At 41.7% G+C, this 133,246-nt stretch overlaps 1 protein-coding gene across 2 annotated transcripts; it reads right to left on the bottom strand.

The window, feature by feature from the left end:
* Positions 1–14,156: 14,156 nt before the first annotated feature.
* On the bottom strand, positions 14,157–77,464 carry lmx1bb (LIM homeobox transcription factor 1, beta b). Of its 2 annotated transcripts, XM_046345330.1 has the most exons (9): positions 77,263–77,464; positions 76,867–76,986; positions 75,908–76,094; positions 22,228–22,460; positions 20,535–20,710; positions 19,637–19,714; positions 19,142–19,208; positions 16,768–16,929; positions 14,157–15,636 (listed from the first exon to the last, which is right to left on the bottom strand). In XM_046345330.1, exons 2-9 carry the CDS (start codon positions 76,928–76,930, stop codon positions 15,485–15,487), a joined length of 1,119 nt encoding a protein of 372 aa, XP_046201286.1. In that variant the 5' UTR covers positions 76,931–76,986; positions 77,263–77,464; the 3' UTR covers positions 14,157–15,484. The 2 variants fall into 2 exon arrangements, with proteins under 2 accessions (XP_046201286.1, XP_046201285.1); XM_046345329.1 differs by having other exon boundaries at positions 76,867–77,464.
* Between the last annotated feature and the right edge of the window lie 55,782 nt (positions 77,465–133,246).

The following is a 133,246-nucleotide window of genomic DNA, read 5'->3' as shown; positions in this document are numbered from 1 at the left end:
GAGGCTTGCAAGCCGAAGAACACCATCCTAAACGTGAAGCACAGGGGTGGCAGCATCATGTTGTGGGGGTGCTTTGCTGCAGGAGGGACTTGTGCACTTCACAAAACAGATGGCATCATGAGGTAGGAAAATTATGTGGATATATTGAAGCAACATCATAAGACATCAGTCAGAAAGTTAAAGCTTGGTCGCAAATGGGTCTTCCAAATGGACAATGACCCCAAGCATACTTCCAAAGTTGTGGAAAAATGGCTTAAGAACAATAACATCAATGTATTGGAGTGGCCATCACAAAACCCTGACCTCAATCCTACAGAACATTTGATGGCAGAACTGAAAAAACTTGTGCGAGCAAGGAGGCCTACAAACCTGACTCAGTTACACCAGCTCTGTCAGCAGGAATGGGCCAAATTTCACCCAACTTATTGTGGGAAGCTTGTGGAAGGCAACCCAAAAGGTTTGATCCAAGTTAAACAATTTTAAGACAACGCTACCATAGGCCGCCGCATAACACCTCACATAATTCTGCCCAAAAGCAATTACAATTTCTCTCAACCAGTGACATATGGGCTTTTTAGGTGAGCGCTGATGTCGCCCTGTGATACAGTGTCGACTTTGTCAAAGGCAGGGGCGCAAAATGTCCAGGGTGCTGTTGGAGATAGCTGCGGCGCTCCACCAACATTCAATCAAAAAAGTATCTAACATAAATCATATAGCAGATATAGGATATTGTAGAAAGAGTATGCAGCCTTTTCTGTAGCCTACAGGCTGGAGATAAAATGTATGACAGTGCAATGAGACGGACAATTTTAACATCATGCAGGTTTCTCCGATCAAATAGCCTAATCTAAATCAAATAAAATATCAAATGAGCTGTCATGTTAACAAACAACATGTCCTAAAAACAGGACAGGTCAAAGTAAAATGGACGATATGGAAGGGACAATCACAACTGTTGTCCAGGAGTTTCACCCCATTGTCATGATCAGTGGTTTCAAGTTTGTATCGATACATTTTTGACAAGCTGATCATACTCAAAAATAAAATACGTCTGCATTTCCTGCTGTGTTAACACATTGCAAATAGGCTGACGATAACACCTGATAAAGTTGAGTTGCTGATTTTCAGAGCTTAAATAGCCAAATTGATTAGTCACAGGAATCAGAACTAATAAATCCAATGCAACGTCCTGTTTTACAAATGGTGAGCCAACCACATGGATGGGCATTCATAAAATGCCCATTGCAGCCGACATGGCATGCTACACCCCAGTAAGCACGGACAGAAGTCTATGTTTGGTTCAGATTTTGTCGGGTCTGGGCAAGCCTTGATTTGGCCCAAACACAGACGTCTATAAATTATTTCTGTCTTTCAAACTTTTATTCAGAACAAAATATTTGCCTGATTTCAACATTAGGAAAATACATATTTTTCAATGTTTGGAAAAGATGCCTTTTCAACGCCCTGCAAAATATGCATTTTAAACTTACTGAAAACATGTCTTTTCACCTTCCATTCAGAACCTAAATTGAACCTAACTTCAACGTCTAGAAAATACATATTTTACATGTCTTTTCAACTGCATTTTGCTTACTGGGACTATTCTGTTTTTTTTTGTTGGTGGGAGGACATTTTTTGTTCTCTCCTAGCGTGGCAGAACGGCACATTGTAAATATGGTATTTGCACTGACCTTGGAACTGACCCTGTATATACAGTAGCTTACTTACTCTCTTGTGTTCTCTTGTTTCCATTTCTCATGTGTTTATGTTCTACTTTACTTTTTTAATTGTACTACTGTTATTGAAATGTTGGGAAAGAGCAAGCTAGAAAGGCATTTCACTGTACTTGCATTTCACTAAAACTCGAAACTTGAAACATTCAGAATAAGCAGGGAACCAGAACAACCCACTACCATTTGTTTTCCCTTCTGTGGCTATGAAGCTACAAAAGAGACTGATAGTATTTGTTACCTTAAATCCATGTTGGCGTGATTTGATGGTTGTGAAGGAGGCATGAGGTTCATATACTGTGGTCCCATGAGTGGACAGGACCTAATGAGAAGCAGGGGGGGCTGGCTACTCTCTCCTCTTCCATCCTATCATCTCTTCCCTCTGAGGTGGGAGTTGGGAGCTGGATGGGCCCTGGGGATGGGGTCACCCTGGGTTAACTATCAAAGATGAGGGCAAACCTATCCCTGTGGAAAAGGCCCAAAAGAAAACATCACCCTGCGCAAGCTAAGCCCTCCAAACAGAACAGGGAGTTCCCCGCCATACAATAATTAATCCAAGACACTAGATACTGCATTTTTTCATCCTATTAACTCCTTACGGGTCACAGCCCACAAGACTGGACACTGAGAAACTTTGGTACAAAAACATGTTGGTCTATTGAGATGAGAAAATCATCATTCAGCCATCCTGTTAAAGATTTTGGTGGATAACTTGACATTTGGCACAATAGCTATGCATGATTGTTGTGTAAAAAAGGCATTGACCCTCTTTCTTTGTAAATACAGTAGTTTGTTTTATATCAATATTTCTTTGTATTACTCCATGTGCGTAATGCCAAGCCTTAGCTTTTGAGAGCATTTCATGGTTTTCAACAAAAATACTGACCATAAGAAATTGATACATGTTTATTTCTTTGACTGTTTATTGAAAAATATCTGAAGGAATGAATAAAGTATATATGGTTAACCATGGAGAAAATATGATAATAAATGTATTATAGAGTCTTGGAAAGATTCGTGTGGGGATTTTGAGAAACACCCAGCAAATGTGGTAACCACACAGTGATAGACAGTGAAAAACCAAATGAAAATAAAGACAGATGTGAAAGTCCAACATTTAGCATGACAGAAACAGTGGCAACAATGAAGTTGTCTAGACGGCTAGTTTTTATTACATGAAAAGCTGGCTATTAATGCGTTCTCTGTATTAAAAGTCAACTTGAAAAAAAAGTCTAAACCCAATCCAAATTTCAGTGTACAGTATACTTTCCTGTTTAAACTTTTAAACACAGTAAAGTGGCATTCACAATCCCAAAATAACTCTTTCTTACAATGCTATTTGAATATTTCAAACAAGCCTACTTAAAAATGTGACACAATCTGTGCAATTTAACTCATAATGATAATGCGGATTTTATTGTCATCAACTTGACGGCGTCAGGCAACGTAACTATTATGACCACCACTTGATGAAGATGAAGTGCTTCTTACTAGAACAGCGTTTCCTGAATGCTTTGTCCACCATGGTCCAAGAGGGCATGCACCTGCCATGCCGTTACTGATTCAGCATTTTGTGGTCCAGCGAACATCACAATTCATGTCAAATCCTCCATGGTATCACTGCATGGATATCAAGTGATCAGCTCCTCTCTATGTTCTGTGATGATGATAGAGTACCTCAACCTTACTGCTAACAAAACCCAGCTTCCCCAGCAGATCACTGGATCTTATGCATGTATATGTACCCACAACATAGATAAGAAGATCCACACACCTACACAAATGCTGCCCCCCCCCTAATCTTTTTAATCACCCCTCTGCTGACACTCCTTGCTAGAAGGCCCCTTAAAGAGAATCTCTTTCATCACAGCGACACTTTTAGTCTCATTTCACATGTCCAGACAGAGGTAGCAGTGCTAATGGGGTTGCAATACTTGCAAATGGGTTACAGGTCCTTGGGCAGAGGCAGTAAAGTCACATCACTGAGACACTGCTTGTCTGACAGCTCACTGCATGGTTCTAACTGCTATACATCTACGAAGTGCTAGAACCTTCTGATTATCATGTCTGCTTTATTCTTTATATTTGTCTTTAGTCAATTTGCTTTTTGTTGTGGTTGCCTCAACCACTTGAAAAAATGCTATAGTTTACTATTTTCTAAATACTGTAGTTTTACTATAGTTTAAAACGATGGTGTTTTTGTGGACTGTAATATATGTACTATAGTGCTTTTGCAGATATTACTGTAGAATACTATAGTAGTATACTATAGTATTTAACTACTATAGTAGTTATTACTGTGTATAAATACTGTATAGTTTATTGTATATACTATAGTATTTACTGTAGTGTTTTTGAGGATATTATTGTAGTAAAGTGCAGTGTTTACTGTAGCATTTTTGCAAACCTTGCTGTAGTATTTTCTATAGTGTTTTTATCTTTAGAAGTGGGTTCCTTCTCCTTGAGGAAACCCACTGGACATATACTAAAATAACCAATTTTCCATAACCTGTACTGTAGGTAGGTAGGTAGGTAGGTAGGTAGGACTCGGGTCTGAACAGATAGTTCAGCTCTTCTGCACCTTTCTTTAACCTATAGCAAACACAACACATTGTCTAAACTTGGCATGTAGGTTTCTCACTTATGGGTGGCACAACTTGGGATATGGGGAGGGCAATGGGCAGGGTTTATGCAAATTAAATACTGTGGTATCACTACAGCTGTCATGCCCTGACCTGAGATATCTTTGTTTTCTTTATTATTTTGGTTAGGTCAGGGTGTGATGAGGATGGTATGTGTGTTTTTGTCTTGTTTAATGTTTTTTGTATATCTATGGGGTTTTGGTATGTCTAGGTATATGTAGGTCTATGGTGCCTGAATTGGTTCCCAATCAGAGACAGCTGTTTATTGTTGTCTCTGATTGGGGATCCTATTTAGGTTGCCAGTTTTGTGGATTATTGTCTATGTGTAGTTGCATGTCAGCACTCGGTTTATCATAGCGTCATGTTTGTGGTTTTGTTAGTTTGTTTAAGTGTTCTTTGTTAATAAAAGAAGAATGTATCCTTATCACGCTGCACCTTGGTCTCATCATTACGACAAACTTGACAATAGTTTAAAAAACTGTAGTGTTTTTGCCGACTATAGTATTTTGTCAGACATTACAATAATATTTACTGTAGTGTTTTTGTGGACTGTCGTATTCTGTTGTATTTACTGTAGTATCCTACAGTATACAACAACATTCTAAAGTAAGTACTACACATGATCGAGGGATACTATAATGTATAGTATTCTTTAGTATTCCGTTTACTACAGAATTCTATAGTAAGTACTACAGAATACTACAGTCCGCAAAACCACTACAGTAAATACTATAGTAAACTGTAGTATTTTTTATGTGGGTAGAGCCATAAGAAATATGTTAAGACAAGTACAAAATGTATGCTGGTTGGACCTTTCTTTCCCCAATATGTCAAATGAATCAGCAAAGTGTACAACTGTGAAGTAATGCAGGCTGCTAAAGACTTCAGTTATTGGTTATTGGATATGGTCATAATGAATATACTAGATCAGCATTTCCTCATCGTTCAGTCAACATGGAAGCAAAAGAGAAACCAATAGCCATTAAGACATCGCTCAGCACTTGTAGCCTACTGGGTCCTAAAGCACCAGTAATGTGTTGTTTCTATATGTCCAATGCTGATGAGTTTATTGTTTTAGAGCAGGGCTCCTCCTGCTGAGATCATTAACAGCTTTAAATTGTTTAAGGCTGAACTCATGCTGAAACCCAAGCTCCCAGACATCATTAATTCAATTAGGCTACTATGACATAATTTGCTGGGGGAGCATTGTCGTAAACACTAAAGATGGCTGACACCTGTCTATGTAGATACTGCAGGGCAGTCGTACAGTCATATACTTTGCATATTTCTCGCGTAATTGTATTAACACCCGCATGGTCTATTAATGTTGCTCTGTTCCAATTTCTGTGGTGACACAAATATTTCATGTTTGCCATCATCCCTGCAGTGTGAGTCTAGTTATGTTTGGCATACAACCTACTGCGGGGATAATGCAAGATTAGATGGTGTTCTATTTATTATCAGGAGACCAAGAAGAGCACTAACAAACAATGTTATTATCTATTTTTCTCTGTAAGCGATGAAATATTTGGGATACTCATCATTCTGTAAGTGTATGTCAGACCTGTAGCTATCTAACCTGTGACAGGACTAGTTGGGCAGGGACATTTTCACTTTACTCTTACAAACAGTTTATGTGGACTTGAAGAATTAAAGCATGTACATTCCTCACCTGACACTGAGACAGCTTATTTTTTAAATCTTCTTCCAGACAGTTTGAACACAAACTTTAAGACAGTGAAGAGGCAACCCAATGTTTCCAGGGCAACTTGACAAGAAATTACATGCACCTTCAAATGTATAGCCAAAGGCAAGGGGTTTGTGGGTAGCCTTTCCTCCCTGAGCGAACACAGCCCTCTCTCTGTCAGGGCTTGCTGCCTTCACCTGAGCCTCCTGCTGCCTTCACCTGAGCCTCCTACTGCCTTCACCTGAGGCTCCTGCTGACTTCACCTGAGCCTCCTGCTGCCTTCACCTGAGCCTCCTGCTGCCTTCACCTGAGCCTCCTGCTGCCTTCACCTGAGCCCCCTGCTGCCTTCACCTGAGCCCCCTGCTGCCTTCACCTGAGCCTCATGCTGCCTTCACCTGAGCCCCCTGCTGCATTCACCTGAGCCTCCTGCTGCCTTCACCTGAGCCCCCTGCTGCCTTCACCTGAGCCTCCTGCTGCCTTCACCTGAGCCCCCTGCTGCCTTCACCTGAGCCCCCTGCTGTCTTCACCTGAGCCCCCTGCTGCCTTCACCTGAGCCTCCTGCTGCCTTCACCTGAGCCCCTGCTGCCTTCACCTGAGCCCCCTGCTGCTTTCACCTGAGCCCCCTGCTGCCTTCACCTGAGCTCCCTGCTGCCTTCACCTGAGCCTCCTGCTGCCTTCACCTGAGCCTCCTGCTGCCTTCACCTGAGCCCCCTGCTGCCTTCACCTGAGCCCCCTGCTGCCTTCACCTGAGCCCCCTGCTGCCTTCACCTGAGCCCCCTGCTGCCTCCCAGAAGGCTGCTGCATCACATTGTTTTCCTCCTCTCAGAGGCAAATCAGGTGATCCAGTTTCACAGTGATTGACACCACCGATGTGCATCTCATCAAGAGGATTGGATCTGCTCAATAAGTATTTCAAATGTTGTTTTGAGGAGCTAATACAGAATGGTTGTTTCTGAGGAATATTCAGACATCATAAAACTATGACAAGAGAGCTTTACAAAGCATGAGTAATGTTCATTTTAAATAAATCTTTCTCACACCCCTTCTCTGAGAACATTTTCATTTAGTGAAAAGCTATAACATAAAGACATAAAACCATGTGTTACTTATCCTAATTCATGGCTTAGCGCTCAACGCCATATAGCTTGTCAGGCCTCCCTTTCAGCAGAGGAAGTCAACAGAGAGCTTTCCATCAGGAGGGTACAGGGAGTCTGATGACATGCAGGGAGGTGGGGAACAGAGCCATGTGAACCCATGTACCTCCACCTTGGGAGAGAACCAGTAAATGCCCGGGAGGAACCGATCCATCACGACCTTGACTTTCCATTGCCTGCTTTGCCTCACTGATGTGACGGTCTGACCGCACCAAGCGAGGAGGAGTAGGACTAGAGGGAGGGTCTGTGAAACTCAAGCCTCACACAGACAAATGCATGCACCGCTGCAGCCGGATGAGTAGACACACCGACAGAACGTATACATAAAAAGGTCATTCTGGGAGGTCACGTCCTTTGATATCTGCGCTAGGATGTAATCTGGATCCAGAGATTATTGCTCCGGCTAGAAGCATATACTATATTAAATGATAATGCATCCCCACCCCAACACTGACAGGTAAACAATCAATGAGATTGAGGTTTATATAACATGGAGATCAAAGACATGTCAAATGATTTGACATACTGTACATGTGGTGGTGTTCCATGTCTAAATATTAACATGGATCTATTGAGATGAATATGTTACTACATCCACCAGTTAATCCCCCAAAATATATATGGAGAAGACAAACAATAGCAACACTTAACTTCACCATACTCAGAGACATTGCAAAAGTGCAATTTCTCTCCAAAACGACCACACAGTTAATTATTAAACCATGACATTTAAGAAAGCCCATAAAAATCCATATAGTGAATGTCCTAACCTTTTGAAGAAAAGTTTGGCGGGGCTATTCATCTGAGGTTTATTTGGGATGTTTAAAGCCCTATAATAAAGCTGTCAAAGCCAGTCAAAGCTGCCCATCTGAGAGTAACGATCTTCTGGTGTGGTGCTCCGGTTGGTATGCTGAGAGAAGAAGGTACTGGGGTTCAGTCAGGCCTCTGATACAGTCAATACGGTCTGGGAGGACACAGACATAGAGAGAAGACTCTCTGAGGAGGCACACGGAATCATGATTGGGTTTTACATTATATATATTCATCCATCCTATGAGACATTATTGGAAAACACATTCACATTCACATTAAAATAATAGCATTGCTGTCCTGACAAAAACTCCGGAGCCTTCATAATATCTCAGAGCAGGTCAGAGGGAAGGGCACGCAAGTGACAGTGGTAGGGACCTCTATCCTCTCTGAGAAAACACCCGTTATCAGATCAATTAGGTCATACATAGATCACATAGGGTGACGTGACAAGATCCAGAATCCAGCCCAAAAGTCCTTAGGTTTGCACTGTTAGCTTTGTCACTGCAACTGGAGTTAAGCAGGATTCCAGCGTGGGGTTTAACGAGGGCTTAAATAATTGAGGTCAGCCAATTAGATTTTTGTGGATTCATTGCATGACTTGTCTGGGTGTAGTTAATCCCTTGGACCATTTCACTTCAACATGGCCCAAAGGTCCTTACTACTGTAGCTAGTCCCCTCAGAATGTCATACAGTATGGCTCACACTGCCACTGACGTGATAAAGCTTGAATAGGAAGACCCTCACCACTCTCTGTGAGAGAACTATCCCTCCTGCCCTTGTTAGGAAATGGAATTATTTATACTAACCTAAGGACATTCTTCAAAAACTGGTCAATATATAAAGTAAGATAAACCTCGATTATTTCATTGTTTATTGCAATTCTATCAGAGTAAATTATTTCATGACATATGTGCAAAAGATGCTGCAAACACGAGACATCAGCTGATTTGAATGATACAGGTTAGGAGAACAATTATCACAGTGTCACTTCAATAAGTTTTGCACTCTGCAGATGTACTATTTGCCAAAGACCTTTGGGCATGAACAACAACTTAAGCTCATTTATGTAAACAAATATAGACCTTAAGGACAGGCTTGCTTTTTATAATCTCCCTCATAAAGAACAGAGGCAAATGTATGTCTTACAAGTCAGAAATGGCCTACAGGAAGCAGAGAAAAATGGTCTCTTATTGGAGGTATTAAGCGTATGTAGTAAATAGAAAGTACATGACAGGATGTGCGCCAAATGCAGAATTCCTGCCAGTTTAGTTTACCAGTTATTGGCTGTTGACTTTAGGATTTACTGTCTACCGCAAGTTCTATGCCTACAGTACCTGTGATTTATTAGCCAATGGCTATTTCTGTCAAAACATCGTGGGGTGAAATATAGCAGAGAGCCTAAACACCTTGTCCTGTGCTACATCCCAGGGTAACTGAAAGGTCTCTTCTACTTCCCAGAGGACTAGATGTGCTGTCTGGAGGGACCTAGTCTGCTGCGAGCCAGTCATCTGACTCCTCCCTGCCCTGAGTGTGCCTGGACAAGTTGTCTCCTATTCAGTTTCAGCTATACAAGTGTGATAGGATCACAGAGTGCAGAAGGCATCGGGCTTTAACAGGCTATCAAATGAAACTGATTATGTCTCTCCGTTACATGAAGCCATTTTTTTTAAAGAAAATGAGACGGAATAAAATACTTAAATAGAGCTCTTTATTTGACAGTTTGTAAACTGCCTGAGTAATATGAAACTGCAGACACGCACTCCCTTCCAAGTCTTGTGGTTAACAGACAGCTTATCTAGAGAGAAAACGCGGTGACAGGTTTAATTCTGTGTTCCCTTTTGACGTATGTCCATCCAATACAACAGCAGAGGTGAACTTTAATTTGTTAGAAGTCAGCTCAGTAAATGTCAGTGTCCTGTGTATTTGCAAAAAGGTACGTCAAGTCATGTAATAATGGTAAGCACACAGGTATCAGTTTACATTGCATTTCATGGTTATGAAACACTATAGTGAAAGATAAATCAACGTATTTACCCTGCATGCAAGCAATAACTTTGCCACTGCATAGTGTTCTAACAAACCTCTAATTAAAGTTAAGACCACAAGCAAGATATTAGGTTTCCCAATTATCTTCTCTTTATCCACATTGAATAGCCTTTCTTAGGTTTCATAATAGGAGCATACTACTGTCTGTATGTCCATTTTAATTAGACGCAGCAAATGGAAAACTCTTCCTATAGTCATTCTTATCCTATAAATTGAGGTCCCCGGTCAATCTATTGTTCTAGTTTGCAAGACATACATTTCCCATGAGGGAGTCCAAAAATGTCTGTGGCAGAAATGTGTTTGGGGATTGTAGGGCAGCATTAAAGGTGGATCTCCAGGAGGTTAGGGGTGCTGGCTTGTGTTAGCCCCGGAGGTTATCTCTACTACATCCATTGCCCCTGGCCTCACCATCCTCCTCAGACTTCAAACAGTCTGACTGCATTCCTCGGCCGTGTACAAATAAGGACTAATAATGCTGAAAAATCTGAAAAACAGATGGTGTCCAATAGCGGGTTAGGATTACTGGGTCTATCCAAGGCTATGTCTACACCTCTGGGCACGGAGAGGTAAATCACAGTACATTTCTTTCTCAGCAAAAGGACACAGAGTTGACCAGCCTCTCACGACACAAATAGTTTCATACAGTATCTGTGGAAGAGCGTGGTGTTTTTGGATTGAGAGCCTGAACTCAAAGCTTCTCTGGGGGGGGGGTACCTGGCTGGATAGCAGGCTATGACTTCTCTATTTGTTTACGAGCACAGTCAGTCAGCCTCAGTCGTGTGCTCATCACGTACAGGGCCCTTCAAGACTCTTTCTTCAAGAAAATGACTGGCTTGAAGAAAGTGTCAGAGTCAGATATTGGTTACCACCATTCTCCCTAACAGTTAACCACAAGCAATGAAAAGGGCTCAACAAAAACGGAGAGAAGCTCCTCTGCTTCCCAGTTGGACTTGGGCTGAACTCAGATGATTGTGCTGGGATTTGGGAGATCCAGACAGTAGTGAGCCCACAGAGGCCTGATTGTCTTAGGCCCAGCCTGTAATTAATTGGGCTGAGGGAAATGTGGTCTCGGTCACTTCTAATTGTAAGGTTGGGAAATAATGGTGATAAAATACGCCTTAAAGGACCTCATTGTGTTAAAATATGCTGTGGATATGAAAACAATAGTCAGATAAAAACAATGTATTGTGGGATATTCAGAGCAAACACAGTCATCTGTTACAGTAGTTTCATTCGTGAAGGGCCTCTTCTGATTTGAGTGATGGAGAGAGGATGGTTGTAAGGTCACTGACTGACACGTACTGTAGCACTATAGATTGTCTTCAGCCATGCTGTGTTCTTAAGAGGCCTGCTGCTAAAAATGTATGTAGCTATTCATTTAATACTTTGGATAAAAAAACAGGACCATACATATGTTTTTTCTTGGGGCGGAATGTAAAGAAAACATCTAGAAGAAAAAAACAGGCCTACAACTGTCTCTCAGGTGGAAAATGGGGGATTTTGGTAATCGAATGAAAATATTGTCGCTGGACTAATTTCCTATGTGGTGCCAGAGTGGCAGTGGTGAAAATGTGTGAAAACTCTACGGAGGCCAACGGTTAACAGAGTGGAAATGTGTGTATGAGAGTGTGTGTGAGGGTGTGTGTGAGTGGTAGAGGTCAGCTCATGTTTCAGGAGTGGTGTTTTCTTGCCCAGGCCACCCCACTAGTCCCAGGGACTTCTCTGGGCGAGCTGAATCTCACAGCAGACAGTGATACAGGGAACTACTGCCAGCACTGTTTTGGCTTGATTAGTTCCGCTCTAATTTGAGAAGCTAGAATCTCAGGTTTGTGTTGATGATGAGCGGTACATTATTAATGACAATAAGCAGTTTGTGGTTTGAAATGACAGGATATGAAGGCATGTGGATGGAATAAGGAATTATGGTTGGGAAAAGCTTAAACAACCAGTACATTATTGAGATCCAGAAGTGCCTAAGAGTGAAAAGGTTTAAAATATTGTGATATTCACTAATATGATATAACATCTTCAAATAATGGAATCCAACATGAATAAACATGATGTCAACTCTGCACAGTAAAGTACTATACAGTACAGTATATCACACTACATGCTTGTGTTTGCTGGTAACTGAGCTTACCGTTGTCGTCAGAGCCCCACACCGTGGGTTCACCTGGCCTGATGTCTACTAGGTGAGGTCCTGACCAACAGTCTTTTTGAAATGCAAACACTCCCTGTGTGTTTACTGTAAATGAGGCTCCTTTGTCATCCCAGTTTGCTGTGGCTTTCACTCTGTAATCAGTACTCACGACTCAGCCCACTGAGCCCATCACTTCAACCTGCTTCCTGAGAGGAGACATTATGAGGCATGTTCCCTGGACATACTGTATCTCCTCACAGCTGTACAGAGTCTTAGTTCATCTATAATAAATCATTCCTAACATACTAATAATACCACACATATATTAAAAGGATTTCAGCTAATATTGTACAGAAGAAATGGCAACTGCATTTGGCTATGGTAGGACTGTCATAGTGGAGAAATGACAGCAATTCAGCCAGGGGCCATAACTCACATAGATTAACAAGGTGATATGGGTGGTACCCATTTCCCTGTCATTTGTATCTGTAGACACTGAGGTGTTTGAGCTGAAGTGGTAATGTAAGTGATGCTCCTTTAAGGAGTGGCAGGATAATAACAGAGAGACAGGGGAAGACGAACGACCCTATACTTTCCAACACCTGTGATGTCAGATCTCTAGGTTGATAAGGAAGAGATATACTACTGTCCCAGAGAGAGGTGGCCTTCAGCAGCTCACTCACAACCACAAGCACTCCAAGCCTCGGTTGTCACCGTCACAGCAGTAGATCTCGCACGCATTGTTCTAGCTGCTGTGGAGTTGTCTTCAGGTGGACATTTATTTAATACCTCACTCACTCACTCACTCACTCACTCACTCACTCACTCACTCACTCACTCACTCACTCACTCACTCACTCACTCACTCACTCACTGTCACGGATCCCTCCGGAACTTTCATCACGCACACCTGTGCCCTATTCCCAATGATAAGTATTTGTATATATGTGCCCTTTGGTTTCCATTGGGTTGTCGATTAATGTTACTATGTCCGTTGGTGCATGTGAGTATCTGTGCTGTGTGTTTTGGCTTTCGTGCCCTTCTGGATTGGGTAGATGATTACGGGTCTCGTCCCGTGTGTTAATCATTTTACGCATGTGTTATTTATTGGAGGTACTCCTCACTCTTTTGTTTGGGTTTCAACCCTGTGTTTTGTATAGTGTTTGTTTGGTCTTCGTCCCCGTGCCTTTTCACGGCACGCCATAATTTGGGCTTAATAAAAAAAAACGATTACACATTTCCTGAGCCTGTCTCCCGAATCATTCATACCAACGTGACTCACACTCTCATGTACGCTGTGCATGAAGCACAGAAGCAAACACACAGCAAAAAAAAGAAAGGGCATTTACTACCCAGTTATGATTTTAAAAAATAGAAGTTAACATCCTGACCACAGCTGCTAAAAGCTAAACAAATATACAATCACATGTGATTCACTGTTCGCAGAATGTCAACCTGCAGTCATAAAAGGACATAGAATGGGAGGAATAGGAGGACTATACAATTGAATGGACAGAAGTATCACCTCATTTAGTATGATAAAATAGAGCTCAGATTAGAAGAGACTGTAGGCAGTAAGCAGGAGGCAAGGCTCTGGAGGAAGTGTCAGCCTGCCTGACCTTATTGAGGGGCTGTCAAGGAGCTGAAGGATCACCCAGGTGGTATCTAGCCTACATTCAAGCAGCTGCTGGGGGTGTGTCTGGAGCCTACTCAAGCCATGCTACAGAGTCCTGCTCTCTTTTTCAGTCACCCAAATGACCCATTTCCCCCCTCTCTCCCTCCCTCTTCGCTCAATTCAATTTAAGGGCTTTATTGGCATGGGAAACATATGTTTACATTGTCAAAGCAAGTGAAATAGATAATAAACAAAATGCTCCCCCCCCAACTCTCTCTCTTTCTCGCTCCTTCTCCCAATAAAATCAAAAACGAACATGGTTGCAATTGCAAATTTCACCCATTCACAGAGTTTAATAAAAATAAAAAATCAACCTTGAGTTCAGTCGCTTTAACTATTACTATACAATGAAAATACACAATACAATGTTGAATTTGCTATTATGAGGTTTCGTCTTTTGAGTACAACAATGTTTTAGTGTAGCATGAATTAAGCTATTATCAGGAGATGGAAATATTGTTTATTCAATGAACCAATTGACTTTGGTAATTTAGCAATTTCTTAACATTAAAAATGTACATTTGACATGGTCTCAAATCTGTACAAAATAAATAGCACAATTTTGCTCATTTACAGCTTGGCTGAAAAAAAGGGTTATGGTTGGTTCATAATTAAATGGCATACAAATTAATTTGAATAATCATGTTCTCACCAGTGGAGGCTGCTAATAATGGCTGGAATGGAGTGAATGGAATGGTATCAAACCCATTGATACCCTATGTTTTTGATACCATTCCATTGACTCCATTCCAGTCATTATTATGACCCTTCCTCCCCTCAGCAGCCTCCACTGGTACTCATTAGTTACATAACAAAATATTATCCTTTTAAATAAAGCTTTTCAGATTCATAAGTACCTTCAAGAGCATGTTATAGTTAAATAAATAGAATGTTTTCCATTTGTACATGCACAACCAATCTGCTTGGGAAAGTATTTACACTAAACAGACACTACACTCCATATTTATTTTTCAATAGGTGTATATGTCGACGCCTGGACAAATACACACTCAGGTCCTCTCTTGTGAACACACTGTCTATTTACTATGAACACCATATCTTCTCTTTAGGGCTAGAACTATCAATGTGATCAAGCTGAACGCATTATAAAGAGGACATGGAGTTCAAAACCACATTCTGACATCTCAAAAATTCACATGATTTTTTTTTAAGGGTTTTTCACTTTTATGGTCACACGATTAACTATGGAGTCATGCGTTATGAGAACTGGTAGGCTTGTAGTATTTGGTAAGAGTTTTTTTTTTTTTTAATCAGTGGCTCAATTACATTTCTTTAGGTGGACAAAGAAAGATGTGCTACTTCTGTGACAGTACTACACAAATATGCTACAAATAATCTCTAGAAAGGAGGAGAAAATAGAATCATCCCAGGGAATCTTCACGGTTGAGAAACTCGTTTCTCTCTCTTTGAGTCCATTGTCTGCAAATGATCCAGGAGTCACTGGAAGAGGTTGTTGCTTATGTCTTGTCCATAGCAGTGTGGAAACTCCGTGATGTGAGGCAGTTGAGGAAGTTGAGGAGCAGATTTTGTGGATGATCTGCTATATTACAAAACATCATTTCTGTATGTGGTTCTTTCATGATGCAAAGTAAGAGTTCTGCATGGAATAGAGTCGGTCAATGGGTCCCACACGTGCTTGCATATTCACTTCCGAAGATGCCATGAAGCAGTCACTGAGGCTGGTTAAAGATGTGTCACTGTCTATATCATGGAAAATGGAGTCATTACCTGTAAAGAAGAGAAAGAGAAAAATAAGTTGCAAGAATACATAAAAAATAAATACTAAACATGGCACATTGAATAAAAGCAAACTGCAACTTCCAATTGCACTGATAATACTGATGATGTACTGTATTTATGACTGTCTTGAAAATGAAAAATTGTTCATCTTGAATCCCACTTTGAATTATTGTTATTACATACTAGAGTGTAATTCTGATAAGTGTTTTGACAATAACTCTCTGAAGTCATTGTCCTGCCTCCCTGGGACAGTTACTATAGATCTGAGAGGAACATGTCAACAAAGAACTTAATATGCATCTCATCATTTCTTGTCCTATTATTTTCCTTGCGGGAATTGTTAACTTTATTGCACTCCAGATTTTAATGACACTGTTACACAAGACGGGGACAGAGTGATGAAGAGGCATATCGTTTAATGTGTTGGCAATATCATCCTTCCCTCTATTTATCCCATAAAAATAGAGGGAGTGTGATGAGACTGGGACTTTGGGTGTTGCAATTGCAAGAAACAAAATGGTGGCTTAAAAAAATGATATCAAGTTGAAGAAGCTATCTTTATGGGGTTGGAGACATTGGTCAGAATTCTCTTCTTCACGTTTCAACCCGTGTAAGTAAAGGGAAGAATAAAACAACAGATTCAAGATAGATTCAAATATTAGTTTTTTCTTGCTTGCAGTTGCATCCCTCTGATTGTCACATATTAATCTCATAAAATGGTTATTTTGCATCGTGGCACATTACTATACTCATCATGGTCACCATTGTTTTGATTATAATTTACTGCAAGCCCTTTGGATTTTCTAAATGCTCTTCACATAGTCCGCAATGCAAACTGTCAGATAACATACCAGAGCATGTCACCAAACCCCATGCATAGAGAGAATATAGCGAGTGATTGTGGGGTGGAAGTAGGAGGGTAGTAGAAAACATGTTGGATTGATTTCAAAATGAACTACAAAATAAACCAGTGGCCTGTTTGTGTCATCTCATGTGGGGGTGGGGGGGGTGTTTGTACTTTATGCGATATGCCTAAACCAGGGGTCTGTGGCCTGAACACATGTCCCACACTGGGGAGTGTGTGAGGTTGAGTAGAGGGGCAGGGGGACTGATGCTCACCATATGGGTTCATGTGGTCTCCGGGCATCTGTGGGGGGGTGAGGCCCTGCTGGAAGGGGTCCGTACTGTAGCCGTTCTGATCCATGGCAACCAGCTGCTGCTGGGGCGGGGCCAGTGGCGTGAAGGAGTTCATCATGCCTTCCATCCGATTGGACATCACCTCTGTAACACAGCCAAACACACAGAGAAAGAGTTTACATTAAGACTGTTGTGGAAGAGGCATTTATCTGATACGCATTTTTCAGCTGGAAGGAAAGCCATCGACTCTAAATCTAATATAGAAACTAGACCAAAAGCACTGTCTCCATGGAAACCCTCCCTGCTCTGCTGTGGCCAATGGAGATTCTCCCAGAATTTCCTGATAGAAGGCTGCTCTTGACTCACTCAGAGGTGAGTGGGACTCACACACAGCCCTTGTTGCTTTAAGACTGGAGCTCACCACCCTGCACTTTCCTTTACATTGGTGAGCCCTTGTGAAAAGATGTCTGTCATTCATTTATTTTTAGTTCCAGAAGTTTTATATGTTCTTGATATTTTTTCTTGTTTAAGTTAACAGCACAGAGTGGATTTTGTTATCTTAAATACATACACTCCCTTCAGAAAGTATTCACACCCCTTGACTTATTCCACATTTTGTTATTACAGCCTGAATTCAAAATGGATTAAATAAAGAAAGAAATCACCAATCTACACACAATACCCCATAATGACAAAGTGAAAACATGTTTGATCATTGCTAGACAACCATTTCCAGGTCTTGCCTTAGATATTCAAGTAGTTTAAAGTCAGAACTGTAACTCGGCCACTCAGGAACATTCATTGTCTACTTGGTAAGCAAATCTATTATAGATTTGGCCTTGTGTTTTAGATTATTGTCCTGCTGAAAGGCACTGTAAATCCTATCTCCTCCCATACCATCCTATCCACAGTATGCACTTTTGGGGATTTCAGGGCATGACAAAAGGTCCATAAATTAACACACCACAAGGTCAGTTTTACAAACTGGTCCATAAAATGAAAGCATTATTACATTAAGTTTATACTGAATCCGAAAATGATTCAATGATCTTCATGGCTTTTCAGTACCAAGGCAATGTCGGTCTGTTCAGTAATACAATGTCAATGTAAGCCTTGGGATTTCCACAGAAAATAAATATAGAGCTCCTTTAACTTGTAAAACTGTAATTTCTCTAGTGCAACATCTCTTAAATCGTGAATCTTATGTCTACTGTATACCTGGTTTTGATTCTTCCTTCTCACTGTTATAATTCTTGTGTTTTCTTACCATATTTTGTGAGATGCTTCCTCCATAGTGGATGTATGCCTTTCCAATTAAGCTTTTGTCTATGACTGGAATGATATCATTACCACCATTTAATTTAATTAAAAATCCCAATCTAATATGCTTTGTAAACATTTTACAACTGCTTTAGGTATTTTGCCTGGCAGTGTGTTCCCATGGCATTATCTGCAATATTTCTTTATTTTCCTCTGTTTTTATTTGCTTTGAAGATTGTCTGTGAACACGTGTTGGTGTTGCTCTAACTTCCTGTGTGTATGACATCATTTTTAAACATTTTTATTTAAACTTTATTTAACTAGGCAAGTCAGTTAATAAGAACAAATTCTTATTTACAATGACAGCCTACCAGCGAACAGTGGGTTAACTGCCTTGTTTAGGGGCAGAACAACAGATTTTTACCTTGTCAGGTCAAGGATTCAATCCAGCAACCTTTTGGTTACTGGCCCAACACTCTAACCACTAGGCTACCTGAGATGCAGTATCTGAACGGGGACACGAGAGTTGGACCTGGCTACAGCATGCAAACTACAGTACTCACACAGAACAGGTCATCTAATTTACAAGGATGCTTAACAGGGTTTGAGTTGTAAATCTCCCCACCCACACACACAGTAGACACAGTCTCCCTTATACCACGCCTGACTGGGGCCACAGACGCTAGCTAGCCTCCTCCACCTCCGCACACCAGTGGACACTAGGGATAATATGAGGGGGGTCACACATGAGCAGAAGCCATTACGACCGTTCTACTCCCATGGTTCGCATGTTCCTCAATTAATGCCATGTTTTAGGGTGGTCACACAGAGCTGTGGTGTACAGTATGTGATTATCCTGCCTCTGTGCTTCTCATTGAAGTGTCATGCTACACGATTAGTTGGCTGAAACATAATTTTCATTTCTGCTATGTGATAATCCCAGATCACCATTTAAACATCATGTCAAATGCAAAATAACTGTCTAAAATCATGGTAATAACAGCTGTTTTTAAACTACTGAAACCACTATTAAAAATTATACTGGGACAGTGGGTGTTGCCCTATTTCAGGCTGAACTGAAGGCTGTGTACTGTACCTTGGCCAAGCCTTTGAGAATTCTGTTGTTCCTGTTGCTGCTGCTGTCTTCTTGCCAGCTTCTTCATCTGAAAGAAGGAGACAGAGTTTTAATGTACTCCCCAAACTAACATGTGCTCTTCTTAATTTGAAAATGATGCTCCTTGTTGCTCACCCCTGAGTGAACTACAGGAACACATATCTGACTGTACTTCATTATCAAAGGCTTTTGAAGATAATATCAAAAAAGGCAGTGGGTGGAGACATCTAATGGAAGACTGAGGTAGATTTGCAAGCATTGCACTTTAACTTTACAGAGTTGAAAGGAATGCAATGAAAAAGTTCAATTTATCGTTGATAGCTGTGGGGATTTGATAGCTGTTTTAGAGTAAGTAATGTTATGCCCTTTCCAGCCAATCCATGTGCACCATTGCTGTTGTTACTTTGTTCTCTTGATTAGTAACAAATAACATCATTGTCTCAAATAACACTGCCTTTGGGGTGGTTATGCTCTCACCTTGGCTCTCTGGTTTTGAAACCACACCTGTACCACACGAACACTGAGACCTGTCTCAGCAGCCAGAGTCTCTCTCACCTTTAATAGTCAACACAAAAGCATTTTAACATCATACAAGAACACAAACTTAACTACAGATTGGAATCGTATGTGCTTTTCTATTTTGTTTTGTGGCATATTTCCAAGTGGGCGCCTTGCCTCTATTTTCTTTGATTTCAAATGTTGAATTAATGTGGCGGTCTTTTTGGACTGCTTGGTTACTGCCTCTTCAAAGCTCTGGACCGAGTGCAGTGAATGCTTTTAGGGCCTACGCTAAATGCAGTTCCTCTCTCTCAGAATGTCATTTGGCGCAGGGCGGGCGGGCGGGCTGCGTTACCCTCTACCTCAGTTAACACAGACCAGAGTGCTGCTTGCCACTTCAAAGCACAGCTCTGAGGTGCTGGAGATTTTTTGAATTTGAGAATTTGATTTGTAAAACTACTGTAGGCCTCATGGCATGCTTCCAATTCTCCACATGCCAGTCTGTCCAGGGGGATATTCTAAAATATTAGTGTGGATTTGTATCGACCGTATACCACCAAAGCACGTCAAAGCAAGCTTAAAAGATTGACAAAACCCAGGTTTCAGTTCACAATGTGTGTATAATGTAGCCATGCAGACATTTCAAGTAGCTTTTCCAACGTAGGTCATTCTTACAGGTCATTTTCTGTACATAAACTTGTTCCTCAGCTACTTTTGAGCTCATTCTGCAGCCAGCAGTGTTAGAGTGTTAGTTTTCAGCTCTGTTCAGTGTTCAGTAGGCAGACAGTGGTGTTGTATGTGTCTGTCTGTCTGTCTGGTGAGAGTAGAGCTGCTGTGGCAGAGATCAGGTCATGTGAAGGACAGGAAAGGGCCTCACCTTTCTGCAGGGTTTGGAGGACACCTCGAAGGAGGCTTTGAAAGCTCGTCTCTGCTGAGTGGTCAGAATGGTGCGTGGCCGCTTGGGCCTCCTGGGGTCTTTCCCGTCATCTCCCTTCCCCTGGCCTCCCGTGCCTTTCTCCTGCTTGATATCCACATCGTCATCGTCACTTTTCTCTGCATAGATAGACAGACATTTTTCACCAATATCAGCATGGGTTTGAGCTGACAACATCCCGGACAGTCTACTGATAAATATATGGTCTGTTCTTTTCAATTCCAAGAGATTCAGACTCCACAACTGTATCCATAACGAATGGAGTCACATGTGGTTTTAATACATTTTTATCAATTTATTACAAAAACATTAGGCCACATGCACGATTAGACATTCAGAGGACTGAAAAGCATAATGAAAAATGCACATTTGTCATTAGATTTGACATTGTGTCATTGGTAATTCACTACAATGGTTGTTTTACACCAAATAAATCTTTGATAAGAATCCTACATAGCAGATCCACCCCAAGATGAAAAGGCATGGGAAATTAACTCAAGATATCAAAGGAAATGGGAAATATATATTTTATAACCACACAAACTTAAAATAAAAGGAAAATGCACATTGGGTTCCAACAGACAAAAAGACTGAAAGGACGCTATGCATAAAGAGACAAATTGCAAAAGTTACCAAAAGGTGGAAAGCTGATGTAGATTTTATTGTATATGGTAATTAAATGTGTCCATAAAGGGATCTTGATGTTTCTCTCTATTGGCACACATTAAGTGCTATCTTAACAAACTAGCTAAATTGCTTAATCATCAAAATAGTCCGCTAATCTAATAAGCAATATCAGTGTAATAGAAAGATAATCATAATTATAACACTAAACATAATGGCTTTGACTCCTGTGTTGAATAATGTATCCCCAATGCATTAGTAAGATAATACAAGGCCTGTGTGAGTGAGAGGCAGTGTTCTCAGAAGCAGCAGCAATGTCAATTCAAGCAACAAATGATGTGGGCTTCCAGTGATTGCTTAGAGATGCACACATCATGGTTCCGTTCTGTAAGCTGTCATCTGGTTCTGATCATCTCTACTGTAAATAGTGTGGTGTCGTGGGCCAAACGGTATTTCTCCCGTTGATTTCAACATTCTGTCTGCTGCATACGTCAAGGTTATACTCTGTTCATGTCAACTCTGGAATTTTGGAGACCCTCCATAAAATACCAGTGTGATACAATGGGAGAAAACGAAGCGCGGAAGTGAAACAAATATTCCTATAAGTTGACAAAAGTGTACACAGGCACAGACGGTTTGATAAATTCTCTGCCTTTGTGTGTGTTTAAATGAGAGCCAGATGGGTCTGAACAGTAAGGCTTGGCGAGATGCCTCACTGTGTGGAGGCGAGGCGAGGATGCAAAGAACACAGAGTAGCAGATAAGAGGAGCTACGCTCGGCCCTCTGCAGAAAGACCCCCAAATCCTCCCGTCAGTCAACATGATACACTGATTATATTCCGTCCAGCACAACAGCCCCGCCCACACAAGAACCTAACAGCCATTAATACAGATTGGCTTTTGCTCACTGCCCATAATATCCATTAGAATAAAATGAATCACAAAAGACTGGGTGTCTCAACCAGAATATGTTTTTGGGATAGGATTTGGTCTTGGAAAGGATTTGGTCCTACCTGAGTCAGAATCGTCTGGGCTGACAGAACTGAGCAGGTCCTTCTCCTTCTCATAGTCACTCTTACACAGCAGCTGGCCCTCCTTCAGGACAAACTCATCCCCTTTCCTCAGCTGCCGGTCGCACACACAGCAGGAGAAGCAGTTTAAGTGGTACACACACTCCAGAGCACGCATCACAAACTCTGTGGGGGCGATCTTCTCCAGGCATCCACTGCACTTGGTGGCAAACAATCTACGGAAGAAGATGAGAGAAAAGGTACCATTACTAATTGATGCATTGAAAATGTATGTAACATTAATATTATTATTTCATCACAGAGTCAAGGGGGTCTACTTAGTCTCCCTAGCTTGGCCTGTCACCATGGGCTTTTGATTAAGAGGGTTTGGGGGCAGGGGGCAGGAGGCTGTGGGCTGATCCTGTGGGCAGCCAGTACCAGTAAGTGATTCTTTTGACTAGAGCTCATGTGTTAAAGTGCCTAAGGTTGCCCCAGCCCCACGCCACACCAACAGCGCTCGCTCATGGGCACCCAAATGCCTCTTAGCCTCAGACAGCTGGCCAACACGGGGATCAGTCAGTTATAATGCTCAATTAGAATCCACACATTAAAACCCTACACACGTCTTTTCACTTGTTTATCGTAATCACTGTTTCTCTGTCGGATTAGCATCTGATATATTTGGCCCTATGTAACTGTTGCAATAGGTTGTCAGCATGGTCCGTTTGATTAATGCCTAGAAGTGGAACATGCCCACTGTGTCCCCTCCCCATTCTATTCTACACCCACTGTATCTGTTTATTCTTCTCCTCCTACATATCAGAGCTCATCTAAGGTTACACCTTAGGCCATCCGAAACCAGCCTCTATGGTACATTGCAACATTACCAGTACCCAAACAACACCTCCATCTTCCTTTCTGTCCTTTCTGTCCTTTAAGTCTTTACTGAAGACTCATCTCTTCAGTGGGTCATATGATTGAGTGTAGTCTGGCCCAGGAGTGGGAAGGTGAACGGAAAGGCTCTGGAGCAACGAACCGCCCTTGCTGTCTCTGCCTGGCCGGTTCCCCTTTTTCCACTGGGATTCTCTGCCTCTAACCCTGTTACGGGGCTGAGTCACTGGCTTGCATGCGTCACCTTTCACTTTGTTGTGGTCGGCCTGTCTGGGTTCCCCCCCACCCCTTGGGTTGTAAGATCTTTGTGGGCTATACTGGCCTTGTCTCAGGATGGTAAGTTGGTGGTTGAAGATTTCCCTCTAGTGGTGTGGGGGCTGTGCTTTGGCAAAGTGGGTGGGGTTATATCCTTCCTGTTTGGCCCTGTCCGGGGTGTCCTCGGATGGGGCCACAGTGTCTCCTGACCCTCCTGTCTCAGCCTCCAGTATTTATGCTGCAGTAGTTTATGTGTCGGGGGCTAGGGTCAGTTTGTTTATCTGGAGTACTTCTCCTGTCCTATTCGGTGTCCTGGTAAATCTAAGTGTGCGTTCTCTAATTCTTGGAGGACCTGAGCCCTAGAACCATGCCCCAGGACTACCTGACATGATGATCCTTGCTGTCCCCAGTCCACCTGGCCATGCTGCTGCTCCAGTTTCAACTGGCCTGGGCCCTTTCCCAGGACTACCTGACATTCCTTGCTGTCCCCAGTCCACCTGGCCATGCTCCTGCTCCAGTTTCAACTGACCTGAGCAGGACCGTGCCCCAGGACTATGACATGATGGCTTTGCTGTCCCCAGTCCATCTGACTGTGCTGCTGCTCCAGTTTCAACTGTTCTGCCTTATTATTATTTGACCATGCTGGTCATTTATGAACATTTGAACATCTTGGTCATGTTCTGTTATAATCTCTACCCGGCACAGCCAGAAGAGGACTGGCCACCCCACATAGCCCGGTTCCTCTCTAGGTTTCTTCCTAGGTTTTGGCCTTTCTAGGGAGTTTTTCCTAGCCACCGTGCTTTTACACCTGCATTGTTTGCTGTTTGGGGTTTTAGGCTGGGTTTCTGTACAGCACTTTGAGATATCAGCTGATGTACGAAGGGCTATATAAATAAATTTGATTTGATTTGATTAGATGTAAAACTGTTTGTATTGTTTTATTGGTTGCTGGGAGAGTTTTTAATTCATTTGTTGTCATTCAGAAGGAGCCCCATTAGCTGGAGCAAGGAACAGAGAGTGTGGTTGATCTTGGCCAGCCTTGAAGCTGGATTTACTAGCGTGCTCTTTGTTTGCGTTGGGTTGGAGGACAGCTGGCAGCCGCCTATCTATTTCTGGTGAACATCTATTTCATTGTGCAAGGGAGAGAGCACAGCAATTGACATAATCTGCTCCTGAAACAGGACAGGGATGAGCGATAGTGATGAATATGTGTAAATATGAGGGGAGAATAACCCAGGGAAGGTTTTGTCATGCTAATGTTATTGTAGATGCTGATTTAAACTGCTAGGGAGTTTGTCTGCCACACAGTTCAGTAGAGCAGCTGTTTGCATGGTTGAAACAAGATAGTACATGTTTGGTTGCTGTCTCTTGTGTCAACATCTCATATTAGGTCCATCTTTGAGCTGCCATTTACTACAGATCAGACTGTACGACAAATCAGACTGTACTACAGATCAGACTGTACTACAAATCAGACTGTACTACAGATCAGACTGTACTACAAATCAGACTGTACTACAGATCAGACTGTATGACAAATCAGACTGTACTACAGATCAGACTGTACTACAAATCAGACTGTACTACAGATCAGACTGTACTACAAATCAGACTGTACTACAGATCAGACTGTACTACAAATCAGACTGTACTACAGATCAGACTGTATGACAAATCAGACTGTAATACAGATCAGACTGTACTACAAATCAGACTGTACTACAAATCAGACTGTACTACAGATCAGACTGTACTACAAATAAGACTGTACTACAAATAAGACTGTACTACAAATCAGACTGTACTACAGATCAGACTGTACTACAAATAAGACTGTACTACAAATCAGACTGTACTACAGATCAGACTGGTTCTACTCCAGTGGATGGGTCCTTTTATAAGCTATCCAATAGTATTATCACACAATTGATCATTGACATTGATAATAGAGCAACTATGACATTTTCTGAATGATTATAACCTCCAAATAAAATGTGTAATACAAAATATTGCATTATTATCCAAAGAGGGGAACACATTTGACCTGAGTGTGAAAACTAGCCTCCGACCTTAATTTTGCCACACTGTGCTCCAACCAACTCAGCCTTTGGAACTTTTCTCACTATAATGGAAAAACAACATATATCAGATATCAGAATTAGCACACGTAGGGTTGATGAAATCCTTTAATCTGTCATTTATTACAATACGTTAAGAAGATTATTATTCAACTATGGAAAAACCTTGAGGATAATCCCTTAAAAAAAGTACTTTTTGCAAACACGCTGACTTCTTGTGAAAACAACCTGCTGACCTACATCACGCACATCTGTTCAACAATGAAATTACCGTGATCACAACAAAATATACTATTTTTATTGTAAAACAAAAAGAGATCAGTAACACTGATAGCCCTCGTGGATCAACCATGCAGTTGCTTGGAAAATTGGCTATCCCTGTTTACACAAATCCACATTTTCACCTGCTTTTTCAAAGATAGATCAATAATCATTCATAGCTTTAGAAAGAAGGACTGTCTAACTGTTGCATGCTGGGATTGAGGGACATTGGGGGAGGAATGTGTGTAGACCAGCCCAGAGGTCTAGCTCTAATGTTTAGCTAATGATTGGCGTCTTAGTCTGAGAGTATAAAGGCAGAGGAAATGACTTGTTAGTATGGTTTGATATGTCCCGGATTGCACATTCACCTTCAACCGCTCTCTCAAATCTTCTCACCCAGATGAAAACATTCTTATTCAGACCCTTCTTTCTTTCTCTTTCTTTTGCTCTCTGATTCTAATCTTGTAAGCCAGCCATTATTTTTCTATTTCCCCTCTCTGTCACTTTGCATTATTTTTGGTGCTGTAATTCCTATTTGTCCCTTCTGGAATCTTCCTGTCCCGCTTTGTCCTCTGATCTAATCCGGACTTCTAGCCTGTTGTTGGCCCCTGTTCCCCATTCTCAGTGGGGTTCAGATGGAATATCCATGCATGACGCCCCTTCTATGGCAACCACACCTCCACAGGAAGGCAACGGCGACTTTTCGGATGGGCAGAGAGGGCCTTTCAGAAGCTGGCAGCAGAAGTAAATCCTTCTCTAAGGAACAAGGGGAATTAGCAGGGAGCACTGGACTAGGGATTTAACCCTACCTCTCTCCTTTGAAAGGCCTAGTCACTCCGACTCCCGTGGCTAGCCACAATCAAACAGAAAGGGGGTGGAGGGACACGGTGCAGAGAAGAGAACACAGCTCCCTGAATGACACAAGCACTGGATTGTGGAGGACCCTAATCCCGCTTTAATACCTTTCCAAGTTCAGCTCCTAAAGAATGCTCTTTAAAACAACACCAGTGTGTGAGCAGTGAAGGCCGACCAGGGGGAGGCACGCCATTCAACCTCCCTAACATTACCTGATTAGCAGATAGAGGTCCAGGCGGTGGGGAGAACATGCCCACGGGAGACAAGGGAAAGACGTGGATTATGATGATTACGCTGATCCATAAAAATACTATAATAAACACCTCAACTTGGTTGTGCTGACTCCACACATAAGATGAACAGGGTCTGCAGTTTGTAGTGTAGGCTAGGCCTAATGGGGCAAGAGGGAAGAGATGCAAGAGTTGTTGGGCCAGCATTGTTAGATTATTACTTTCATCCAAACGTATTAAATATAATTATGAATCATAAGACAAAAAAATTACCAACTGACTCAATCAAATCTATCTGCCAAAGATCAATCAGTTTTTTCTGCTGCCAATATTAACCCCTCTGGAAGATGAGGTAGGAAGTTTGTTGTGTAGTCAGCCGCTGTCCTGTATGTTTGCTAAGGACAGAGAGAGCAGGTGTCCTGTATGTTTACTAAGGACAGAGAGAGCAGGTGTCCTGTATGTTTACTAAGGACAGAGAGAGCAGGTGTCCTGTAGGACAGACAGAGAGAGCAGATGTTTACTAAGGACAGAGAGAGCAGGTGTCCTGTATGTTTACTAAGGACAGAGAGAGCAGGTGTCCTGTATGTTTACTAAGGACAGAGAGAGCAGGTGTCCTGTATGTTTACTGAGGACAGAGAGAGCAGGTGTCCTGTATGTTTACTAAGGACAGAGAGAGCAGGTGTCCTGTATGTTTAGCAGGTGTCCTGTATGTTTACTGGAGGACAGAGATAGAGCAGGTGTCCTGTACGTTTACTGAAGACAGAGAGAGCAGGTGTGCTGTAGGTTTACTGAGGACAGAGATAGAGCAGGTGTCCTGTATGTTTACTGAGGACAGAGATAGAGCAGGTGTCCGGTACGTTTACTGAGGACAGAGATAGAGCAGGTGTCCTATATGTTTACTGAGGACAGAGATAGAGCAGGTGTCCTGTATGTTTACTGAGGACAGAGATAGAGCAGGTGTCCTATATGTTTACTGAGGACAGAGATAGAGCAGGTGTCCTGTATGTTTACTGAGGACAGAGATAGAGCAGGTGTCCTGTATGTTTACTGAGGACAGAGATAGAGCAGGTGTCCTGTATGTTTACTGAGGACAGAGAGAGCAGGTGTCCTGTATGTTTACTGAGGACAGAGATAGAGCAGGTGTCCTATATGTTTACTGAGGACAGAGATAGAGCGGGTGTCCTGTATGTTTATTGAGGACAGCGATAGAGCAGGGACCAAAAAAAGGACCACCAGCAGGATCGTCTGTCCCTCCTTGAATTTGCTGTCAGGATCTGTGTTTCTCTCCTGCCACACCTGAGCGCACAGATTAGCCCATAAGACCCTCCTGTGTGGATCAATGATCACGATTCCAGCAGCAAAGTGTCAACATTTACCCAGGCCTTCTCAGCATTGGACCTCATCACTAGAAGAAGACATACTCTCAGCAGATACCTTTAAGAGGGCTCCCAGGGGAATCATTATCTTCTTCCAATCCTTTGTCCACACAATTCCTCCTTCCATCCGTACGTCTCTCACCATCTCTCTCTCTTCCCTCACTCTCACCATCTCTCTCTCTTCCCTCACTCTCTCCCTCTCTCTCTGTCAGGTATACATTCTATCAGTTGAGATTCACAAGGACCCAGACTCTCACCTCATTAGAGCAATGCCCTACTACAGCATAGTTGTATTCGATATGGTGCAGCTATGAACCCTCAAAGCACCTCTTCAGATGGAGAAGACCAAACTTTTTGACAAGCTTTGTCAGATAAAGATATTTCAAAAAAATATCCCTGCATGGTCAAAGGCTAAGCTCAGTGCAGCTGAGAGGCCTCGGCCTTGGGAGTCGTGGGGTTTTCACCTCCCTGTTCCTCTTCTTTCTTTCTCCTGCTAAAGCCCGCTGGAGAAGTATGAACTTTCCCTTTGAACTGATTACAGGCAATTTAAAGTGTGACAACATCTTAAGCTTTCACCACATGTTGCCAATGATTTCCCACTAAAGACATTATTTTCAATGCTTCTACCGCAGTGATAAGGATCAGGGTGAGTGGGTGAGATAAAAGGGAAGGCCAGAGGAGAGAGAGAGGAATGGAGGAGTTTGTGGTTTGATAATCAAGGTACATTTAGCAACACATGTTCCTATCTCACCTACTCCCCTTTTGCTATTGAACAACCAGAGAAATAGCATAACAATTTTGTGAAGAATAGCCCAGGCTATTATGTCACTGCATCCCCTTCAAAAGAAAGAGAGGATTGGGATTAAACCATGAAACAGCTGTAAAATATCACTTTGAAGATCCTCCTGGTTTCACTAGGAAGCGGGTGGGCCTGTGAGGCTAGCCATGTCAATCAGCCAGACGTGAGATATGAGGTGCATGGGCCAGGGTCACAGCCACAGGAAGGCCTCCGGACACTGATTGCAGACTGACGACCTGTGGAGTGATTGGTCAACACTGCATGGCTGGAAGTTCATTGATTTATTTACAGGCTACATCTCTGGCTTGACCTTTCTCCTCAACTATCCATCTCCACTGCAGCCCAACAAGAGCCCAAGCTGCCTGTGTCCTGGAGACCAAGGAGATGGGTGGATGGAGAGAAGGTTGAGAAGGGGGAGACCAGAGGCCAAAGTTACTGATAAACAGCAGCTCCATAACAATTCCAATAACAGCAGCTCCCATGGTAACTCTGTTGCAATGAAGACTGGAGTGTAACATGCTGACCAGAACACACGCGCGGGTGCGTCCGCATTGATCAACCAATTATATTAATTTGGGACAGGTTGAAAAAATAAAAAACATTTATGGCAATTTAGCTAGCTAAGTATGGTTGCTATTTTACCTGAAATGCACAAGGTCCTCTTCTCCGACAATCCACAAATAAAATGGTGAACCGAGTTCATTTCTAGTAATCTCTCCTCCTTCAGGTTTCTTCTTCTTCTAACTTTATAAGGCGGTTGGCAACAAACTTTAAGGTGCATTACCACCACCAACTGGACTGGAGCGTGGACCTCAGTTCATCTTTCAATCACCCACGTGGGTACATGCTGCTAAAATCCAATGAGGAGATGGGAGAGGCAGGACTTGCAGTGCGTCGCGCGTCACAAATACAACCAAGTTCTATTTTAGTGCCTAGCTACGCAGACGCTCGTTGACACGCAGTGTGAGTGCAATGATTCAATAAACATGTATGTGTACATTTCTTTTGCAATGCTCACACACGCGACGCGAGCAGTGTGGTCAGCATGTAACAGCGTGAACATGAGGATGAGGTTTACAGTTGAACAGATTTACTGGTTGTGGATGTATTTTCATGCAATGATGAATAAAGGCGATCCTTTTCAACTTCATTTCACCTTTTAGAAAATGACTTCATGTAAAATTGTGCTGGTTACTACATGCAGCGGCTTCTATGTTAGATCACAGAGGCACATGCTCGAAATATAGCAGCCTGAACTACAACCCTACTTTGTCTAATTGCTTACATTGATAACCACAGTGGCAAAACACACATAGAGGGGGACTTGACATGGGAGAGTATGGACTGTCATCATAACCAAATCAACACAGAATTTGTTCATTTACTCTCAATCCAATTTCAAATCTAGAGCACACAATTGTAGTCTAGAGCAGCATTACTTTTAATAATCCTAAAGGATATGGCTCAATAGCAGTAAGGTCTCAGCAAGTATCTTAGGTTGGTGTAAATAGATACGTGTAGAAAGTAATGAAGCCAAATAAGAAATGCCATCCTTCTAGTCCCCAGGGCCAGCTCCAGTCAGCTCTAAAAGCTGCTTAATCACCTCCCTCCCCACCCTTAATACATTAGCATAGTAATGGGCTTTAAATTGAGCCTCTGTTTTTTAATTAAACTCCCAGCAGGTAAAAGTAAAACGCATTAGAGGAAAATGTGCACACCACTAATGGCCCAAAGGGGCCTTTTCCATCACAACAACGGGTGGCAGGTAGCCTAGCGGTTAAGAGGGTTGGGCCAGTAACCGAAAGGTTGCTGGTTTGAATCCCTGAGCCGACTAGGTGAAAAATCTGAGCAAGGCACTTAACCCAAAATGCTCCTGAAAGTATCTGGTTAAGCGCATCTGCTGAATGTAACAACTCTCTCACAAGACAGGCATTTACCTTGTTGAAGCAAGCTACATGATAACTCATATGCACCACAGTCTGGGATGAGGTGGTGTTACCCCCACTGCCAGTCTGGCTCAAATTAACACAGTATTTCTATGACAACATGATTTCCTATGTACTGGAATACGGAGCGATTTCTTCAGACAAGCCTCTGGCCACACAGACTGCCAGCTAGTCATGTTAGTTTGGGCAATATCACTGTATTACACAACTATACACAACAGTCCTCTGCTTTTAGTCAGTTGTGTCATGTCGTCTTTGGTATCAATATTAAATGTCTTCACATCGCTTTATATGGCAAAATGTATCAACTTCTATACCTGCTGTTTGTTTCCTTAAAATTGCTTTTTGTTTGTGGAGGTGTACTCTACTATAGCATGTTGGCCTTCCAGGATCCCCAGACACTGTAAACCCTGTGGGCACCACCTGGCCGTCAACTGTGGGTGAATAAAAGGACATGGGAGAGCCTCATCACACCTATAGGAAAAGGTCAGACAGTTAATCAACCAGGGCCCTGACATGTCACTGCTGCCTATCATAATGGTATGTCTATCATTTACAAGACATTCTGCGGCACCAAACATCAGAAAACAGAGCCAAGAACAACACCCACATTCCTCCAAGCATTGATCAACCTGTTGGCTACTTAAGTCTGACATATGGAGTCCCATGGTGTTGTTGTTGAGTTGTTATCACCATCTTTCCCGTGAGTTTATAACAGAAGCAAATGAACATCATACAGTTAACCTCTATCTTTTTCACTCTGTAGCAAAGAGAGCGAGCGGGATAACGTTCTATGCATGTTAGGGAAAGAGTTGTACTTCTACAGGTTTGGGATCTTTATTTGACATATATTTTCACAGCAAACTAATTCTGCAGCAACAGGATTTGAACATTTAGTCCATATGTTGCTTGATCGGTGGTTAGGGTATTAGCTGGACAAAAGTAGGTTACATGAAAAGTGCAATAATGTCAATACAACCATGTGTTATTGTTGGTTTTCAGTGAATGTATGCAAATCAAAAAGCTCATCTGCACTTCCTGCGCTGCAGGACAAGTCGTAGCAACAAGAGTGATCAAATTAAGATCTCACATCTGTAGCACACAGTGAGAGAAAAGCTAGTGTTGAAATGTGAAAGGACAGTGAAATGGCTGGCCAGCAGAAGAGGCTGAGTACACAACTAAGCCGATGAGCAGGCAGCCAGGTACACAAGTGCTGTTTGGACAGCTGTAGTTTCTGAAGGTGGATGCTCAATGCAACATCACATTCAAGCCCTTCATCCACACATACAGTGTCATCACTCACTCTGAGTAATAGAGTGGGTGACAAAAAAACACCACTCAAATGCGCTACACTTACGGTACATAGAGTATTGCATCTACATTGCATCTACACGATACATAGAGTATTGCATCTACATGTACATTTGCTAATTAATAGCATAATATTCAAGGTAATCACCCGACAGTCTAAAGCAGGTAACTGGCGGCCCTGGGAAGACCGACTGAGTTCCAATTTTGTATTTATTTCCCCAGTCGGTCTCAACTTACTGTTTCAACTTACTTTGTTTGTTGTGGCCCCCACCCCCATAAAAGTTGTCAATCCTTGGTCAAAAGGTTTAGGCCCATTATGTAATTGTAACTGTCTCTAAACTGGACCTTTATCTTGGATTCAAAACAGCTGAACTTACTCCTCTACAAATGAGGCAGAAGGCTGTGAATTACCAGACTGGTATTAAGAGTGCTCTGCTTCTTCTCACTCCAAACCAGTCAGTCAAGCTGAAAGTAACTGAAACTGTTTGTATGGCCCATCTCACCTGCCGCCCTGCTGGAGATTTGACATCTTAACAGCACATGCTCTGCAAATGAGAGCTGCCGAGAACAGAGGGAGGGCTGGGGATAGCTCCCATTTAAAGCCACTGTAAATTCCTCCGCACCCATTTGATATTTTTAATAACTCTATTGAGGGCCTCTCTCTGTCTGTCCCTTCCAAGCTAATCTAGGTGAGGTGTAGCAGACCCCCCATTAAGGGCTTGGCCCACTCAATGAGGCATCCTGGGTGATTGCTTCTTTTGAGAGAGGGAGCTGGTGATGGCTAGCTACAGTTGGATACATAGTTCTAAGATGTTTTGGAGTATACCGCTGCCTATAACTGCCTACAGATACAGACGGCTCTTATGACAGTGGACCTGAGTCCTGCTGTACTTAGGGCAGCAGTCAGGGCAGAGGAGGCTCTGGGCCTGTGTGCTCATTACCACCCGCTGCATCTGAGAGCTGACATCATCCTTCAAAAGTACAGTTCATAAAATAAACCAAGAGTAATGGCTAAAGTTCCAGTTCTTTTTCTGTAAGTAAAGATGGAGGTCTTTGATGATGAATAACCTGATTTTCCATCAAACACCAATCTAAGACGAAATGTTCAAGACACAAAAAAACGATATACTCTATAATCTCAACTCAACACAATACAGAAGCACTCCTAGGAATCAACATGCACATGGTTGTTTAAATGTATTGAATAATGGGGTTCTAACAACAAAAACATATAATTATATTTTGGGACATTTTGGGGGGAAATAGATATGGAACATCAGCTTTTACATTCAGTGGTGAAATAGTTAAAAATAAGCATTTGGAGCAGAGGGCTTTATAATTACTATTGACCCCAGAGGGTCCTGGACTAAGAAATAAAACAAACAGTAATATGAAGTGTTCTGCAAATATGCAAAGACAGGGTCTGGTGGAGAACATCACGTTTTGGTTTCTTTTCTCAGCTCCTAATCTGTGGGCGAACACAATATTAAAACGGCTTTGGATCCACTTGTGAACCAGCTATTCACTAATGAAAAATTCCACAGCTCCATGCAGAGACCAATGGAGCCTGCCCCTCTACCACAAACCATGCCCTGTCCATCTTGTGGAGTTTACCATGGCTGAAAAGACACTGGATTAATAGGTAGAGCGGGAGAGGCAGACAATCTGGAAGGGAATCCCATGTGTGTTTTGCCCCTCTGCTTCTGCTCATCTTTAGGATACTGGTGCAGACAAGTGTTTGCCCAGGTTTTAATGATCAGCAATGAGGTGGTGATTATTGTGATGGTGGATAGTTGGGTGAAGGGCTCAATTTATTCAACAGAGATTCAGCCTAAGCCAAAAATCAGTCACAAGAGAAGAATCCCAGGCAGCCAGGGCTTAGCTATTGTCCACTGGTCTGTTTGTGTTCCTGCTTTTTCACTCTCTCCACTGATTCTGTATTTCTCAGCGACGTAAACCTCTTAACTCAGACGGCTCCGATCCACTAGTTTGATATCACTTTGGATGGAGATCAGCTTTAATTATCCTTGGGTATTATCTTAATTACAGAAAAGTACTGATTAGAAGAAATCAAAACCAAAATGTTACATTTCCAGCACAATTATCACAAAAATATATTTCATTCATATTTCACTCAATGGTCCGGAATTGAACATCCCCCTTCAGCCCTCATGTTCCTGTCTGGCTTAGTAAACAAATGCACATTTAATAGGCATACTGTAGGTTAGCACCTAGCTGTGAACAGCATAGCACACAGAGAAATAAAGTCAACAGCTGCTCATCTGACTCCCATAGTTGACTGTGAAAAACTATTTGGGCTGTAAAATGAAATCTACTATACAGATATTGTATCAGATTGATATAATTTCATAATGTCATACAATTTACAAAATAAATTTAAAAATGTGGAGTATTAATTCCAAAAAGGTTTTGACAGGTTATGCCCAGAGTGCAGGCAGGCAACTTAACCATACTGTAGTAAGGCTCTTAAAAGATCTGGTTAAAGATTGTTTTGTGGGTAAGCATGTTACCATGGCAACATTGGTAGGAGCTATAACATGTTTGTGATGGATGTCCTGGAGGGTCTCAGCGTGAGGACACCACAGCATCCCTGCCACAGCCAGGACACAGAAGCAGTGTTCTTTAAAATACATGTTCTAGGGAGGGAGCACAGCACACATTAACCAGGGAGATGTCTGGGATGCTGATGGGAGAGGATTGCTGCTTCTTCTAGGGACAGAGTTCACTGAAGGGACCTCTGTAAAATCTGGTTCTCTCAAAAAACATAATGAAAGGCTTTTTCTAGACAGGGAAAAAGCTTTAGAAGATGAAGCCACAGACAATGTAAAATGATAGAGAGAACAAATGAGAGAAAGTGGGACAGGATGGGATAGAGAAAGCAAATGGAAAAAAAAAATATTTTTCAATGACAGGATGTTTCAGGACCCAAAGGCCAGGGATTAACACTGAGATTAGCATACAAAGAATATATTTGAATTTCTGATCCGCAGGCCCCTTCAAAAGACTAAATCCAAGATTAGCAGGTGTTATGCTAAAACACGTTTTGTGTGACATAGTTACACTAGGCAAACAAATATGCCTTTAGTGTGAATGGTTGGCATGAATGTAGGGCCGTAGCCATAGAAACCAACTGGTATCTCAGAGCCTTGGAGAGGGGGGACAGTGTTGGAATGTGGCAGACAGAGAGAGGGGCACACACACACCACGGAGCTAACCAAAAGCCTGCTGTTTCCCCCCAAAAGCATAATCTACTCCGCTGTTCTGCCTACAGACCACCTATAAATATCAAGTATCTTTGGCCGAGGCAAATGAAAATGTTCATTGTGAGATCACAAAGCTTTTCAGTGCCTGATGATCTCTGCATTGTCTATGTTTTGTGAGAGAGGAGCCAATTGAGGAAGATTTAAATACAAAATGTGAATTCATGAAGTGAAGCATTCACACAAAACATGCAATTTACTGAAGATTGACATTGTGACGTATTGTCTGTGTTCTAAAATAGATGGACATATGTGCACATAAAAGCTGAAGTCAGGTGCTTTCATTTTGTTGACAAAGAATTGTCACTCATATATCACTGCACCAATGACAGGGAGCTGTGAGCTTTTAAAGAGAGAGACGGAAACTGCAGATAATAAGTTCAGATAGAGCGATGGCCCAGGATTCCTCTGGAATGTTAGGGGAAGAAGGAAACTGACTAGCTAAAGCATTCTGGACCTTCTGCCAAAGCCACAGCGTGACGCATAGACCAGCAATGTCATAAATAGGTCAGTTATGGTATGATAATACAACGGAAACATGGACATGACTTGGTTTTGTTTTACACACAGATATACAGTCACAGAACTGGTCTGGTACCACTCCAAATCAAAACGATGGAAGAAAATCCTGCACTCAAATACCACTTTATTAGGTATTGGGTTATTTTCAAATGCTAACGCATTTGATTTGACACTGTTGTGTAATTGGAGTAAGGGATGACAATCAGAGAGGAATATTCAGCATTTTCCCTGAGAGGCAATCATCAAATGAGAGGGCAATCATAAAATCACTTGGAAAGGTCTGCACAGATTCATTAAGAGGTAAGTTACTGCAGGCAATGAGAGGTTTAGCAATTAAATCCTTTTTTTGCACATATTAAGCCTTAAAGGCACAATAGAGACATTTTTAAATCTCAATATCAAATCATTTCTGGGTAACAATTTCATCAGCTGTTGTACAATATAATACAAAACACAGGAAAACTGAATTTTGACTGCACGGGGCCTTTAATATTTCTGCTGCTTCACAGTATACAATACCAAGTCTGCAATATTTCCTAAAATAACATTTACAACACCATTTATGTGGTCTGTTCTGTGTTTTAAACCTTCCATCTTGAAAATGCCACAGCACCTGAGCAGTAGTATTGTCCCTTTGTGAAACTGGAATGATTAGGCTGCATTTACTATGTGCAGAGAGCCCAGCAGTTTCTATAACAACAGCATACAGAACATCAAATGTGCTGCAATTTAGAGAGAAACCCATGAAAAGCAATTTCTCTGCATCACAGTGATGAGAGTAACATACTGCAATTTTGACATTGTGCAAGGAACAAATAACAACCCCAAAAGAACAATAAATAATTGTCTGAGTTGTCCCTTACTTGCTGAAACTTGTATTGGTATATCTGAATTGAAGGTATTTTTGTGTGTTTCATCTTGAATGGGTTTTTTCCACCCTACTTGTTGCCATCTTATGTTACCGTGAGGCTATTCTGTTCATGTCTTCAAGTATTCAAGCATGCATTTTGCCTCCAGAGATCTGGCAAAGGAGTTGTCTGTCTGAGATGCCCCCCCCCCCCCCCCCCCCCCCCCCCCCACACACACACACACACACACACAACATTTTCGTAACTCACTGAACTATGGATGTGAGTTGGATGCACGCACACACGTACACACACACACAGCTCTCTTTCATGCGGTTGGCTGAGTGCTTGTGTGAATCACTCCAGCTGGAAGAGAACAGGTTGGACAAAATTCTCACGTGGAGCCTTCGAGGCACAGATGGGAACGGTAAAGCATGGCAGAGCACGTCCACTCTCCCCACAATCCAACCCACACACTGACTATCAACATTCCCTACCAGCACTGACCACAACACATCTCACTGGTTTAACCATGGCTCCTGACTGAAAACGACCCCTCTGACTATCCACCAAGGGATTTGACCCATTTAGTTAGAAGACACCTCAGCAGGACTTCTTTCTAAACAAACCCTGTAAGTGCCATCAACTGTGAGGTAAGAGGATGAATCCTGGTTAACAGAGATCCAACCTTTCTAGGGTATGTGACATTGTACCAGCTGTATGTGCAGTGAATGTGTCTTGTCTACCAAACACCATTCACTATACGAAACAACTGATATGGATCTCGATTTTTCTTCAGAAAGGGTGACAGTGAATGTATCCTCCTACACTGACAACCTTGGTGATCCCTCTCAGCTAGTGAAAGGGTGTGTATTCACAAGCCAATTTTACACTCCCTTCGGGCACGTGCAGCCCCCTCATCGTGGCTGGGAGCAGCCCATTCTCTGGACCTGCTTACAAAAAGCAGCTGTTTATATAATGCAGTGGCGGCACTTTATGATAAAATTATAAATAAAGGGGAAGACGCAGCATCTGAAACACACAGAAAAGTAGGGGGAAAGGCACACAAGCACCCACACACACAATATGCATATAAGCACCCACACACACAATATGCATATAAGCACCCACACACACAATATGCATATAAGCACCCACACACACAATATGCATATAAGCACCCACACACACAATATGCATATAAGCACCCAGCAGGTAGGGGTGGTGAAGCACAGACCCAGCCAGAGGTTATGGGGACATGCTGGGTGGCAAAAAGGACGACGCGCCCCACCAGCCGAGGTCAGTCCCAGGGGGGTGAGGGGGGGTGTGGCCCCCTGTGCCACCAGGGCCTGCAGCTCTCCTATCCTCAGGGCAGTCACCCTTCTCTCCACCTCCCACCTCTATACCCTTATGACAGAACCCTGAGGCCTTGTCACCCCCACATTACCTCCCCGCCCCTCGCCCCACTGTCCTTCCGAGGTGCCTGTCAGAGGGGCGTCTGCTTCACGACTGGTGTTACCATGGCCCAAGGCCCAGTCTTTCATTTGAAGTGCCCTGGTCCAGCTCTGCCACAGCCTGAGCCCATGGCCCGCGGCCTGGGCCATTGTCTGGCCTCAGAGAAACACCATTATTTCAACTCCATTTACTGTGAGTAAACACTGAGTGATGAGCCCCCCCACCCTGTCCTATCACACACACACACACACACACACACACACACACACACACACACACACACACACACACACACACACACACACACACACACACACACACACACACACACACACACACACACACACACACACACACACACACACACACACACACACACACACACACACACACAATTCTCTGATTCCTCTCTCCCTCTCCAGATTGTCACTCACTAATTCACTTTCCAGCATAGAGTGGAAGACAAGCCCCATGTGCTTCTGAGTACGCTTTCATCACTGAATGGGTTTTAAGGGCTGCTGGTCCTATGGTGCACCCTTATAAATAATATTCACAACACACTGTGACCATACTGTGACCACCATGGTTCCAAACAACAACAAAAAGTGATCAGACACTAGTGTGACTCTAGTGTGTTATCAGACTCTAGCGTGTGTCTCAAGGATTCATAGATGGTCGAACCTCTGGTTTTGTCATGAGAGACAAACAGTGAGGCAGTTCAATTGAGCTGGGAGTATACATTTTGGTGGCTTTTGTGTTCCTCAGACAATGGTCACAGTGTGACTTGACACATGCAGCTGCAGAATTAGAACTCTGGGAGTGTGTGTCTAATGTGGTCAGAACAGTCAGTCCACACAGTCAAAAGGCAACATGAGACCGGCATTCACTGATTGACACATCAGACGAAAACGTGAGGATGTAGATACGGGAACAGCCGTCCACCACACTCTGTGCATTTAAAACATTTAATATAAAGGGGGAAGGATGTCGTTGTTTAGTGAAATAGCACCATATTCCCATTTAAAAAGTATTTATGTGGGAGACAATACAGTATATCTTAATTATGGGGAATTATCAGGCAGCTTTAACTAGTGGTCGTTTGCACTGTCTCTGCCCAGCATTGGTAATAGGATTATCTGGAGTGTACTTTATCTTAGGCAGAAAGAGGCTGACACAGTAGCACAAACTAATGTGATAAAAGCTCCTGCTATCACTGCTTGATTCAAGGATCTTAAAGGTAACTGTTTATGACAAGGTAATAATGCTGCATGCAAAAGGCTGGCCTGTAAATTGGTTAGTTAGGGCATGATGGATGAGGGAGAGACTAACCTTATTTCCAATACAACTGCTTGATTTCTGAAGCTGAGGATAATGAATTTGATTTAATTAGCCCCTCCCTTATCTAGTTAAGAGTTTAAGAAATTTGACCCCGCATGTACTCACATGCAAAAAAAATAACATTGTGGTGAAAATGATAAAAAAATATTTGAAACAAGACCCCCAAAATAAAGAACCACAGCACACAGGAGTAAAAGTAAAAAAGGTATAGTGCATTTGAAATATTTTTCCATTTATTTGCCACCTGCTCCATCCATCTGTTTAAGCATGGCATCATACATTTAAGCAATAATGCATGATAAAAATGTCATAAGACATGGACTCGAGTGTATTATTGCTTTCATACAATGGGTTACATGCATTGAAAAGCACGATTCTTTACTAAACCATACATTTTTCTACAAAACATGACGCTACATTCACTAACAAAGGTTCGTATTGACTGCCACGTATTGACTGCCACGTAAAGCAAAACTACCCAAGCGCTGGTTGATAGTTCCGGAACTTTGCAAGTAGCTATGGCAACAACAAAAATGGTTGCTATGGAGGCTCTCCCCCCCCCCTTGCTAGCTAGCCAACTACACAGCTAACACAATCACTTCAGAATGAAGCTGGAAATATGGCAAACTAGCTGCAATTTGTTGCGTTTCACCTGTTTTTCTATTGACATTTCTTTGTATATATCCATACAATTATTCGGATTCATGATTTCGACAGGCTGAGAAAAGCTGCTTGTCTGTCTCTTCCCGACTCCCGACACGTTCATTATTATGGGACACAACAGAGATTGAATTTCAATTTTGCAACAATGTTGCAAATGTTGGTGATTAATGTCCAGATGCTTTTTACAGTGGAGATCAAGTTTATTAGTTGCATGACTGGGCAAATGAGACAGTGGATCTGTAAAAGTACTATCCAAAACACCACAGTCGTGTATTGCTACCAATGTTCCCTCAAAATGTTGTCGACACTGACACAATTTTAGAAAGCAAACTTGAATTTTGTGAAAATGATGTGCTACTTCCAGCATGCGTTTGCTGTGAACACTGAGGCTGTACCCGCTTTAAGTTACAGTTTTAACAGTGGCCAAGTAGGCTACTGTGGCTATTTGATCATAATGTAGGCATACCAGAGTGGCCTTACCATCAAAAACAATGTGGAAAATGCATCCCATAACATTTTAACATGGAAATAGCTGTTCTATCATTCAGCCTACAGTAGCAGCCAGATGTTTTAACATCACTTAAAACACATACGCCTGTGCAACATTAACCAATTAAAAACAGTACTGTAGCAATGAGGTTTGTGCAGTAAGCTATAGACCCAATACAGTACATTATCACCGCATATTGGCTTTGCTTGAATAGTCCTGCCAATGCATTGTTGTTTAGGCCATGTTTTTAAATTAAGGTAGGCTATATGTGTGAGGCACAGCTGAGTGAGCATATATTTAAATTATTTGTATTTTACTGGGCTGATGTTGCCTGCTTCTGATGGTCAGTCTCAGCAGAGGGAGAGAGCAGCAGACTGAGGGTCCGCCTCTCAGCATCCCTCCGTTCTCCCTTTCCTCCACTGACCAAAAGGGACACCATTTTCCAGCTGATGGAGAAACCTGAGTCGCACACAGCATTATTTCTGCCTCATGCACAAATTCATGTTGTTACTCCTATGAACAGAGAAAGTGAAATATTCCTTGATTTAAAAAAATAAGCAAGCCACTAATAACAACAGCCATGCAAGCCTATAGATGCACTTTCCTACTCATCCATTACTGCTGCAGTACTTGTCGTTGCGCTGAGTGGAAATAAGAAGAACATACATTTTGTGGCTTATAAAAGTGTTGAATACAAAGTGTTGACGGTGCTGAGTCAGAACGTAAACATGAACTCAGTCATAAAAACAGCAGCGCTTTGCTGTATTCGTTGACAGTCTCTCTCTAGTCATGGATTTAAACGATTTGAAATCTCACAGTATCAATTTAGCTGTAGCTTTCCTGCAGACTTGGTAATCTGAGCCATCCGATTGGCCAGCGGTAGGCCTATAGTGCACTTGATTTACTCTCTGGGCCCACCTGGAAGGCAGAGTTTGTACCTTCAGACACATGAAACGGTTTAAAATGGCAACAGTTCGCCTATCCAAAACAACACAGTCGACTGCAGTTACTGCACTTTTACTGCAGTTTTAAAACTTCAATCTTTTTCTGTAACTCCTAAGGGGAGCTGCGCAGCAGTCTCGGGTCTATTGCACGCCTATGCGCAGTTAAGAAGTAACATTGGTTGCTAAGTAACAATGTAAACTATGCCACTTTTTTATGAATGTGGCCATGTGTGTTGTGTAGTATATTATGGTCAGCATAGACTCTAACTATGGGAATTCCAATCCACCCGTTGTACAATTTGTACTATTGCCATCACTTTTACCAGTTTCCCTACATATCTACACTAAAGAAAGGAAATACATGAGGAAGTGTTGTATACAAACCTTTAAGAAGTCAGCTGAGAGGAGGAGGCTAGGGATCAGGCACTAGCTATAAATAGTTAATTAAGGTAGTGATTCATCATCAGATTATTAATGAAGCTTGTGTTGAACCCTCAGCTTCAGAGTAATGGGGTGGTGTATATCTGTCTCATCCTGGCCCTCTGGGTGGACCTGGGCCTGGTCTAGCACTGCCAGCTAATCTATTTAAAGGGAGAGCCAGGCTCCATCATGCCTCTGAAATGTTACCCATCTATGGGTCCCCAAGCCTTTCCACACAGGCCTGCCTGACACCTCCTATTATGACTGCTACTTCTATTCCACCTCTGAGAACAGCCCACTCAAGTCCATCATTCTGACAGCCCCAGGTATGTGTCATCTATCACTAATTGACCATGCATGTGAGAACCCCCCAACCCCCCAAAAAAAGCAAGCACAAAGAAAAATAGAGCTGAGAACAAACGATGGGTTCAGCCACTGCAGAACCTCCCTCTCCAATATAGGGCATGGTGCTTATACAAGTCAGGGGTTTTCTGGAGTTATTTATCTAAAGCCAGCTTTGATTTGCTGTGGGTTGTGTTGATGTCTATGGCCTGAGTCCTAAACGTCCTGGTTGAGGAAATCAGCCAGCACTACAACAAGACTTAAAGAGACATACTTATCACTGGCAGTTCATCTCATGCTACCACTGGTAAACTGGGCGAACAAGAGCAACAATACACAGCCCATTGATGCTTAAGAGGGGTAGCGCATTGGAGATCCTATTACCGGTAATACACATTTCAGTTTATCTCACTCTTAGTCATTATCTAAACTGCATACATATCATTAGAGTACCTGGTTGAGAAGTGTGTGTGTTTTTCTTGGTCTCCTAATAGGGCCCAAAGGGCATGGTTGTTTTGTAACTAACCCTCTGTAGGCCATGAAGGAATGGGTTTATAATCCATTTAAAAACTGGAGACATGCAGGACCCACAGAACACTACCATGATGCATCAAGTACAAACATATCTGTCATGAGATGGAGACGGTGAGCTCTTTCTCCCTCCTTGTTCATTGTAAAAGCACAAGATGAATTATGTGACTGTGGAGAAGAGAAGGAACCCAACAACCCTCAGTCAGACTCAGACCAGTTCCTCGTTACATTACTGAGGCCTCTGGAGAAACCCAATTGACTTCAGACCCACACAGATCCACTGCTTCAGAGGTGGAGGAGGGAGGTACTTACCCAAAGTAGATTTACACTGATTGAGAACCATAACATCTATTAAGGTTGTATTTCTGCTTCTCAGATAATGTCTCTGTGTACTTCCACAAGGGCAATGATAAATTGCAGAGGCTAAAATATAGTATTAAAACTGACTTTAGTGGCAGCAGAATTACACTATATTTCAGTTTGCATACATAGTCAAGTTAGCCTCTTATGCTATCAATTATTAGCAAATCAGAATGTTCCGGTATTCTCCTCTACTGGATTATCCATACAGTATTGTATGGAAGAAATGCATTATGGCTCCAAAATGGTCAAATCCTTGAAAACCATACATAATCATTGTTGATGACATTAGAAATGAAGCTGCTTTAAAGAGCAGTACAGTGTCTGACTTCTGACCACCACAAGCATTCATTTTAAGATGGTGGATATGAGGAAGAAATGATTACCTTACTAAGAGCCAACAAAAATCACATATTACAATACATCTTAGATTTTTGTAACATCATGCTCATTCCATGCCATTCAGTTAGTTGGCTGTACTACAGTATTGTCTGTGACATTGATACATGCTAAAGGAACAAATAGGAATTTATCACATCTAAAGCACCAGCAAAAGATACCATCTCTTGTCCTCATAAAGATATCCATGCAAGTTAGATCTATGACCATGGCCTTCTCTCTGAGAGCCACACACCTATGCAATTACAGAAAAGGTGAGGCAGAAAACACCTCATCCATAGGGAGTTTCACACAAGCAATAACATGCTATCAGAGAGATAGACAGCTAGATTAGATAGAAAGACAGCTAGACAGGCAGAGATCAAGCTGGATCCGTCATCTGGCTACATGTTCACAGGTCAGGCTTAGCTAATCTAATTCCTAGGGTTTCCCACAAAAAAAAGGCGAGTGCCACTCAGGAGAAGTGGCAGGGAGAGAGAGGGGGTGAGGGTGGATGGGGAGAAAGGGCTTGAATAATTATGAATCCGGGAGCTTAACCTTCTGGGGAGTTAATTTGAGGAGCACTGGGGATAGGGTAGAGGGACTCTTTATTTCCCTGGGGAGCCTCTAATGCCATTGTGTGGGAATGGAGAGATCAGGCCACAGTGCAATATTGTGTCTGTTAACAGCCATATGACGAGCTGACCCCACTGCCATGCCCACAATCACACCTGCCGTCATCACGGCTAATTAGTTAAACATATCAATAGTGCTCTATTGGCCTTTTCTCTCCCGTACTGGCCCATTGATGCTGCCGGTGTGCTGAGTGACAAGACACCCCCCCCCAACCCGTCTGAAGGAAATAAAGAAAAAGGAACTCAGCAGATCTCCAGCTATGTATTGGCTGAAATAACTGAAATGTGATATAGAGCAATAGATGATGTTCAGCATGCAATTGAATAGAAATAGATGAATAAGGATGAATTAAATGTATGATATTAAATATGCTCTGTGTAGATGTATTATAGACCTACTTACAGTATATGATGGTGTTTCCCACACCCCTCAAATCTGTTCACTGATCTCCCATGTGTATGTTGTGAGAAATAGAGACAGAGCAGGGGAGAGAGAAGGGAGAGAGCTGGGAGGGAGGGAGGGAGGGAGGGAGGGAGGGAGGTGAAGGATACAGACATAAACCAAGGGTTAGATAAATCACAGCATGTGCAGAAATGATACTTTGCAGCCCTTGGCTTTGTTAGGGGGGCTAGCTGGAATTCTTTCATTTGGACTGGAGGGGGGCCCGTCCCCAGCTCTCTCCAGGAGAGTCTCCTGTCATGTTTGCAGCACGAAGGCTGAGAGATTGGATCGGTGGATGGCAGAAAGGCTCTGTTGTGTTGCTCTGGCAGCAGCTTGGGTTTATGGCAGCACGGGCCGTGACATCTGGATTGAGTTTGCTGTGAGCACACTCAGACAGGGCTGCCTCTGCCAAGAGGAATCTCAGCCCTTTGACTCCTACTCCCATGGCTTGCTCTAATTGTCATCTCTCATTATTTAGTCAAAGGTGCAGGGATGAATCATAAACTATTATGTAGGGATGACATTCTCCTCTCCCTGTGAAATCCTCCTCTACTTCTAGCTCTTTCCCCCTTCTCGCCTTTTCTGATAACGGAACTAGATTTTTTTTATCGGGGGGACAGACTGGAAGATAAACATTGCTCATCTCTCAGACTGGATTGGTTTCTGCTCAGATTTGGCTGAGAGGGGCTCTGAATTCTCCACTAGAGTTTCTTCCCAAACCGCAATCGACATGAGATGAGAGCAGGGGAAGTTCACAATGATTTAATGAGAGTGATCAATTAGAGAGGACTTAGAGAGGATTTTGTCTTTTGTCAGGAATGTTTCAACACAATAAGGGGAGTCAGTTCCAGGCTAGGGTTTAACCAGTAGCAATTGAGGGGATTATTGCAAATAACAACAATGTGTTTACTGTTTTATGGAGCATGGTGTGCTCTAATAAAGAGCTTCATATTAAGAGGGTGGGTACTTCATATGAATCAACATCATACTCAATGGGATTATAATATTCCAGTAATTTATAGGTAGTGGAGACAGAAATATGGCAGAGAGCTCAGAGTAAAACAGGGTGTGGGAGCTTTAGACTATTTCAACAGTATCAGTGAATAAATCAGAACATTCTCTAAGATAGCTGTATATATGTTTATTATCGCACTCCATACGTCATTCTAAGGTATTACTTTCACATTTTATGGTTGAGGCCTACTGGTCCAAATCTGTTTAAACAAATAAACCTTTGACATTTTGATTAGATAATCTCCCCTAATTAAATATATATATACTTTGAGAAAAGCAACACCAGAAATAAACAACTATAAGTAATTTAATATTGGGCGAGAGCAAAATGTAGCACTGTCATATCATCCTAAGCATCCTTAGTACAGTTCCTGTTCAATGTGGCCTCTATAACCCTTGGGTCATAGGTTCAGTGAGCCTAGACTCCTATCTGATGGTGTTAAAGAAAATAAAACACACACATAGCTCCCAATTATAGCCATCTAATCCTGCTAGCTATGTGGCTGAAGAGTGTGTCAGTCAGTCAGGTGAGAAAAGGTTGCACTAATGTGATGTGGTGCTCTGAACACGGCGGGGTCTGCCTTTGACGTGTCAAATGCTTGTTTTGGAAACAAAGTCAGGCGTGAATATGTGGAGTGTGCGTGTATGTGTGTGTGTGTGTGTGTGTGTGTGTGTGTGTGTGTGTGTGTGTGTGTGTGTGTGTGTGTGTGTGTGTGTGTGTGTGTGTGTGTGTGTGTGTGTGTGTGTGTGTGTGTGTGTGTGTGTGTGTGTGTGTGTGTGTGTGTGTGTGTGTGTGTGTGTGTGTGTGTGTGTGTGTGTGTGACATGGCCTGCTTGTCACCCCACTGGTGGTATGCTGCTGTGTGTTCTTCATGACACTCACATCACTCTCCTCTCGTGCCTTACATTCTACAGGGATAAAGCAGGGATGAGCTAACCTTATGTCTAGATCCTCAGACTAGAGGCTACAGATTATGCAACAGATTAGAACCAACCAAGCTATTAAGACATAGCTGGCCAGAAAGTGTAATAGGAATCGAATCCTATGTATTGAGACACCAAATTCCCCCACTTTGAGGGACTACATGACAAGTACCACTTGCATTTGCAGGTATATTGAATGGTTCAAAATGAGGTGGAAAGATGAGTATCAGTCCCTTCTCCCTTACACAGCTTTGACTGCTCTGTTTATAGTAGCCATTACTCATTCATCACTGGTTGGGAGGGCTATTTTGTCACTTTTGTGTGTCAAGCATACCATCAGATTAGGAGGACTCAGATTTCATCACTAATTCTGCTCGTCCACTTATGAAGGTGACAGCTCCTCGAGTGAGGAAGCAGGCCTTGGTGACACAACCCTATACCATCATTGGCTAACCGATCACATCCCTCTCAAGGGCTATACGCTAATACTATTAGCACTACTGCTGGGCGTCTGACTAACACATCACTCACACAGAGCTACATGCTAACATCATTAGCTAGCTCTAATGTTGGGCTTCTAACTAACACATCACTCACAGAGCTACATGCTAACAGCATTAGCTCTGTTGCAAAAACAACCGGACCACAATGCAGCCTTCTAAAAACATAAGATAGATTTTTTTTTGCCTGCCTCAACACCCTCTGTGGTTGTCATGAGAAATGCCCTCATTTGTCTCTGAGAATGTGGCCTAATGTGTTAGGGAGAGAAATACTGTTTTGATTCCACCCTCTTATGCCCACAAAAGCTCTATACATGTTATTGAACTTGCAGTATATGCCTTTAGCAGAGCAACGGGACCCACCATTCAATCCTATTATAATGTAATATTTCACATAGACATTGAACTACCGAGATGATTTGTAATTAGAACCAGAATCAGTCAAATGAAAATAGGGTAGAGACAATAAAAAAGGAATGTTTTCATCTATGGGAGGATTCTCTGGCTTTATTTAAGATCTGTGTGAATGTGCTAACAGCATTAATGATGTTAGAAAGAATTATGAGGAAATCAAATTTGCCTCGCCACTTGAGCGCCACTAAAATGCCAAACAATAAACTACCAGATTGCAAATTAGATCAGTAAAAATATCAAACACATTGCAGTGGAAGAAAATCCATAATTGCGTTTAGCGCCGGGCCTCTCCTGGGAGGCAAGACAATAAAGATCATCAGCACGCTGCTACATGGGATCTTCTATTGACAGAGCAGTAAAAATCGACAGGCTAACTAAATAAACACTCCAGGCATCATTAAATATTCAACAGCTGAGATTTGACTGGAACGCCTGCTTCTCCCACCCCTTCCGATGGCTTCTCTCTGAGGCACATCTTCCTCAGTCGACACATCCTCCACCCCCCTGGCTCTTCACAACAACAAATGATGCGGTGCCTGAGGGCCCTACTCCAGCGGGAGACGTGGCTGGGAGGACAGGTGCAGGAGAGCAAAGGAAATAAAGAGAAGACAGCCTATGACCAATGCCTATTAACTGTGGGCTGAGGCAAAGCCCTATGGCATCCAGTGACCCCCCTCAGCCCTCATCTATAGAGACGGAGAATGTGTCACACACGGACATCCACCCACCTAATGCATCGTACCTCATTTTCTCTATCAAGATGTCCCATCAAAAGTCAAAGTGTTAAAGAGAAATCCAAATCTGGATCCCAATCACCCAAATCACACTGTGTAAAAATTCCATTGTGTCAGCAGAAAGACAAAGGACCTGTTAAAGGACAATTATATTCGATTACAGTATCAGAGGGCAGTACAGTTAAACACACAACATATGGTGTTGCACTGCTAAACTAAACACAATCCAGCATCTGTTTGATCATAGCTTCTGTATTTCTAGTACTGGCAGCATAAAGGAGAGAAAAACATATATCCATAAATAATATAAACTCCCTGAGGCACATGACAATATCATATGCATTCATCTGCCTGTGTGAAGAGAGCGGGGTTATGCAAATGACTGATGACAGCATTATTGTGTGAGGAATATCAATGGAGTAATTACTGTTATATGCCCCTCCACCGCTGAGCCTTGCTCGACGCTCTCCATTTCACAGCCACTCTCGGGGGGGAGATGAGCCACACGCTCTCGAGAGCAGAGCTAATAACGGCAGCTCAGATACGGGCATGACTTAGACGAGCCCTGGGGTCCTAAGCTGCAGACTGCTAAACGTCGCCCGTGTCTCAGGAGAGGTCCCCACCACAGATCAAATGATTAAAAAACCACCCGAGCTGAGTGACAATCATGTCTGCCACCTAGGAGACTCTCTCTGTATGTCGGGGTCAAACCAACAGCTCTCACTTCAATAAGAACAACCGGTGACGCTTTATCACATCAGATGACCAACAGACACTGACACGTGAGATTAGTCCACCAAAACTTCCTCATTATACAATTGCAATAAAACAAACTGATGCAAACTAATGCTACATTATTCAGAAAAATAACTGAAGAATTTTAAAGTCATTATTATTAAATGTCACGGCAGAGGAGTATGTTAAGTAACCATACATTTTGATATGAATAATATCATGTACAGTAATGAACGTGTAATCGTTTGGGTGTACGGTTACTGTTAATATGCAGGACCGAAGTGATCTGGTCTGACTTTTAGAAATATGTCTTGGCACCTGGCCAATGAGCAAACACTCTTGGCATGTAAGTATCTTCTAATTGTAAAGCTCAAATGTGTTTTAAGTGCTTAAGAAAACACTCTCCATGCCATGAATCTATGTGCAGCAGCAGCAATCTGCCTGAAGACCTCTAATATGCCATCTTCATCATATTTTACAGGTGAGGGATTGTCTAATAAATAAAAAGGTAAGAGGGCCGAGGTATGTTTCAGAGAGAGATATAGAAGGATTACGGGGAACTTCAAAAGAAGGAGGTAGACTTGTGTAGGCCCTGAGGCTCATACCAACCAACCAGGAATGTTTCCCCCACATACCTTATCAGAGAGGGAAAATATGACTGGTTCATACTGAGAAAACAGATCTTATTTACTGTATTTCTGTATAAAATCAAATTTGAAAACAAGAAAACAAATTACTATGGATGAATTTAAGATGCAAGTGTAAGCTACCCTTACCCTGTCGGTCAGATAATGACCTAGTGTGCTGCAGTGTGGGTTGAAGAAAGAGGGCCAGGGGTCGCAATTGTACCCTCACACCATTCATTTCCCGATCAGGTGCAACTCTTGAAGTGTCGACACCTCATATATCTCCCTGAGTAGGATCAGGTTGATCTCCACACTTATCTCACAAGTAATAAGTCCCACTTAGACCTGCACCAGTCTAATACAGTGGCAAGACAAAGTATGTGAACCCTTTGGAATTACCTGGAGTTCTGCATAAATTGGTCATCAGATTTGATCTGATCTTCATCTAAGTCACAACAATAGACAAACAACGTGTGCCTAAACTAATAACACAAACTATTGTATTTTTCTTGTCTATATTGAATACATAATTTAAACATTCACAGTGTAGGTTGGAAAAAGTATTGAAACCGTAGGCTAATGACTTCTCCAAAAGCTAATTGAAGTCAGGAGTCAGCTAACCTGGAGTCCAATCGATAAGATGAGATTGGAGATGTTGGTTAGAGCTGCCCTGCCCTGTAAAAAACACTCACACAATTTGAGTTTGTTATTCACAAGAAGCATTGCCTGATGTGAACCATGCCTTGAACAAAAGAGATCTCAGAAGACATACGATTAAGAATTGTTTACTTGCATAAAGCTGGAAAGGGTTACAAAAGTATCTCTAAAAGCCTTGATGTTCATCAGTCCATGGTAAGAAAAATTGTCTATAAATGGAGAAAGTTCAGCACTGTTGCTACTCTCCCTAGGAGTGACTGTCCTGCAAAGATGACTGCAAGAGCACAGCACAGAATGCTCAATGAGGTTAAGAAGAATCATAGAGTGTCAGCTAAAGACTTACAGAAATGTTAATGTTCTCTGGAACATGCTAACATCTCTTTGACAAGTCTACGATACGTAAAACACTAAACAAGAATAGTGTTCATGGGAGGATACCATGGAATAAGTCACTGCTGTCCAAAAAAAACATTGCTGCACGTCTGAAGTTTGCAAAAGAGCACCTGGATGTTCCACAGCGCTGCTGGCAAAATATTATGTGAACAGATGAAACTACAATTGAGTTGTTTGGAAGGAACACACAACACTATGTGTGGAGAAAAAAGGCACAGCACACCAACATCAACACCTCATCCCAACTGTGAAGTATGGTGGAGGGAACATCATGGTTTGCTGCCTCAGGGCCTGGACAGCTTGCTATCATCGACGGAAAAATGAATTCCCACGTTTATCAAGATATTTTGCAGGATAATGTCAGGCTATCTGTCTGCCAATTGAAGCACGACAGAATTTGGGTGATGCAACAGGACAACTATCCAAAACACAGAAGTAATCAACAACAGAATGGCTTCAACAGAAGAAAATATGCCTTCTGGAGTGGCCCAGTCCAGACCTCAACCCGATTCAGATGCTGTGTGTGACCTCAATAGAGCAGTTCACACCAGACATCCCAAGAATATTGCTGTACATTTTTTACAAAATAAATACAACTTTTTCTACTACTGATGTAATCATTACATCATCAGGTCTGAAACTATCATTTAGCATTTTGACCACAATGCTGAAATAACAACCCCAAAAATGATGATGCTATTCCAAAGCATTTTTAAGCACGGTTTTTTGTCTAAAAGTAGTGAAGACCATTTCAGCCATTAGCTTCAAGCTCAGCTAGACTTCAAGAATAAAAGACAGTCCGTGCTAAAACAGTCAGATCAATTAGACTTCTCTAGCCGACGAGCACCAGAAAATTCCAGTATTTTAACGGCTGAGTAACAGAACCGAGCCACATACTGGTTCTTGTCTGACATGAATGCTTCATTCACACAGTGTTCTGCTCAACGTTTCCTCACAAACCCAGAAATGCATTGAGAATGAAAATGCTGTCAAACATAATTTTCATCCAATTAGTGTTCTGTTTCAATCCTGGACAGAGAAAATAAAATATTACAGAGCAATAAAAAAAAGAGCCAAAAACAGAATATACTGTATGTCTGTGGTGTGACAGTTCAACTGTTTTCTGTGAGTTTTTCCCTCTCCCCTACTTTTAACTGCTATTGTTCTTATGTTCAAGTGGTCTGGTTTTTATTTTCCTTCTTTTTTTCACAGCAATAAAGAAAAATATAGTAAAGAAATTGGCCTCTCCCCGGCATGGTTTCTCACTCTGGGATGAGTTGTAAATCTGATAGCATGATTAACCGTGGATGACAAAAATAAGGCCATTTTGTTTATTTGTTCCTGTTTCCTTGCCTAATGTCCTTTCAACAGGGCTTTGATCCCTCTAACCTTATGGATCTTCACCGTAAACACGTACCTTCTCATGACACTTTTAGTGCCAGGAGGTTTGATGCCAGGCATCTGCACGGAAGTCCAGAAACAGATAACATCCCAAGGCACAAGAACATATCGTACAACTGGCTCTCCTATTGAAATGTCTTGGGATTATTGTAGTACGCTGACAGATAAAGGGCATTCAATGACTCCTTTCAGGTCTTGCTTTCTGAAGATAACGTTGTATAGACGTTGCTGTTGTGGTGAGGTTTTATCTTATGAAATGTTCTCTCGTTGTGACAGTAGGCTATGCTATTCACAGGGAGATGAATCTTTGAATATCATCTGTGCTGCAGAGGTACCTGGCTTCTCTCTCAACCAAAAGGCCACCTACACCCAATTTCAGGAGAAGAGCTTCATCTGAAGCTTTGAAAGGCATTACAAAATTACCCCAAAACCAGCGTAACGCCTTGTGCCGTGAGACATCTCTACACATTCAAAAGGACAGTTTAGACATGACTGGCTTTGATATGGCCAACCAGACACATTATTGTAAACAATGTGGTTTTGACCCTGACCTAAACATAATCATGATCTTGATACTACCATACTAACTGTCTTTTAATTAAGCAATAAGGCACAAAAGGCAGTGCTGTATATGGCGTCGGGCCGAACAATGCCAGTTACTGTATTCATGATACAGCACTGCCTCACGTGCCTTATTACTTTTATAAAACTGTTACAAACATATATAAATAACAATTAATTACATCTTTTCATTAAAGATGCACTATGCAGAAATCACTCCACCATTTCCTGGTTGCTAAAATTAGAACAGTTCACCTAATTTCAGTTTATGTGACAAAAGAAGCAAGTAGAGCGTAGATAATCATTGTACCATCTAAACCGCTGTGAAATATCTTTTCCATATTGTATTTTCAGCTGTTTGAAGCTGGTGTTACAAAACCGAAACTTAAGAACTGGAAGCATAGAAATAGCTTACATAGAACATATCTACTGCTTCTTAGACTTGCTTTCAATGGGAATGACATATCTATAACTCACATTTCTATGTGAATTTGGTCAGGTCACCAAAAATGTAACATATTGCAGCTTTACATTTTATTTTGAGAAGTAAATTCATACCATTTCATTCTTCCACCAGAAGATATAGTTCGGACAAAAATATGGTTGTTCGTTCTTTCGGTCATGTTGCTACAGATGCGACCCAGTCGTTAATTATTTTTGCATAGTTGCTTTGCTCAAACCCATGCTCAAGCCCTACACCCCAACCCACGCACTCAGTTCTGCCACCTCTGGTCTCTTGGCCCTCCCACCCCTAGGGAAGTTCCAGCTCAGTCCAATCCAAGCTCTTCTCTGTCCTGGAACCCCAAAAGTGAAAACAGCTTCCCCCTGAAGCTAGGACAGCAGAGTCCCTGACCATCGTCCGAAAGCACCTGAAACATGCCATCTTCCAAAAGCACCTGAAACCTTACCTCTCAAATAGTATTTTAAATAATAAATCATCTCCCTCTCTCCTCACCTCGACCCCCCCCCCGAAAAATACATTCCTGATCCAACACTTTCATTTGACTACATTATGAAATGACTACACCCCCCCTTTAGACGCACTGTTTTTGCTGACAGCTACTTTATTGAGGAAAAGTGTACTTACTATGCCTGTAATACGTGGTTGTCCCACCTAGCTATCTTAAGATGAATGCACTAACTGTAAGTCGCTCTGGATAAGAGTGTCTGATAAATGACTCAAATGTATGTAAATGAAAAAGACCTGGTCGTCTGTTCTAAACTAAATGGTTGCTACGCAGGCTGGATAACGTTCTTGCCACTTGCTAGCTAGCTAGACAACTTCAGCTAACTCAGTCACCTCAAACTGAGGCTGGAATGACAGTACACTAGCTGCATTTTCATTTGTTTTGGCATTTACTTGGATATGTCCATGATAATGACCTTGATGCGTGATTTTGCCTGGCCCAGAAAAAGTCGTCTCGTCTGGGCACCGGTCACTCTATGTATTGTACAGAGATCGAAAAGGATGGACAGGCAGACAGCGATGCTTATATTAACCCCGCTGTAAACAAACTAAATGCTAGGCTTGAAGCAAGGTGAAATAATGTGTGAGTTGAGATAAATACAAGAGTTGATTCAAACAGCAACATGATATTCTTATGGGGGTGCAGTGTTCATTTTCAGATGGTAGCAACTGTTAGCAAGCATAGTGTGCTTGTGATGGCCAATGCCAGAATGGCTTGGAACACAGCTTGTCCAATTAGCATCCATGATCCAAACAATCAGTTTTACAAGCATAAATATAGAAAACATCTGAAGGCCAATATAACTCATTGAATATTATTCATAACACACAATCAAACACACACATACAAAGACATGCCACAACAAAACACACAGCACACAACAGTGAAAGCGGAAGTACATTTGCAGAGAGCATGAAGAAGACCACAGGAATTGTTTGTCAAAAGGAATCAGAGTGACTAATCACAAGCAGTCTTGGACATCTCAACCTGTTAAGAGTTTCACAAGTTTCTTCATCCCACACTGACACATGTGCCATGGCATGACCTGGTCCTCCTCCACCTCCTCCTCCTCCTCCTCCTCCTCGTCCTACTCTCTGCCCTCCCAGCCCCTGTCACAGACCCAGGCACACAGCTCCAGAGGAACACTCTGTGATGTTCCTCTCTTTCCCAGCAAGAATACAAACATTCAGGCCGAGGGCACAGCGAGCAGGGCACCGTGCCTTACTCAAGACAAATGTTCCCTTTCGTTTTGGTTTATATATCCCATCAATAATCTTAATAATTAGCAGATATATGCATATTTTTCCTCTCTCAACCATGTGTTCATGCCTGTGTATATCAAAGAAGCAAAGGAATAATTATTGTAAAAAAAAAAATAGAAATGCAACCAGAAGAAGGGGAACTAAACGTGATTGCTACTAGGCAAAGTAAGTTTCCATTAGCAGTTGCCAAGGCGCCATTAAATGTTATGGGCACATGTTGGTCAGCACAGTGTGAGTATGACATCTTACACTATGCAGGGCTCCATTCTGGACCGTGGAGCCAGCTTCAAAAGAACTAAACCATCAAGAAAAACAGAGTCTGTATGAGGCTACCATGGAGCCAAGCAGCATTCCTAACTTAGTTCCACTATTGTTTTCCTATAAGAGCGAAATTCATTTATGGCTTAAGGTAAATGTTGAACCAAGCAACCAACCTGAAGATTGGAAGTCTTGAAGGATGTCTGTCACTCAAATAACAATCGTGTAATATTGCACAAGAAATAACTCAAACAAAGCCTCCAAACACAGCAGCTCCATAATTAGCCGATGCAACCGAAATGGAGCCATACTGCCCATAAGGGATGTTTCAGAGCCACTCAAACGCTTGTCAGAGCAGTTTATTACTTCCCTGAAATGTCTGTAAAAGAGGAGCTATTGAGCAAAAAAAACTGTTTCAAAGACTTGGGGTGTAAATCATTTTTAATGTTGCTGATCCCTGTGTTAGTGGCGCTTCCAGAGACCACTCGCTGTTTCTCGCACCCCACAGTTCCCTCATTACGCATTGTCTGGGAGAGAAAGCTACTTTTTCACTTCAGCTTCTCAAATATTGCAAACTATAAGCGGTTTCTAAAGTTATAATTGCAGAGAATGACTCTGCCAAGAGTCTGTCGCTCTCGCTCTCTCAGTTTTTCTTTGCTGTTGGTTAGAAAACCCATAAAAACAGAGCTAAAGTTGTGACATAATAAGGCTCTTGCTGTACATTACAGCTTTGACTTATATTTCTACTGTGGATTCAGTCTCAAATTCATCCTTGATATTAATCAATAGATATGGCATATCTGGTCAATTGAGTATTTACCAAATAATATGTACATTAACATGTTGACCATCTACATAAACTGCCAATGCAACAGAAGGTGTGTGGATCTGTCCAGGCAAAGATGGCCACCCCTCCTCCATCTCTTCCCCCAGGGTCATAGTGGGATGTTGTTGTGTAGATTGGCGTCTCTCTCTCTCTATCTCTCTCTCCCATCTTCCTGCCATCTCTCTGTGGGACATCACTCCCTGACAGGCTCCAAAGCCACACGCTTCCCCTGGACCCAGAAGTGCTGCATGTCTGCATGCGTGTATTCTTTGAGGGGGTGTATCTGTGGTGTGTGGTGTGTGTGTGAGTTTATTAGTGCCAGGATATGAGAGGGAGGGAGGGAGGGAGGGAGACATCTCTGGGTCGGCTGTGTGTACAGTATCTAAAGAATTACCCATCAAACCCTATGCAACATCACTCCACTATTAAGTACTGTGACATGACAATACACCTGACAATGCACTTTATAGTCATGATGATCCCCTATGTAAATATAAAACCACACCTATTAATGATATCAGCAAGTACTGTAGTTATTGATGTAATTACAAGAGCTCAATACTGCATGGTATGTCGATGGGGTGTCACATACACGTGATTTACAAGAGGAAACCTTTGAAACACACATCATTTATAGTCTTTACTATGTACATTTGGGAAGCAGACAAGAAAGACTGACGCAGTTGGCATGAGCTCACAGACTTAGCTCTGCAGTCGCCTCAATGATGTTGTGCTCTTTTATTTTACTACCGATAATGAACAATAAGAAAAAATTGAAAACTCTTAGCTCCAACTACATCACAGCCCTGATTGCTATACTAAAACATGTTATCCAATGAAGGGCATTTAGAACAGGAAAGAGAGGGGGAAAGAGCTGTTTTACTGTTCTTTCCTCTGCATTCATTCCCATCTCAGAGTTATGGTGAACTTAAAACCTATAATAAAATAAGGAAGAGCAGCGGGTGTAGATGATCTCTCTCTCTGAGAAATAGTTGTGGAGAAAAAGAAAAACACGTGCTGCATAGTGTGGCACCAAACCTGTATTTCATACATGACTTTGGAGAACGGTAATAAGGATTAGAAACATACTTAAATACTTCAGCGAATGTACTTTATTCAAGGCTAACAGTATTTAAAACTTCTGTCTCTGAAAGAGAAGGATATGGAGATGTACAACTTACAAAGAATGGATCAAATTGAATTAGTTAGAATATTTGATTACAAACAAAATATGAGTGGAGGTAGACTGTAAAATGGCATGTGACAGTATAGGGATCTATGTAGTATCTATTGCATTAGATCTGACGTGTCAGAGAGCATGCTCTGACCTTACAAGCCATCCAGCTGCTGCCATGGTAACTGGGACCCAGTTGAAAGCTAAAAGACGCCTTCATGCGTAGATGGACCTATTAATCTGATTATGGTCGCAAATCCTACATGTGTCTCTGATCATGTGGGTTAAAGATGTTTAGGGTATATATGTGAAAGAGAGAGACATAGAGAGACATAGAGAGACATAGAGAGAGACTGTAACTCTGTAAGAGTAGAAGCTTTGATATTTATGAAGATTATTCCATTTTCTCCAAATGCCTATTGAGCCTGTTCAGCTATTTACACTAATGTCACAATGCTCATGTACAGAAACTTACTGCACGCACGCACGCACACACACACACACACACACACACACACACACACACACACACACACACACACACACACACACACACACACACACACACACACACACACACACACACACACACACACACACACACACACACACACACACACACACACACACACACACACACACACACACACACACCTATTAACACCCCTGGACTGGAGGGAACATTTATGCAAACATTCCCTCGACTGACGTTTTGCATGCACTATTCATTTGTCAATTGATGAATGTGTATATCCACTCAGAATAAGAGGTCACAAGTGAGCAGCAACTGTATGCAAATACAGTCTCTGGGTCAGTGCATTCCCCTGAAGCTAGAACGTATCCGCAAAAAAGGACTGAAATGAAATACAGAGTGAAATAGTAAACCATCTGTCAAAGCCTTACCGGTCTGTTTGAAAACACAACACCAGAGCACTTAAGGGTTTTAAACAGCCTCTTTTCACTGGCATGGCCATGAATATGCCTATTCTGAGGGCAATCCTTTCATTTTCATGTGAGAGATCTGAGTCACTCGCAGTCCTGTCTTCCGGAGGGGTGTGTGTGTGTTGTGCAACTGCAGGCCGACCATGCAAAGGGGTGAGAGGAAGGAGAACGAGGAGCTGACAGACAGGGCCTGATACTACATCTCCACCGCAGGCGAATCCCCAGCTAACCCCTGTGCTGACAGCCAGGATGTAGCACTCATCCACAGGCCACAGCCCAGGGCTCAGGGCCCAGAAAGGGAGAGCAGAGAGAGGGCCAGCCTGCCTATGATGGAGGGGGTGGTGGTTTGGGTGGCACGCACCGCTTACTGCCTCCAGAGTCACGCAACCGGGAGGAGAAGCCACAGACTGTGTCGCCTGCCAACACCGTGTCCAATGCCTGGCTGCGGGACAGATCCACTACAAACACAGACATTATGCCCACCCTCACTCACTCACTCACTGAATGTATTATACCACACAAAAGCAGATACAGAGCATTCGGAAAGTATTCAGACCCTTTGACTTTATCCACATTTTGTATTATTACTAAATATTCTAAATATTCTTATGCTGAACAGAGCAAAGTACAGAGAGATCCTTGTTGAAAACCTGCTTCAGAGCACTCAGGACTTCAGACTGTGGCGAAGGTTCACTTTCCAACAGGACAACGACCCTAAGCACACAGCCAATACAATGCAGGAGTGGCTTCGAGGACAAGTCTTTGAATGTCCATGAGTGGCCCAGCCAGAGCCCGGACTTGAACCCAGTTGAACATCTCTGGAGAGACCTGAAAATACCTGACGCTCTCCATCCAACCTGAGCTTGAGTGGATCTGCAGAGAATAATAGGAGAAACTACCCAAATACAGGTGTGCCATGCATGTAGCTGTAATCGCTCCCAAATGTGCCTTAAAGTTCTGAGAAAAGGGTCTGAATACTTCTGTAAATGTGATATTTCAGTTTGTTCCCGTTTCTGCTTTGTCCAGTGATGGAAAAAGTACCCAATTGTCATACTTGAGTAACAGTAAATATAGAAAATAGAAAATGACTAAAGTAAAAGTGAAAGTCACCCAGTAAAATACTTCTTCAGTAAAAGTCTAAATGTATTGGTTTTAAATATACTTAAGTATCAAAAGTATAAGTATAAATCATTTCCCTATATAAAGCAAAGCAGACAGCATCATTTTCTTGTTCTTAACATTTAAGGATTGCCAGGTGCACACTCCAACATTTACAAACAATGCATTTGTGTTTAGTGAGTCCGCCAGATCACAGGCAGTAGAGATGAGCACGTTCTCTTGATAAGTGCGTGAATTGGACTATTTTCCTGTCCTGCTAAACATAGTTTTGGGTGTGAAGGAAAATGTGTGAAGTAAAAAGTATATTATTTCATTTAGGAATATAGTGAAGTAAAAATAAAAGTTAAAAATATCAATAGTAAGGTGAAGTACAGATACCAAAAAAAACTACTGAGGTAGTATTTTCAAGTATGTTTTACTTATGTACTTTATACCACTGGCGTTTGTCATTATGGAGTCATGTGTGTAGACTGATGAGGGGAAAAAACGATTGAAATAATCTTAGAATAAGGCTGTAACGTATCAAAATATGGAAAAAGTCAAGTGGTGTGAATACTTTCCGAATGCATTGTATGAACATAATATACACACATGCATACTTACAATATTGTCCCCCCTCCATCTGCTTAAGAGGCTTTGAACATGAAAGAATGAAATCAAGTGTCAAAACTTGTAGAATCGAGTAAATATTGGTTATTAGGTCGAAAACGTGTGCTGGCACCAGAATTATACAAATATTTCATCCCTAAAAGAAATATATATTCAAACAGCAATTGTGAAATACAACACTTTTCAAACAAATACTGTTGGGTCTACAGTAACTGCTGTTTATTTACTGTAGATACACAACCCATCGGTCTGTTGTGTTTGAGTCTGTCAATAACAAGTCTTATACCGCCAGTCTGTGTAAAGCAGAGGACTCTCCAGTCCCACTGCACACTGCTGTGGTGTAGAGTAGACTGAGCAGAGGGAGAGAGGCAACTCGTGACCCCAGTTCCACACCGAGAGAGAGGCCCTGGCCAGAGCAGGCGCTGTCTCTCCAGCTGGGATCACAACGCTAGACTGAGGGTTGGGTTTCAGAGCTGGACCCCAGCCTAGGGGGTGTAGAGGTGGGATGCCTGTCCCCTGTGTCGGCAGGGGCAGAGCCCAGCGGCAGTCCTGCAGGACTGACATCAGACAGACGCCCACCCCAGGGGGCTGGGCCCGCTCACCCGCCCGCTCTCAGGAGGAGGTAGCGACAAGCACAGGGGCCGGAGACAGTTTGGGCGTCCATAGAGCTGTCATAGGGCTGTCATAGGGCTGTCATAGGGCTGCCAAAGGGCTGTCGTAGGGCTTCCATAAGGCTGTCATAGGGCTTCCATAAGGCTGTCATAGGGCATCCATAGGGCTGTCATAGTGCTGCCATAGACCACAAGTTTGCCTTTTAAACTGCTGAGTTTGTATTTGCATCCCATCACAATGTACAGTTGAAGTCGGAAGTTTACATACACTTAGTTTGGAGTCATTAAAACAAGTTTTTCAACCACAAATTTCTTGTTAACAAACAATAGTTTTGGCAAATCGGTTAGGATATCTACTTTGTGCATGACACAAGTCATTTTTCCAACAATTGTTTACAGACAGATTATTTCACTTATAATTCACTATATCGCAATTCCAGTGGGTCAGAAGTTAACATACACTAAGTTGACTGTGGTTTTAAACAGCTTGGAAAATTCCAGAAAATTATGTTATGGCTTTAGAAGCTTCTGATATGCTAATTTTCATCATTTGAGTCAATTGGAGGTGCACCTGTGGATGTATTTCTAGGCATACCTTCAAACTCAGTGCCTCTTGCTTGACATCATGGTAAAATCAAAAGAAATCAGCCATGACCTCAGAAGTAAAACAAATCCTATATCAACATAACCTGAAAGGCCTCTCAGCAAGGAAGTAGCCACTGCTCCAAAACCGCTATAAAAAGCCAGACTACGGTTTGCAACTGCACAAGGGGACAGAAATGTCCTCTGGTCTGATGAAACAAAAATAGAATTGTTTGGCTTTAATGACCATCATTATGATTGGAGGAAAAAGGCGGAGGCTTGCAAGCCGAAGAACAACCGTGAAGCACGGGGGTGGCAGCATCATGCTGTGGGGGTGCTTTGCTGCAGGAGGGACTGGTGCACTTCACAAAATAGATGGCTTCATGAGGTAGGAAAATTATGTGGATATATTGAAGCAACATCTCAAGACATCAGTTAGGAAGTTAAAGCTTGGTTGCAAATGGGTCTTCCAAATGGACAATGACCCCAAGCATACTTCCAAAGTTGTGGCAAGATGGTTTAAGGACAATAAAGTAAAGGTATTGGAGTGGCTATCACAAAGCCCTGACCTCAATCCCATAGAAAATGTGTGGGCAGAACTGAAAAAGCTTGCGTGAGCAAGGAGGCCTATACACCTGACTCAGTTACACCAGCTCTGTCAGGAGGAATGGGCCAAAATTCACTCAACTTATTGTGGAAAGGTTGTGGAAGGCTACCCGAAACGTTTGACCCAAGTTAAACAATTTAAAGGCAATGCTACCAAATACTAATTGAGTGTATGTAAACTTCTGACCCACTGGGAATGTGATGAAAGAAATAAAAGCTGAAATAAATCATTCTCTCTGCTATTATTCTGACATTTCACATTCTTAAAATAAAGTAGTGATCCTAATTTACCTAATACAAGTTTTTTCTTACTAGGATTAAGTGTCAGGAATTGTGAAAAGCTGAGTTTAAATGTATTTGGCTAAGGTGTATGTAAACTTCCGACTTCAACTGTGCATGTATTTCCATCGATGGGGTTTTCCACCTCACTGACTAAAAATAACAATCTCATTAAGGCACTGGCATTAAACAAATGTAAACAGCTACAGGGCCAAAGAGAGACAAATCAAAAGGAGATTGTGGGGGTACAGTAAAACTCTTTGAAAAGTATTATCCATGATGAGATATGGTAATAACTGAGCAAACGAAACAACATATGGTAAGTACATCAAATCATCCAGAGGTCAATAAATAAGATTGACACTATTCTCAACATAGACTATACTGTAGAATCCATATAGTGACAGTTCTCATACAAAAACAAAGTATATCAAATCAAATTGTACTTGTCACATGCTTTGTAAACAACAGATGGAGACTAACAGTACTTACAGGCCCTTCCCAACAATGCAGAGAGAGAAAAAGAGAAACAATAAATAATTAAAGGAGGAAGTAATGTGTTTTTCCTATTCAATGTCTTTCACAATTTCAACAGAATTGAGACACATGAATCTTCATGAAAACTTCATAACAAAATATATCAATGTTCTTCCTTTCATCCCTTTATCCAGCCCTCTCCAAGGTGCAGGGTCAATTTGCAGTGCTCACGAGCGCTGGAATGTCCCAGGAAGATGTATTGTGGGTGTTTTCGGGAAAATATTAAGATCCAGCCAGCAGAGAGAGAAGGTGAGGTGCGGGGGGAGGGAGGGGGTCAGAGACGATCAGTATCATAGTCTCTCTGATGATGAAATGCCTCTTATATCCCAGTTCTCTCTCTCTCCTTATCTTTTGCTCCCCTCTCTCTCTCTCTCTCTCTCTCTCTCTCTCTCTCTCTCTCTCTCTCTCTCTCTCTCTCTCTCTCTCTCTCTCTCTCTCTCTCTCTCTCTCTCTCTCTCTCTCTCTCTCTCTCTCTCTCTCAAGCATGGCGTCTATGTCCTACAGGGTGGGCAGGGCAGGCAGCCACTCAGTTCACTAGTAAACACTTTCCACTGTCATCACCACAGTACTACAGAGCCTCAACATCTGTCTTACACTGGTCATCAGCACTCAGCACCCCACCACCACCCCCTCCCCTCCCTCTCCTCCAGCTCCCTCATTTATATCATCCAAATATTTCCCCTCAGTGCTTTTTGAAGCTTCCATGGGTCACGGGACCCTGAGCACAAATCATTTTAGCTGGTTGGTGGGGCGTGGGGGGGGGGGTGATCCCAGACAAAGAAGAGGTTTGGAAGCCCTCGCTGGTCTGAGTGTCATCGTTGCAGTTTACTTAAACCTTTCTCCCCTCCTGCTCCAGGGGAATAGGCCTAAGCATATTTAGAGTCCCTGATAGCCTGCTGTGCAGGATTTAGCCTGGCTCTCCTTGATAGATGGAGAACACAATACATTTCCTGGTTTCCAATAAAACGGAGCTGTCCGTTTTTACACTGTGACACATCACTTGGCATTCTTGTTGTTACTGAATTATGGCCCATTGAGCAGGGGAGCTAAAAAGTACAACATATTTCTGAGAGACCTGTTACTGTTACTTCAGTTGCCCCAGCACCACATATCTGACCTGTAAACACTAATAGATTGTAGAAGAACCAACATCAACCAACACTTTTATTTGCAGGCCAATACTGTTACTGTATGAGGTGATAATTGTCTAAACATTCATAGTGAATACACCTTGGACGCTACTCTACAGGTAGCATTCGTATTGAACACCTCTGTACACCATTGGCTTGAGAGACACAGGCTGCTGATGGACAGGTCAGTGAGCCAGGGAGATGAGCCAGAGCAGTGCCAGTGACCCGCCAACCTGCAGCCTACATCAGATACAGTATGAGTCAAGACAGGAGAGAGGCTGGGGAGGAATCTGCAGGCCTGGTTAAAGTAATCAGATTGTTTCAGTGCATGTGATCAGCAGTCTAACAGACTTCCAAACAGTTGAATGAGTAAATAAAGTGCCCCAGGGGACTCATGCTGGAGACGGATTACTGTAAGGGTACACACAAAGGAGTTTAAGCCCCACAGTACTCAGGGGACTGCAGACAAAAGCCTATGTTGGGGTTCTACCAGGGAACTGCTCAGGTTTATTAATCTCATCCTGGGCTGCACCTCCAGCAATTGCAAGTCATGCACTCATTCACATACACACAAACACACACCTGTGCTCAAGTGTGCACACACACACTTGCATGCACTGTATGTGCACCCCCCTACACACACACACCATTTTTCATAATAACTGAACTATGGATGTGAGTTGAATGTTTGTGGGGGTGTGGGGGTGTGACTCATAAGATCAGTCTCCTGCTCACTTGGCTGTGGAAGAAGGCTTAGGGGGAAGTTGGAGCTGAGGCATTATTGAGCCCCATCCTATTCTGCATCCATTCTTCCTCCTCTTTGGACCTGACACAAGTAAAGGGATTAGGAGCCCCTGTTTCCGTCAGGCCCTCTACCCAGGACAAAGCACTCCACAGCTTAGTGTCACAGTCTATGATAAAAGTGCAGATCTCTGTCAGTCAGCTTGGGCAGACAGTGTTTGGAAGCTAATCTCATTAAGAGATGAAGAAAAAGAGTGGCAGAGAGAGAATTTGTTTTGAAGTAATGACATTTTCTCAAGTGTCAGAGTACATAGAAAATCAGTCAAAAGTTTGGACACACCTACTCATTCAAGGGTTTTTGGAATCATGTAGTAACCCAAAAAATGTTAAACAAATCCAAATATATTTTATATTTTAGATTCTTCAAAGTAGCCACCCTTTGCCTTGATGACATCTTTGCATTCTCTCAACCAGCTTCAGGAGGTAGTCACCTAGAATGGTTTTCCAAAAGTCTTAAAGGAGTTCCCACATATGCTGAACACTTGTTGCCTGCTTTTCCTTCACTCTGCGGTCCAACTCATCCCAAAACCTATCAATTGGGCTGAGGTCGGGTGATTGTGGAGGCCAGGTCATCTGTTGCAGCTCTCCATCACTCTCCTTCTTGGTCAAATAGCCATTACACAGCCTGGAGGTGTGTTTTGGGTCATTGTCCTGTTGAAAAGCAAATGATAGTCCCACTAAGCGCAAATCAGATGGGATGGCGTATCACTTCAGAATGCTATGGTAGCCATGGTGGTTTTAAGTGTGCCTTGAATTGTAAATAAATCACAGAGTCACCAGCAAAGCACCCACACACCATCACACGTCCTCCTCCATGCTTCACGGTTTGAACCACACATGCAGAGATCATCCGTTCACCTACTCTGCGTCTCACAAAGACACGGCGGTTAGAGCCAAAAATCTAAAATTTGGACTCATGAGCTCAAAGGACAGATTTCCACCGGTCTAATGTCAATTGCTCGTGTTTCTTGACCCAAGCAAGTCTCTTCTTCTTATTGGTGTCCTTTAGTAGAGGTGTCTTTGCAGCAATTCGACCATGAAAGCCTAATTCATGCAGTCTCCTCTGAACAGTTGATGTTGAGATGTGTCTGTTACTTGAGTGCGCAGCTGAACATTCTATGCTGGAAACACTTGGTTTGTTATTTTTGATGAAAACAAAACCGCTATTCATTAAATATGAATAATGTGTGGATTCCGCACGCAGTTAGCTTTTAACACCTAGGACCACTATTTCTTGTCCCAGATTCCCGCTTAACAGACAGGTTGAAGCTTGCTTGAGAGAGAGACGCAAAGCTGCTAGCCATCAAGCTAACGAAGTTGGTACCAGATGAGCTTTACAACAGACCCCTCTTTATTTGAAGAAATAAGTGAACTGTTCCAGTGCCGTAGGAGCTGTATCTACTACACTTTGTTTCGGGACAAACCAGATCACTCCAATGATCTGGTTCCAATGCGGCAATTGTTTGCTTGCCGAGGATTATAGGCTTGAGGTGGCTTCCTTGATCATGCAGGTCACCAGTCTACGTAGGAAACTGGGGAAAACACAAAGTGGAATGTTTACATTTTCCAAGCCGGTGGCTAGACGGCGTTTGCACTTGTTGGATGCATCTCTGCCTTGTTGTTTGTCGTTATCCTAATGGCCGGTGTTGCCCGGAGCTCCCCCATCTGATATCGGAGTCGACAGAGAACAGCAAGAAGAGCAAGGCAATCAATGATGGTCGCATGTCACGAGCTGTGGAAACCGAAGACAGCGGCCTCCCGCAAAGCAGTCTACACTCCCAATGAGAGGCCATATCAGATACAAACAATGAATAGTTTTGCCGTCCTTAAAGCCTGATCTTCCTGCACGTTTGTTGCTGGGGGTGCCTGTGTCCGCGGCCACAGTGCCTACTACTAAGATTTCGAAGTCAACATCGGAAAACTTCCATCCCTGCCCTGGATTGAGCGGGGCTTCTCCATCTGTTGGAGGCCTGTACCAGGCGCCGGGCTCAAGTTATCTTGCCTCTCGCCCATCCATAAAGGGTTCTCTGAATCATGTGAAGTGTGGGAGTGGGCGGATTTCCTCGTCCTTCTTGCCAGCAGTGATTTGAGCAGCTCCATGGTAAGAAATGTGACCGTCCCTGGTGCAAAAACAATGTCCTATCAATGAGCTTGTGTAAATGACGTTACTAAGCTACACTCGAATGTACTACGATTCTATTGCTGATCTTTAAAGGAAGCCGGTCCAACAATCCAGGTAGAATCAGGAATTCCCCAGGGCAGCTGTCAAGGCCCCTTATTTTTTTATATCTTCATTAATGACATGCCACTGGCTTTAAGTAAAACCAGTGGCATTATCAACAAGGCAGGTCTAACAGGCCCTAGTTTTGTCGCACCTGGACTACTGTTCGGTCGTGTGGTCAGGTGTCACAAAAAGGGACTCAGGAAAATTGCAATTGGCTCAGAACAGGGCAGCACGGCTTGTCCTTGGATGTACACAGAGAGCTAATATTAATAATATGCGTGTCAATCTCTCCTGGCTGAAATTGGAGGAGAGATTGACTTCATCACTACTTGTATTTATGAGAGGTGTTGACATTTTGAATGCACCGGTGCATACCCCAAAAGACATGCCACAAGAGGTCTCTTCACAGTCCCCAAGTCCAGAACAGACTATGGGAGACGCACAGTACTACATAGAGCCATGACTACATGGAACTCTATTCCACATCAAGTAACTCATGCAAGCAGTAAAATTAGATTTAAAAAACAGATAAAATATGCCTTATGAAACAGAGGGGACTGTGAAGCACAAACACAAACATAGGCACAGACACATGCATACACACACAATAACATACACACTGTACACACACACATGGATTTTGTACTGTAGATATGTAGTAGTGTTGGAGTAGGGGCCTGTGTTGTGAAATCTGTGAATGTGCTGTAATGTTTTTAAAACATTGTACAAACTGCCTTAATTTTGCTGGACCCCAGGAAGAGTAGCTGCTGCCAATGGGGATCCATAATAAATACAAATACTTGAACTCTATGAAGCATTTATTTGGACTGCAATGTCTGATGCTGGTACCTTTGGGTCTTCCTTTCCTGTGGCGGTCCTCATGAGAGCCAGTTTCATCATAGCGCTTGATGGTTTTTGCGACTGCTCTTCAAGAAACTTTCAAAGTTCTTTATATCTTAAAGTTATGATGGATTGTCATTTATCTTTGCTTATTTGAGCTGTTCTTGCCATACTATGGACTTGGTCTTTTACCAAATAGAGCTATCTTCTGTATACCACCCCTAACTTGTCACAACACAACTGATTGGCTCAAATGCATTAAGTCGAAAAGAAATATCACAAATTAACTTTTAACAAGGCACACATGTTAATTGAAATACATTCCAGGTGACTACCTCATGAAGCTGGTTAAGAGAATAACAAGAGTGTGCAAAGCCATCATCAAGGGAAAGGGTGGCTACTTTGAAGAATATAAAATATATTTTTCAATTTGTTTTAAACTTTTTTGGTTACTACCTGATTTCATATGTGTTATTTCATCATTTTGATGTCTTCACTATTATTTATACAATGTAGAAAATGGTAAAAAGAAAGAAAAACCCTGGAATGAGTCGGTGTGTCCACACTTTTGACTGGTATTGTAAATATGTCAAAGAAGTCACAAAATGCACCAAAATTATGATATTCCTACTGAGCATGACAGATTTAATTAATCAGTGAGTGTAAGTAACACAGTAATGATTTATAAGTTATCAGTGAATGTACTGCCCCAACAAAATATGATTACAGATTTCACAGGGGCAGAAGAAATGGAAACAGGGAGATAGAGAGAAAGAGAGAGATCCACTGATTGAGGCTAGGCCTAATGCTACAATGCATTCGGAAAGTATTCAGACCCCTTCACTTTTTCCACATTTTGTTACGTTTCAGTCTTATTCTAAAATGGATTAAATTGTTTTTTTCCCCTCATCAATCTACACACAATACCAAATAATGACAAAGCAAGAACAGTTTTACAGAAATTTGTGCACATTTTTTAATCACATTGACATAAGTATTCTAACCCTTTATTCAGTACTCTGTTGAAGCACCTTTGGCAGTGATTACAGCCTCGAGTCTTGGGTAAGACACTACAAGCTTGGCACACCTGTATTTGGGGAGGTTCTCCCATTCTTCTCTGCATATCCTCTCAAGATCTGTCAGGTTGGGTGGGGTGTGTTGCTGCACAGATATTTTCAGGTCTCTCCAGAGATGTCCAGGCTCTGGCTGGGCCATTGAAGCCACTCCTCCATTGTCTTGGCTGTGTGCTTAGAGTCGTTGTCCTGTTGGAAGGTGAACCTTTGCCCCAGTCTGAGGTCCTAAGCGCTCTGGAGCAGTTTTTCATCAAGGATTTCTTTGTACTTTGCTCCTTTCATCTTTCCCTCGATCCTGACTAGTCTCCCAGTCCTTGCTGCTGAAAAACATCCCCACAGCATGATGCTGCCACCACCATGCTTCAACGTAGGGATGATGCCAGGTTTCCTCCAGAAGTGACGTTTGGCATTTAGGCCAAAGGGTTCGATCTTGGTTTCAGCAGACCAGTGAATCTTTTTTCTCATGGTCTGAGAGTCCTTTAGGTGAGTTTTAGCTCAAAGCTGGATGTCATGTGCCTTTTACTGAGGAGTGGCTTCTGTCTTGCCACTCTACCATAAAGGCCTGATTGGTGGAGTGCTGTAGAGATGATTGTCCTTCTGGAAGATTCTCCTATCTCCACAGAGTAACTCTGGAGCTCTGTCAGGTTCACGGGGTTCTTGGTCACCTCCCTGACCAAGGCCCTTCCCTTCAGCTCTAGGAAGAGTCTTGGTGGTTCCAAACTTATTCCTTTTAAGAATGAGTCCACTGTGTTCTTGGGGACCTTCAATGTTGTAAAACATTTTGGAACCCTTCCCCAGATCTGTGGCTCGACACAATCCTGTCTCAGAGCTCTACGGATAATTCCTTTGACCTTATGGCTTGGTTTTTGCTCTGACATGCACTGTCAACTGTTGGACCTTATATAGACAGGTGTGTGCCTTTCCAAATCATGTCCAATCAATTTAATATACCACAGGTGGACTCCAATCAAGTTGTACAAACATCTCAAGGATGATTAATGGAAATAGGATGCACCTGAGCTCAATTTTGAGTCTCTTGGCATTGGATCTGAATACTTATGTCAATAAAGTATTTCTGTTTATTTTTACTTTTAATACATTTACAAAAAAAAAAAATGTAAATCCATTTTCACTGTGTCATTATGGGGTATTGTGTGCAGAATGGTGATGAAAACATGTATTTAATAAATTTTAGAATAAGGCTGTAACGTAACAACATGTAGAAAAAGTCCAAAGGTCTGAATACCTTCCGAATGCACTGTATGCCCAGAACCCCATGTGGTTGTAGAATGTGTGACGTTAGTGTGAGAGTGAGCTACAAGCAGACAGCACTCGGACTGCAGCACTTGCCACCCTGATGCCACCCCTTTCTTGTGTATCTGTGAAAAGCCTAGGTGTTCGAAAAACATTCCAGAGCTGGATCACATTTACAGAGTGCAGGGGGCTAGTCCTGGAATCCTGAGCCAGAAGAGGCCTTGTCTCAATTCCACATGCACGTTCGACTGGGGTCCTTGTAGAACAGGCAAGGAAAGAGACGATGCTATTTTGCAGGTACATACACTAAAACGACATTGTCAAAAAAATGCATTCCAATTATTTATCTATTTTTCACAATAAAATCAATGAAAAACTGCAATCCTACTATATTTTCCTAAATTGACACCTCTACTAATGTGCAATTAACTCTCTCCCTTTTTCATTGTATCTTCTCTGTTTTTCTCTCTCGGTTTTGAAATCATCAACTGGATATTTAGCTTTCTTCATATTCATTCTAGCGGTTATTTTTAGATAGCATTTTTGCAGCATATTGCGGTAAACATTTGCGGTGTGTTTTGAATAGTTGTCATCCTCTGCAAATACATTTGAACCCCTGAAGAGTTGAAGCTGCTGATGAAAATCACCATGTACTAGTTTCTTTACCATAGCTGAGGAGTATTAATATCTGACTGACCTGTCCCGCTGGCTCCTTCACTCGATCCATAACAGACAACTTTAGGAGATGAGGTTATTGTGGCTACTAACAAATTGAATGCTTGAGTTGCTTTGCTTCCTTTGCTATCATTCTAATGTGAACCCACCAAACAGCTCCCAGTACAGGTCTGACTCCCCTCTTCTCTTCCTCAGGCCAACAGCTCCCCCACACCAAGCCACAGAGGCGTAGCCCCACATCCCTACCCATCAGCCTGGCCTCTTAAGTGTTGATGGGCATTAACATGGTTGAGCCTCTGTGGCTTGCCAAAGTATTCTGCTAGCTCTTTGTTTTTCAACTGTTATCATGCACACGTGCAAGCATGCATGCACACACAAAGACACACACAAAGACACACACAAAGACACACTAGGACACACACACACACTCCACACACACACACACACACACACACACACACACACACACACACACACACACACACACACACACACACACACACACACACACACACACACACACACACACACACACACACACACACACACACACACACACACACACACACACACACACACACACACACACACACACATTGTGATTAAGCAAGACGTTGTTGCAGACATATTAAACACACCATTTTGTAAAGTATTAGTTTACGAATGACTACGCCTATATTATGTTGGGTATTATGACCTGTTCAATAAAAATATTCATCATTTCATCTACAAGCTCATAATTAGAAACTCAATTAACCACTGGGAAATGCACCAAGTGAATACAAAGTGCCCCCGGCATTACACATTCATACCCCTAAAATACCCTTAACAGGTCACAATGTGTAGGGGGAAATGGTTGGCACATTATGAAATGACAGATGATTGCATAATTTTATGTTGCTAGGATAGGCCAGGCAATGCTGACACAGAACTCAATACTTCCTTACAGAGGAATACAGCTAACCCAGTCAGTGCACTAAGAATCCAGGCAAGCTGAAGCAATATTATCCAGCTTATGCCAGCTAATATTAGATTTGTCTTTCTGCAGGGGCCCTCTACTTCGACACCAGCACTAGCTGTAGCTACTTCTTCACCCCCTTTCACTCTTTCTTTTGGAAAAATTTGAGAATAAAGAACACTACTTCTTGCGAAATACATCTCACTGTTTCTGACCTGCCTAGTCTTTTATCCTATCATCTAAACACCATGCCATAACTACAGTATGTATGTGTAAGAGTAGCTTTGAGGCAGGAGAAAGCCATGTCCATTTTGCGTGCATCCCTTTTCACACGAGAACAAAGGCCATGTGGGAGTGTCGTACACTACAGTGAGTGGAACACAGTAAGTTAGTGCAGCTTATGTAGAAACCTAGCCGTCAGCATGTAGCCTATCCACCGCCCCACATCCCAAACACAGCTAATTAAAAAACACAATTTCACAGGAGGACACCCCAATCCAGCATAAAAAGCACCTATCAGCACACCAGGGGATCGTCCAACACTGAGAATTACGAGGGAAGGAGTGAAGGTAAGGGGGCTCTGGTGTTATGAGTTCAGTGGTCTGTTAAAATAATGTGGCTAGTGAATTGAACAATACTGCTGCTTCAACATACTGTATATTCATATAGTGGATCAAGTGGTTAGCAATATAGATAAAAATCCATTATAATTTTAATATTTCACTAGATCTGTTGCCACCCATCTGCACTTGTCTGAGCATCACAGTATAATAGTTGACAACAATATATCTTCAGAATGAATACACTTTAATATTCTCATAAACTGACAAAACAGCCAGACCATTGCTGTTGCAGAATGCTCAACATTCCTCAATAGTAGTCTACTGTCCAACACATGTGGAGTGACACCCTTATTACATGGGTCATTTCAGACCAGACGCCCCTCTCAGGGAGATGTGTGTCCTCTAATGATGTCTAATTGAACTCCCAACACCAGGTCAGAAGAAGCTATCAGGGGGATGGTCTATTTTCACTACACTTCTCACACATCATCTCACTCCCCGACCGACAGACAGACAAATGACCACCTCATGGTTTCTACGGTTACAGCTCCCAACCAGCAGACAACCAAACCAACCATAACTATTTACTTTGGTTAGTAGTGGCTTTACATTGTAACTTATACTAGTCTAAACTACTACACATCATAGTCACGGGAAGTAGGGATGCTGAGGGTGCTGCAGCACCCTTTGAAAAATCTGAATTTTTGTATTTGTATTTGTAGTGCACAGGGCCTTTACTAGTCCTATATTAGCAGACCGATAACGCAGGGAAAAATGCTCAATCCCGTTGTTAATATCAACAGGTCTTCTGAACATTTATAGAATTAAATTGTACCCTAATTCTAAAATAACATTATTCAGCATAACAGGTTTTGTAAAAATACACTGGAGGGAGAATTTACTGGGACACAAAATCATCAAATCTCCTCTGTCTGAACATACAGCTGTAAATTGTCCTACATGTGTGAAAATAAATGTTTGCCAATCCATTGATTTACGGTAGCCAGATATGATTATGAATGAATCAATTTCTGTAGAAATGTAATTAGGCCCCTCTCCTGTTGTATGGCAAGGAGTCTGCCTTGCAGGTCACGGCAGTTTGTGGGCTGATATATGCACCTTAAATTGGTGTCATAAAAATCATAATGGTGCCAATTACATCTCTAAGTATCCCATCAATGCAAATGAAATAAAGGAATACAGGTAGTGTTGTGTACACATGGGACCCCCCTGCTAGTTGTTGACCTGAGACTGATGGAAGGTGAAGAAAGGGAGGCTGGATGGTGTAATGATGGATAATAGTGTGGGCGTACATGACAGGAATCAGCAGGTTGCTGTTTAGAGGCTCTGGATATCCTCGAAGCTCACACCGTTACAACAAGTTCACGGCCAAAACAACACCCCAAATGTGTCTAGAAATTACTGCCTGTTCAGACCTCATACACAATTTTACGCACGCACGCACGCACGCGCACGCACACACACACACACACACACACACACACACACACACACACACACACACACACACACACACACACACACACACACACACACACACACACACACACACACACACACACACACACACACACACACACACACACACACACACACAGTCTTGTACAACTAACCTTGTGGGGACACACAATTCAGTCCCATTCGAAATCCTATTTACCTAACCCCTAACCCTAAACCTAACCTTAACCCTAACCCTAACCCTGAACCTAACATTTACATTTACATTTAAGTCATTTAGCAGACGCTCTTATCCAGAGCGACTTACAAATTGGTGCATTCACCTTATGACATCCAGTAGAACAGTCACTTTACAATAGTGCATCTAAATCTTAAAGGGGGGGGGGCTCCTAGCCCTAAACCTAAACATAATTCTAACCCTAACAGTAATACTAACCTTAACCTCCTGGAAATAGCATTTGACCTTGTGAGGACTAATAAAATGTCCCCAGTTGGTCAAATTTTTTGTTTGTTTAGTATTCTTGTGTTAAACATCCCCCCCCCCCTTGCACCGTTTGTCTATGTCACTGTTTCCTGACTGCATCTCCCAGGCAATGGCATCCTGGAGCTGCTGCTATGAAATCCACATTGTTACCACTAACTGCCTATGGTCATGTCGGACAGAGCAGGATGAATGGCTGACAAAAACAGTGATGCAGGGCAATATATGTAGCTCATTGTTTGTTGCAGGGCATCTAGCAGGGAGCTAGAATGTCCCAGGGATTGAAGTAGCAATGTTAAAAAACCCTGACACATAAAGCTTAAAATGTAGTGACAAGCATGAAGAGCACTAATACAATGAGTGGGGACATAGTGCCACATGTTGCACACAGTCAGTGAGGCAGAATAAACTTAAGCCTCCCATCGAGACAACAGCAAACGCCCCCAGCCAGTGAGTTTCACTATTATCAAGGCGCACTGATTGGATGCGCGCAAAGGTAACTTTGCCAATAGAATTCCGGGACTCTCTTGTCCTTTCCAAGCATGCATGTCGGCTAATCGGCAGCAACATACCATATCTGAAATGGCCCATGTTCTTACTGTTGGTTATAGATAAATAACTACACAAATAAATTGTGTAATCATTTTGTGTAATAATTTCACAATACATTTCCATTCAAGTCTTACTAGTCTACCAATTAATTTGATTTGATTTTGATTTGATTTGACCAATTAAACATTTCGGAAGTAAAAGTTATAAAGACCAAATAATAATAATAACAATAATAATAAGTTCAAGAAATGATAGTTTAAGTTCTCAGAGTGTAAAACCATTTGAAGACCACGAAGGCCACAAATCTTTAGCATGTCATTGTTGCTTTGCGCGTGGAGTTTTTTTAATGGTCGAATGCTGACATATTATTCATCTAATGTAAGAAAGGAACAAAACTAAAGCCAATATTTTCATAGAGGCCCACTATATTCGAAAAGGCTTATAGCTCCCTCTAGTTCTATTTTGTTCGTGTGTGTGTAATTATTACCATGATATAGGATTAATAACGAAATAATATCAAGAAACGATTCCAAAATGTGGGTCGATATGTTTTGGTTGTTGTTTTATCTTGAAACGAACAAAAGGTTTAGCTACATTTAAATCTAAAATGGTTCAATTGTGCCTTCCACGTACCATACACAGCGGTTAGGATAAATACTCCACTAAATGCTGCAGTGACCATCATCGGTCTCCAATCCAAGAAATCCTTGCCTCAAGAGATCCTTGTCATAACAATTCAGAAAATATCCACAAAATTGCAGATAATTAAGTGCCAGTAAAAGCAATCATTTTGTGACTGACTATAGTTTTGACTAAGTCGTCGATACTGGATAGGCTATAAGAACACATCTCCGTTAGAAACGTATTACGGTTAACACCAAAGTGAATTATCACATGCCATACAAATAGAAAGAAACGTTTGAAAAGCAAAATGTTCTCAATTATAGGTATATAATATAATAAATGTAGGCCATATTTTCTAAAGAGCGTCTGGCAACTTGACAAGTAGCCGGAGCGCATATCTGTGTGAGAGTGACAATACTGGAAAAAATGTACACATCAGCTTATAGTGTAGGCCTACTGATAGATCATGGGATTAATAAAGTTAAATTGAAATGGATTATTTGGCTGGAATTATACAATTGTTGGACACATTCTAAACATAATTACATTCATGCGTCCCAAGTGAACAGGCCTAGCCTACTTGGTGTTCTTTCATTGTGCGTAAAACAACCAGAGAATAGTCTATATGTAAATATTATTTTTCTTACTGTTGGTAGTCATGTTTGCAGTACAGTTTCCTATCTCGGAAATAACAACTGGTAGTTAGAGGTTGTTGACACACAGCGCACTGCAGACACTCCTCATGCCATGAGGAATCGTTGACTCTCATCAGAAACCTGTCAGATATTGGACGCTGGCATCCTTCACATACAGATTGGTGATGGCATTCCGTCCCTAAAATGGATGTAAAATAAGTTAAAAGGGCAAAAATATTTTTAACAATAGTATGCATATAACTATACTTTATGGACTGTTTGTGTCTTTTTTTAATAGTTACCGGTTTATGACATGTTTATAATCTATATAACCTTATATTTATTAGCTAAACAATGTAAATGTTCAGTTTAGCTAATAAATATAAGGTCATAGATGATAAACATGTCATAAACACAAGACCCGGTTTTAGGCCCTACCTAATCTTATAATTGGAATTATCTAAATATTCTAAACCAAAGATATGAATGTATTTTAATTGGCTATCTATACCACAAACACAAATTATGAAAAGAGAAGGTATCCGCCTGCGGTGAAAATAAAGTATTTGTTAAATGTGATATGCCTAAAAAACAGCAATCAATTGCAGTAACGGTAATCCAATTATTTGAAATAGTGATAATTTCACAAAATAATGAAATAAGCTAGTTTTGTCAGTGTAATAGGGAGATTCTAAATACAATTATATAATTGTGCTATTATTTCTGCTAAACAGGCCGGCCTACAGTAAATACACTACATTCATAATTAAAATGATATGAACGCAATTAAAGCAAATGGTGTAAAATGTAAAATGTTAAGGAGGCCTATGGCTCGTGGGGGGATAGTCTGCACGTATAGCTGCAGGACACACACTTATAGCAATGTAAGTATATTCTAGAACTTTCTCGCATTGTGTGTGATGTCTGTGCTCCGGGCTCTTTTAGATGCAGATGAAACTATGCGGACTTACCAAGCACGACTCCAAGGGTAGCTTGACGATGGGGATGATCTTCAGTCTTTATACCGTCTAACATCCTTGGGTCCTTGGATTGGTTTCTCTTCAAGAAACAGCGTTCCAGTGACTCCGGACCTGTTGCAATATCCATAACAATGTACTGTCAGATTTTTCTTCGGTTCAAATACTAGCTAAATGCCACAATATTTGCTGAGGCTACTTGCACACACATACACAAACAATGCGTTTTCCCAGATCGCTAACTTTAAAAAAATTATATTTAAAAAAAAGTCGTCCCAATGTTAAGACAGACGCCACTGTTTGTAGGACTATCCTAAGCAGATCGTCATATGTCACAGAATCGGATGAGAAGCGACAATAAACCCGACAAACACTATTTGGAGCAGTCACCTGTTAATTTGGACTGAATATGTATACTGTAGGCTATCTTATTGTTTGCACCCGCGCGTGACCAGAAGAGAATTCTATGGAGGATGAAGCTTATCCGCTCGAGACGTATGTTTCTACCAAGAAAAACGACTAAAACAACAACAATTGTAACTCCAGAAAATATGAGTGAAATGTTCCAATGGTAACTCTTCAAATGCTATGCCCCTTGGACGGATCCCTGCCGCTTGAAAATTCTGCATTACGAGATTGAAGCGAATGGATCCTCCTCCCACCCCTCTGGGGCCGCGTCACTTTTTAAAGACAATTTACTGACATTGAGATGCTATTGGTGCTCACATTTGGTGCGCTCTAAAAGTTGAACTATGTTTCGCCTATCACTTTGAACAAAGCTATAGACACAATAGGGCGAGAGAAACAAAAATGCAGTCAGTGTACAACAACTCAAATACTGTACATTGTAATCTAAAGGTATATCAAGTAGTTTAACTTGCTATGGCCATTTGCAATATATCTTAATTTAGTTCAAAGTGAACCATTGTTAAGATAATACTTCTTTATTACAATTGATATTATAATAATTATAATAATAGATAAATTATTGTAATTATTAGAGTAGTAGTATAAGTATCCTAGTAAGCCTATTGTTGTTGTTTTTATTGTTTGTTGTTGTTGTTGTTGATGCTTCTTCTTTTTCTTCTTTTTTTTCTTCATGTCTTCATATAGGTTAGTAAAAGCTTTGAAATTAAGTATTGGACCATTACGCTTTCGACGTTCACATGCTTTGTGGTATTGTGTCCACTGTGCACTACAAAGACTCGAACCTAGTGACTCCTGTACAGCCGATGCACCTGGCGATGGGTGGCGATAACTGAACACTGTGCAGCCTTGATGCCAACGGTGAGAGTGGCTTCCACTGAAACATACTTGAAAGTAGCCCGTCTAGAAAGTAGCCTATACTGACTTTTTCTTCCTCTAATCATGCTGCTAGAGCTTATGCACGTACAATCTATTTTAAAAACAGGATGGAACCATTTTTATTTCATTCAATAAATTAGGGCTATCGTTTGCATAATTTAGGTCTATGTTAAATTGTTAGTAATATTGTTGCCTAATACATCATGGAATGCGACCTGTTTGGCTGTGCACCTATTTGCATAAGCCTAGTTATTGTGCGCAGTTGGACATGCTTCTCTTTTTGGTTGTGTGCATCCTGAGGAATCAAAACTATTATTATTGTGGTGTAATTTTCGGAACAAATTTTGTTTTAAAAAAAAAATCATTTTTATTCACATAAACAAACAAACATTTATCATAAACAAACAAGTGTAGTTATACTAATTATTCATACTGACACAATGCTGTTCTGTGCTGGACACAGGTCTTCATTATAATTCAGCAGAGGGCTATAATTCCTTTAATCTTTTTTTTTTATCAATCGCACGTGTCCTCGGTTGTGATTGAGATGCACAGGACTTGGAACCAGATTTATTCATGACAGCATGGCTCAGAAAAGCAAGCCTTGGAATCGAAAATAGTATCCCCCACAAAAGAAAAGAAGCACTCCTCAATTATTTCCAATTTTAACCAATGATTACACATGTAAAAAAGGAACCATGTGAAAACATGTTTTATTATAGATGCAACTAGTTGCCATTATGTAGGCCTATAGACTATAACATAATGTGTCTTCACGGCCATGTAAAATATTTTAGCTTTCCAATACGGGCTTCATGTTTTAAGTTGTCTGCAAAGGTGAGGAATGTGAGTCGACCGTAGCTTAAATCACAGGGTGCTATAGATAATTCGTCATGCCCCCCCCTTCCGCAGTACTCCAGGGATTCGGTATCTCAGAGGCATAAGGACACTTCAAGCAGTCACTCTGAGATACAAGCTCTGAGCTACCTCTTTTACCTCACCCCTCTCTATATCTCTACACCAAGTAAAGGCCTAGAACGTCTTGAATTGGATTAATAGACGCACACCTTCATGGGTTTGACCATTCCGTCGCCCATGCATGGCTTTAGGTCTGGAGATTCCTCAGCTCAGCGGTTTAATGTGATTCTAATCTCAATGTGATCAAGCACAACATCGGGCAGGAGGTGGGTTGGAAGAGACGTCCTCTGCTTAAGTTAATTACTTGGATCAGATATTATTTATCGCCGCGCGTCTAAATCCAAAGGATATCCTAAATGTCCAAGTAGTCAAATAAATACTAGATCAAACTCAAACCGACTTGTCAGCAATAGAAAAGAGACTGGCAACATTTTAATCGTTGTTTAAATAGCTTAAAGGACCTAAATCAGGCGATAATAGTTTATTGCATTTAGCCCATATTTTATTTCCAATAATATTGCTTCATGTTGTTGCAGGGCTGATCCAACCAAAGCCAAAGTTGGGATATGTATACATATAGGCTAATAAATAAGAAATATGGTATAGATGCCAATGATGTGTTGGCCGATGCAAATGATTTGAGCTAAAATCCGATATAATTTTACACAATAATTAGCAACCACATCAAATACAAAATAACCAAAACAACAATCAATAATACTATTAATAATAATAATAATACGTTTACAACCGTAGTAAAGCAGTTAAACATAACCAGACAGCCTATATTACACATATATAAATATAACTAAGTATATTACACATAGGCCTATAGAAAATAATAGGAAAGCCAAAATGACAAAATTAAACATGCCGTTTTGAAAATAAAATGCATAACATAATCCTATGAAAAAAGCTCTACACGTGATCGAATGATGCTACAGTGTGTAGTCTTAGTTTTAGGTTAGAGCTACCTGGTATCCATATTGTTCTTGATATCCTTTGTGGACCATACAGTGAACTGTAGCCTACTTTGCAATGTTCAAGCCGATGCCCTCTGGCGTTCAGAAGAAGAACTACTAACGACTGAGTCTAATTAAGAATTGTCTTGACAATCATTATTCGTGCATGACTATTTAGACATATTCTGGATTGAATTGGATTTGATTTGGTAAATATATTTGTTTATATGCTGCGGTTCTCTTACAAAACTACTGCCTCAACAGAGACTAATGTTGGATTTACTTTGCCTATAGGATATTCAGTATGTCAGCGGCATCAGACAAAGTTATTATGTCATATTCAGAAAACTAATTTAGAGAAATAGTTAATTCGCGTACAATAGAAGAGTACAGGTATATAATAGATAGAACAATAGTAAGCTTCCTGAACCGTAGGACTATGGGATTGAGCGGCAGCGTAGCCTAGTGGTTATAGCGTTAGACTAATAACCGGAAGGTTGCGAGTTCAAACCCCGAGCTGACAAGGTACACATCTGTCGTTCTGCCCCTGAACAGGCAGTTAAACCCACTGTTCCCAGGCCGTCATTGAAAAAAAGAATGTGTTCTTAACTGACTTGCCTGGTTAAATAAAGATAAAATAAAAAATAAAATAAAAATGGATCTGCCTTCTGTGGGGATGGAAAACATGTTACTCTCATTGCATCCTATCGACAAGACAATTCAACTATTGCCAAACCAAAAGCTGTGTTTTTGCTACTGGCAACCAAAAGCTGTGTTTTTGCTACTGGCAACCAAAAGCTGTGTTTTTGCCCGCCGCGTTTAATGGTCTCTACGTGAGAACCCCGTCCTGCCATAGTCCTACTTCCGAAGAAACTTCACGCAGCAGGTGTGCTGCATGTGCACCTTGGGAAAGGTCCCAATAGTATGCAAAGAATAGTCTGTTTTCAGTAAAACAACCAATTTCTATTGCACCCACCGAAAAGACAAGAGGTTTTGTTTGAATTCAATTAAATGCATGCAAGATTAAGTTCAATTCGTTGCAGACCTAAATAGCAACAACAACATGTACTTTATTCGTATTTTAAATAGGCCATTCAAGACATAAGAGAACGAATCAAGTAACTAAATGATAAACTGCTATTTGTAATACTAATTTGAGTCAAAATTTAAATTGTTGGTTACAAACTGTAATTTATTATTGTGTCCCTTGTGATTACATTTATCTTATGGTAAAATTGCCGATATTGTAGTACAACAAACCAATAATTACCAGACAAAAACTGCTAATAAATTCGTTAAATATATAAATCGTTTTATTCTCTTATATATAGATCAAAAGTGATATGACCTCCGTGAACAGTTAACTTTCAGAGCCCGGGGCAAAGAGTGTGTGTTTGTGAGATCACTGAGCGAGATGTGAAGGGTCAGGTCAATACCTATTTCATTATCGGCTCGAAGAACCTGTTACTTGTTATTTTCATCGCCAAACCCTCTATAATAGACCGACAATGAATTAAACACGGGTTATAACTACTATATACAAATATATATTATAGATCATATATTGATTGATAAAACAATTCAAATATCAACTCTATATCTTTACCACCATCATAATGACGGGTCTCAAACATGGTGATAACTAGTTGAATTACACACACAAATAATCGTTTTATTTAAGTTATTCATTTACTGTTATTACTGTTACCTTAAATAATAACAATAATAATACAAACAGAAAACCTAAAATCGTTGAATAATGTAGCCAAGTATAAACATGCATTTGACTGTTATATATTTCAAAGGTACATTTTATTACACTTGACGCCTACGAATTTCTGGTGACTATAGGCAACCTCAATTTAGTTTGCTCTCACCAATATAAACGTTTTTCGATTTCAATCATGTGCATGGGGCATAAAATACGATTTTAAGTATTGATGATGAGTTGAATTTAGTTAAAATTGGTCAAATCAGTCAAATTGATAGGTTGGCTTTCCGTTCAACATATCCAACATAATCAATAATCAACATAAAGAGAATAACCATTTAGAGAGTACATTTTGTGGAAAAGTTTGTCAAGCTTTTTTACTGGAATCTTGTACTCTACAAAACACTATATTTATACTTTAAATACATCAGATCAGATTATATTAATGTCAGATAAATAGTATTCCAAAATATTGACAATGGTTTTAAAAGGATATACAAATACAGGAACGCAAATCAAGCTTCCCTTTAATGCAAATGTGACTTATTTAGTCTAGAGATCCTAGTGAAAAAGCCCAGACTAAAGGCATATACACCAGTACACAGTACATTGCAGTGGTGGAGGACTTTGGTGGTTTAACTCACTTTGATCTTTTAATGAATGTTCCTCAAAACCCCTGGCTCTCCATGATGTGTCTTTAAAGGCAAGGATAAAAGCTCCAGAGCTCCACACAAGATATGACTTACTGTAGCTTAAATAGCTGCTTACAAGCATAGGCTGAGGTACACAGAACATGATCTCTGAGATATCACACAAAATGGCCATAATATATTATTAACTAGGTGTTGTTTATTCAACTCTTGATTTCTGAAGGCCACTCCTGGAGGCCAGTACAGACCACCAGAATCCTTTATCGTGCAACTCAATCATGCCCTCTTTTATACACTCATATCCAAAACTACAAACAACATCCTTGATTTAGCCTCATCAAACATACGTTTAATAGTAAACTAAATATAAGAAAGGGAGATAATTAGCCATTAAAACACTGAAAATGAATACAAATATTGAAATATGAGTGTCTATTATATGTATATCATTCTGCAATCCCAAAACGACACTCTCATTTCACGCCAGTTTTTAAAATACACTGGTTACTCCTTTCTGAACAAACAGCAAACACATGGCCGCTTTCACAGCAGAATGTACTCATGCAGATACAGTACATAGAAAGAAGGAAGAGAATGCTGGAGTTCTACTGGCAACATCAATAAAAACCAACAAACACAATATAACATACATAATCAACAACAACAACAACAAAAGAACAGCAAAACAACAGTGCTGAAATGCTATCATTCTCCCAGCCCCAGCCTTATACACCCCCTCTGAGAGAAAATCAGCACTACAATGATGCCCCCTGCTGTACATTCTAACAGTTACACGTGACTCACTTATGGTTCATTCCCACACACTGCAGACATATGAGCTGCTCTTTTTTGCCCCAGAAATACTTTCAATTTAATATGGTAAGAAATCATAATAACGTTATACACAAAATGTGTAAATGCCAAAATCTTGAATAAGTGTTATCCACAACAAATGAGAATGTTAAATTGCTACACAAGGTTACAGTGAACAGCAATTTAATGTTGCATAGAACAGGGTGGCCAATTATGATTGATTTTCTATTGCATATGTAACAGTATAACAATATAGCTCAGTACTTGTGTTGTTTATTTTATACAGTCTTTTTTGCTCCTCTTTATCAAGTGTTTCAATCATTTTGGATCTGACTATAATGAGTGAGTAATATAATCTGAGCAATATTTAAAAAGAGTAAATAAGAATATCATCAAAAATGACTAAATTCAAGACTGGCACATCTTATCCGAACACCGACGATGTATAATGCCGTAAAGAATACTGGGTTGCCAATGAAGGGTTGCTCTACTTGCCATTATTGCAGAGTTTCGTAAAACACAAAAAAATGTGTCTGCCTATGGCATGCCATTCACATAGATCAAACAACTTTCCCCACCAAAAGTCCTCCTCCAAACTATACATCAATCATTGTGGAGAGAGCAGATGAAAGATAGCAACAGATGAAACATACTGTCAAACCAGCATTGGAAAAGGCTTTGTTTTCAGGGATATGGGTATCTTTCTTCTCTGCGTTGTGTCATATATACAAGGTATTGTAAAACACATCTTCATTCAACCAAAAACGTATCAAGTACCCAAAACACATGGCAAGATGTTGTATTACCAAAACAGTGCTAGTACCAAATCTCTGTCAGTCACCCAACATCTCTCCGTGCCACTACCCAGATGGCTGTGACCATAGTTGACCATTCCATTGTTGGTGAAGGCTGTCATGATCCATCTGGCATATGCATAGTGCTGTGACTAAGAAACATGAAGCATCTGAGGTAAGTGCAGAACGAAGCTGTAGAACAGTACATAGAAAACCAAGCCACATCTGGATAAGTTAATAGGCCAAATAGACAGACAGGGGAGTTGTGTCTGTGAGTGGGAGATGATAGAAAGACCAGAGCAGAGACTACTCAGCTGAAACAATAGAGAACATACAGTACACGTTCCATTTGCTCACAAACATGGACCGATAGAGTGTCCTTCCTGGGAAATAATTATAGAAGAAGTGTGTAACAGCTGCAGAAATATATTTTAGCCTGCTTTGAGGCTCTAGCGATGGCAAACGTTTCTCAACTTCGAGCACGATTTACAATGCCTTTCATCGGATGGTTGTGTTGTTCATTTGATATGCCTCCAGAACAATAATGTTTCCCTTGAGAGAAAGCAAGGCCGTAGGAGGTTCCCAGCAGGATTGTAGGATATGTGCCATTTACAACAGGCATAAGCAGATCTTTCTCATGTGGGACGCATAAATTCTCTATGAGCTCTCTAAATGATATGTGCCTACAGACCTTGTGGCTAGAGCACTGAAAGACACTTTAAATGGATCTACAGACTCCATGCTGTGTCATAACACCATGTTAGTTTTAGGAGTCCTGAAAGCTGTGTAATCATGACGAACACCACACTATGGAGAATCCATTACAGAGGTACTTGGAGACAATTGACATCAAATCCAAAGGCGTTTACATGCATTGCATGCAATACTATCACAAATGATGCTAAACAGAGACTTGACATGATTTCATCATTGCACAGTTATACATGCAATGTAAGTCCATAATGTTTAGTAGATGTGTGTAGGCAATGCACAGTCACACCTACTGTGCAATGGCTTCGGGGCCAGAGTTACTAAGAAAAGTACTTCAACTATTATTTTTAGTTATATAATTGAGTTAATTACTTCACGAACACGTCACTTTTCTTGTGCAGTCCATAGGTGTAACACCGTGTTCTTGTGGAAGTGTGTGTGTGAGTGTGTGTTTCCCATTAAAAGGCTTCAGAGAAAAGGTAGAAATCCACCAGATGTTTATCCACAGGGTAGATCTGGTAGTGAAGATCTAGACAGCATCTCTCACAAGTGAACATTTCCAATCTGTCCTGAACGTTAGGCATAGTATTCTAAAACCCCTCTCCATCACAACATGCTGCTCCTTATGGACGGACCACAACTTCAGCATATCCCTCCCAGAAACAAAGAAATACTTGGAACGTCTGACTGAATAATTACATATACCTATAGTGAGAGTGAGTGAGAGAGACAGAGACAGAGACAGAGACAGAGACAGAGACAGAGAGAGAGAGAGAGAGAGAGAGAGAGAGAGAGAGAGAGAGAGAGAGAGAGAGAGAGAGAGAGAGAGAGAGAGAGAGAGAGAGAGAGAGAGAGAGAGAGAGAGAGAGAGAGAGAGAGAGAGAGAGAGAGAGAGAGAGAGAAAGGCTCTCTGGATTTTGTCAAGATGAGAAAGCCAGAGCAGAGGACCATAAAGTCTAATGAATATATTAGTGGATGTTTTCTGCCCCTTAAAGGAGAGCTAACAGGCTAAATGAAGTTATTAGAGCCCCCATCTGGGGCTGAAGACCAGGGCTTTGAACTAGTGGTCTAGTGGTACTCACGGAGGTCACTAGAGAAACAATCATCTATAGTGTAGTAATAGAGCACAGGGTTTCTTGCTAATAACATTTGAATGATTATTCATGTGAAAGGTTCTTAAAATACATTTAGTACCACTTAGAATTTGTTTCTGCAAGTCACAAAAAATCTTGTCAGAATTAAGGGAAAGTACACTGAACATGCTACGGGTCAGGTCTGCATGGAAGTCGTATGTAGGTAAGTACCCCCCTCAGTAATGTGGGAGTAATTGAGAGGGTGATTGTTAGAAAGTGACCTTGCTGGTCTGCTGGAATTTCCTTCCTGGAGTTCATGTGCCTAGTTACCACTTTGGCAACCTCGTGCCCTATGAACTGACCCTGTCCTCCCTCTGGGTTCAGCAGGGAAAATAAACCCATCCTTTGCAGAGCGCTGCAACTAACAAGAAGAATGCTGCCCAAATCTCTCAGTACTGCTCTGTGTTTTCCCTCCAGACCACTTTCAGCTTAATAAACATCTTAACTGGGCAAGCATCCCACGGGAGTTGCTTGGAAATCCTTTGGGCAGCCGGAGCTCAGAAGCTGACCCTTTATTGCATCCAGGTGGCTGTGTTAAAAAACGCTGCCCGGCCATAAATGTCCAATAAAATGCATGTAGCACCTCCAGGGGTGTGCGGGGTCATTGCACCTGTCTGTGGAGTAAGTCTCTCCTCTCTCCCCATGGTCCATCACCTTGCTGTACCACACCACCTCCAGCCCCTCCCTGTTTGTCATACAATGTCATCTGGTGGCATTAACTCTCCCATAGTAGGACTATACTACATAACATCTACTAATATACTAATTTCCACCGAGGGGAGTTTTAACGTCTCACTACAGTATTTGATGTCCAGTAGTTATGAAAACACATTATTCCTTGATATTTTGTGTGACTGTTGATTATTGCAAACATATGTCTGAAGGGATGTTTGCATTTGTTGTAGACATATTTTGAATTATCTAAATCATCTGAAATACAAAATCTCGTTACCAAGTTGGTTTGTTTGCAAACATCCGTCCTAGTCAATCACATCACCATTGTTTACGACTAGCTCACACATATGAGACACATGGCAGCAAACTCCCTTCATGTGTCCAATCAGAAGAGCTTAATGAGGCTGCAGGTTCTGCTGAGGTCTGGACACAGCACATTGGCCCTTTGATCTCACTTGAAAGGAGTTAATTGATCTCTGTGTTACAGGCACTTTGTGCTGAAGGCCTACTCTCCCAGGAGGGAAAAAAAGATTCTGACTGGTCATCTCACATATGGAGAAATATCAGAGAGACGGAGGGAGAGAGAGATCACCTCACGCCTGGCTCCATCCTTGCTCAATTATAGTAATGTGGCTCACACGACCCAGACGCCATGGCAGAGAGGAGAGGAGAGCCGTGGGGCTCTGTTCTCCTCTGTGAGGTCACTCATTGCACCACAGCGCTTGCTGTACTTGGCCAAGATGGTTTTGATATCCCTCTCTCCCTTGAGTCCTGTTGGGGCTTGTTAAGGTAGATGTGCACGGAGGACCACACGTTCAAGCTCCCCTCTAAAAGGCGGGACATTCCACTACCTGACGACACTCACAAAACAACAAAGAGACTAGAGGCCTCTAGGTGAACTTCAAACAGTACTGAAGTACCACTTAGAGCAATACCACCTCCCTCTACCATGGATTGTCCTATCCAGGTACACAGCGCTAAGCCCATTAAAATAAACTACAGTGTCACGTGTTGCTGCACGTAAAGCAGGAAACATTTTCTAGATAGTAATAATATCTGTGTTGCTAACCTAACCTACCAGATCATAGATCACGTGTTAAGCTACAGTATGATGAAAAAATGTGAAATAAAAAATGATAAAAGACAAAGCTAAACTTCTTGCTTATCCATATCTTGCAAATGCAAAAAGTAGTTGTGGTGTAGAGGCGTATTGTAGGGGCTATGCGGGGCTGTGCGTGTGCCGGTGCTATAATCAGATTAGTGGTGTATCGGTGGAAGTTGTGTGTATGCCGATGTGCCAGCGGGAGAGACATGGTCTCTGCAGCACATCAAATAGAAAAACAGACAGAAATGCTCTGGGATTAATGGCTCCCTGTGCTCCTTTTCACATTGGAGGCAGAGTTTATCAGTGGGCTGCTGGATCACAGGAGACCTGCCTGCCTGCCTGCTGTATGCCCTGGGTCTACCGGGCTGCCTGCCCCTGACAAGCCTCACACCGTCACTCACTTTACCTCCCTCTCCCTGGTCACAGAGGAAGCAGGCCTGTCAGAGGGAGAGTGAGAGGTTAAGCCAGTCTTAACACAGCCCCTCAAACCACCTCATAAATACAGGCTTCCTTTTCCAATTTCCAACTGGCAGATCCCCCTCTGTCTACATGCTTACATACTGTTCCTGGTCTTGGGTGTGAGGTAAAAAATGACTATGGTGCATCTGGCCTCACTCTCAGAAGGCGGAGCTTTGAAGTGCTGATCCAGAGTTCAGTTGAACTTCCTTAAATCAATTCTCACATGTATTGTAGCTGAAAATGAAGATATCCCCATGCCAATGGTTGTATATAGCAGTGCCAGAAATAGCAGGGAAGTTACAAAGAGATACCTTTAAATAGATCCGCTAAAGACACATGTGCAAGCCTCTATCCTTTTAACTAGGGCATGGGTTTACACAAAACAGGGACAAAATAAAGACCTATTCCTTTCTGATTTTACAGTGTGGTCTCTGAATATCATTATTATTTTTCAATATCACAAAGTGGAGCAGAGGGAAAAGTGAAACCATGTGAGGCAGCTTTTTGAAGAGGCGCTGGGCATGGCTTGTGAAGGAGCTGTGGTTCTTATGGAGGAGGGCCTATTCTGAGCCAATCTGGTGGGCTTGGCCAGCCACAGTCCCCAGCTCAGCAGCAATACGCCCCCACAAAATTGCCCAAGTGACATGGGCCGCCACAGTCTAAGTGTACAAGTTCAGCCCTGAAATCACATCTGACCAGTCTCACACATTGTTTGTCAAACGCTTGCTTCCCATGTGATGGATCAGGTGAAAATAGGTTTAATGCTGACTAGAGTGTGAGACAACAGATACTGTGGCAGGCTGATTGTAAACACTCATATTACAGGGAGAGCACACCTTTGTCATTACTGTCGCTCCACTGTCACATAACACAGTGCTCCTCCTGCCTTCTCCCAACCTGCATAGAGAGCTTCTCAAACTGTGAAGAGAGCAATGTGTTGGTATTAACACTTAACCCTGCTTATCTCTACAGTAAAACACTTAACCCTGCTTACCTCTACAGTAAAACACTTAACCTCGCTTACCTCTACAGTAAAACACTTAACCCTGCTTACCTCTACAGTAAAACACTTAACCCTGCTTACCTCTACAGTAAAACACTTAACCTCGCTTACCTCTACAGTAAAACACTTAACCCTGCTTACCTCTACAGTAAAACACTTAACCCTGCTTACCTCTACAATAAAACACTTAACCCTGCTTACCTCTACAATAAAACACTTAACCCTGCTTACCTCTACAGTAAAACACATAACCCTGCTTACCTCTACAGTAAAACACTTAACCCTGCTTACCTCTACAGTAAAACACTTAACCCAGCTTATCTCTACAGTAAAACACTTAACCCTGCTTACCTCTACAGTAAAACACTTAACCTCGCTTACCTCTACAGTAAAACACATAACCCTGCTTACCTCTACAGTAAAACACTTAACCCTGCTTACCTCTACAGTAAAACACTTAACCCTGCTTACCTCTAGAGTAAAACACTTAACCCTGCTTACCTCTACAGTAAAACACTTAACCTCGCTTACCTCTACAGTAAAACACTTAACCCTGCTTACCTCTACAGTAAAACACTTAACCCTGCTTACCTCTACAGTAAAACACTTAACCCTGCTTACCTCTACAGTAAAACACTTAACCCTGCTTACCTCTACAGTGAAATCTATGAGTTTGTGTATTCTTGTGTAGAGTATGTGTGCATGGGGGCTCCCAAGTGGCGCAGAGGTCCAAGGCACTGCATCTCAGTGCTAGAGGCATCACTACAGACACTGGTTCGATTCCAGGCTGTATCACAACCGGCTGTGATTGGGAGTCCCATAGGGCGGCGCACAATTGGCCCAGCACCGTCGGGTTACGGTTTGGCCGGGGTAGGCCATTATTGTAAATAAGCATTTGTTCCTAACTGACTTGCCAAGTTAAATGAATACATTGAATGTAGTGTAGCTGTGTGTAGTTTATTGGGGGAGTGTGTGAGGGTGCGATCTTGGGCTGTCACTGTGCTTTAGGGCTTCACTGATATGGGGTGATGGGTGTCACCTTCATGAACAGCAGAACAGGAGACAGACCATTACAACACAGAGGGTTGTCATCTGTTGCACACATCACTAAACACCTGGGAATACCAAAGTCATTAGGAGTTTCAGTAGAAATCAAATTAACACTGCTTATACAGAAATCACTAATTCATCAAGGTAACAAGCGAGTCTAATTAAGGAAGCAAATCATTACATTAATGTAATTTCATAAACAAATTAAATCTGCAGAGATGAGCAAATAGATTCTGCTATCTCCATTCGTTCAGAATGACACATTTCAGCAGTTGTTAAAATGTTGTAAAATGAAGAGACAACATGCTACCATTTAAACTTAAGCACTGGCCCTTGGAAAGAGAAAGAGGTGTGATTCTAGAGTGGAGAGGTAAAGGGAGATTACAGGTTAGGTCCTTTGTGAAACTGGAATACAATGGGGGGGCATGGAATACTTTAGTTTTGATAACATATTATACAATTTGCTGGAATGTGTGTGTTTGTGGGGGGGGGGGGGGGGGGGTCTCTGAAGTGGTGGCTCACATGTCATGAAGCGTTGCTCATTCTTGCTGCACAGTGCTCATGATGGACTCTGTGATGGATGTCTGTGCTTGTTCCACATACAGTACACCTTCAAAGAGAACTGACTAGCTGAGAGAGCAGAGCAGTGTTGCAGCCTTCCATTTATTCCCTGCAGTCTCAATCACTGCTACTGGTACACAGGCTCAATCCTAAATGTTAGTATGACAACCAAAAGGGAGACACAATGAGATTCAGTGGTAGTCATGAGAATTGTAAGCAGTTTATTCATTCTTTGACATTGTATAAAATGTCTGTATAAAATGTACAGAATAACATTTGAGTTAAAAATGTTCAACAAGAATATGAATATAACATGTGTATAGCCTATTTGATTGTTCCAACTCTTTATGGCAATTTTTCCTAAATAAAAAATAGAAAAGATTATCATATTTGGAGATGCACTACTGCAGTGGTCCCCAAACTTCTTATAGTCCCGTACCCCTTCACAAACTTTCAACAACCCCCTCCAGCACCAGAGTCAGCAAACTCTCAAATGTTGTTTTTTAGCCATCATTGTAAGCCTGCCACACACACACTATACGATACATTTAAAAACCTAAGAATGAGTGTGAGTTTTTGTCACAACCCAGCTCGTGGGAAGTGACAAAGAGCTCTTATAGGACCAAGGCACAAATAATAATATAATCATAATCAATCATTTTGCTTGTTATTTAGCCGTTTTACATATAAAGCCTTATTTGTTTATCAAAAATTGTGAATAACTCACCACAGGCTAATGAGAAAGGATGCTTCCAAGGATGCACATAACTCTGCAATGTTGGGTTGTATTGGAGCCTCAATCATTTTCCACGCACAGTCTGTGCCTGTATTTTGTGTTCATGCTAGTGAGGGCTGAGAATCCACTCTCACATAGGTACGTGGTTGTAAAGGGCATCAGTGTCATAACAGCACATTTTGCCAAGACAAGAAACTCTGAGTGCTGTCCTATCCAGAAATTTGGCAGTGGCTTCTGATTAAATAACATTTTCACAGAAACGCTTGTTGCAATTTCGATTTGGCTCTCTTGTTCAGATATCGGTAAGTGGACTGGAGGCAGGGCATGAAAGAGATAACGAATCCAGTTGTTTGTGCTGTCCGTTTCAGGAAAGTACCTGCGTAATTGTGCACCCAGCTCACTCAGGTGCTTTGCTATAGCACATTTGACATTGTCCGTAAGCTTGAGCTCATTTGCACACAAAATAATCATACAATGGAAAGACCTGTGTGTTGTCTTTGTTAATGCAGACATAAAAGAGCTCCAACTTCTTAATCATAGCCTCCATTTTGTTCCGCACATTGTATATACAGTGCCTTGCGAAAGTATTCGGCCCCCTTGAACTTTGCGACCTTTTGCCACATTTCAGGCTTCAAACATAAAGATATAAAACTGTATTTTTTGTGAGGAATCAACAACAAGTGGGACACAATCATGAAGTGGAACAACATTTATTGGATTTTTCAAACTTTTTTAACAAATCAAAAACTGAAAAATTGGGCGTGCAAAATTAGTCAGCCCCTTTACTTTCAGTGCAGCAAACTCTCTCCAGAAGTTCAGTGAGGATCTCTGAATGATCCAATGTTGACCTAAATGACTAATGATGATAAATACAATCCACCTGTGTGTAATCAAGTCTCCATATAAATGCACCTGCACTGTGATAGTCTCAGAGGTCCGTTAAAAGTGCAGAGAACATCATGAAGAACAAGGAACACACCAGGCAGGTCCGAGACACTGTTGTGAAGAAGTTTAAAGCCGGATTTGGATACAAAAAGATTTCCCAAGCTTTAAACATCCCAAGGAGCACTGTGCAAGCAATAATATTGAAATGGAAGGAGTATCAGACCACTGCAAATCTACCAAGACCTGGCCGTCCAGACGGAGATTTGTCTTCCAACAAGACAATGATCCAAAACATAAAGCAAAATCTACAATGGAATGGTTAAAAAAAAACATATCCAGGTGTTAGAATGGCCAAGTCAAAGTCCAGCCCTGAATCCAATCGAGAATCTGTGGAAAGAACTGAAAACTGCTGTTCACAAATGCTCTCCATCCAACCTCACTGAGCTCGAGCTGTTTTGCAAGGAGGAATGGGAAAAAATTTCAGTCTCTCGATGTGCAAAACTGATAGAGACATACCCCAAGCGACTTACAGCTGTAATCGCAGCAAAAGGTGGCGCTAAAAGTATTAACTTAAGGGGGCTGAATAATTTTGCACGCCCAATTTTTCCGTTTTTGATTTGTTAAAAAAGTTTGAAATATCCAATAAATGTCGTTCCACTTCATGATTGTGTCCCACTTGTTGTTGATTCTTCACAAAAATATACAGTTTTATATCTTTATGTTCGAAGCCTGAAATGTGGCAAAAGGTCGCAGTGCCTTGCGAATACTTTCGCAAGGCACTGTAGTTGCAGAGAGTCCCTGTAATCCTAGATTCAGAACATTCAGGTGAGAAAAAACATCACCCAGATAGGCCAGTCGTGTGAGAAACTCATCATCATACAAGGGGTCAGACAAGTGAAAATTATGGTCAGTAAAGACATTTTTAAGCTCGTCTCTCAATTAATATAAACATGTCAATCATTTTCCCTTTGATAACCAGTGCACTTCTGTATGTTGTAAAAGTGTTACATGGTCGATGCCAATATCATTGCATAATGCAGAAAATACACAAGAGTTCAGGGGCCTTGCTTTAACAAAGTTAACCTTTTTCACTGTAATGTCCAAAACGTCTTTCAAACTGTCAGGCATTCCCTTGGCAGCAAGAGCCTCTTGGTGGATGCTGCAGTGTACCCAAGTGGCGTCGGGAGTAACTGCTTGCACGCACATTACTACTCCACTATGTCTCCCATGTTGACCACCCCATGAACGTAGCGGACATATACCAGGAGCTGTTAACTCATCCAGCTGTATTGCATATAATTCACTGGTTTGTATGCAAAGCAGTAATTGTTTCAAAACATGTCCTACCATGTCACGGATGCGTCGTGAAACAGTGTTGTTTGATGAAGGCATTGTTTGTATATTTTTGGGGCCTTTTCACCCAGTGTTGTCCCAGCCATTTCCACAGCAGCAGGAAGAATTAAGTCTTCCACAATAGTATGGGGCTTGCCTTCCTAGCCACTCAGTAGCTCACCATATAAGACACTGATAGCCTCTTCTTATTAATGGTATCTGTTGCTTTTATACATGTCTTACTGCTCGAAAATCGTCTTTATTCTCGCTCAATAAAGTCTTGGCTTATTTTTCAAATAGTCATGTTTAATTTCTAAATGTTTGTGCAAGAGTAAAGGTTTCCCGGGAGAGAGTAACGGTTAATGTGATTGGTTGTTAATTATTTGACTAGGCTACCTGTATTTGACATTGTGTTGTTATTTCGCTGAACACTAGATGGTTTAATTTGATTTTTGGCAGTAAAACAAGGCTAAACGTTCACAAATGTATAGCCCCATTGGAAAATATAAATGTACTGTTTGAAAATGTGGGGAAAAAAATGGAATGACATTTATGACATTTTTTAAAGTAATTCACATTTTGTCACGGTCGTCGTAATGAGACCAAGGCGCAGCGTGAAGCCACCAATTGTGCAAGTTTTGCCACTTAAAAAGATGAGAGAGGCCTGTAATTTTCATCATAGGTGCACTTCAACTATACCAGACAAAATGAGCAAAATAATCCAGAAAATCACATTGTAGGATTCTTTATGAATTTATTTGCAAATTATGGTGGCAAATAAGTATTTGGTCAATAACAAAAGTTTATCTCAATACTTTGTTATATATCCTTTGTTGGCAATGACAGAGGTCAAACGTTTTCTGTAAGTCTTCACAAGGTTTTCACACACTGTTGCTGGTATTTTAGCCCATTCCTCCATGCAGATCTCCTCTAGAGCAGTGATGTTTTGGGGCTGTTGCTGGGCAACACGGATTTTCAACTCCCTCCAAAGATTTTCTATGGGGTTGAGGTCTGGAGACTGGCTAGGCCACTCCAAGACCTTGATATGCTTCTTACGAAGCCACTCTGTCGTTGCCCGGGCGGTGTGTTTGGGATCATTGTCATGCTGAAAGACCCAGCCACGTTTCATCTTCAATGCCCTTGCTGATGGAAGGAGGTTTTCACTCAAAATATCACGATACATGACCCCATTCATTCTTTCCTTTACACAGATCAGTCGTCCTGGTCCCTTTGCAGAAAAACGTGCCCAAAGCATGATGTTTCCACCCCCATGCTTCACAGTAGGTATGGTGTTCTTTGGATGCAACTCAGCATTCTTTGTCCTCCAAACACGACGAGTTGCGTTTTTACCAAAAAGTCATATTTTGGTTTCATCTGACCATATGACATTCTCCCAATCTTCTTCTGGATCATCCACATGCTCTCTAGTAAACTTCAGACGGGCCTGGATATGTACTGGCTTAAGCAGGGGGACACGTCTGGCACTGCAGGATCTGAGTCCCTGGCAGCGTAGTGTGTTACTGATGGTAGGCTTTGTTACTTTGGTCCTAGCTTTCTGCAGGTCATTCACTAGGTCCCCCCGTGTGGTTCTGGGATTTTTGCTCACCGTTCTTGTGATCATTTTGACCCCACGGGGTGAGATCTTGCGTTGGAGCCCCAGATCGAGGGAGATTATCAATGGTCTTGTATGTCTTCCATTTCCAAATAATTGCTCCCACAGTTGATTTCTTCAAACCAAGCTGCTTACCTATTGCAGATTCAGTCTTCCCAGCCTGGTGCAGGTCTACAATTTTGTTTCTGGTGTCCTTTGGCAGCTCTTTGGCCTTGGCCATAGTGGAGTTTGGAGTGTGACTGTTTGAGGTTGTGGACAGGTGTCTTTTATACTGATAACAAGTTCAAACAGGTGCCATTAATACAGGTAATGAGTGGAGGACAGAGGAGCCTCTTAAAGAAGAAGTTACAGGTCTGTGAGAGCCAGAAATCTTGCTTGTTTGTTGGTGACTAAATACTTATTTTCAACCATAATTTGCAAATCAATTTATTAAAAATCCTACAATGTGATTTTCTGGATTTTAAAAAATCTCATTTTGTCTGTCATAGTTGAAGGGTACCTATGATGAAAATGACAGGCCTCTCTCATCTTTTAAGTTGGAGAACTTGCACAATTGGTGACTGACTAAATACTTTTTTTGCCCCACTGTATATGGACATTTTTAGGATAGGAAAAATAATTTTATAAAACAAAACGACACTTCATGTTATCTCTGGGACCCTTTGGATGATAAATCAGAGCAAGATTTCAGAATGTAAGTACACAATTCACCTTCAGAAGTGAATTTATCAAACCTATCTCGGTGAAAAAAGTGTTTTGATGTTAGTAGCTCTCCTCAAACAATAGCAGTAAGCAATAATAGCTACTGTAAATTGGACAGTGCAGTTATATTAACAAGAATCTAAGCTATCAGACGATATAAGACACGTATATGTACCAACATCTGTTGTTTCTCTAACATCTGCGATCGTGACACAAGGCACTGCATGATTTACAACTGTCCCGTTGACGGGACGCCGATCTCTAAGCTTAAGACATTAACAGGCAATTAAGGTCAAAGTTATGAAAACTTAGGACATTAAAGAGGCCTTTCTACTGACTCTGAAAAACACCAAAAGAAAGATGCCCAGGGTCCCGGCTCATCTGCATGAACGTGCCTTAGGCATGCTGCAAGGAGGCACGAGGACTGCAGATGTGGCCAGGGCAATAAATTGCAATGTCTGTACTGTGAGACGCCTAAGACAGCGCTACAGGGAGACAGGATTGACAGCTGATCGTCCACGCAGTGGCAGACCACGTGTAACAACACCTGCACAGGATCGATACATCCGAACATCACACATGCGGGACAGATACAGGATGGCAACAACAACTTCCCAAGTTACACCAGGAGCACACAATCCCTCAATCAGTGCTCAGACTGTCCGAAATAGGCTGAGAGAGGCTGGACTGAGGTAGGCCTGTTGTAAGGCAGGTCCTCACCAGACATCACCGGCAACAATGTCGCCAAATCCACCGTCGCTGGACCAGACAGGACTGGCAAAAAAGTGCTCTTCACTGACGAGTCGCGGTTTTGTCTCACCAGGGGTGATGGTCGGATTTGCGTTTATCAATTCCCAAATTAGACCATAACTCTGAAATATATAGAGCTATGAAGAGATTGAAAATGCACATTTAGAATATTTTTCCCCAATATTAAAATATTTAGAATTCTATTAAACTTCACATCTTGTTCATGAGGCTTCTGCTACCTGTTCCTTTAAGATATATTTGAATCCAGTTGACTTCTGATATTGTGGACTATTGTGAATGTGTGCTCTAATCTGGACATAAAATAAATCATTCCAGTAAGTGCTTTGCTGTTGTGGAATGGGAGACCATTCATGAAGGTTCCTTAGTCTTATACCCTGTCCCTCCAGAGCATTCCTCATTCCTCACATGCAAGGCTCTCTCAGTACTGGCTCTGGGTGTGCCTGGGTGGCAGATACGGGCTGATGCTGTGCTCCATGCTGAAGTTGTACTCATACTGAAACACGAAAGAAGAATAGAAGGATACAACATACAGTAGTAGTATATATATACATTGTTTATGTAGGAAAACACCTCTGCCAACCCATTCAGATATGTTGTGAAGTAATATTAGTTCACATTGACAGATCTTTTCAAGGAAAACACCATTTAAGGTTTGATTAAGCATCGTATAAGCAGTCCCCTCAGAACAAGAGCACTTTGCCTTTACCATTACAGGATGGGTGTGGGTTTGGTATAACCCGAAAGAAGAAATATGAGCAAATACTGTCTCCTTGTGGAATAAGATGAGAATGGAAAATAATGCAAAAAGGCAAGGCGACGCTGTGCATAAATGGGTTGAGGGGAAAACAACCATTTGCATTCAACAATCCATCTCCTGGATGTGTTAATTTTATACAGCACACTGTTCCTCTAGGCTTTTTATTTCTATGTTTAGTTTGAGGACACATCACACGCAAGAATAAAAACCAAATTGCAGTCAAGGAAAGCAATTCAAATCAGTTTATAACATATTTGGATGCAATTAAACATTTTTGTTTTTTAAACTCCAGGAATCAAAGTCAGGTTGTTGAAAGAGAAGCACCACCTATGAACTGCCCACTGGAATGTTACTAAAACAAGCAAGCAGACAAACAATAACAATGAAGTGCCTCTTGTAGAGGTATCTCTGTTCCTGCCAAGAATAAATCCAGACAGATGTTTTTGCTCCCATAATTGGGCTCTACAAAATACCAACCCATCACTTCAATTGTCTAATCTGCAATACTGAGGAACTGCTCTAGGTGATGCTGCAACATCATAACATATGTTTTAATATCTAGCTACATTCCAAGATTCCAACTAAGCACAATGGATGTATTGGGGATCTTTACGTCCAACCAACACCCCTATGTCTTTCAGGAAAATGTAAGTTACGCATCACATGTCACAAGACGGTTAGTTATAATTAAATTGAGCCACGACACCTTGCAAAATAAATATATAAACAAATAGAAGTAAGTGTGAGCATGCGTGTGTCTGTGTGGATGATGGATGGGGGAATGGGGTGTTATCAGGAAGAGCATGTATCACTGTCTGACACTTTTACACGCGGGCTGACAGGACAGTGACACGGAAGAACATGGGCGGCAGTCACCCAGATGAGCAGAGCTTCATTTCCTGTCCCTGCTCCACTGCCAAAAATATGTGACATGTTGTCTTCATCAATTCCACCTCTATTTGGAGCTCTCTCTCTCTTCTCTCCTTTTCAGTCTGTCTCTCTCTCTCTCTTTCTCATTGTCTCTCTATCTCTCTCTTCTCTCCTTTTCAGTCTGTCTCTCTCTCTTTCTCATTGTCTCTCTATCTCTCTCTTCTCTCCTTTTCAGTCTGTCTCTCTCTCTCTCTTTCTCATTGTCTCTCGCCCACTCTCTCTTCTCTCTTGTCTGTCTTTCTCTCTCTGTCTGTCTGTCTCGCTTACACACTATATGCACCAAGGCACGCACGCACGCAGTTTACTTCGGAAACACACACAACGTGCAAATGAAAAGAGCCGTCAGATGCATACACACATATGGAGAGACATCCACACTAACAGACACACTCTCACACACTAACTCTGAAAATCATTAGCCAAATGCCAATAACAAAAAAATTCAGCAGTGCAAACTACATAAAGACGTCAGCTCAAATCTCTTACTAATTAACACTTAAAAAGACACAAATTAGATATGCGTGGCTAAAAGCAATTAAAATCTCCACAAGTTTTGTGAGTCATTTGGGAAATGAAAAGAATGCCTAATTGCTGGAACCAACATCATCTAAGAAATATGGCTTAGTTGATGCCTAGGAAACGTTCTTATCTACAACATTGTATGTGATTACAACAGTTTTCCTCAATTACATGTGCGAATGATAAATACCTCCAAGAACCTCTCTTTTATGTATCTATTTTTAATGAAATTCGAAATCAGTCAATTAGAATGTGCTTAATACCGGAAAGGCTTTCTTCTCCCTGAAGAGAGAAAGCTAACTCCTCCAGTAAGTGTACACTGACAGTGACCTCTGCTGGACAACTGAAAACCACTCACAAGTGAACAAGAACGGTCTGTTCATGTGTCTCCATATTATAAAAGCTGCACGCACTAAATACTACACTAATTAGATACATTGATAGAGGTATTGGTTTTGATCCACTGAAAACAAAGATATCTTAGTTCCTTGCATATTCCAAATACTACTAAGCTTTTGATAACTGTAAATATATGTTAACAACTGGTTTGAGCAGGTGTTACTAGTAAGCACAGTTATTGATTGGGTATTTTAGCATCAACATTATGATAGAACAGAAAACCCTCATCTACATTCTGGAGCACTACTTTCAAATATGACATATATTTTTCATATTTAACCAAAAATATGCACTCCAAAAGTCCTGAAAATATATTTGGCAAGGACAATATTAAACTGAAAGATGATATATTTTCCCATCTCTAGAGATATTGTAGCGGGATAATAATGTGAGAGTAGAGAAGGAAAAATAACACAATGGTGAGGGATGTTTCCTCTTGGAAACTAATTATCAAGCTAAGCTGTGACTTCATCCCCATCAGCCTGGCCCCACCATTAATCTTGTGCTGTCGTCCACTTCACTAAATCCTGCGTGTTACACTATCTCACATTTACTTCATCAGTTCCAGCTACCACCGTGGTAATGAATGATTCCTCGCGCCCTTCCCTTCACTTCCCCGGCTCAGCTCGCCATGTGTCCTGCTGCTAATCACACTCTCTGAGAGGAGAGCAAGCCTACGGGACGAGCTGCCAGGCTGTTTCCATCAGCAGTCCACAGTGGCCAAACACACACACAATATTAGTACCTGAGTTGACAATGACAATGAGCTCCATTCTCAGAGACCAGATGACAAGATGGCGACTCTGTGTGATTTCTATACTATGTGACAGAATACAGAACCAGGGAGCAGAACAGACACCCAGTTTGATGAGGGAGTGTTTGCTCTGTAACACATCTCAAACCCAACAGCACCTGTTCCTTTACAGTGGTCTGTCACTTCCTGGCAGTTCTGATACCCAGATATCGTGCTAATGAGAGAGAGGGTGGGGGGGGGGGGTGTCACTCTCTTTAGTGCACACACAAAAAGAGTGTGAGAACACACACACACGAGAACGAACACACACGAGAATAAACACACACTCACATGCTCGCACACACACACACACACACACACACACACACACACACACACACACACACACACACACACACACACACACACACACACACACACACACACACACACACACACACACACACACACACACACACACACACACACACAAATACACAAGAACGAACACACACACACACGAGAAAGAACACACACACACGAGAATGAACACACACTCACATGCACACACACACACACACATGTTTGTTTTACTATCCTTGTGGGGACCAAACAATTAATTCCCATTCAAAATTCTGTTTTCCCTAATGCTAACCCTAAACCCAAGTCTTAACCTAATCTTAACCTTAAACCTAACCCTAACTCCTAACCCTAATTGTAACCCTAATTGTAACCCTAACCCCTAAGCCTAAAATATGAGCTTTCCTTTTGTGGACCAGCGACATGTCCCCAACTTTCCTTGTTGGACGTCTGGTCCCCACAACGATAGTAAAATCACACACACACACACTTTATAATTTGTTCCTTACTAAGAATGTCTGTAGGGTAGTCACAGGGCCGGCCCTAGCCTTTTGGGGGCCCTAAGCAAGATTTGGTTGGGGGGCCCTAGCGATCATTTGTTGCTTATGCCGGGGGTCAGTGCTCGGTAGTCACTCTGTAACAGTACACTGTAGAGGTCTTCATAGATCCACCATTACCCGAGACCAGATCCAGGAGCCAGAGGGTCCGGAATTCTAAATATTGTCACGGGTCTGGGTCAGATCTGTTATGATTGTCACAGGTCTCGGGTATGTGTAATTTAAACATACTTATCCGGAAGGGCCTGTACATATCTGAACATGACTGCTGCAGGAGAGAGAGAGAGATATTTCATAATTGATGCTGCTGTACCCGCAAAGACCTCTAGTACACTGTTTGTATTGTTTCATTTGCTCTATATCAACTTCAATCCCCACTGTCTGTATGCTGGCTATGTTATTGGGTCAGAAAGATCAAGTAAGGCTAATTGAAACCAAGCACATGCAGTAGGTGCATTACGCGGTCTGGGATATGTTCCGGGTAGCCTCAGAGAATAGTATTGACGTATACTCTGATTCGGTGAGTGAGTTTATAAGGAAGTGTATAGGAGATGTTGTACCCACTGTGACTATTAAACCCTACCCTAACCAGAGACCGTGGATAGATGGCAGAATTCGCGCAAAACGGAAAGCGCAAAGCACCGCATTAACCATGGAAAGGTGACTGGGAATATGGCCGAATACAGAAAGTGTAGTTATTCCCTCCACAAGGCAATCAAATAAGCAAAATGTCAGCAGAGACAAAGTGGAGTCGCAATTCAACGGCTCAGACACGAGACATATATGTCTACAGACAATCACGGAATACAAAAGGAAAACCAGCCACGTTATGGACACCAACATTTTGCTTCTGGACAAACTAACCACCTTCTTTTCCAGCTTAGAGGATAATACAGTGCCACCGACGTGGTCCGCTACCAAGGATTGTGGGCTCTCCTTCTCCGTGGACGACGTGAGTAAGACATTTAAACATGTTGACCCTCGCAAGGCTGCTGGCCCAGACGGTATCCCTAGCTGTGTCCTCAGAGCATGCACAGACAAGCTGGCTGGTGTGTTTACGGACATATTCAATCTCTCCTTATCCCAGTCTGCTGTCAAGATGGCCACCATTGTTCCTGTACCCAAGAATGCAAAGGTAACTGAACTATATGACTATCACCGCACAGCACTCTCTTCTGTCATCATGAAGTGCTTTGAGAGACTAGTCAAGGATCATATCATCTCCATCTTACCTGTCACCTTAGACTCATTTCAATTTGCTTAACGCCCCAATAGGTCCATAGACGATGCAATCGCCATTGCACTGCACACTTCACTATCCCATCTGAACAAGAGGAATACCTATGTAAGAATGCTGTTCATTGACTATAGCTCAGCATCCAATACCATAGTACCCTCCAAGCTCATCATTAAGCTTGAGGCCCTGGGTCTCAAGCCTACCCTGTACAATTGGGTCCTGGACTTCCTGAAGGGCCATCCCCAGGTGGTGAAGGTAGGAAACAACATCTCCACTTTGCTGATCCTTAACACCCGTACCCCACAAGGGTGCGTGCTCAGCCCCCTCCTGTACTCCCTGTTCACCCATGACTGCGTAGCCATGTCTCCAACTCAATCATCAAGTTTGCAGACGACACATGGGCTTGATTACCAACAATGACGAGACAGCCTATGGAGAGGAGGTGAGGGCTCTCGGAGTGTGGTGTAAGGAAAATAACCTCTCACTCTATGTCAACAAAACAAAGGAGATGACTGTGAACTTCAGGAAACATCAGAGGGAGCAAACCCCTATCCTCATTGACAAGACAGCAGTGGAGAAGGTGGAACGTTTTAAGTTCCTCGGCATACACATCACGGACAAACTGAAATGGTCCACCCACACAGACAGTGTGGTGAAGAAGGCGCAACAGCACCTCTTCAACCTCAGGAGGCTGAATAAATGTGGCTTGTCACCTAAAACCCTCACAAACGTTTACAGATGCACAATTAAGAGCATCCTGTCGAGCTGTATCACCTCCTGGTATGGCAACTGCACCGCGCACAACCGCAGGGCTCTCCAGAGGGTGGTGCCGTCTGCACAATGCATCACCTGGGGGCAAGCTACCTGCCCTGCAGGACGCCTACAGCACCCGGTGTCAAAGGAAGGCCAAAAAGATCATCAAGGACAACAACCACCCAAGCCACTGCCTGTCCACCCCACTACCATCCAGAAGGCGAGGTCAGTACAGGTACATCAAAGATGGGACTGAGAGACTGAAAAACAGCTTCTATTACAAGGCCATCAGACTGTTAAACAGCCATCACTACCACAGAGAGGCTGCTGCCTACATAAAGACTTAATTGGCCACTTTAATAAATGGAACATTCGTCACTTTAATAATGGCACTTTAATAATGTTTACATATCTTGCATTACTCATCTCATATGTTTTTACTCTATTCATCTATTGCATCTCAGCCTATACCACTCTGTCATCGCTCATCCATGTATTTATATTTATATATTCTTATTCCATTCCTTTACTTAGATTTGTGTGTATTAGGTATTTGTTGTGGAATTGTTAGGTATTACTTGTTAGATATTGCTGCACTGTCGGAACTAGAAGCACAAGCATTTCGCAACTCTCGCAATAACATCTGCTAACAATATGTATGCGACCAATACAATTTGATTTGATTCATACTGGCAATGAGTTTCTATAGTGAGAGGGCTGAATTTCTGGCAGGCATGTAATCAGGTACCTGTAATCTGATAACAAAAAACAGTAACTGTAATCACTTACTGTATGTTACCAGCAAAACATTGTTATCAGATTACAGAAACTAGATCATTACTTCTTGATTACTTAAAAATTCAGAAAGGATGTTTGCGAGAAATAAAATACATTATTATCTGTTTTCTCAATGACAATCAATTCAGCATTGAAAAAAGGTGTAAGTTTAAGTTTGTTCCACCTGAGCGTCTGACCACAAGTCAGAGACAACTATGACGACACACTAAATGCATTTGACAGATCATTTTTGTCTTCTTTTAATGGGAAAGCAATCTAAAAGTAAATTAAAGTAATCCGATTATGTTGCTGAGTTTGGGTAATCCAAATGTACATTACTGATAATAATTCTGGACAAGTAGCTAGTAACTTTAATGGATTACATTTAGAAAAGTAATCTACCCAACCCTACAGGCAATTACAGGACACAATGGCCTCCTTGGTTTCCCCACAGTGAAACTAGTCAGTTCTCAGAGAGAGTGGCTGCCCAGCCCCAGCTTGGGCGTACTCTAATTCAATCTGGGCTTAGTGGAGCCAATAGGTCCTTGCCCATCTCAGACACTTAATTACAACCTCCAAGAACGTTTGCTTTACATTCTGGGCCAACGACGTCAGCGGCAGCCGAGCATTGTAGCCCCTGCTCACTTCCTCCTCGATCTCTGCCAAGAATTTGATTGTAATGCCCATTAAATTGAGTCACTGCATCTGAAATCAAAAGCAGAGAGAGAGATAAAAACAAGAAACATGGTGGTTAGGCACATGGCTAAGTAAGCATGCTTAAAATCTTTCATCCTTTCTCTCTCTGTGTCAATACAAACGGTGCTGTAGTGACAGCTGCCGCCAGCCAAATGGACTGCATTGAACCAGCTCTGCCTGGCTGCAGGTATTAATCAGTCAGTCTACACTGGAGGAGAGGAGAGCATAGGAGAGGAGGTGAGGGAGATGACTGGAGAGGAGAGGATTGGAGAGGAGAGGACTGCAGAGGAAGTTAAGTTTAATAAATTAGATGTGATAAAAAAGGCTTTCTAGTTAGCATAATTCTAAAGCTTTTTGTAAACACTTACTTCTGCAAATTTCTCAGAGATTGTGAAGGGCACGCCATCCATTGCTGAAAAGAGACAATACAACTTTCAGTGGAAACATAAGAGAATAAAAACATGACAGCACAAATCATACATTTCATACAAAACCAATCATCTCAACCTTGTAGGAGTATAAAGTATAACAGATGAATAACCCCCCACAACCCCCCACAATCCCCCTCCCACCTCAACCCTTCCGCAATAGCTTGAAGATTAAATACTTTTTTATTCTCCACTGTATTTGGGTACCTCCACCCTCCCACTTCCTTCTACCAAAATCCTCGCCTTGCCCTCCTCCACTTTAATTACTCTTGATTATTCCTGATTCTGTCTTGTCTGAGAGATGTTCCACTCTTAAACAAAGACACACTCGCACAGAAAAAGGGGAAAGAAGGGAGACAAAACATTCACCGGATACTGATTTGCATGAAAATAAGCCACAGTGTTCGGCAGGCAAAAGTGGATTGAAATGAAGACTTGCCAAAAGCGTGGTGGTGTAATTAACGTTTCACCAAACAAATGAGCTTCAACAGAGCTATAATTAAGCAGGCCTGTAATTAAGTGTATGCCCTTTATCATAATGATCATGGTTAAAATGGTGTGATGGCTGCCAGTTGATTATTAATAGTGTAACCCCTTACTGCAGGCAGCCTGCACAGGATTCAGTGTCACGACTGTCAGGCTAGAGAGCAGCCCTTTGTTTATAAAATACATTAGGGCCCAAATTAACACAGGGTGACAGGGGACACAAAGGCTCTCGTTCCTTTCCAGACGAGAGGGGGGAACTAACTGCCACAGCTCGGCTACACTTAAAAACTCCAAAATCACGAGGCACACCACTTCCAGCTCCTCTCTCTCTCTCTGAGGGGCCACAAATATCAAGAGGCCAACCTTCCAACTGGTGTTTTTTTAACCCATAGTCCATCAACCTGCTGGCACAGGAAAAGGAACTCATAAATATAACCAAATGCTTCTCATGAGTCATTTTTGGATCTGATACTAGTCTGTGGAGAATACAACTTAATAACAGCATTTCAAACAATGGCATTTGAATGATCCTTCATTCTGACACGTATGACTGCCTTTTTGTGTACTTCAACAGTAGGGATCCATGACACTGGACTTTCCACTCAGAAATTTGATTTTTATTTTGCCACAATAAGATTTTTGTAATCTACCCATGACCTCACATAATGTAATGACTACAACGCACTGAGAAAAAGACATTTAATATCCCCTCTCCCTGAAATCCACCATCACATTTACAAGCCACTACTGTAATATTAAACCATGAGATAGGACTGATGAGAGGCTAGCCTTTGGCCCTCATTTACCATCACCCTATAGCCATTCAGAAAGCTAGCCCTGGCATGTGTGATTCAACCCGCTCAGAGCGGGACTATTTAGCAACAGTGCTAGCTGAAGGGCTATCTGCAGCAGCAGGGCTGGTTGATTGGGTGGATATGATGGCTTGTTTAAGCCCATAAAAACAAGTGAATAAACATGTGCTACTGTGTCACTGGGAGCAAAGAGGGAGGTAGGTGGGGGAATACATTAGAATCTATACCCAGCAATTGGAAGTGCAGATTGTGCCATTTTGATGGGTCTGCTACACAGATGAATCCAGAACTGAAGGCTGGGGTGCTTCTTTATTGTTAGTTGGGGGCATTTCACTTAGTATCCCCCCACCATCCATACTGGTGGGTCCATCTCACACCCAGATGAATGGAGGAACTTGGAGCTGATTGCACTGGGCGAGAAATTGATCATTTACCAGCGACACATAGTATAGTTGTGGAAAGTGTTGAAGTAATGTTAGTTCAATCTCCTGGTTGAAACAATCCCAGTCTAAAGCATACACTACCTACTCAAATGTTAAATAAATAATACCTACTTGCCTAGTTAAATGAAGGATAAATATAACATTTTTAAAAAATGGTCAGGGCTGGTCTGTCTGGGCAATGAATCAGGTTTCAGAAATTTGTGTGAAGAAAACAAATATTAAATCAATCAAATAAAATGACGTTTGTCACATGCTTCGTAAACAACAGGTGTAAACTAACAGTGAAATGCTTACTTATGGGCCCTTCCCAACAATGCAGAGAGAAGAAGAAAAACAATAGAAAAACAATAACACAAGGAATAAATACACAATGAGTAACGGGAACGTGGCTATATACACAGGGTACAAGTACCGAGTCCATGTGCAGGGCTACGAGGTAATTGAGGGAGAGATGTACAGTACATTTAGATAGGGGTAAAGAGACTACAGTAGGTAACAGTAGGGATAATAAGCAGTTGCAGCAGCATATATGATGAGTCAAAATTCTTAAGTGCAAAAGGGGGTAAATTAAGATTGTCCGGTTAACTATTTGGTGAACTGTTTAGCAGTCTTATGGCTTGGGGGTAGAAACCGTTCAGGGTCCTGTTGGTTCCAGACTTGGTGCATCAGTACCACTTGTCATGCGGTAGCAGAGAGAACAGTATGACTATGGTGGCTGGAGTAAATTTTTAGGGCCTTCTTCTGACACATATAGAGGTATAGAGGTCCTGGTATAGAGGTCCTTGATGGAAGGTAGTGTGGCCCCTGTGATGTAATGGGCCGTGTACACTACCCTCTGTAGTGCCTTGCGGTCGGATGCCTAGGAGTTGCCATATCAAGCGGTGATGCAGCCAGTCAAGATGCTTTCAATGGTGCAGCTGTAGACATTTTTGAGGATCTTAGGGTCCAAACCAAATATTTTCAGTCTACTGAGGGGAAAAGGGAGTTCTTCTTCACAACTGTGTTGGTGTGTTGACCACGAAAATTCCTCAGTGATGTGGACACGAGGAACTTGAAGCTCACGACCCGCTTCGCTACAGCCCCATCGATGTGGATGGGGGCATGCTCGGCCCTCCGTTTCCTGTAGTCCATGATCAACTCCTTTGTCTTGCTGAAGGAGAGGTTGTTGTCCTGGCACCACACTGCCAGGTCACGGACCTCCTTCCTATAGGCTGTCTCATTGTTGTCGGTGATGGTGTTGGAGTCGTGTGTGACCACACAGACGTGGGTGAACAGGGAGTACAGGAGGGGACTAAGAACAGACCCCTGAAGGGCCCCTGTGTTGAGGGTCAGCATGGCGGATATTTTGTTGCCTACCCTCAACACCTGGGGGGCAGTATGTCAGGATGTCTGGGATCCAGTTGCAGAGGTGTTCAGTCCCAAGGTCATGAGCTTAGTGACTGAACAGCATTCTCACATAGGTGTTCCTCTTGTCCAGATGGGAGAAGACAGTGTGTAGTGCAATAGATATTGCATCATCTGTGGATCTGTTAAGGCAGTATGCAAATTGGAGTGGGTCCAGGTGTCTGGGACGATGATGTTGATGTGAGCCATGTCCAGCCTTTCAATGCATTTCATGTCTACAGATGTGCATGCTACAGGTCGATAGTCTTTTAGACAGGTTACCTTGGCGTTCTTGGGCACAGGACTATGGTGGACTGCTTGAAACATGTAGCTATTACAGAATGTGTCAGGGAGAGGTTGAAAATGTCAGTGAAGACTCTTGCCAGCTGGTCAGAGCATGCTCTGAGTATGCATCCTGGTAATCCGTCTGAATGTTATTAACCTGTTTAAAGGTCTTACATCTGCTATGGAGAGTGAGATCACACAGGCATACGGAACAGCTGGGGGCACTCATGCATGGTTCAGTGTTGCTTGCCTCGAATCAAGCTTAGAGAGCATTTAGATTGTCTGGTAGCCTTGTGTCACTGGGCAGCTTGTGGCAGGGTTTCCATTTGTAATCCATGACAGTTTGCAAGCCCTGCCACATCCGATGAGCGTCAGAGCTGGCGTATTAGGATTAGATCGTAGTCCTTATATGGAGAAACTTTTAATGTCTTTGAAATTCTGAGTTGGTTTAACATTGGAACAGAGCAAACGTTTGCTAGCTAGCTATCTAAAAAGCTTGTGTGTACAGAGCAGCACTAGAATTAAAAAGTAGTAGTTAATAAATCTAATTTTAAACATGATAACTATAGTATCCTTAACTAGCATTTCTGAACTACACTTGTAACGTCATCAGTAGACTACAGTAACCTATGCTTCAGAGGGTTAGTGGCAGGTAGCCTACATGCACACCCACTGGCAAAGATTTCCAGCTGGCAGGCTTGCGCTGCAATAAGTTTGAGTGACAGAATAAGGGCTTTTCATAGACGCTTTGTTGCGATTTTTGTGGGACTCGAAAAAAAATGCCCTGAACATAATATATCCTTATATGGAGGAACTTTTAACATCTTTGAAATTCTGAGTTGGTTTAACGTTGGAACAGAGCAAACGTTTGCTAGCTAGCTATCTAAAAAGTTTGTGTGTACAGTGCAGCACTAGAATTAAAAAGTAGTAGTTAATAAATCTAATTTTAAACATGATAACTATAGTATCCATAACTAGCATTTCTGAACTACACTTGTAACGTCATCAGTAGGCTACAGTAACCTATGCTTCAGAGGATTAGTGGCAGGTAGCCTACATGCACACCCACTGGCAAAGATTTCCAGCTGGCAGGCCTGCGCTGCAATAAGTTTGATTGACAGAATAAGGGCTTTTCATAAACACTTTGTTGCGATTTATGTGGGACTCGAAAAAAAATGACCTGAACATAAAATAACATTATTAACCCATTCCCATGCTTTCAAATGAATGGTTCTGTTCCGGAACAGTATAGATTACTTTAGTTTTCAGTGTGGGTTCTGTTCCTACAAATCATGTTTTTATTTTCTGGTTTTCGGTTCTGTTCCCTGTTCCCTGTTCCCTGTTCCAGCCCTTGTCCTGAATTGTTGTTGTCAATGCACTTATTACTGTAATGAAGCCGGTGACTGATGTGGTAAACTCCTCAATGTTATCGGAGGAATCCCGGAACATATTCCAGTCTGTGCTAGCAAATCTCTAAATATTTTATCATTGGTCGTGTGGTCCAATCTATATTTGTGTAAATGGTGCAGTAAAAATGTGTGCATTATAGAGTGATTATATATTTGATAGATGCCATTTCTATAAAATCAGAGCCCATGCAAAAATGTGCAGGTGCTCAAATTATGACTCTCCTAATGAAAATGATGATGTTATGATGCTGATCATGATGATAACAATGATGAAGATGATAACAATGAGGATGAAGATGAGTGCAGTGGTGTTAGCAAGTAAGGGCCCTGTGACCTGACTGATGGTAGTGTAAAGAACGGAGTCAGCACGCGCCCCGTGTGGATCATTGCCTTATTAATGGCTCGTCAGGTGCGATGAGGAATGGCTGCATTGTCATCTCCAGCCCCTTGGTGCAGACAAATGACTGTTTTAGGACGGAAGGGCTTCCTCGTACACTGCGCTGAGCACTAATCCCTCATATTTCTATTGTTGGATACATTGTCACCGAGGACCTCAGCTTCAGTCCCGTTATGACCCATACACAGCATCTCCAGGGCTCTAACGCACACCCACACACAGATGCATGCACACACACATGCACGCGCACGCACATACACACAACCTACTCACACACAGATTAATGCCGACAGGGTAATATTCAGCCAATGACTGACACACACACACACACACACACACACACACACACACACACACACACACACACACACACACACACACACACACACACACACACACACACACACACACACACACACACACACACACACACACACACACACACACACACACACACACACACACACACACACACACACACACACACACACACACACACACACACAGATTACTGGGTAATGCTCAGACATTGACTAATGGAAGACTGCGTGGGTGATCGAGCATACACTATACAGTAGTGTACCGCATACAACTTGAACCACAATTCTTATCAACAACAAAATAATGTTGATGAACTTTTTCTTTCATACTTGAAGTGAATCTGCTGCTGCATAGGTTAGACACATGATTTTATTTCTGGAGGTTTTGATTGGTTCCAAAACTACCTTTGACAGAACCCAGTGTGTTGCACAGGAGGGCATGAAATCAGAGTTTCGTCAGATCACAAAAGGAATCTTTTAAGGGTCCATTTAATGTGCTTTGCCTTTTTACGGTGCTGTTCATAACCAATGCCAGACTGAACTACACAACATGGTGAAGTGGCCCTCCCTTCCTACCAGAAGGCATTGGCACATATTTTGGCACAAGGCAGTGAGTGCTTGGGCTACTCCTCACATATCTTTGCTAGCAACAACATCACAATCCTACAGCCTCCACTCTCAGTCAGGGCTCTAATTCACAGTTCCAAGGACAAGGACTGAAATAAGCAAAAAAATCATCCTACAATGCCTCTTGGTATTGGAATGGGCTACAAAATACTTTACAACTGGAGGAGAGGGTGTTGCTGTCTGAGATAGAAGCTCTGATAGAAGAAAATGTTGTTGACCATTGCAATTTTTATGTAATGTGCTCTTGTGTAATGTGTACATGCTGACAACTTCCTGCTGACCTCGTGCCAGGTCCCCCTTGTAAAAGAGGTTTCTAACCTCAAGGGTCTTTCTTGCTTAAATAAAAGTTGAATAAAACATGATTCAACATAACTACACTGATCTGTGGCCAGTGTAATTATCAACTGAATCAGGCTGACTCCTGTATCATGTGTAAGTACTGAATATTTACTCAATACAATCTTATATGCATGTGGCTATTTTGAAAGTGACTATGAATCCATGTACAGTAATGTTTGGGTTACACTACCACTGCTGTGGTAATTCTGCTGAGATACAGTGAGTGGACAGCGGGAGCGAGTTTGTGAAATATGATGGTGAAAAACCAACTGAATCTTCCCCGTTGGCCAAAATCTATCACAGACTCAGTTTGTAAAAGTTATTACTTCTATTAACTCTATTGTGAAAGAGTTTCCACTTTCCATTCAAGCACTTGGACTTCCCTTTAGACATGATCTTAACCGTGTATCCCTTCTTGAGGATTTATGCATCTTCTATATATATTTTTCAGATCCTTACTCTACAATATAAACTTTGTACACAACCACACCAGTGTCCAAATACTCTATTCTAGGTTACTTTCCATGATCTCTGCCTCATTTAAGGTAAATGGAGAGTGGATTCACATAAAGAAAGTGGAGGAGGACTTCTTCTGCCCACTCACAGCCCTTACCCAGACTCTGTCATGAGAAATAGTGGCCAGTCCCGAAAGCATCTCTGAGACATATTGTAGTTTATTTTGTCGCCCGGGCATGCCATCTGTGCCATTCCAATAGAGGCTGTGTGCTCAGGCTGCTGCAGGAGAGAGGGCGTGAGGCGCAGGGTCCCTTAGTAGTTCTGCAGCCACGGCAGGTCATTAGTCAAATTGCCTAATGAGAGAGAATACAAATGGCCCCCTACCCTGACAGGAGGAATTTTGGAGATGTCAAAGCTCCTGACCCGTGCTATGAGAACAGATGATGGCGCGTTGCTATTTTCAGATCATTTTAATGACTATGGCTCTATGAATTCCATTCTTTTTCCTTTCTCTTTTTTTTCATTCCTCCAGGCGGCATAGGGGGAGATCGGGGGGGAAATTCCTTAAAGCAATTCTGAAAATCTCCCATGGAGAAGCAAAGAAGTGCTATTTTGAATGATTACTGTAAATGCAAAATGGCATTTGGCTCAATGCATTTACTAATTCAGAATTGCAACCCTCTTAACAGTTAAATAGATGCAGTCAACAAAAATAGATTCCAAATAAACATTCATGAAATGGAGACAATTGTGAAATGCCAATTCCTATACTGAACAGAGGAGTCTGCAAGTCCCAGATAGTTTGGAGGGCATGGTTCTCTGTCTCAGTGCAGCTGATCATTAGTATACAGTAGGTGGATTATATGAGTGTCTGTGTAGACTCCTCAGGGGCAGCAGTGGGGTTGCTAAACACCCAGGTTTACACAGAGAAAGAGAGCAGGGGAAATGGAGGAGCATTTAGCAAGGAGGGAGTGGAGTTATTTTTCCATCTGTGTGACAAGCAGCCCTTGAAATCTGGTTCTGGGTTGGAAGCCAGGAGGCAGTCCCAGTAGGGTGCTGGTCCATCAGTCTTCCAGAAAGTGGGCAGAGCGAGCAACACCTACAGTGAGTTGGCCACAAACACTCCAGCACAAACAGTGGATATTTAGAGCGGCAGTCTAATTTCAGAGGATTCCTCCTACGTGAGGGCCCATATTTTTTCCATTTCTGCAATGGACACTAAATACACATAATGACACAAGAGACACCTAGAATTCTATAAAATGGAGGCTAAGGCATAATGATCAATCATACATAGAGGACCTATCTTGTCACAAATGTTATATTTACAATGCAAATGTTTGGATCAATCACGTTATGCTTGTATATATTGTGATTGGTAATTGCACAACAAAGTCAAACATCACTGTTAAAGTTTGACATTTCCAATGTAGGTTAACCACGAGGACCACATAGCACAAGTCTGGGAATTGAATAAACATAAAAACTTGATGAGCAGCACATTGTCTTTAAATACTCAACAGTGGCACGATCATTGAGCCCCAGCTGTGGTTGCTGGTAAATGTGCAGCAGGATTTTTGTATAAATGAGGAACGCCTCTCTGGACAAGTGTAAAAACTGGCAGAGGGCTGACAGTAAATTGCATGCACCGGATGGGACACAGCAGAAGGCACAATTACACAAATCCTCTTAATTAGCGGATCTGTGGGAAAACTAACCTGTAATGATGCAAGGGATGTGTTGTGCCCAAAAAAACTATCTTGGTACACTCCAGAACACTGGAGAGAGGGTCACATGGCCATGTGCCCTCTGAAGAGGATCAGAGAGTGACGTGTGATCTATTGTGATCAGAGCAGCTGTACAATACAGTAAGGGGTGGTCCCCATTCTGTACTGCTCACACCGTTTCCTAGCCCTGTCAGAGCGCCTTGCCCTCTGGACTGTGGGCAGAGCAGCAGACCCTGCGAGGTTATTGGTGGCGTTATTAAGTTTTCCATGCTCACAGTACCAGGCAATGTAAAGTGGCACCTCACATGGTGAGTAATGAGCGGTGCCAGCGCGGAAGCAGGAGGGATGACAGCCAGAGAGGCCTCCTTGGCAGCCACTAACCCGGGCCTCAACCAATTCATCATCCCCCTAAAACCAATCCACCAATGCCGACACGGCATTTGTCATTCATTATGCTAATAAGCACTCCATTACTCTCCTGGTGAAACAGGTGATGGTTATTAGTTAAGGCCTTTTGGATAGTTTGACACATCGGAGTATTCTCGTACCCGTCACCGCGTAGGTCAGTATACTGTATGTGGGTGAGGTGAGGCCTATAGTGTTTTGTGTTGGGGAGACAAAACAGTTGATTCAGTTGAAATGCTACAATGAAAAGTCCATTGTACACTGAACAAAAATGTAAATGCAACATGTAAAGTGTTGGTCCCATGTTTCATGAGCTGAAATAAAAGATCTCAGAAGTTTTCCATATTCACAAAAATATAATTTTTCTGTAATTTTGTGCACAAATTTTTTACATTCCTGAAACCATCTCAAGGAAGCTCACCTGCTAAATCGGCATCCTCACCAGGGTCTTGCCATGACTGCAGTTTGGGCAGATGGCATACAGTGTGTACGGGGTCATGTGGGCGAGCGGTTTGCTGATGCCAACGTTTTGAAAAGAGTGCCCAATGGTAGTGGTGGGGTTATGGTATGTGCAGGCATAAGCTACGGACAACGAACAGTATACTGTATAACCATTTAAAGTGTGTTCATGGTTCTCCTGAAAAGAGTCTAATACGGACTTTGATCCAATCATATGGGAACTGTTTCTTAAATCAGGTCCTTTGCCATGTTCACAAACACACAAATGACTCCATCTTTGTAAAGAGGGCGATGTGTAAGACCATTTCTAAAGCATACTTCACAGTTCCTCATAGAGAACCAGTCTGAGCAGAACTATTCAATATCCCCAGACACCATTTCCAAAACGACTTCATTTCCAAAATTTCATTGTGCTCTTTACATCACACTACAGGATGATTTAGGAGACCATTAATTACAAACTTAACAAGTCAGCAGAGCCATTAAAAGATCTTTAAGACATATTTGACCATACATCTCCTTAAACTATATTTAATGACTGGATTTTGTGGAAATATTTTTGATCAAGTTCTAATTAGATGTGTGATAACAAACCCTGCTGTACATGGAGGGAATGAGGGAGCTGTGACAGGCCATCCATTGATGGTCTCCATGTCTGGCTACTGAGAATAATAGAGCACTGCTTTTTATCCCAGGGAAGAATAGAGAGCAATGAGGGATGTGACTTCAGAGTCCAGTCAGGCCTGCAAATGCAAAGCTATCCAAAGTCACTTATTTGAGTCTATAATGGGTTTCAGAAACATTGCGTTGAAATAATTTATTGGGAAATATATTAATATGCTTAAATCATTGGCCTTTTGCAGTTAGCAGATGATCAAAACAGAAATAATTTTAATTAGCTATCAAAGTAAAATTGACAAAATAAAAGAGTTGTAATATTCAAGATATTAATAACCAAAATGGTAAAATGACCACCAGCTACATTTTTGGGATTTTCACTGTGTGAGTAAGAATAATTTTAGCCCTCTCTTGCTTCTCTCTCCACACTGACCGTACGAATAAATCATTAATGGGTTTTAGAGAAAGAAGCTTTTCAGTTTTTCATGACTTGACGCAAGCCCGAACCCTTTGGCTTCGTTTCATTTAGAACAGTTTTACCGTACAGGAATTGCATACTTTAAATCTTGTATCATTTAAATTAAAAAACACTGCAGTAAATCTGCCAATACCTCCCCCCATGAAATACCCACGCAAGATTAATTTAGCTAAATTTAGCTGATGCTAAACAGAATCCAGGTGAATTTTCTATGGACCCTTACAGGAGAAGAAAACACCAAACTGGTTAGGGTTTTAATCAACCACCAGAGGTGCCACTAAGCCACTGAATAAGAAGAACTTGCTGATGACTTTTGTGTCTGTAGCCATAGTTTGTGAATTTTAATCCCTCAGCCTAAAGAATGTTGTTATTATAAAATATAGCCACACTAGTGCAAAGGCTGTTAAAATACATCATAGTGGGTTGGGATTAGAGTTGGAGATAAACAGGGGATAAACTCTTCCCCCTGCAGAGGCTAGTCCAGCAAGCTGAGCACCACAGAGAGAGATAAGATGGAACTTTTGTTTGAAACCTGATGAGAAGCCTCTTAATGAAAGTGCTGGGCTAAAAATAATCTTTTGTCTCTGTGTTAGTCAATCAAAAAATGATGTAGTTGGGAAAAAGAGGAAGAAAGAAAGTAATTTTGCATAATCAGTGAGCACCATCTGGAACAATTAACCGAATTCCACAAAACTCAGAGGATCAGTCATATTGGCTTATTAAAGATCCAGAATTATACAAGTAATAAATCCTTGGAAAAATGAAGCGTACCCCTGCCTGTCACGACTATTTTAACTTCAAATACAGTGGAATGCTTGATAAGGCTGAAAAGAGGAGATTAATATATGCAAATTATGTCGAGCATTTAAAAGCCCCCCAACAACTGTCTCGTTTTTTTTCTGTCTCTTATTACGGGGCTTTATGTTTTATTCATACACCAACTCACCTGTCATTTCATAAGATATAATATTATGAGGGTATTATTAAACAGTGTAAAGTGGCGCTTTAATTGGAGAGCTCCATTGCATTTTCCAATTATTTGGAGCAAATTAAAAGCAGATGCACATAGTTTAATAAGGATTCTAATATCGTTTCCGGAAAATCTAAAATCATTGTCATCCTTTTTGCCATGATATTTCACAACCCCAAGTTCATTTTGAATCTCCGCCAAAGTATGAGCCGTCGCCCGTCTGTTAATTGAACTTCTTTTAATGGATTGGGAAATAATTGCACTCCATATTAGGTTAGACCAGGGCCAATGTCACTTTTTTTTAATTAATGCAATAGATATGTTAATATATTCGCTTTTATTAGTTTACCTTTTTATCATGAGGATTTCTGATGAATATAATATGCTGTTCCATTGATACACAATAAAGCAGATAGTATATGAACTCCGTTCAAAACACCATCATCTTATGATGTTATCTAGTGAAGTAAAGCATCGGGAAATAAAACAGTACTCCTCATTATGTAAATTAATACAATACTATATACCATTGAAGATGCATTTTGATGCAATACTATACATTTCCTAACACATTTCATAAATACATATTTCAATATAATTAAATGCACCAAGAAAAACTTGCTCCCCAGTCAATGGTATAGGAAATAATTGGCAAAAAAAACTTGCCATGGATCAAAGAGATACTGGTGAAATATAGAAAATGTTGGGGCTGTTCTGAAAACTCCATCTTTGTTAAAATGAGCTTGAACTGTCAAGTGAGAGAAGGTTGCAAAATCAATGTGAATAAGTTTTTAATATTCTGGTAATGAATGTCAAAGCGCCTGCACATCACATCTGCACGTAATGTGACTGAAGATGACAGTTTTCCCAGACATGTTGCCTCTACTCCCCTCGACTCGTTCTTTTTTTTTGTTTGTTTGGGGTTTTTGTTTTGTTGGGAAGTGACGGAGGGTTTAATCAAGAAAGCAGGCAATTCATCAATCCTAAAGAAGCCGCCTGTACAACCCTGACAGAGCGCACATGGTTTTAGACCAACGTGAACCTGGCCAGCTGTCAACACACTACACCACACCACACAGCTCACAATTAACACAAGCCCACCGTCTGCTCCGACCCCACACTTGGTCTGCAGGTCGTCACACTGTTAATGAAGGAGGAAAGATACTGCCTCTAACAATCTAAATGTGTGGCTGGAAGGCTACTACGTGTGGCTGGAAGGCTCTCTTTCCAAGACAAATTAAGCTGAAAGATAAAGCCTTTGTACAGTATGCCACTTTGGGAAGATTAACCCCACAAAGTGATTAAAAGAGAAAGAAAGGCGTGTAGGCTTTGTGACATGGAGATAGAAGAGCAGGCACCAAATGACATTGGTACAATTATAGAGCACAGTCTCTATTGATAAAGTATGATTTCTGGCATTGCACTGAACCTCCATGGTTCTTCTAGTCACTCAAATGGAATGCCACAGAATAGACCGAGGTAGGTAGCAGGTAGCAGAAACAATAACATGAACATTCTAAATAACACTGCAAAAATGAATTCCCAAATTGTGTGAGCTCATATAATTCCAGACTGGTAGGCTTGACTGGTAGGCTTGACAGACTGGTAGGCTATCTGTACAAACAAGTAAGGAGACAGCCCGTGTGTGACAGGGATAACTGAGATGATAACTGCATGCCACAGCCCCGCTATCTCTCCACTGTGGAACAAGAGGAATCCTCACCACATGGTGTCTCTCTCCAGCTGGATAAAACCTGCTTGAGCTCCTCTTCACACACCTCGTCTGGAGCAGCACCACCCCAGCCAGTACGACGTTTTAGCAAGTTCTGACTCTACAACCAAGCCCAGATCAATTTCAGTACACTTTCCACTCTATTATTACTAAAAGAGCATTTCTCCTACAACTGCAGGTAAGTGTTAGCGTGGCATGTGATGAATCATATTTGACAGCTGTTAAACGTTCTCTTGAGTGTAATGCTGAGCTCCTCTGGGAAGCAGTGTTCACTCTTTCAGATAAGCACAGCTCTTTACCCATCTGTGATAAAAGATAGACATATACGATATGCATAGATCAATTACCAAAGGAGCGATCTACTCGTTGGTGAAGATGAAATACTTTCATAACAACATACAGATAAAAAGATGAAAAAAACTTGATTCTGCAATGATTAAAAGTGAGTGGAATTTAACACTAGCTTTAACTTATCGGTGGGTCAAGTTGGGGCACAGTGAGAGAGCTGAACAGATTTAGAATAGAGGTCAGATCATTTTCAAGAAGCCTTACTACAAACTGTATAATCTGCACCTTCCATGTTATAGGAGGTTGTACACAATGAGACTCCATATATGTGTTGTTGAGTTTGGTGCAATAAAAATACAGTTAAGCTGATATGGTATAGAGCACCTGCTGGTGCTCCTCCTGTAGTGGTTGGTGGGGAGCAGTGGAGGAAAAAGTACCCAATTGTCATACTTGAGTAAAAATATAGATACCTTAGTAGAAAGTTACTCAAGTAAAAGTGAAAGTCACCCAGTAAAATATTACTTGAGTAAACGTCTATAAGTATTCCGTTTTAAATATACTTAAGTATCAAAAGTAAAAGTATGAATCATTTCAAGTTACTTATCTTAAGCAAAGCAGTAGGCACAATTCTCTTGTTGTTTTATTTATTTACGGATAGCCAGGGGCACACTCCAACACTCAGGCATAATTTACAAACTAAGCATTTGAGTTTTGTGAGTCCGCCAGATCAGAGGAAGTAGGGATGACCACATGTTCTCTTTATAAGTGTGTGAATTTGACCATTTTCCTGTTCTGCAAAGCATTCAAGATATAACTAGTACTTTGGGTTGTCAGGATAAATGTATGGAGTAAAAAGTACAATATTTTCTTTACGAATGTAGTGAAGTAAAAGTAGAAGTTGTCAAAATATAAATAGTCAATTAAAGTACAGACACCCCCCAAAAATGTCTTAAGTAGTGCTTTAAAGTATTTTTACCTAAGTTCATTACATCACTGGTGGGGAGCGCTAAAGCAGCATGCCATGTCAAACAAGTGTACCACAACATTGAAGGTGGCATTTTCTCTGAGATCTGGAGAAGAATGCCAAGGTGTAGAATCGGTGTCAGGAGGGTAAGGGATTCAAAAGGGCAGGATCTTCTTATTCCAACACCATCATCCCCACAACAACTCCCACACTCCCTTCAAGATCAAACAGAGACCTGATCAGGACAAGACACAGCTGACAGAAGAGTGCTGGATATAGACGTGGATATAGACGTGAAATAAAAGCTATCCTGTGTGTGAACTGCCCAGGGGGCTTTGGTAGACCTTTAATGGTTTGGATCTAGGATTAGGGGATGGTTAGTGCTAAAGGAATATAACTTGTCTGTTTTACCATACTATAGGCTGGTACTACAAAAAAAAACAGGCACTTCATGGGCAGTTGGAGCTAACAAACTTGATAAGATTGCAATCCTCATCAATCAAGCTATCATGAATTACACCCTGCGACTCACCCCCACTGATCGATAAATCCACAGCAAGCGCAAGGAATGTCTCTGCTTCAGAACTGCATAATGTGACATTGGACATGGTTTGAAGTTAAATGAGCTCCTCCAGAACATTATTAAACATATCGGAGGTAGCTATAGGCTACAGTGTGTGCAAAAATGTAGGGCAACGCTGAGAAAGATGTTAATGTAATATCATACTAATGGGAACTTGAATTCAAGGATTCAAACAAATAACTAAATACTCTTTAGACAGAAAAAAAGAAGCAAACTAACTTTGGAAAAATCTAGTTGTATATTAGGTGTATGTTTGTGTGTGTTTGCCCATTTGCTCTGCTTTTGGTTTGGAAAATGCATCTTCAGGAGGCTGAGCAATGAATTTCCAAAAGGCAAGACTAACGACATACAGTATCTGACAGTATCTGCATATTCTGAGGGCAACATGGCACTATTTTACCTTTTTATCTCTTTTGATGAGATAAATAAATGCAATAATTCATATCAAAAGCAATAAAACAAGCTCCCTGACAGTTTGTGGTATTTATGAGCTGAAGTCTGCAACTCAGATTTATTTGCCATGATAGGGTCGACTTTTCCCCTGTTCATTTACATCAGCATTTGGCCATGTTAAATCCGGGCCAATGGTGAATTTTTAAAAGGTTGGCATCAATCTTGTGGAACCGATTGCCACATTTAATGAAGACTTCCCTTACCTTGCAAAGGTTGACTCCAATGCTGAAAAGGGAAGGGACATGTCTCTCCAAGCCGTGAGACATTTCACAAACACTGATAAACTGAAGGAAGATTGTTTAGACGTTCTTTTGAAGAAATGCGCTTGAGCGGTATGGTTCATGATATTGCATAGAACAATGAACAGATCCATTGAGATACACAAATGTAAATGAAGCATTCAGAGAAAACCTCTTTTAAAACATCCCTTTGCTCAAATATCACCAATTTGATAAGGTCAACATGGAGATTTGTTTAGCCAGCCTTTGAAAACTATTCTACTCAAAATGGCATCTCTCCTGGTTTAAGAACAAAGCACTTCATAACGAAATGATGGGTTGCCACTGACTGAAATCAAGGCAAGATCAGACAATGCCATAGAATAGGGCATAGCTGATTCTCCAACAAACACAGATCCTCATCGAACATGATTGAATGAAACAGGATTGAATGAAATCAGCAAACTGTTCACATAAATTGCGACTCTTTTGATTCTAATATAAAGTAAGAGGTCTAAGGGTTTTCATGTTCATATTCATACAAAACACAAAGAACTGTGTCAATCCAAATTCCGGGATTTCTAGACATAATTTGGGTGCACTGGCTATAGGGTACCATATGGCAAATCAATTACATGTCTAATTCTTAAAACAAAAACATGGCAAGTGTATTGCTACATAATCAACGGCAGCGGTTGGGCTCAGATTATGTTGGCCACTGGAGTTTTGACTACAATTCATCATCATTCTAGGCAACGAGAGCCATATTGACACTTGTTCCTAATTTGAATATTTAATTACAGTGTAGCTCCTCATTAAATTACTGTAAAACTGGGAACATAACCTGAAAGATTTAAACAATTACAACTTCACTCAGGAGCCCATTGGCCCAATGAAACCGATGCGGAATGTAATCACAAACACATATGCATAAAACCCATATGCATAAAAACCTGATTCACTTTGAGCTGGCTCACATGACATTTTCAAGCCAGAATTTTCTAAGTAAAACTAGGGTACTGCTGATTGCTTGATAAGATCAATTAGCTGTTTAGATCCTACGCTAGTGCACAATATCAATTTATGGTTGAAGATATTGTGGACGTGAGATAGAAATGAGGTAGAATAAAATGAAGCTGTCTCTCTGTTAGACAAGTAGTAGTCTACAGACAGGCAAGTAGTAGTCTGCAGACAGGCAAGACAAGGATAAAAATAATATCAGTGAAGAGCCTGAGCTCTGATAGAGTTGGTAGTTCTTATTTTGACACACATCCAGCCTCTTCCATGACAACATCTCCACACCTTCAACATGCAGACAGTCCTGATTTGCAGGGGCTGCTTTCTCAACCATCATTATCTCCCTTTAAGCTTTGTGTCAGGTGCTGAAAACAATAGCTGCCTGAATTCACAGGAATCTCTGAGCACACTGAGCATCAGATCTCACTTGATGATTCTATCGTTTGTGGCACAGTTCTGCATCCATTTGCTTGATTTTGAGATACATTTGCAACTTTTTTAGGATTCCACAAAGTAAAGAAAAAGAGTGCTTTCAAGAAGTGTGACGGTGACGTTACGGCTGGGAGCTCTGTCAAAACAGCACACTCACAGACAATGATGGCCTCCCTCAAGAATCAGGTACAGGGAGAGTGCTGGTTAGGCAGCGAGGAATGGTGACAGGTACAATGCCAACACACAGCTGGAACACTTTGGAAAGTGTCAAAGGCAGAGGAAAGGACAATGTAAAAGTTAGAGAGTGCATGCATGCCAAACCTGGCATTGGGATTGAGACTTTTTTTCTTTCAATTATTGTGCTTGACCTCCGTCAGACACAAATACTTTATGAATAACAGTTTTGAAAACCGAAATCGTAAAAATATGGTCAAGTTACAGTGTGTAAAAGATTCTTGGCCTCAACATTTTTATCGCTAGGCCATTTGATTTAAAAAGTGTCCAGGCTATTATTCTAAGAGAAATGCCAAAAACCTTGATTCTGTGGGGGGAAAAAGACATGACATTGTTAGTATAAAGCTAATTTATGCCACTACTCTGTCTAGAGGTCAGATATCAGCCTCAGAAATGACAGTTTTATCAGGAGAACAAATGGCAGCGTTGGAAAAGAGGAGAGGGGAGGAGAGGAGAGGAGAGGGGAGGAGAGGAGAGGAGAGGAGAGGGGAGGAGAGGGGAGGAGAGGAGAGGAGAGGGGAGGAGAGGAGAGGAGAGGAGAGGAGAGGAGAGGAGAGGAGAGGAGAGGAGAGGAGAGGAGAGGAGAGGAGAGGAGAGGAGAGGAGAGGAGAGGAGAGGAGAGGGGGTTGCTGTTGTGGACGCATTAAAAGCCTGACCGGACGGCACAGCTTTTTCACATAAGGAACTGGCCGACTGGCCCCTCTCTAAATGGAAAGAGTGTTGAAGTGGTTGACATCAGGCCAAAGATATTCATTAAATGGAATACGCAGCAAGTCAGGATGTTCCAGACAAAACCGATCAGAAAAAAGTACAAATACAACAGGATCTTAATGTGATAATCCTGTTGCAGGATAACTTTCCTAAGTGTTTGAGATTTAAAAAGGCTCCTGAAGTTTGTAATTTCCACTTTGGAAAATGAGTCAACCCCTATGAAAATATTCATGAATTATAATCCACATATTAATTAACATTTCCTGTTGCTGTAGGATTATTTTCCTGCTGTAGCAAACTGGCTTAAATTAAGATTCTACATCTGTAACATCATAGCTCTTCAGTTTAGCTAGAGGCTCAGGTTATTCTAAACAATGCCTAGTTAACTTTAACCTAGATGCTGACAGCTTTAAATGTAAGGAATCACCAGCATTACAAGGGTCATAAAATATTTACACAAATATTGAATGAGTTTTAAACATATTTTCCACTGACTGTGAAAGGCACTTACTGTACATTTAAGGGATGCCATTCCTAAAAGACCATAACGTTCTTATAGATAACCCCAAGGCAGCATAGGTCATGGGAGAGAATTCTCATATGCTGAACATGGATAAGGAAAGTGGTCAAGTGATGCAACCAAGTTTTCAGAAATGACAGATACCGAACTGCCGCAGTAGTTCGAAAACACATAAATGCTTATTTTGGTAGCAGATACTGACGGAATTGAATCAAACATAGCCTATAAACACACATTGCAATGTATGGTAGCACAAGTTACTCGGTATAGTGAAAGGTTGCACATTCTCAGTGTTAGTTGTTTATCTGTCTATAATGAGGGTTCTGGAGCAGCCAAACAAGAAGAGAACAGCAAAATAGGCTTTATAAAATGGCATTGTCTACTTTGGCTGGCGGTAGCTTCTTCTTCAGCCCCTCCTTCTTTCTCCTGTGTGTCTGTGCATTGTCGCTGGAAATGCACTAAAGCAAGGCTCTCACACTGTGGCAGGAATTTGAATGTTAATACAAAAACAGGAGGGTGTGATCGCAGCAGGCATCAGGAGGGGGTGTGTAAGTGTGTTGCTTCGATGTGCAATTTATTCTCACCCCCCCAACGCCTCAGCAACATGAAAGTCTGCTTCAAAAGAGCTAAGGATTATCGGTAACAGTTGAGGGGGTATACGGCCTAGGCTTTCTCGATCGTTTCGAGACATCAAACATTATTCACTATCTGCTCTCCTGTCAAACCATAGTTTGCTGACTTTAAACCTTGCCATTAAAACTAGCAACTTTCACTCATCACACCGAGTAGCCATATGAACAGTGTCTCACCTCTGAATACCCCTCAGTCAGTCTGATCTCTGCTGTGAAGTGGTTGGTTTTCACACTGCACTCTACACTGAGCCTCCAACATACCAGGACAAAGCACTTGAAGCTGGCAACCTCATGGCAGGACACCCCTGCCAAGCCTCCCTCCCCACCGCCACTCAAAAGGAGCCTTGATTGTTTATTTACAATTTGCTCTGGAAATCCCCAGTACTTCATTGCAATAAATAATTGAGCTGTTGGATTTGGCTGCAGTACAAAGGCCTGCTCCTTCTATGTGGGCTCCAGGCAGGGGAAGACAGAGTAGCTGAGGATGGGGGTATGGTACGGCAACAGTATGGCATGGTGGAACTCTCTGCACTGCCTGCCGCTCTCTTCCCTTCCTCTTCATCTGTTTCTGCCTCTCTAGGCTACGTTTCCTCCCCTTTGTCTGCACAGTACAACGGCACTATGAACTACTGAAAAAAAAATAACTAATGAGAGTACAGCACATGTACGTATATTATCATTGATGAACAAATGTCATAAATCAGGATGATCAGAGTAGAAGAGTGACCCCTCGTCTCTCTCGTGTCCCTATGGTAAAAGTAGGTACTACTGGCAGGCTATGCACTGTTCATGTCAAGGCAGGTGCCTCGAGCAGGCTGCAGCAAAAGTTTGTTTTGAGCAGGAAAATAGGAATCCTGCTCATTGGAGACTATGTAAAATCAAAATAAAATCATACACATATTTAGCAGATGTTATTGTAGGTGTAGCAAAATGCTTGTGTGCCTAGCTCCAACAGTGCAGTAGTATCTAACAATTCACAACAATACACACAAATCTAAAAGTCAAATAATGGAATTATTAAAAATTAGGACAAGCGATGTCGGAGTGGCATTGACAAAAATACAGTAGAATATAATACAGTATATACATAATAGATAAGTAAAGCAGTATGTAAACCTTATTAAAGTGACCAGTGTTCCATTATTAAAGTGGCCAGTGATTCCATGTCTATGTACAGTGCCTTGCGAAAGTATTCGGCCCCCTTGAACTTTGCAACCTTTTGCCACATTCCAGGCTTCAAACATAAATATATAAAACTGTATTTTTTTGTGAAGAATCAACAACAAGTGGGACACAATCATGAAGTGGAACGACATTTATTGGATTTTTCAAACTTTTTTAACAAATCAAAAACTGAAAAATTGGGTGTGCAAAATTATTCAGCCCCTTTACTTTCAGTGCAGCAAACTCTCTCCAGAAGTTCAGTGAGGATCTCTGAATGATCCAATGTTGACCTAAATGACTAATGATGATAAATACAATCCACCTGTGTGTAATCAAGTCTCCGTATAAATGCACCTGCACTGTGATAGTCTCAGAGGTCCGTTAAAAGCGCAGAGAGCATCATGAAGAACAAGGAACACACCAGGCAGGTCCGAGATACTGTTGTGAAGAAGTTTAAAGCCGGATTTGGATACAAAAAGATTTCCCAAGCTTTAAACATCCCAAGGAGCACTGTGCAAGCGATAATATTGAAATGGAAGGAGTATCAGACCACTGCAAATCTACCAAGACCTGGCCGTCCCTCTAAACTTTCAGCTCATACAAGGAGAAGACTGATCAGAGATGCAGCCAAGAGGCCCATGATCACTCTGGATGAACTGCAGAGATCTACAGCTGAGGTGGGAGACTCTGTCCATAGGACAACAATCAGTCGTATATTGCACAAATCTGGCCTTTATGGAAGAGTGGCAAGAAGAAAGCCATTTCTTAAAGATATCCATAAAAAGTGTCGTTTAAAGTTTGCCACAAGCCACCTGGGAGACACACCAAACATGTGGAAGAAGGTGCTCTGGTCAGATGGCAACAATGCAAAACGTTATGTTTGGCGTAAAAGCAACACAGCTCATCACCCTGAACACAACATCCCCACTGTCAAACATGGTGGTGGCAGCATCATGGTTTGGGCATGCTTTTCTTCAGCAGGGACAGGGAAGATTGTTAAAATTGATTGCAAGATGGATGGAGCCAAATACAGGACCATTCTGGAAGAAAACCCGATGGAGTCTGCAAAAGACCTGAGACTGGGACGGAGATTTGTCTTCCAACAAGACAATGATCCAAAATATAAAGCAAAATCTACAATGGAATGGTTCAAAAATAAACATATCCAGGTGTTAGAATGGCCAAGTCAAAGTCCAGACCTAAATCCAATCGAGAATCTGTGGAAAGAACTGAAAACTGCTGTTCACAAATGCTCTCCATCCAACCTCACTGAGCTCGAGCTGTTTTGCAAGGAGGAATGGGAAAAAATTTCAGTCTCTCGATGTGCAAAACTGATAGACATACCCCAAGCGACTTACAGCTGGAATCGCAGCAAAAGGTGGCGCTAGAAAGTATTAACTTAAGGGGGCTGAATAATTTTGCACGCCCAATTTTTCAGTTTTTGATTAGTTAAAAAAAGTTTGAAATATGCAATAAATGTCGTTCCACTTCATGATTGTGTCCCACTTGTTGTTGATTCTTCACAAAAAATACAGTTTTATATCTTTATGTTTGAAGCCTGAAATGTGGCAAAAGGTCGCAAAGTTCAAGGGGGCCGAATACTTTCGCAAGGCACTGTATATAGGGCAGCAGCCTCTAAGGTGCAGGGTTGTATAATCGGATGGTAGCCGGCTAGTGATGGCTATTTAACAGTCTGATGGCCTTGAGATAGAAGCTGTTATTCAGTCTCTCAGTCCCAGCTTTGATACACCTGTACTGCCCTTACATTGGATGACAGCAAGGTGAAATAGCCATGGCACGGATTGTTGATGTCCTTGGTGATCTTTTTGGCCTTCCTGTGACATCGGGTGCTGTAGGTGTCCTAGTGGGCAGTCAGTGTGTCCCAGGGAGTGATGCGTTGGGCAGACCGCACCACTCTCTGGAGAGCCCTGCGGTTGCGGGGGGTACAGTTTCCATACCAGACAGTGATACAGCCCGGCATCTGTAAAGGTTTGTGAGGGTCTTAGGGGCCAAGCCAAATTTCTTCAGCCTCCTGAGGTTGAAGAGGCACTGTTGTGCTTCCTCACCACACTGTCAGTGGGGGTGGACCATTTTAGATTGTCAGTGATGTGTACGCTGAGGAACTTGAAGTTTTCCACCTTCTCTACCAACTTCCTCTGCTGTTTCCTGAAGTCCACGATCAGCTCCTTCATTTTGTTGATGTTGCGAGAGAGGTTATTTCCCTGGCACCAATGCCCTCACCGCCTCCCCGTAGGCTCTCGTCATTGTTGGTAATCAGGCCTACTACTGTTGTGTCATCCACTCTTGTGGGGCCACTTTGTTGAGGATCAGCGAAATGTGATGCATCCTACCTTCACTACCTGGGGGGCGGCCCATCAGGAAATCCAGGACCCAATTGCACAGGGCGGGGTTCAGACCCAGGGCCCGAGCTTAATGATGAGTTTGGAGGGTACTATGGTGTTGAGTCCTGAGCTATAGTTATTTAAATATATTTTTTAAATGTAACCTTTATTTAACTAGGCAAGTCAGTTAAGAACACTTTTTATTAACAATGAACGCCTACCAAAAGGCCTCCTGCGGGGGCGGGGACGGGGGCTGGGGATTCAAAATATAATACTGGACAAAACACATCACAACAAGAGAGACACCACAACACTGCAGAAGGTGTTTAGCTTGTCTGGGAGCAAGATGTCAGTGTCCGCAAAGTGACTGGTGTTTCCTTTGTAATCCGTGATTGTCTATAGAACCTGCCATGTCTTGTGTTTGAGCTGTTGAATTACGACTCCACTTTGTCTCTGTACTGATGTTTTGCCTGTTTGATTTCCTTATGGAGGGAATAACTACACCATTTGCATTTAACCATATTCCCACTCACCTTGCCATGGTTAAATGCGGTGGTTCATGCTTTTAGTTTTGTTCGAATGCTTCCATCTATTCACGGTTTCTGGTTTGGGTAGGTTTTAATAGTCACAGTGGGAGCGACATCCCCGGTACACTTCCTGATGAACTCACTCACCATGTCCGTGTATACGTCAACATGAACCCAAGCCGCATGATCATAACAATCTTGAAGCATGGATTCTGATTGGTCAGACCGGCATTGAATAGACCTTAGCACGGGTACTTCCTGTCTGAGTTTCTGCCTATAGGAAGGGAGGAGTAATCTTTATCTGATTTGCCAAAGGGAGGGCATCTGAAAAGGGAGTAGCAGTGGTCGAGTGTAATAACACAAAAAAACGTTATGGGCTAAAAATGTAAGAAATAACACACAAAAAAACTAAACACTGCAAAGTTGCTTAGGAGCTAGAAGCAGAGCTGCCATGTCTGTCAGTGCCATCTTGCCAAACCTACTGAGCCTACTGAGAATCTTGGCATGGTACTGCATGCCCAAACAAACACAATGCGATGGGTGTCAGTGAGAAAGTCCTAAAATAATTACAATATTCCTTCTGCCTTCCACAGGTCTGTCCAAATACGCGGAACAAGTGTAGTGTGCAAGGGTAAGCTCGGACATCCCCTGGATCTGGATGTCACACACAGCAGTCTTTGTGTCGACGTGTAGGCGGAGCTTTACACACAGCCTCCTCTTCTTCAAGGCAGGCTCCTCTGACAAGCAAGAACACAGACAGACCATATTAGGGATCATTAACTAGAGGCCAAATTCTACTCTTGGTCACAGCTATGCATGGTAGAATGATATAAAATATAAACACAGAGAATACGCTGTAAGCACTGACAAAAACCAAATGATGATCGTTTAACATCTTTGTTTAGAAAAGGAAAGACAAACGCTAACCCCTACAGCAGCCACGGTATATTGCTAGCTAATATAAATGTCCATTTTTTACTGTATATGGAGGGTAAAATGTCATACGTAATGTTAGTTGTGTACATTAAACATGGATTCACATAAAGTAATACAAATGACATTAAAACATAGCCCAACAATACATAATATTTCAGTACTTTATTCCAGTTAGAAAACATAACCATGCTTGCCCATATTACTTCTGTGCCTTGCCCATTTATTTCCAACCAGGGATAGAAAGTGCAGAGTAAATGCAATGGTAATAAAAATAATAAACAAGCTGTTCTCACTCCCCACACCAAAATATTATTACATTTTCAAGGCCTGGATAGTGAGGGGGGAATACATAGCATTCAAAGAGCACTAAAGCATTGGGGAATGCATTTCATTAATATTAGATAATCCCATCCACTCGTCCTCTCCCCAAATAAATACATAAATAAATAAGCCCCTCATAAAGAAAAGCACAGCTCCAGCTGAGATAAACAATGACTCATGATTCTCTTCACTTGTACCTCCAGGGCAAAATGTTTATTTTATTCCCACAGACTATCGTAAATAAAGCTAACCTGCACCCATAAAACATTCACTTTCTCAAGCTTAGATGTGGTTTAGGGGAAACTGCTTACTTATTGGTGTCCACTGTTTCTTGGATGGGTATAACGCCCTTTGGTAGAGTGTCCGTCAACTCGATCAACCTCATGTCAATGAGCACGATGACTGGCTCTACAGGAAAACATTTTTTTAAATTGACATATCCACATACTTTATGCACGTTTCACATATACTGTAATAGACGGAAACAACCAATTCTCATTCCAAAAGTAGTGAGGGGGGTGAGGGATATTCAGTTATTGTAAGGGTCTGAAAATAAATGACAAAGACAATTGTATCTGCGATTTCCTAAAAGCTTGGGAAGTCTCTAAAGAGAAGAGTTGACACGATGGTGGAAGTAATTACTCCAAAATAGCTTCTTTAAGAAATTTGAATGCATCTGTGAACTTGCAATCATTCTCAACCCTCCGAGAGATGCACAATGTGCGAGGCAGGATTGCCTGTTCATCAGAATGGGACTGGTTAAAAACAATCAGGGACTATTTATTTGTCATTTTCAAGCATGACTCCTCCCAGCCTCCAGTCATTATTTTGAACATTTTCCCCATAATAAATTGCAATAATACACAGCGGCATTGGAGAGTGTGGCGACCGAGCCGTGACTTGAAGCGTCCGGAAATCTGGATTCCACTGCTCCTTTTACACGGCAGTTATTACCACTAGATACATGTTTTATTCATTGTTTTTATTTTGACTCAGGGTGGAATATGGATGAATGTTATTACTATGCATGAAACCTTATTTTTTTTTGGTTGCAAGATACATTTTTCCCATCAGGACCTGACAAAAGGGCCATCTACATCCAACCTAGAGTATGATAAATCACAAACTGTTTACTTCCCTTCCACATAATTCAGTGGCTAATTTTGCAGAATCTGTTTTTGTCAATGACAATTACAGAGAGGGCTACAATGACTGGCAGACAAAATAGCCTTTGTTGATGGCTCTGTCATGTTTTATTTGTGTCAAAGTCTTTAAAACAGTGCGGACACAAATTTTAAGATAATACACAGGAATGAGGGCAAAGCTATTTGTGTGATACACACTAAACTGTGGACCAGACTGAGCTCCGTCTACAGGTGCCTTTACAAGGCCTCAAATATCTCAGAGGTTTCAATCACACTCACAAGGATTCTAATGGAGGAAGTATTTTCAGAATTAGTAGTAGTGTAACCATAAATGATTGATTCGTCATGAACGAGAATATGTCAAAGTGAACACACAGAAATAATGTATTGTAGGTAAAAATCCTGTTATGTATACCAATGAGGTAAAATCATAGTTGTATCAAATAAATGTCTAGGGCTGTACAATGTGGCACTCATTCAGCTGATAAACTCAAACCTCAAGGCTGTAAATGAAGACACTGACAGAAACTGTGGAAAGGAACAAAGGTTGAAGTGGCTGTCGAATCATTACAATCCTGTTGACGTACTATCAGCCTTTTGGACTGAAGAATGTTCATGTACTGTATAGGTCCCATCTAAACCATCACTTGTTTAATGTAGGCCCATTACTTGGTCAGTCTGATGAATGGAGTAAACCCATGTCACATATTTAGTTGCATTTGTGCAAGTTAAAAAACAATAGTATAGTTAGCATAGGTAGTATATGGTTATGAACTGTTACATTTTCTTTAATTAAATAGGCAATTTAGCCACGGGGAAGCAAAAGAATTGTGAATGTTGGAACAGATGTATTGATGACAACTATGCAACACTTTGTGCCCACTACTTGAATATATTTCTATTCCATGGTAACTTTTGACTTTATACTAGGAGCATCGCTGTTCTCTATTCTCAAATGTTTTTAATATGTAAAAAAAAGACCATGAAAACATGTCTACCAGTTGATTTGTAGAGAACGTTCAAAGAGAGCTCAATTCACAGAGTTATTACTGTTATTTGAAATAGGTGCCCCATTTCCAACCCTATTGAACTGAGCTTTTGAAGTTCTATTTCTTATATAAAAGGACATATTCAAAATGTCATATTTAAAAATAAATGTGTGCCTCATCTTTGAAGAATAACTGGAAGGTCTCCACATTCTGTACAGGGACAGGGTTCATTGAATGAACTGAAATAGTTTAAATAAAAGCTCATTCTAATACTATGAATAATCATAAATCTCCCTCTCTGGAGGACACAAGAACGTCAACAATATAATCCTGGGAGCCCACCAAGGTATCACACATCAAGAATAAAATGCAATCATATAACACAACATTCAGATTGGTTTTTGCATTCATTTCAAATTCCAGACTTTTAAAATTCATGGAACATTATTGGACTTTCAATGATCAAAGAGCTCTACAGGAGAACGCTAGAGAGGGCAAACCAAGCAAGCCATTGCCAACAAAAGGTGTTAGGGATGAGGTGTTACTGCACCATGCGTAGGGAAAGGGAGAAGTTTACATTTCCACTTACATTATCTCTGGTGACAGAGAGGTAGCGGGCGACCTTGGATTTGAATAGGCCGTCCTTCCACAGGTTGGGGTTGGAGCCATCTGTTGTTTGTGCAACCTACGTGAAAAAAGGAAATAAATATATACAAGGAGAGAAGAACATGCATGAGGTGGGATAAAGTTAATGCATGTATGGTCTGAGCTCGTTGCTTTTAGCCTCTTCTCTTGCATACTTAATTAATGGTCGCCCGTGCTACAGATCCATCTCATTAGTGCCCTGTGTGGGTAAAGAAGGAGCCGTAGCCCCCAAAACAGGTGGCTAAAAATATCATCCCTTGGGATGGGGCTGATTAATTAAAGACAACCTGACAAAGATCTGCTCTAATAAGGAAAACCAAACTTCATTGTGCTGCCAAAAGATTCCGATGGGAATGGGGAGATTTGAGTATTTACAGTGTATTCGGATATGGTAACATAATGCACAAGAGCCCAGGCACGTTAGAAAAGGCTATGACGGACAGTGTTGGCAGCCCACCTAGTGTGCATGAACTGAAGAATGATGAAGCCAAAACTACCCTCACATGAGTGAGTCAGACACTTCTCCATAGCTACCAGCAAATAAGCTTGGCTGAAACGTCATGTTACATTGGCCATCGTCGGTAAATCACCAAAATGACTGCCAGACTTATTCTCCGAGAGGATCCTTCACAAAGAAGAGTATATTTAATGAGGTTCATTCAAACGAAGAAGTCCTGGATCTCTGCACCCACCCACACACATTACCACCCTGACAATAATGATGAATGACCCTGGTGATTGGCTGTGGAAAACATGGTAGGTAGTGACTCATGCAAAACCAGCAGTGACTAGATGGGATGAGAGAGGGGCTGAGAGAAAGAGAGAGAGGGGGAAGTGTGAGGGGGAAAGAGAGAAAGAGAGAGAGAGGAGGAA

This window comes from Oncorhynchus gorbuscha, linkage group LG04 (genome assembly GCF_021184085.1).
Source record: "Oncorhynchus gorbuscha isolate QuinsamMale2020 ecotype Even-year linkage group LG04, OgorEven_v1.0, whole genome shotgun sequence".
In the NCBI taxonomy this organism is placed as follows: domain Eukaryota; kingdom Metazoa; phylum Chordata; class Actinopteri; order Salmoniformes; family Salmonidae; genus Oncorhynchus; species Oncorhynchus gorbuscha.
The sequence above is the reverse complement of the archived record's forward strand: the minus strand, read 5'-3'. Positions and strand labels throughout refer to the sequence as shown.

Coding starts and splice junctions, on each gene's coding strand:
- lmx1bb (XM_046345329.1), bottom strand. CDS start 77,002: ATGGATATTGCAACAGGTCCGGAGTCACTGGAACGCTGTTTCTTGAAG. Junction 76,095..76,866: donor TACCCTTGGAGTCGTGCTTG/GTAAGTCCGCAT, acceptor CATCCATTTTAG/GGACGGAATGCCATCACCAA. Junction 19,715..20,534: donor CCTCCAAACCCTGCAGAAAG/GTGAGGCCCTTT, acceptor TGACTATTAAAG/GTGAGAGAGACTCTGGCTGC.